Consider the following 111,384-nt stretch of genomic DNA (forward strand, 5'->3'; position numbering starts at 1 on the left):
TTCTTACCATTAATAATCTCTGGATGGTGGGATTGGGGGTGATTTTAATCTTATTTGTGTCTTCCTAAACCTTCAAAATCTTCTGCAGTTTTGGAGCTGCATAGACACATGGTTACACACGTTACTAATGCAGTAAATGCCACTGAATTGTAAAGCGTACAATTTTAGGTTATATGAATTTCACCTCATCAAAAAGATGGTCTGCGATACTACACGCATGATTTCCTAGTCACTTATTAAAATGTGGTTTGAGGGGAGAACAAAAAAGAACTTTTATGGTTCAAAAGCAGTTCAATCAGCTGTTAACTTGCCCCCACTCATGTCCAGGTCACCGTCCCAGGCTGCCAGCCTGCAGTGCGCTCCTCCGACCACCAGGGGTCTCTGCGAAGGCCTCGCGTCCCCGCTCGCGCGCGAACGCCTGCTCTTACTCTTGCGCCTTCGGAGCACGTGTGCGTGCAGGAGGCGTGGCCCGGGGTGGGCACTAGACCGGCCCGACCGATGCTTATCCGGTTGCTTGCCGGTTGCCTACCCGCCTCGTGTGTGACTGGTGTGCAGCCCCGAGTCCTTGCCAGCTCCTCCACTCCCCGCCCCCGGCTCCAGCTTTCTCTCGTCTGGGCCGTTCCCCGGCTTCCATCTCCCACCCTGACCGGGTACTCGTTCCCCGCCTGCTGCCTCCAAGGGTCCCTGTCTGAGCCCCGGCCCCATGGCTCTGCAGGCTTTGCAGAGCTCGGGGGTGGCCCTTCGCAAGATCCTGTCTCACTTCCCCGAGGAGCTGAGCCTGGCTTTCGCTTACGGCTCGGGGGTGTACCGCCAGGCGGGGCCCAACTCAGACCAAAAGGTGAGCCCGGGCCGGCCCCACGCCGGGAATGTTCTCACGAGTTGCCTTTGCCTTCGGTCCCTCCAGAGTCCTAGAGCTGCCTGTCTGCTCTGCGCACTCCACGTATCAACTGGCAAAGTACAAACCGTACAAAAGTGCTCCTAGTAGAACGATAGCGTGAGCTGAGTTTTGAAGGATACGTAGGAGTCAGCTTAGGTCTAGAGCGGGAGGTGCAATCATGCGGAGGGAAGAGCTGATGCAGCGACAAGATGGAAGAAAGGAAGAGAAATATTTGCCAGGAGCTAGTTCAGTGTTCCCAGCCTCGGCTGAACATTGGAGTTTTCTGGGAAGCTTAAAAAAATACAGATATCTGGGTTCCAACTGCGGAGATTGAGATTTAATTGGTCTGAGATGAGCCTGGGCTTCAGGAACTTTAAGAACTTCCCAGGTGATTCTACTACGCAGCCAAGCTTGAGAATCACGTCTCTGGTTGTAGGAGAAAATACAAAATGATTCTCCTGACTTGGGGAAGCTGACGGACTGATTGTAGGGTCAGGGCACGGGCAGTGACGTTTACTGACCGCGGAAGTTAGTGATAAGCAGTATATATGCCCCTGCTCAGGACATTTAGCAGGAGTCTGTTTAGGGCTAGGCATTGTTCTCTTCAGAGTTGGCTGAGCACAACAGTAGTGAGGGTACAGTTTTCCTTGTGATTGCAGTTTTTTTTTTTTTCTTCTGCAAATGGAAAAAAAACTTTGCTTCCAAGGTGGCGACAAGATTCAAGACATAGCAGACAAGTGGCAGGCAGATATTTTCCATTTAAATGAGGCTTTTAATTGACTTTGATACAGCTTTTGAGCTCTTGCTGAATTAATGTAAAAGGACCGCGAGTCTAGATAGAGATGTTTTCTGTCTGTGCAACTCGTGTTCTGGACTGGGTTTCTTTAATAAATGAAGGAAATGGTAGTGTGTAGTTTGCACTAGGGCCTCGTGGATTTGGACACCTGGCTGTAATCTGTCTTTCAGTTAACCTTCGTCTCTTCGCTTCCTGGTGAGGCCGTCTGTACCGTTGCTTGGATTTCCTGTTTCCCACCTATACTAGTATTTAAGTAATAGTTTTCTTTAAATTGAGAGCATATGAGAAATTACAGATTTGGAGCATATAGGTTGGGCAACCTAACTGTAGTTTGCAATAGGCTAGTTATTTTCTTGTAACATACATTAACATAAATTTTTAAAAAACATGTCCACCCCAAATCTTAAGTATCACCCACCACTGGTTTGTGGATCACACTGTGGGAAACTCAGAACAGGCCTTGGCCTCCTGATTGTATAGACGCCTCTTCATTTTCCTGTGTAGATTTTCCTTTGAGCAGACCTGGAATTCCCTCCAAGAAAAGGTCCTTCATTTTCCCTCACCCTCATTCCCTACAAGTTAACAAGTAAACTCCAGCACCTAAGTCTCTCCCAGATGAGCCCCTGCCCTCAGTGCCTTAGTGGCAGTTAGCCTCGTGTGGTGTTCCATCCTTTAGTCTCTCCTCCTCCCTTTCTACTGCAGGAACATTTCTTAGCATGCAACCAGCCTCCCTCTCTGGTCCCATCTCCCGCCACTCCCCTGCCTGCGTCCCATTCCAGTCCTACCGGCTCTCATCTCCACAAGAATGTTTTCCCCTAACAGCACTCCCTCCCTTCCTCAGGCCTCCTAGTACTTCACCAAGCCCGCTTAACTTGCACATTCTTTTAAGACTCAGACTTATCAGAGTCTGGAAGAATGTAAACCTGTAGGAAAATTCCTCCTTCTTCTCTGACCCCACTCTGAGTGAAATTAGTGCATTTTGTGTTCTCCTACCAAGTTTTTGCTAGCAACCTGTCTATTCTCCCCAGTAGACTTTGAGGTCTTTACCTCTATCCCAGGACCTATGGGTGAGAGTTAAATTAACTTATTTCCCTTTACATAACGCTTTATAGAGCTTGTCCATATGGTGTTATTTGATCTGGAAGAAAAGTAGAGCACGTTTAACTAGATTTAGATGAAAGACTGTGGCAAAGTGGTCCAGCACAGAATTTGGAGCCAGATTATGTCTGTCACTCAGTAGCCATGTGTCCTTGGGCAAGGAACTTACTCTGTGCCTTGGTTTTCCTTTCCTATAAAAATGGGATAATGACAGTACCTCCCTGGTAGGATTGTTTTGAGGCTAAAAAGAGTTACTATATGTATAATATATCAAGAGTTTAAAAGAGGTCCGGAACATCAATAAGTGTTACTGTTATTATGTGAGTTGACAAAAACGAAGCTCAGATTGGTTCCAGGGGCTTGCTTAAGTTTCTGATGACAGTCCTGGGTCTGCTGTTAATCACAGCAGCATAGAGTCTTAGAGCTTTCCACTCTGCCTAGGTGCCTTTCTAGGAATTAAAACTAAAATTATTCTCTTTTCTTCACCTCCCAGGATGCCATGCTGGACTTCGTGTTCACAGTCGATGACCCTGTTGCATGGCATTCAAAGAACCTGAAGAAAAACTGGAACCATTACTCTTTCCTAAAAGTTCTGGGGCCCAGGTTTATCACCACTGTCCAGAATAACTACGGCGCCGGGGTTTACTACAACCCATTGATCATGTGTGATGGGAGGGTAAGTGACTGCGGGCCTTTGTCTTAACTTGGGTGGTTATTAACCTTTGTTAATAGAATACCAGCTAAATAAATGTGTTCTTACAGTTAGGAAATGTTCACACTTTTGCTGGATGAAGGTGGTGAATGTGACTGTTTTTATTTTTTGCCTTTGGCCAAATTGTTTTGGTTCTCAAATTTTAGTGTGCATCAAACTCACCTGGAGTGCCTGTAGGACACACAGATTGCTGGTTCCCACCCCCAGAGTTCCTGATTCAGTAGGTCTGGGGTAGGGTTTGAGGATTTGCATTTTTAAAAAACTGAGCAGTAATTGTCATATAACATTGTAGTAGTTTTAGGTGTGCAACATAATGATTTGATATTTACATATATAGAGAGAGAGTGAGATGATCACAGTAAGTCTAGGTAACATCCATCACCACATGTATTTACAATTGTTTTTTTTTTCTGGTGATGAGAACTTTTAAGGTTTACTCTCTTAGCAACAAAGATTTGCATTTCTAACAAGCTTTCAAACGTTGCTGATGCTACTGGTCTGAAACAAACTTTGAGAACCACTGGTTTGGGCAGTGGGAGGAATAGGCAGGCCCACTGTGGATCAGGGAGGAAATCAATCTTATCTACATACAGAGGGGCAGACACTCCCAGAAAGAAGTTGCAAGTGGAGAGGGTATCATAGGAGAGGGTCTTATAGGAGAGGGTCTCATAGGTAGATGGGAGCACGTGGTGCCTCTTGTTGCGATCGGGTGGGTGGAATTTGATGAGGAGTATTGGGGAGCCGGGGAGAACCCGGATCCCAGCAGAGGGTTGTGTGACAGCAGGAACCCTGCCCAGCCGTCTTTCATACGGAGGCCCCGGGCTCTACAAGGGCTTCCAGGCAGGACCCCAGTCTGAGAGGACCAAGGGGGAACTGAGTCAGATGCCTCCTAGAGGCCAGCTGCGCTGAGGGTGACCCTGCTGTGCCAGCTTTGTTCCATGCTGCTGAGGGCTTAGAGCAGTCATCCTCTGATGTGCAGACGAGTCACCTGAGGCTCTTTTTGAAATGCAGATTCTGATTCAGTTGGTCTGGAATGGAGCCTGATAGTCTGCATCTGCTGATGCTCGTGCTACTGGTCAGTGGACCCCGCTTTGAAGGGCAGGAGCTTGGAGTACTGACTTGAGAAGGATTTTGAAGACCTATCTGAACGTGGCAGGAATGAGTGCTGTGACTGATTGGTGACGTCTTTGGGCCATACATTTACTTTTCTGGTTAAGGTCCCATCCGACACCACCTGTGGTTTGCAGATGAGGAAACCAAGGCCCTGAGAGAGGAAATGACCTCCCTAAGGTCTTGCAGCTAGTTAGTGACAGGCCCCTGTGATGTTCCCATGACCTCTCAGCTGTTACACGCCTGCAGCAAGAAGGGCTGTCTGCAATCCTGTGGCCAGAGCGGAGGGAAGAAGGTTGTTCAGCCCAGCCTTGCACGTCTGCTCTAGTCCTGCCAGACGCGTAGCTGTGTTCTTTCTCCATATCAGTATTATGCTGAGCCGATCTCTAATTAGTAGTTTCAAATCATATTCCAAGCTCCAGTAACCCAATGTTTGGGCATAATTATGTGCCAAAGGGACTGTACTTTTTAATTGAAATTCTTTAGCTACTTTTTAGATCTTTGCAGCCTGAGAAGGCTGTTTGGGTACTGAAGTTCAGTGAAGTGAGTCTGAAGATATTTGTTGAAGCAAATGGGATTTCGTAACCTGGAACAACTGCATTCAGGGTTTGTGTGAATTACTATTGGAATGAGCTTGACCATAATTCCATGTGTTCAGCACTGATAAAGAGGTTTTATTTTTGAATGTTGCTTTGTGATTACAAAAGCGTTTGAAAGAGCCTATAGTGAAAGAGAAATTCACCATGTAAAGGATGTCAGTGAAGACGTTAAAGAAAATTTCTTGTGCTTTGTAATGAAACAAACATTGGAAGCCCAGACTGAAATTCAGGGACCTCGTTTAACTCTGCTGTACGTGGTGCCGTCTTGGGCACATCATTTATTCTCTCTGAGCTTCAGGTTTCTTATTTCTCAAATGAGAAACGTGAACTATGTTATCACTTCTTGAAGTGTCTGTGGTGAAGGACCAGTTTTTTTATTTCCAGTCCACTGAGGACCAGTACCAGACAGCCTCTAAGAGCTACTCTGCCTCTAACGTCACAGGAGCCTGAGTTAAAACAGTGGTCACTTCACCTCGAATACCTGAGGAAACACACAGTCTTGGAAACTAATCCTTTGCAAAAGATTTTGTGGAGATGTGTATTTTTACAAGGTAGGCAGTTTAAGTGGCTTTGGAAATCAAGCTTCTGCTCTGGTCAGAAATTTAATTTATTTCTTTATGTTTTGTACTTGCGTAAGCATCAGTGTGGTATTTTGCTAGTTTTCATGCCCATTTCTTTTCTTTTCCAGCTTATCAAATATGGCATTATTAGCACTAGTGTTTTGATCGAAGATCTCCTCGACTGGAATAACTTATACATCGCCGGACGACTCCAAAAACCGGTGAGTGTTTCATTAGGGACGTCTCTCCTCTCTGAACCTCACCTTACTTTGATCTTTGTGATTGCAGTGACGTAGAAATGAGCTTCACGCTCCTTTCCCTCCCTGCAGAATTTGTTGCCAAACAGTATCCAAGGATTACCCACACTGCTCCCTCCCTCCCTCCCTCTCAGGATTCTCCAGTTGTCTGAATGGATCAGGTTCAGAGTCAGTCCGTTGGGCTGGGGAGGATGGCAGAAGAGGTGTCCAGTGCCTTGGTGGAGCCTCTGTCCGCCTCCCCAGACCGCCACCTCTTCTGGAATGCAAGTGCCATGGGGCACTGTTTGTCCAGGGATTTGTCCCAACAGTGCCTGGGACGATGCCTGGCATGTAGTACGCATTCAGCAAATATTTGTTGAATAAGTGAATGAGACAGGTCATCATTCTGGGGCAAGTGGACTCTGATCCCCTTTATTCTCCTCCTCAGGCCCTACCCTCATTTGGGACATTGCTGGAGGAGGCTGTAGGGGCAGGCTTCTCCGGCTTTACTAGAAATGGAAACAAACAGAAAACAGAAAAAAGTCGAGAGGACTTGAACTTTTGACTCGCATTCACAAATTATCAGGTTTCTTCTTTTTTGCAGTTGTATAGTCTGTTTTCTGAGAAGGGGTATTTTCGTAGTTTAAGAACTACTTGAGGACTTCCCTGGTGGTCCAGTGGTAAAGAATTTGCCTTCCAATGAAGGGGACTCAGGTTCGATCCCTGATCGGGGAACTAAGATCCCACATGCTGCAGGGCAACTAAGCCCGCGCGCCACAACTATTGAGCTCACGCGCCTCAACAAGAGAGCCTGCGTGCTGCAAACTACAGAGTCCACACGCTCTGGAGCCCGCGCTCCACAACTAGAGAGAAAACCCACATGCCACAACTAGAGAGAAGCCTGCACGCTGCAATGAAAGATCCTGCATGCCGCAATGAGGATCCCACGTGCCACAACTAAGACCCAGTGCAGCCAAAAAAATTTTTTTAATAAAATTAAAAAAAAAAAAAAAAGAACTATTTGTAGTTGTCACAGTTGCTAATCTCCCAGCAAGGAAGAATTTTCTCTGTGCTGTCAGAGGGTCTTAGGTCCCAAAGAGGGTTCAGGAATTATTCCCAAATGCCTCTCATGGGTGACTATGCTGCTCCTTTTTTGTCAGCTATGGCAAGAAATTAAAGAAATTTATACAGTCCTAGCTTACTTGGTTGTGTCATAAAATCTCTATTGATATATTTGGGAGGTTCAGATTCTCTTGCCTTGTATCTGGGCTTAAAATTTAATAGTGTAGGTCATTAAGACATACAGAAGCATTTGATCAAGGTGATAGTTACATGGGTACATCCATGTGTAAATATTTGTCAAGCCATGCTGATTAGATTTGTTTGCTTTACTGTACAGTATATAATTTTTACTTCAGTAAAAACACGTTTTAAGTCTGGAAACAATAGGTTACTGATTGAATTTCATATTTATGTAGATGAATTTCTCATTTCTAGGCTGGATAACTAGTAAGCCTCATAATTAAGCAAATAAATATAACTGGAAATTTGTAAATATTCCTTTTCTTTCCAAGTTTCTTTTTAAATATACAAAATATGTAGTTTGATGGGAAGATTAATAAACGTGGAATTAGAAGCCTTGGGCCTTATTCATTCCTGCTACTTATTAGCTGTTTATGTGTTCTTAGGCAAGTTGTTTTACCTTTCTGAACCTCAGGTAGTTTCCCTGTAGAATGGGAGTAGCAATCCTTGCCCTGCCTACTTCACAAAGGTGTTGAAAATTGGAAGCAGAATGGTAATGGTGGAAAGGACACAGGTGTTTTAGAATCAGACAGATCTGGGGTTTGGGTCCCAGCTCTGACACTCCCCAGCTGTGTGACCCTGCACCAGTGACTTAATCTCCCTGGGCCTTGTGACACCCTTACCTGGGGACAAGGCCAGTGACACCGACCTCAAAAGGTGTTTGAGAAATGCCTAGATCTGAAATGTCTGGCATCTAGTAGACACTCAGGAAACAATCGTTCTCTTCTCTCTGTCCTCGCCTGTCTCAGAGTTATTTTGAGATAAAATGAGATATTGAATGTGAAAATGTTATATTATTCTCTGTACTATGTTTTGTGCTTGGAATAGTTCAAGTTATTTTTAGAAATAGGCTGTAGAAAACTATAATGCCATGAAATCTCAGAATGTAAGCACTAGAAATGACCTCACATTTCATCTAAATGTCATGTATCCTAAAAAAATAAAAACATCAATTCAAGGCAAGTAGTGACAGCTACACTGAGATTAAACAAAACTGCATTTCTCAGCTAACTTGGAAAAGAAAATGTTCTTTATAACAGTGACTGCCCCTCCGACTTATTAAGAAGCTTCTAGCACAAGAAAATTAAACAATCTTAAAAACCATTTGAGGTGTTGAACATGACACGATTTTTAAAAATCAAAAATCATAAATGGGTGAATTAACTCTTCCACCCACACCTGCCTCCAGTTTCCCTTTCCCACAGAAATCACTGTTAACTGGAGAATTCTTAGGATAACTATCTTTAAACTAACTATTTTTACCTCTAGGTGGCAGCACATATTAATCAAACTCGAAACAAATCCGATGAAAAGAAAGGGTTGGTAGCATTTTGGACAAAAATAATGGGTGACTATCTTAAGAAAGAATTGTGAGAGTGAGTGTGAATTTTTTGTTTTTATGTGTTTTAAAACGAGTTACATAAACTTATATTGTCTAAAGCTCTAAAATTATCTTCCATATTGCAAATAGAGTCGAATTTCTCAGTCACTAGCAATTTAAGTCTTTAAAAGGAATATGCAGGGGATATATGGGAACTCTCTGTACTTCCCATTTGGTTTTGCTGTGGACCTTAACCTGCTCTAAAACATAAAGTTTACTATCAAAAAATATATAAAGGAGTAGTTTGCTTAAAAAATGGACATTTCTGGAAAAAGCTGAGTGCAAGTTAAATTTCTATCAGACTTTAACCATTTACCTTACCTCATAATTGAGGAGATAACCCATTTTTACTTCTAGTGCAGCTTTAAGTTTGAGTTATTTACCAATCAGTCTTCCAAGTCAAGAAACATGAAAAGTATTTAATAGAACCTTGTTGTGGCCAATCTTTTTTTTTTTTTTTTTTTTTTGCGGTACGTGGGCCTCTCACTGTTGTGGCCTCTCCCATTGCGGAGCACAGGCTCCGGACACGCAGGCTCAGCGGCCATGGCTCACAGGCCCAGCCGCTCCACAGCATGTGGGATGTTCCCGGACCAGGGCACGAACCCGTGTCCCCTGCATCGGCAGGCGGACTCTCAACCACTGCGCCACCAGAGAAGCCCCAGTGGCCAATCTTTTTTTAAGTCAGAAGTCGTCTAAAGTAGTATTTGCACTTCTCTAATTTATTTAATGTAAGTTGGATTTTTGTATTTCATGTTGTTCTGTATTTCATGTAAAGATAATATGGCTTGAATTTTTAAAGCATTCACATTGGCAAACAAGGGTATTTTGCCACCTTGTTAAGAGGATTTTAATTTATTTTATTTAATTTATTTTAATGTATTCATTCCATTTTACTTGCTAGTCATATAGCTTTTTATAACAGGTTTACTGAGATATAATCACATACCATATAATTCAGCCCTTTAAAGTGTACAATTCAGTGGTTGTTAGCATATTCACAGTTTGCAAGCATCACCATATTGTAACTCTGTTGATTTACTTTTTTGTAGATAGTAAAATCCCAGTGGTATAAAAGGTCCCTGAATGGGAGTTGGAAAGCCCGGCTTACTAGTCTTGGCTCTGCCCGGCTGAGAGCAAATCTTTGGACTTCTAGCCTTGGAAATGAAAAGATTAAGCCATTCATGTACTTATTCAAAAGACGACTACGTTTTTTTCTCTGTGCATGCCAAAAGAATTTTTTAAAAAACCACCACATTGCTAGCCTCAAGAGCCCATAGTCCAACAGGTAGATGAAAAGGTTTTTTTTAATCCAGCTCAAATGTTCACTGTTTCTTTTTGGTCCTCAAGCAAAAATTAGCCTTTCTGTTCATTTGGAATGGAAAACTACTGCGGGAAGTGTCATTTGGTTAATGGTCGAGTCTTTGAACACGAGGTAGGACTGTGTTCTTTGTGCCTATAACTTCACTCTTTGCAATTCAAGCTCTGTCTCCATGGGACTATTATAGAGGAGACCACATGTGACTTTCTCTTTTTTTCTATCTTGAAAGGTACTCACAAATCTCTCAAGTTGGGCTTTTGAAAGTCCCTTCAAGCGTTGCCCCTTCCTCTCTCCAGTAAAGATTTTCCCCTTGGCAGTAGCGCTAATGGTATATCTGTGGTTCAGTTCAGGGCATTCCCAGTAAGATACAAACAGCTATTCACAAATCTGAGGACTTTCTTTTTTTCCCAGGCCTCTCTGGCAGGGTCCCAAGAGTTCACTGGCTTTTCACTCTGAACAACAAATAACAGTGCTTCTGAGACAAGTTGCTAGTTCACCTTACACTGAGAACCAGATCAGCACAGGAGCAGAGTCTTCTGAACTGACATTTTTCCTTTGAGTAAGGGTGCTTTTATTTTCACTCTCTTAACCTTAAGTAGCAAACAGACTGCCTTTTTTTTTTTTTTAAACAACCTTACGTAGACACTTTCTTGGAGAACAAGGGTATTTCACAGAAAAGAAAATTTCCCCAAACTTACTCTTTCCTTTGCATCTTTGTTAGTATCTCAAAATAACTTCTATTTTCATCGAGTTTCTGTAAACAGTTCCCCCCCCCCCCGCCACACACACACACACACAAAAGAGGGTGAGGAATTATTGAGCAGGACCTGGTGAATGAGGATGAAGAATAGGAATTTGGAAGTAAACAGGCTTCACAGGCTCACTTCACGAATCCTGGGTCCTGGTACGGTGTGCCACTGTTCCTCGTGGGGAAATCTTTTAACCCTCTGGGCCTCAGTTTCCCCGTTAGTGAGATGAGGAGGTTGCCCTCCTAGATCCTTGATTCTGTATGGAGTGTAAGGCAGGAACGTTATTCAAGGAATAGACATAGGAATTATAATAGGACCTTAAATTTTGTTTTAATCATCTTTCAAGATTAAAAGTTAACAAGAACAGAATGCATGAGGATAACTCAAAATATTTAGAGCTGGATTTGCCAAGTACAAGGGTGTTACCCTGATTTTTGCCATCAACTCATTATGCAACCTTGGGCAGATCCTGCTCCTGGACGGCTCCTTGCTTTGACTATCTGCAGATGTTCGCAGTAATACTGAACTCACCCAAGTGCTGCAAGGCTTAATCCAGGGCCATTAAGTCCTTGTAATTATGAGGGAGGAGGTGGTAGTATGGAATTAAGTGGCTTACCTATCACATGAGAGGTTTGTACGTTATAAATATTCCCTTAAAAAAAAGTAGGGACAAAAGGTAAAAGACAGATTTTAGGTTCTTAAGCCAGATTTATAAAATAGTTATGTTTCTAATATTGCTTTTCACAATTAATAAAAAAAATTAGAGAAGAAACTATACTTGGGGATATACATCATTCCTGTCTTTCCTTGCTATCTAATAAAATTTTAGTTTGGAGTTTCTCATACTGTATGTGTCTTTTATGTGCCATCTGAATTTTGTCAGAAATTATCTATATTTGATAAATAAAAGGCAATTTAAGCCCTACTTTCTAGAACACGAGAAAAATGTGGCGACAACACTAAATGATTTAGAGATGGTGCTTACATTTCAGATACATGGGTGTCCTTATTAGGGATTTCTAGACACTTCGCTTGTTGAGAAAATCAGTCAGAAGCAACATGATAGTTTAAGATTATGTCAGGAGTGCAAATTGGCACAATCGCTACAAAGAGCAATTTGGCAATTCTAGTTCAAAGTAAATATACACCTTAGAGCAGTGGTTCTCAAAATGTGGACCCTGGACCAGCAGCATCAACATTACCTGGGAACCTGTTAGAAATGTACATTTTCAGGCCTCATCCAGGCCTACTGAGTCAGAAACACTGGAGGATGGGCCTAATAATATGTGGGGTTTTTTTTTTTTTTTTTGGCTGCGTTGGGTCTTTGTTGCTGCGCACGGGTTTTCTCTAGTTGTGGTGCACGGGCCTCTCATTGCGGTGGCTTCTCGTTGTGGAGCACAGGCTCTAGGCGCGCAGGCTTCAATAGTTGTGGCATGCGGGCTCTGGAGTGCAGGTTCAGTATTTGTGGCACACAGGCTTAGTTGCTCCATGGCATGTGGGATCTTCCTGGACCAGGGATCAAACCCATGTCCCTTGCATTGGCAGGCAGATTCTTAACTACTGCGCCACCAGGAAAGTCCCATAATATGTGTTTTAACAAGCCCTGCAGGAGATTCTGATGCTTACTAAAGGTGAGAACCCCTGGCTCAGAGAAACGCTTGCGTTGTGCACCAAGAAACACACAAGGAATCTCACTTCAGCTGCGGCTTCAGATGAAACATCTCATTTAATCTTCCCAGCAACCTTATAAGCTTGGTTCGGTTATTAACCCAGTTTTACTGATAAGGAATGATGCCCATAGTCACAGAGCTAGTAAGAGATGGAGCTAGGACTTGAACACATTCTCTTAACTGCAGTGCAGTCTTTAAAACCAGTCAGAACACACTGGAGCAATTTCTATCTTGATGGATTGGGAGAAGTCAAAGATAGCAGATTCTACTGTAGCTAATTTTCTTTCCCTTTTCCTTAGTCACATTCAAAATCAGTTCAAAATAGAGCATGACCTGCTTAGGTTATGTATGGTTAAGAACAGAGGTGAGTTCTAAATAAAGAAGTAAAATGCCTTTGTCCACCATAAAATTAAGTGAAGAACAATGAGATTAAAAAATAAAAAAATACTAAATTTCCCAAAGGTCATTTATTCCATTTAGTACTGACTTCTTTTTCAAAACTCATGTTGAGTTTCCTCATTTAAGAACAATATTTGTTTTTCTTTCCTATGTTACGAGTTCTCTGATTTGGGCTCAAAACAGGAGACTCCAGAATTGCTTATTAGAATAATAAATATTTCATGTCAACTGGCCTAATACTCAAAGATCTTCAGGGCTAAGTGTTTAGGACAGTTCCAGTGTATGTATAAACACATAGATTGGGCAATACTCCACTTCTGGAATTTTTCTTCTGAATGTTCTGCTTTTTCCAGGTGAAAATCGTAGCAATGAATGAGAATGTCGCTCTCAGGTCAGCCCTGGATAAAAATCTGAAGAGTGCTGTGACCGCTGCTTTCCTCATGCTCCCCGAAAGCTTTTCTGAGGAAGACCTGTTTATAGAGATTGCCAGACTCTCATATTCAGGTCAGTAGGTTTCATGCCTGTACTTTCTACAGGAAGGAGATTCGCTGTTGGACGACTGTGCAGGCCAGACACCCCGCCCCTTGCCCTGCACTGGAGCTGCAGCAGCCAAGGCTCGAATCCCACCACCTCTTTGAAGGTCGCTGCAGGAGTTCTTTGATTTCCCTCCTTGCCCCCAGGGTCTCTTCCTTGCCACATCTCTACATAGGGTAATCTTTTTGTTGTTGTTATTGTTCAATTTTATTTTGAAACAATTTCAAAGGTACAGAGAAGTTTTAGTAATGATCCAGAAAACTGCCATGTGCCCTGTCCCCAGAAATGTTTCGCCACACTTGTTTTATCATTCTGTATCCGTGATTTTCAAAAGCTAGTGAGCAGCTGAATCCTCTGGAGGGCTTGTTAGAACAGACAAGACGGCTGATTTGGGGGGTCTGGGATGAGGCCCAAGAATCTGTGTGTCTAGCAAGGTCCTGCTGATGCTGGTGCTCCTCCAGGTATCCCACGTTGAGAACCACTGCTCCCTCTGTATGTGTAAATACTCCATATTATATATATATTTCTGAACTATTAGAGAGTAGGTCACAGATATCACGTCCCCTTTAGGCCAGATACTTCAGTACTTGTTTCCTAAGAACAAGGACATTCTCTTACATAACCACAGTACAGTCACCAAATTCAGGAAATGTAACATCAATACAGCACTTCCGTCAAATTGATGTTCCTTATTCCAGAGGTTGTCGGTTGTCCCAATGATGTTCTTTATACTATTTTTTTCCTTCAAGTACATGATTCAGTCAAGGATCATATATTGTACTTAGATGCCATGTCTCTTTTATCTTTTAATTTGTAATGTTTCCTCAGCCTTTCTTTGTCTTGCATGACATTCACATATTTGAAGTCTACAGACCAGTGATGTTGGTGCCCTGACAAGCAGCGTTTTCTCCTTTCTAAGCAAACTCTGGGGAGACATTTGAAGGTGAGGCATATACGCTGCTTCTTACCAAACTTGCCCTCCTACTGTGAGCTTCCACTGACGGTCCTTGCTTGAGCCAGTCTTTACTCTGATGGGCACAAAGTGGAGACTTGCCCACTCCGTCTTTCCTCACATTAAGGAAAGCTTGCCCTCCTTCCCCATTCATCTCTTTATTTATCTAAATTTTAACTTCCTTTCCCCTTAAACCAGTTGTGCTCCTCAGAGATGTCAGGGCACAGGGGAGGCTGAGAGGGCGGATCCCGACCCCTCACCACACCCCACTGATCTTTTTAACGTGTTAAGGGTCCGTGTAAAACTCTGTTTACAAAAAAGTAGCCTGCTACTTAAAAAATTGTTTGAAAACCACTATCTTAAATAAATATCCTCTTTCCCAACTTTTAAGTGTGAGTCAAAGAACTCTATACTCAAAAAATTGCAAAGGCAGTTGACTCATTTTCTGAACCCCTGTACAGATAAGATTTCATGGAAACGCAATGCTGAAAGAAATCTGAAAGGTCTTGTTCTTCAGTCTTTTTCCCAAAATGTGAGTGCTGTGACCACAGCTGTCATTGCAACACGGCCAAGAAAGGAGGTGACATAACCTTGGTCTTGGTTGCTTCCAGCTTCTCATGGCAAAGGCAGGGGAGCAGGCGTGGCGTGGCTGCCTCCAGGATGAACACGTGGGGAGGGCCTCTGGGTACCTCCCTCCCCACGCTCCCCTGTGAGACAGGGGGGACCAGAAGCCTTTTGTCGACTTCGTGGGAGAAGATGCAGAGCCGTTCTCTGCTCTGCCCACATTGTCAAGATCAGCATAGTGTTAGGTGGATTCCAGTTCTCTGTAAAGTCAGAACAGTGACTAAAGACATTTATCGGATCTTACCACCGCTCCCACCTATTTGCAGACTTCAAGTCGGCACTCAGGCTGCTCTCAGTCTTGAGCTGAGTTTTGGTCTGCCTCCTGGAAGGACTGTCTTATGCTCCTGGCTTCTCCTGTTGTTCAGTAAACACTTGTTGATTCATAGCAGTACCATCCTCTGTTTCGCTTCTTCTATAATATTTATTAAGGGCTGCTGTATAGAGGCACTGTTCCAGACACAGATAAGGAGGTCAGTAAGTAGGCAGATAGATATGTAGGTAGGTGGGTGGATCATTTATTCCTTAATTCCATTACTGAATCCTCGTACTACAGCCCTGTTTGTTCAACAAATGTGTGTTGTGTGTCTTCCCTGTGGCACACACTGTGGTAGGCCTGGGTGCACACTAGCAAGCGTGATGCGAGTGAAACTCCTCGTGGAGTTTCTGGTCTTTTAGGGAGAGGCAGACAGTAAAGAAGCAATAAGGCAGTTTGAGATCGCGCTAAGTGCCGTGAAGAGAAGAAAATATATCAGGCTGAGGGTAAGGCTGTCTCACAGTGGGTAGTCCGGGAAGGCACTCTGAGTGGTGACACGGAGCGTAGGTGGAAATAGTGACAAGGAGCTGGCCCTGGGCTGTTGGGGGAAGAGCTGGCAGAGGAAGCGGGCTGCTCCCCACAGCCGGGTCTCGCACCTCGCTGTGTCTGACTCCAGCCTCTCAGCCTCCGGTCACTTGCAATTCTCATCTTGCCGCTTCCTGTTGTTTGTGATTGCTTAACCCAGATTTGGATCTGAGAATTTGGCCAAGTAGCCTACATTACTCATTTCAAAGAGGTTGGCTTCTTTTTCCCGCAAAACTTAGGACACAATACTTGCCAATCCTCTCCAGAGAGACTAATTCCAACACTGTGTAGTCCCTACCTTAGAATGAGACATTTTCCAAAAAGTCTTCTGTAAGCCAGTTGTTTAGACTGGGGATATATTTTCCCATTGGAACAACATTGTATATGATGGTTGTTCCTAAGCCAGGACACAGTATAATTAATGGTTACCTAGCCCTTAATATGATGGAACTATACTAGGAGAGTGCACATGGGAAAAGATCTAGGCCCTGCAGGCAGGTGTCCTTCATAGGTATGAGACTTGCCCCAGGCGATGTGTTGAAAGGCAAGCTTTTCTACCTGCCTTTCTTAGGCTTCTGAGAACCCAGTATCCTTGAATTGATCAGATTCTATCCCTTGGGCAAACTACCTAAACCTCCCAAGCCCTCAGAATATTCCAGACTTCAAATGACCCACCAAACTATTTTTATTTCCAACTTAGACATTTATTTTCCACCTGGTTCTAGTTGAGAGAGAATATGTTGTCCCTCACCTGTGAAATTCAACATTTCTCCCAGGCGGGGTCGGGAGAGACACAGAGAAAACAGTGTCTCTGTGTTATTGGACACGTTCCTGCCAGTAATTACTGGCAGAGGCAAGATCTGTCAGTATTGCTAGCAGTAATAATAACCCCTATATTTTATGCAGTATTTAAGGATCACTTTAACTGCCCTGGGGTCAGTATTTATGGCATTATTGTTATAAATGATGGTGAGAAAGGAATAGGTGGATGATGAGAGCCTGCAAAATTGGGGAGGAGAAAGCTTTCTAATCCTTCAGTTATTCTTAGAAGTCAGCATTTAAGTAAACAGAAAAAGAAAACCAAATGAACTTTAAAGGGCCACTTTGAACATTCTTATGGAAGTACAAACTATTAAAATGACTAATTTTAGGTAATGATCCTGGTTTAATATTTATCAAGTGAATCAGCATACCATAACATATGAAGAACTAAAGCTACAGTTTCTGCTGTAAAGAACTGCACATTAATAAACGTATACAGTCATGGTGAGTCAGTGGTAGATTTAAAAAACAGCCCATGTGGAAAAGGCAGGGGAGTGTGAAAAGCATGGCTTGTTTAGGGAAGAAGGAGCAGATTGACGAGACTCAGGTCCATGGCTATGGCAGGAGAAAGTCGCATTTTTTGTTGTGTACCAGGAATGACTCTGAATACTTTTGATCTAATAACTAGCTTAATCCTCACCACAACCCTTTGATTGGGTGCTCTATTATTGTCGCCATTTAACAGGTGAGAAAACCAAGGCCCACATCTGTCTCAGGTCAGTTGTTTGGTAGACTAGTAGGCGGTGGAGCTGAAATCTTAGCCCACACTCTTAACCATTTAAATTCACTGCCTCTCTGGTATTTTGGAGAAGAGGTTAGGCCGGGGTTGTGCAGGGCATTGAATACAAAGTGAAGAGGTGGGAATTTGACAAGCAATACACAACTAAGAGCCACAGAAGTTTTCAAGCATTGCAAGTTGGTCCAAGATTTGTTGTTTTGGAAAGATAATTTTGCCAGCAGTGTGCAGGAGGGAAAGAGACTAAAAACAGGAAAGTTTTTTCATTCAGCATATAATTAGGGGAGTCTTCTCTGCCTGGCGCCCTTGTAAGCTCTGGGGATGAAGGAAATAAACAAGGCAGGCACAGTCCCTGCCCTCGTGGGGCTTTCTTTGTAGGTAAAAAATCAGACAGCAAACACGTGGCAGCACAGAATAGGGGAGGAAGGAGAACGTTACTTTAGTGTGACCAGGGAAGGCCTCTCCCACGGTGACGTTGGAACTGAGCACCAGCATCCGAGGACCCGTGAGCAGAGCCCGGTGAGAGATGACCAGGCAGAGAGGAGTCTGAGGGGAGGATAGTTAGGACCGAGTCTGTGTCGGTTGCCCTATATCTTTGGCCTCCGGAACTCTGCTGTGGCTCATGGCAGGCATCTGTGCATGTGTGTTGGGTGGATGGACAGAGCCCAGCAAGTCCGGATGGTGATGAAGCCTCGAACTAGGGCAGTGCCTCAGAGATGTGAACAGTTTCACGTGAAAATAATCAAGGTCAAACCCTTAACTGCTTCAATTAAGTATTCTATTGATATTTAGTACTTTGCTTTTTTTTTTTTCTAAGTCATAATATTACTTCATGGAAGGGAGCATTAGTAAAGTGTTAAAAACCCAGTCAGACTCCTGGGTTCACGTCTTAGCTATAACCTTAATTAACTTTCTGCCTCTTTGTGACTCAGTTTTTCTCTCTCTAAAAAAGGTTTTTATAGAGATTAAATTAAATCATACATGTAAAGTGCTTAGCCCAGTGCCTGGCATGTAGTAAATGCTCAGTAAATGTTAGCCCTTATTATTTTGGATACATGTTTGCTTGTATTAACACAGACACTTAGAAAGGGCAAGACTACAGTCAGACGTGAGTTTGAACACCAGCCTTGTGGAGGTGCTGGAACCTTTCTGAGCCTGTTTTCTTCTTTGTAAAACAGAAATAACTATCTCATAAAAAGGTTTCAATGAGATAATATTTATAAAAGCCCCCAGCTTCATACCTCATTGATGGTTGGGGCTCAGAAAATGACTGCTATTATTATTTATTACTACTATTATGTACTATTGCTGGCTATAGAGGTTTTCCTCAGGCTGAGACACCTTTATTCTCTCGATCATTCAGTGATTGGTGGGCGCTCAGGCTACCTCCGTCCATCATTGTTTTATTAATGACACTGCTGCGAATCACTTTGGCCAAATTACTTTGGTATGGAAGGAGGCAGAGTTGGAAGTTGTCTAACTTCCTTGGACACATTCTCCAAATTGGACTTATGTTGTCAGTTATAATAATCATAAAACTTGTTACATGTTGACAAGTAATGCCTGTTGAAGTTAGCAGAGTACTTAAATCGGGTGGATTCACTTGGCCCTTTACAGTCCTTAAGAAACAAAAAACACCTTCAAGCACTGTCAGTAAGAGAGAGAATGGGTTTGTTTAGTTGCCATATTGTCTGAACGCAGTCTCAGCTACTTCTAGGAATAAGACAAAGCAGTGAGGAAGTACCAGTTGAGTGATTCTTGGAGAAAAAAATTAGAAATGGGTGCCCGAACTCTAAAAGTGTGAGTAAACATCCCCGTTTCTGGATCCTGGTCAAAGGCAGTAAAGAAACATTTTCTCTGGGGTGAGAGTGTTAAGATTTATTCCATGACAGTCACACCATCTGTGACCTTGCAAGCAGTGTCATTGATTGACTTGCGTTTTGGGGATCGACTCTTTCAGTAATTTGGAAGCATATTTCTCCAGGCTTGGCAAGCTTGAGCTTTTGCTGAAGCCTCACTTGGAACTCTTCTTACTCAGTCACTTGCTAATTTCTGAGCATGCAGCACCCCTGAAGGGATATTAATCACCAGTCATACCTAACGTTTCTGGATTACTTACTGTGAATCAGGTATTATTCTAAGTGCTTTACATGTATTAACTCATTTAATCCTGGACACTTGTAAACTGACAACTACTGCTGCTTCCATTTTATATTTGAGGATACCGAAACCCAGAGAAGTAAGTAGCTTGTCCTGGGTCATGTAGCTTCTAGTCCTGAGCTTGGATTAGAACACAGGCACTCTGGTTCTAGAACCCTTGCTCTTAGCCCGTCACTGTTCTACAAAGTGTCTGTGCGGCATGTGTCATTCCTGATTTACACCTGGGACACTCTTCCCCCAGGGCCCCTTGTGTCTCGCTCCCCATTTCTGGCCAGCTTTTTCAGCTTGTGTTTTCTTCGGTGCACTTTCCATCATCTGAAGTACTGTTTATTTGTTGGGATTCTTGTCTCTGGCCTTTGTTCTACCACTAGGATGCTGAGGGCAGACGTTTTTGCCTTGCTTTGCTCACTGTCCTCCAGTGCTTACAGTGGCACCTGACATGTACTGGGTGCTCAGTAAATACTTGATGAATGAATGGGTGGATGGTTGTGACATTGGTTCCTTCCTGAACCAGTATCGTAAATCTGATTCCTCCCCGTCCCCCCCTACACCTCTCCGTTGTGTGTTCTCTAAAGGAAGAGAAAATTTTATTTATTGATTGATTGATTTTAAATAAATTTGTTTATTTATTTATTTTTGGCTGCGTTGGGTCTTTGTCATTGGGTCTTTGTTGCTGCACGCAGGCTTTCTCTAGTTGCGGCGAGCGGGGGCTACTCTTCATTGCGGTGCATGGGCTTCTCATTGCGGTGGCTTCTCTTGTTGTGGAGCACAGGCTCTGGGTGCCCGGGCTTCGCTAGCTGTGGCACGCAGGCTTTAGCAGTTGGGGCTCGCAGGCTATAGAATGCAGGCTCAACAGTTGTGACGCATGGGCTTAGTTGCTCCGTGGCACATGGGATCTTCCCCAACCAGGGCTCGAACCCATGTCCCTTGCTTTGGCAGGTGCTTCTTAACCATTGTGCCACCAGGGAAGTGCCCCCAAATTTATATATGATTCAAATTTATATCACCGAGTACATCAGCTATTTATTCTTATCTCATTCTCTTCCACGTGCAGTGATGGTATGTTTTCTGCAGCCATGGAGGTATTTTGGGGATGTATTTCGAATGATGTGTCAGGCTGCCTCCTAGAAATACTGCCTTAGTCATCTTTTTTAAAATAAGAATTATTTTGTCCACATGCAAAAGAATGAAGTTGGACCCCCTAACATACACCCTACACAAAATTAACTCAAAATGAATCATGGATGTAAGAGCTAAAACTGTAAGACTTTTAGAAGAGTCACTTTGGGTTAGGCAGTGGTTTCGTAGTACACACCAAAAGCACAAGCGACAAAAGAAATAGATAAATGGGACTATATAAAAATTAAACTTCTGTGCTGCAAACAAAACTGTCAAGAAAGTGAAAAGGCAACCAACAAAATGGGAGAAAATACTTACAAATCATGTGTCTGATAAGGGACTAGTATCCAGAATGTATGAAGAATTCTTAGACTGCAGTAAAAAGACGAATAACCTAATATAGAAATGGGCAAAGGACATTTTTTCAAAGAAAGTATACAAATAGCAAATAAGCACATGAAAAGATGTTCAGCATCATTCGTAATTAGGGAAATGTCAAACAAAACCACAGAGACCCTGTTTCACGCCGACTACAATGGCTATAATCAAAACGACAGACGAGAACAGGTGTTGACGAGGTTGTGGAGAAACTGAAGCCCTCATACGTTGCTGATAGCATGTAAAATGGTACAGCCACTTTGGAAAAACAGTTTCACAGTCCCTCAAAATATTAAACTTAGAGTAACTATATGACCCAACAGTTATACTCCTGGGTATCTACCCAAGAGAAATGAAAACATATATCCAGACGAAAGGTCATACACAAATGTTCATAGCAGCGTTATTCATAAAAAATGGCCCCAAAGTAAAAACAACCCAAATGCCCATCAACTGAGAGATGGATAAATAAAATGTGGTACATCCATCCAGTGGAATATTATTTAGTCATAAACAGGAATAAGTACTGATAAGTGCTACAACATGATAAACTTTGAAAACATTATGCTAATCATAAGAGACCATATGTTGTGCAATTCCACTTATATAAGATGTCCAGGGTAGGCAAATCTATAGAGACAGAAAGCAGATTAGTCTTTGCCTGGGGCTGGGAGTGGACGGGTGGAGGGAGAATGACTGTTAAGGGTACAGGGTTTCTTTTAGGGAGGCTGAAATGGTCTAAAATTAGATAGTTGCATAGCCCTGTAAATAAGCATGGAATTATGTACTTGACATAGATGAATTGTATGGTATGTGAATTACATCTCAAAAAAACCCACAACTGTCTAAAATGAGCATTATGCTGCCGTGTCCACTTCCAGCTTGGGCTCCTGTTCCTGAACACTTTCACTTGGGAGTCCCACGTTGTAACCTGCACTGAAATGCTCTGTTTTCATGTCACGTGCCGCCTGGGCAGAGCCTGTATCTTTGTATCCCCAGAGTCCAGCATGGCTCCTGGCACTTAGAAACCACCCAGATATTTATTGAACTGAGATGACAGTGGTAGTGCAGTTAGTCTAAGAGGGGAAAGTTACCCAGCCAGTATCTTAAAAACTCAGGGCTAATGGATTAAAGACCGGAATGTAAGGCCGGACACTGTCAGACCCTTAGAGGAAAACATGGGCAGAACACTCCACGACATCAATCACTGCAAGATCCTTTTGGACCCACCTCCCAGAGAAATGGAAATAAAGACAAAGATAAACACATGGGACCTAATGAAACTTCAAAGTACAGCAAAGGAAACCATAAACAAGACCAAAAGACAACCCTCAGAAGGGGAGAAAATATTTGCAAACGAAGCAACGGACAAAGGATTAATCTCCAAAATTTATAAGCAGCTCATGCAGCTCAATAGCAAAAAAACAAACAACCCAATCCAAAAATGGGCAGAAGACCTAAATAGACATTTCTCCACAGAAGATATACAGACTGCCAACAAACACATGAAAGGATGCTCAACATCTTTACTCATTAGAGAAATGCAAATCAAAACTACAATGAGATATCATCTCACACCAGTCAGAATGGCCATCATCAAAAAATCTAGAAACAATAAATGCTGGAAAGGGTGTGGAAAAAAGGGAACACTCTTGCACTGCTGGTGGGAATGTGAATTGGTACAGCCACTATGGAGAACGGTATGGAGGTTCCTTAAAAAACTACAAATAGAACTACCATATGACCCAGCAATCCCACTACTGGGCATATACCCTGAGAAAACCATAATTCAAAAAGAGACATGCACCAAAATGTTCATAGCAGCCCTATTTACAATAGCCCGGAGATGGAAACAACCTAAGTGTCCATCATCGGATGAATGGATAAAGAAGATGTGGCGCATATATACAATGGAATATTACTCAGCCATAAAAAGAAATGAAATTGAGCTATTTGTAATGAGGTGGATAGACCTAGAGTCTGTCATACAGAGTGAAGTAAGTCAGAAAGAGAAAGACAAATACCATATGCTAACACATATATATGGAATTTAAGAAAAAAAAAATGTCATGAAGAACATAGGGGTAAGACAGGAATAAAGACACAGACCTACTAGAGAATGGACTTGAGGATATGGGGAGGGGGAAGGGTAAGCTGTGACAAAGTGAAAGAGCGGCATGGACATATATACACTACCAAACGTAAGGTAGATAGCTAGTGGGAAGCAGCCGCATAGCACAGGGAGATCAGCTCGGTGCTTTGTGACCGCCTGGAGGGGTGGGATAGGGAGGGTGGGAGGGAGACGCAAAAGGGAGGGGATATGAAAACATATGTATATGTATAACTGATTAAATTTGTTATAAGGCAAAAAATTTTAAAAAAAATAAATAAAATAAATAAATAAAAAATAAAAAATAAAAATTAAAATTAAAAAAAAAAAAAAAAACTCAGGGCTTCCTGCACCCTCTATCCTTGCCCTTCCCATATACACGTCATCACAACAATATCTGCTTCACTATTTACAAAGCATTTTCTAATACCTTAATCATTTGAACCTAAAAGCAATTTTGTGAGGTTAGTATGACTATTACAGACATTTTGCAGAGAAGGAAACTGATTCAGAAAGGTTAAGCAACTCAACCGCAGCCGCCCTGGGACATTGCCAGACTTGAGAGCTGGGGCCTTTGCACTCACATCCCTACCTTTGTAATAACGTCCCTGACCGCTGCAGACATGCTGGAATCATAGAGCAGGCCAGCTACAGATGGGTTACAAGCCTCTGAGTTTGTCTTATTTCAGGTCAAGGAGAGGTTACCCTTTTGGTTACCCATTGAATTAGACTGGCAGTTCTCTGGCTTGAGCAGTTAAGAGTTAAACCCACCAGTAGAGGCATAAAATAAAAGTCAGCAGTCAGTTTTTCTCAATCCCTGTATTTTGTCGTAAACATATATTTGCAGGTAAGAAAAATTGATTCTTAGGATCAGATGCTGGTTCATGCTGTGCTCACGATATTATTCATTTTGTTCTGAAGCAGCAGGTAATAAGCCCATTTGCTTGCTGTTCCCCATGGCTGAGCCGGTTCTGCTGCACAGCAGTTGGAGAAATTCATTTCAGCAGACATTTATTGATGTGCCTTCCTGTGCCAGGCAGTGCGTGAGGAGCTGGCGGTTCAGGGACGAATAAGCTTCAGTCCGCGTTCTCAGAAAGTCCAGAGTATTTTCCAGCTCCTGTCATCGTGGCATGCAGTTGTTCTTTGGGGAGGATTTGGATTTGTATACCCTTACATTTTGGTAACGTACAGTCCCTCTCTCAGAAAGTCACTATCTAAAATATAAGAACTTTTTGTTTGTGGAATGTACAGGGGAGAAGAAGTGGCACAAATATTTAGAACTCAACAGTGATGCAATTTGATCTTTCACTTCTGAGCCAGCCTGTTAGATTCAGAGTTTGATGACATTTCACCCCTTCAGAGATTAATAGAAAACATTTATAGCCTCTGAGTAAAAGCGTAAGGATTTACCCAATTGAAAGTTAACCCAGCTGCGTCTCCATTCACATTTGCTGAGATAGCATGTCTGTGCATCTGTGAATTGATTTTAAAATGCTAGAAGTACTGTGCCAACATTACAGAAGTGAGGGAAATGGAGGAAAATTACAAAGTGAAGTGAAGCTAGTCCCTAAGACATCACCGCCCTGATACTAAGAGGTGGCTGGGCTTTGGGCAAGCTGTCTTTGCAACTCCATCTCCTCATCATTGAAATGGAGAATAATCAGTACCTTCATTTTTAAAAAAATTTATTTATTTCTTTATTTTTGGCTGTGTTGGGTCTTAGTTGCTGCACACAGGCTTTCTCTGGTTGCGGCGAGCGGGGACTACTCTTCATTGCGGTGCACAGGCTTCTCACCTCTGTGGCTTCTCTCGTTGTGGAGCATGGGCTCTAGGCTCGTGGGCTTCAGTAGTTGTGGCACGTGGGCTCAGTAGTTGTGGCTCATGGCCTCTAGAGCGCAGGCTCAGTAGTTGTGGCCCACGGGCTTAGCTGCTTCGAGGCATGTGGGTTCTTCCCAGACCAGGGCTCGAATACGTATCCCCGGCTCTGATAGGCAGATTCTTAACCACTGCGCCACCCGGGAAGTCCCAATCAGTACCTTCTTTACGAGGCTTTGCCAGCCCTGAACGAGACAACCAGTGTGAAGCACAGGCCATTAAAAAGCCCGCAATAAATGTGTATCTTATTAGAGCAAACATAACCATTTTAAAATAGTCCTTTTGTCTTGTTTTTCCTGTTTTTTTACAGTTGTTTCCTTCTTGTACTTTTGTATCCTGGTTTCTTAGCTGCACATTATTACATGGTCATTTTCCATCTCACAGTGTGTTGTGCCTGTAATTTTTAGTGGTTGCACCCTGCTCCGTGGTAGGTGTGGGTGCACCGTTCCCCTGTCGTGGGGCATTTGGTTGCTGCCAGGATTTCAGTGTTATAAATAGTGCTTCAGTGAACAGTTGTGTGTGTGGAATGTATTCAGTTGCTTCTTGGGAAACCTCAGGCGGGTTCCATCATCCCTGTGTCTCTGTTGCCTTTGTGCTAGATCGGGATAGGGCAGCATCCACCTGAGAGGACAGGTGCGTGGACAAATGAGGTAATATGACAAAGCAAATGCTCAGCGAACTGTGCCTCCTAACCTCTGTTTGGGTTTGTTGCTTGGGGCTTCCTCTCCAGAGATGAGGTTTCATCATTCACGGCTTCCAGAAGTATGTTAGCAGTTTATAAAGTCAAAAGCATTACGTGAAAGAACCAATTTCTCTACACCCTCACTAGCAGTCGTCCCAGGGTTTAACTATGTAACTCTCTTCCCTTTAAAATAATAGTGAAAAAAACAGTCTCGTCTGTATTTGAGCAGCTTGTTAGGACAGGACTCACTTGAGCTCACTGCTCTAACCAGTCCCGACTTCATCTCACAAAGGTCGGGTTCCAGAGGCTGTTTGTAAGTCTTTTTCCAAAGCTTATAGTCCCCACAATGCTTTCTTCCAAATTGTAGTGTAAGTTGGTCCTTTGAAGCTTAAAAATCCAGTGTATTTTATTCCTTACTGAAGTACATACTTACTATCGGATATCTTTTTATTTTTCCAAACAGACCAACAGTTTGCTCTAGAAGATCTGCTGTGGCTGGTCATAATTTTGATGATTCCCTTCCCTGCTCCCAAGAAAAGAAATCGGTGAGGGTAACCACATGTCCTGCTTTGCCCAGTTAATACGTGTCCTGATGACTTTGCATTGCCCACTTCACCCTCAAAAGTGACCTAGTTCGGATGATAAGTTACATTGTCACCCTCCCCCCAGGGGATTCCTCAGCAGCTGAGGTATCTGCCTGCTCTTTCCACCTCACTCCTCCCCCAGACTTCTTTCTATCTGCCCAGCAAAGGCTTCAGCCACATGGCTCTCTCCAGGCTTCCCCAGAGGGTCCTCACGTGTGCCCAGCCTCTTCTGAGTTAACGTTAGCCCAATAGGCGTTCACACAAGTTTTCCCATTTCCTCACTCTTGCCCCCATATCTTGCTGATGGTCGCCAGTGGCATGGGCAGGGTAGGGCACTTTAAGTTTGTCTCAGAAGTTGCTCTTCGTCTTTTGGAATTAGTATTTTGCAGCTCAGTTCATCCCACAGGCAAATGTAAGGTTCCTCATTTCTCACCACTTGCAATTTTTTTTAACTTTAAACTGAGTGTAGTCTTTTTTTTTTAACTAAATTTCATACTTTTTTTCCAGATGCTTTGGCATCATATAGAGACAGGCTTTTGGTGCTTTTTTTTTTTAATTGAAGTATAATTGACTTACAATATTATATTAGTTTCAGTGTACAGCACAGTGATTTTATATTTTTATACATTACAAAATGATCACCATGATAAGTCTAGTTATCATCTGTCACCATACATAGATATTACAATGTTACTGACTGTATTCCCTATACTGTATATTACATCCCTGTGACATTTCTTTTATAAATGGAAGTTTATACTTCTTACTCTCTCTAACCTATTTCACTCATCTCTCTACCCCCATCCCCTTTGGCAACCATACGTTTGTTCTCTGTATCTGTGAGTCTGTTTCAGAAAGTTTTGTTGTTTGTTTTGTTTTTCAGTTTCCACATATAAGTGAAATCATACAGTGTTTGTCTTTCTCTGACTTATTTTGCTTAGCATAATACCCTATAGGTCAATCCATGTTGTCGCAAATGGCAAGATTTCATTCTTTTTTTATGGCTGATGTTCCATGGTGTGTGTGTGTATGTGTATATATTATATATCCCATCTTCTTTATCCATTCATCCATCAGTGGGCACTTAGGTTGCTTCCATATCTTGGCAGTTGTAAATAATTCTGCAGTGAACATAGGAGTGCATATATCTTTTCAAATTAGTGTTTTGTTTTCTTTGGAAAAATACCCAGAAGTGGGATTCCTGGATCATACAGTAGTTCTATTTTTAATTTTTTGAGGAAACTTCATACTGTTTTCTGTAGTGGCTGTACTAATTTACATTCCTGAATGAGGGCTCCCTTTTTTCCACATCCTTGCCAACACTTGTCACTTGTAGTCTTTTTGATGATAGCCATTCTGACAGGTGTAAGGTGGTATCTCAGAATGCTTTATTTTGCATTTGCCTAATGATTAGTGATTTGAGCATCTTTTCATGTGTCTATTGGCCATCTGTATAAAACTTCTTTGGAAAAATGTCTATTCAGATCTGCTGCCCATTTTTTAATCAGGTTGTTTGGGTTTTTTTGTTGTTGAGTTGTATGAGTTGCATGTATCATTTGCAAGTATCTTCTCCCATTAAGTAGACTGCTATTTTGTTGATAGTTTCCTTTGCTGTGCAAAAGCTTTTTAGTTTGATGTAGTCCCATTTGTTTATTTTTGCTTTTATGTCCCTTGCCTGAGGAGACAAAGCCCCCCAAAATATTGCTAAGACTGATATTAAAGCTCATATGGACAGAGTTTTATGGTTTCAGGTCTTATTTTTAAGTCTTTAATCCATTTTGAGTTTATTTTTGTATGTGGTGTGAGAAAGAAGTCCAGTTTCATTCTTTTGCATGTAGCTATCCAGTTTTCCAGTACCATTTATTGAAGAGACTGTCTTTTCCCCATGGTATCTTCTTGCCTTCTTTGTCATAGACTAATTGAACGTGTAAGTGTGGGTCTATTTCTGCACTCTCTGTTCTGTTCCTTTGATCTATGTGTCTGTTTTTGTGCCAGTGCCATACTGTTTTAATTTCTGTAGCTTTGTAGTGTAATGGGAAATCAGGGAGCATGAGACCTCCAGCTTTGTTCTTCTTTCTCAAGATTGCTTTGGCTTTTTGGGGTCTTTTGTGTTTCCATATAGATTTTAGAATTATTCATTCTAGTTCTGTGAAAAATGCCACTGGTACTTTGATAGGGATTGCAGTGAATCTGTAGGTTGCCTTGGGTAGTATGTTCATTTTAACAATATTAACTCTTCCAATCCATGAGCATGGTATATCTTTCCGTTTGTTTGTGTAGTCTTCAGTTTATTTCATCAATGTCTTATAGTTTTCTGAGTACAAGTCCTTTACCTCCTTGGTTAGATTTATTCCTAGGTATTTTATTCTTTTTGATGGAAGTGTAAATGGGATTGTTTTCTTAATTTATCGTTCTGATATTTCATTGTTAGTATATAGAAATGCAACAGATTTCTGTATATTAATTTTGTATCCTTCAACTTAATTCATTTGTTCTAATAGTTTTTTTTGGTGGCAACTTTAAGATTTTCTATGTGTAGTATCATGTCATCTGCAAACACTGACAGTTTTACTTCTTCCTTTCCAATTTGGATTCCCTTTACCTCTTTTTCTTGTCTGATTGCTGTGGCTAGGACTTCCAATGCCAGGTTGAATCAAAGTGGCGACTGTGGGCATCCTTATCTTATTCCTGATCTTAGAGGAAATGCTTTCAGCTTTTCACCATTGAGTATGATGTTGGCTGTATGTTTATCATTTATGTCCTTTATTATGTTCAGTGTGTTTCCTCTCTACCTACTTTGTTGAGAGTTTTGATCATAAATGGATGTTGAATTTTGTCAAAAACTTCTTCTGCATCAGTTGAGATGATCATATGATTTTTATTTTTCAATTTGTTAATCTGGTATATCACATTGATTAATTTGCAGATATTGAACCATTGTTGCATCCCTAGGATAAATCCCACTTGATCATGGTGTGTGATTGTTTTAGTATATTGTTAAATTTGATTTGGTGATATTTTGTTGAGGATTTTTACATCTAAGTTTATCATTGATATTGGCCTGTATTTTTTTTTCTTTTCTTTCTCTTTGTGGCATGTTTGTCTGGTTTTGGTATCAGGGTGATGCTGCCTGCTTGTTTGGTTTGGCATCACGGTGATGCTGGATGTTTCCCAATCTTGGAGGAGCAGCCTTATGTAGGAGACGTCCTGTGGGTCCCAGCAGCACTCTTCCTTCTGGTCACCAGGACTATATAGGGGTGCCCCCGTATGGACCACATGGGCCCTTCTCTTGTGGTGGGGCTGACTTCTTTGGGCATGCTCATAGGCAGGGCTGGTCCCTGGCCCAGTTAGCTGCCAGACCCTGCCTGTGTGGTGGCCACTAGCCTGCTGGTGGTTGGGGCTTGTCCACGAGTGATTGGCTGTAGGGCCTGGGGCTGGTTCTGACCCAGTAATAAGCAGGCCTGGTGCTAATAGGCTAGAGGGAGGACTCCAAGATGGCACTTACCAGCACCAGTGTCCTCATGGTAGAATGAGCTCCTCAGAATGGCCACCATCAGCGTCTGTGTCCCCGGGAGTCCCAGTTGCCTCTTGGCTTCTCTAGAAGATCAGCAAGTTCACCAATTGCAATTTTTTAAATTATATCTGCTTTAAAGTTTATCTTAAATGTAAACCTTGCCCTTATCAAATATAATAAGGTTATTTATATTCATAAAGCACCTCAAAAGCCCTCACGCAAACAGCAAGCAGGGCCAAGCTGAGTAAGCAGTACCAAGGACACAGTTATGGTGAGGCACACAACCCCCATCTCTGTGATTGGTCACAGGCAGAGTTTTGTTCACAAGATGCAAGTTTATAAATACAGAAGCTTCTGCATTGGAAAAACAAACACATATTAACCTCTCAATGGTGACTACCTTTTGTACTTAGGTAACTATATCTTAACTGCTAAAGGGCTTTGTGATGTGAGAGCCTTTCTTTCCCCCCAAACATGTGCCTGCATTTCTGGGGTACTGTGTTCGCAGTCTTAAGGTGAAAAAGCAAGTGTTTTGAATGAGAGATCCTGCCAGGTTGAACTAGTGCAGTGCCACCTGGGGGACTGTAGTTCACAGATCAGAATGTGAATTCGCAGTGGAAAATTCGTTTTTCTGTTTGTTTTAACCAGGTGACTTTCGGATGGTGGTCGGAGAGGATAAGGCAAAAGTGTTGAATATTGTGAAGCCCAACATAGCCCACTTTCGTGAGCTCTACGGCAGCATTCTACAGGAGAATCCCCAAGTGGTGTATAAAATCCAGCAAGGCAGCCTGGAGGTAAACTATCTGTGGGAAATCCTGGGGATTTATGTTCTTCCATATATTTGAAATAAGGCTAAAAGGTACACAAATGACTAGTAAGTGACTAGTAATCAGAGGCTGCCTTTGGAGAAGGGGACCAAGGGCTGACATGAGGCGGGGGGGTGGGGACTGGTCTTCACTGTGTGTGTCTTTTTTGCCATTTGAAGCTCTTACTATATATGTTCATTATTAATCAAAAATGAGTGAAAATAAACTCTGAAATTACCTTCTTTCCATCCCCAAGCCCATCTGCCTCCCCAGAGGTAGCCTTATTAACAGTTTGGCATGTTTTCTTCCAGAGCTTGTTGCATGTACTTCTGTATGTATTTGTACATATACACATGTATGAAGCAGTTTGTTCTTTTTTGTTTGGTTTTACTTTACATAAATGTATTCATACAGGTTATTCTGAAGCTTGTTTTTTCCCCACTTGTTATATGTATCATGTCTTGGAACTTTTCTTTTGATACATCAAACAAAACTTTATTTCAAGGCATTCTTCAAAATATTAAATTTTTTGAAAAGAAAGATCAAAGAGCCTTTCCTTTGAGAAAAGTAATTTGCATTTAAGATTTTTTAAACTATAGAATTCATAGTTTTTTATCTTTATGATAAGGAACACTATTTTACTTTTTTAATGCTCTTCCTCTTCCACATAATAGGGGCAACTAATACTATGTTGAATGACAAATTAATGGCATTTCTAGAACCAAAAGGAAACTTTTAAAAAGTAGGAATTATTTTAAATGTAATGTTGGAGAATAACATGAATGCCCAGAATACCCACCACTCAGGTTAACAGATTTTGCCATGTTTGCTTTAGATTGAGTTTTTCTGTTTTTAATTTTTACTTTTCTCAAAGTAATGCATGCATACTGTTTAAAAACCAAGTGGCACCCCAAGGTTTGTAACAAAAAGCAGCAGTTCCCTGCTGTACACCTTCCTACTTGTCTGTGCTACTTCCCAGAGCAACTGCTTTCATCTCCTTCATGGATTCTTCTTATGTTTACCTCCATATTTCTAAATAATATGGTTTGATTGTTATTCTTGATTTTTTTCAATTTGTACTTTATTTTTGTCATCTTTCTATGGAAAATGAGGATTTTTTACTCTCTTATGCACCGCAATCAACACACATACATTCTCTCTCTCTCTTTCTCTCTCTCCTCCTCCCCCCTCCAGCTCCTCCACCGCTTATGCTCCATGTATAGTTATTACATAATTTTGGGTTAGGGTAACAGTCGATATTTACTTCATTATGACAACTGACTTTCTTCATTGCTAAGATATACTACTATGAAATTTCCTTTCCTGTACAACTTTGTTTTTCTTGGAGTTAATCACTGTCTCATTTTTTTCGCTTGCTTCGTTTCTCCGTACCTGTAACTAATTCACCCTCAATTTCTGCTACAGATCTGTAGAACATCTTCCACTGTAGACAAACACATCAGGTGTGTTCTCTTTTTCTTACTTTTCTTGGGGACATTCTTCCTGGAGCCCTGTGTCCCCTGTTCCTTTCGGGGCTCGTTGCGTTCTAGGCTTGATGCACAGCTCTTCTGAAACTTTCTTTCATCAATACCCGAGAATTTCTTCCCCTCTCCTTTGCAAGTTTTTGGTTTACTGGATCTTTTCCTCTTTCACGGTTTACACTTTAATTTTGACGAAGTATACCTTTGAGTACTTCCTAACATAGGTTGTGAAGGAGGTAAATTTTTTGAGACCATGTACATCTGAAAATTCTACCCTCACACTGATTGATAGTTTGAGCTAGATATCAAATTCTAGGCTGGAAGTAATTTTCCCTCAGAAGTTTTAAGTCATAGCTTCATTTATTCTAGCTTCTAGTGTTGCATTCAAAAGTCCAACACTAGAGACTGTCATACAGAGTGAAGTAAGTCAGAAAGAGAAAAACAAATATCATATATTAACACATGTATGTGGAACCTAGAAAAATGGTACAGATGAACCGGTTTGCAGGGCAGAAGTTGAGACACAGATGTAGAGAACAAATGTGTGGACACCAAGGGGGGAAAACCGCGGTGGGGTGGGGATGGTGGTGTGCTGAATTGGGCGATTGGGATTGACATGTATACACTGATGTGTATAAAATTGATGACTAATAAGAACCTGCAGTATAAAAAAACAAACAAACAACTAATAATAAACTTTCTTTGGGTTATTTGTATGGAAATAAGTTAATATAAATGTTTCAGACCTTACATGAAATTTCTAAAAATCTTATATGTTCTGGTATAATGTTATAAGTCATAATTCTAGTTATTACTTTAAAATGTATATCTCAGAAATAACTAAATTTCCTTGTCAATTGCATTATTATGAACTTTCATCAAATCTTTAACCGTGGTCATTTTTAAGTCTTTTCTCATTTACAGACAGTTCTGGGTGTACTCTGATGCTTTTGCAAAAATGTTCCTATAAAAGGGTTAATCTTCAAGGAATTGATGGAAAAGGCTCTGACAAGTACAGGTTTCTGGTAACTGACTGTACTGCTGAACTGAATGAATAAGCGTTTTCAGAGCTCTAATGGAAAACTGATGAATTCATAAAAGTGCTAACAAAAGATCAAGAATGAAAAAAAAATTAATTACATGGGACTGAGTGAACTGATGAGGATGATTATAATTTTTGTGACTTTCTGTTTGAATTAAAAAAAAAAAAAGTCCGGGCTTCCCTGGTGGCGCAGTGGTTGAGAGTCCGCCTGCCGATGCAGGGGACACAGGTTCATGTCCCGGTCCGGGAAGATCCCACATGCCGCGGAGCAGCTGGGTCCGTGAGCCATGGCCGCTGAGCCTGCGCGTCTGGAGCCTGTGCTCCGCAACGGGAGAGGCCACAACAGTGAGAGGCCCGCGTACTGCAAAAAAAAAAAAAAAAAAGTCCAACACTATTCAGATTCCCTGTCCTTCGGATGTGACCTTTTTTTTAATCTCTCTGACAGTATTTAGGATCTTTTCCTTTTTTCCAATATTCTTAAATTTCATGATGATTTGCCTTTGTCTTTGTGTATATGTTTTTCATTTATTTTTTTAATTATTATTATTTTTTTGGCTGTACCACGCAGCTTATGGGATCTTTGTTCCCCAACCAGGGATCAAACCCTTGCCCCCTGCAGTGGAAGCGTGGAGTCCTAACTGCTGGAATGCCAGGGAATTCCCATGTTTTTCATTTATTACTCTGAGCCTCTTTTGGAAATTCACGAGCTTCAGTTCTAGGAAATTTTCTTTTATCATTTCTGCAATGAAATTTTCTTTTATCATTTCTTCATATCCATTTTCTTAGTTTGTTCTTTCTAGAATTCCTGTTAGTTGGTTGTTGGACCTCCTTGTTCGATTGTTTCTTTCCCTCATTCCTGTTTCTTTGGGTTTTTGTTCTGTTTTCCAGAAGAATATTTTGAATCGATCTTCTAACACTTCTGTTGAATTTTTAATTTCCTCTGAATGTTCTTTTTTATAGCATCCTGTTCTTGTATGAATGCATTATCTTTCCTCATCTCTTTAATGATCTTTATTATAATTTTTGAAGTTTTTTCTTGCTCTCTATATTGTCTCTGTTTCTCTTAGTTCCTTTTTTTCTATGCATTCACTCTCATCTGTTGTGTTAGAAGCTTTTCTCAAATGTTTGCACATCCTTTGTGGCCTGTTTTTTAAAGAGCAAGGCAGTTTAAAAAATGCAGACTGGGAGTTCTTTGTGATGGATAGAGCTTGTCAGCTGGTGAGCTTCAGTATAGGATTTGGGACAAGGACCTGGCTGTTTCATTGGAAGACCCCAAGTTTCAGTATCTGTAGAATTTCTCCAGAGAGACATCATCTACTCTCTGGTTAGAGGATACGGAAAGATAACGTGCCTAGCTGCCAACTTTTAGAAACTGAGCAAGGGAAAAGAGCCGGGAATTTCCTTTAACTGTGAAAATAAACTTCCAAATCCCTCAGTTTGGCCTCTGAAAGCCTGGATGATCTATGTTCTAACTGGCTTCTTATTGTGGGGAAATGCACAAGAATAAGATGAGTGGGCTGAGCTTCAGTTCCCAGAGGTGCATCTAGTCTTAAAGCTGCCGCTGATACCCATCTTCTCCCTCCTCTGCTGCCCATTCCAAATTCCCCTCACCCTTTCTAGCATTTCAGCTGGTCTAGGTGAGGTGACCTAGACCATCATCCCTGAGGAGTCTGAGACCCTGGTCACCATGCCCATCTTGGACTGTAGCTACTACACTTTCCATTTACCATCAAAGTTGGGCAAGAGGTAGTAAGAGATGGGTACCAGCAGCCCTACCTCCTGATGGTCAGGTTTAATTATTTCTCAGTATGGTGATTCATTTCTTTGTCTTCTGGACTTCTTGTCTGCCTGGGATTCTAAAGTGATTGGACGGCAGTTATAGCTTTAAGTTTGTTTTTTTTTTAATTAGTTATCCATTTTATACATATTAGTGTTGCATATATGTCAATCCCAATGTCCCAATTCATCATACCACCACCACCCCCCTGTGACTTGCCCCCCTTGGTATCCATACTTTGGTTCTCTACATCTGTGTCTCTATTTCTGCCCTGCAAACCGGTTCATCTGTGCTATTTTTCTAGGTTACATATATATGCATTAATATACGATATTTGTTTTTCTATTTCTGACTTACTTCACTCTGTATGACAGTCTCTAGGTCCATCCATGTCTCTACAAATGACCCAATTTCGTTCCTTTTTATGGCTGAGTAATATTCCATTGTATATATGTACCATATCTTCTTTATCCATTCGTCTGTTGATGGGCATTTAGGTTGCTTCCATGACCTGGCTATTGTAAATAGTGCTGTAGTGAACATTGAGGTGCATGTGTCTTTTTGAATTATGGTTTTCTCTGGGTATATGCCCAGTAGTGGGATTGCTGGGTCATATGGTAATTCTATTTTTAGTTTTTTAAGGAACCTCCATACTGTTTTCCATAGTGGCTGTATCAATTTACATTCCCACCAACAGTGCAAGAGGGTGCCCTTTTCTCCACACCCTCTCCAGCATTTGTTGTTTGTAGATTTTCTGATGATGCCCATTCTAACTGGTGTGAGGTGATACCTCATTGTAGTTTTGATTTGCATTTCTCTAATAATTAGTGATGTTGAGCAGCTTTTCATGTGCTTCTTGGCCATCTGTATGTCTTCTTTGGAGAAATGTCTATTTAGGTCTTCTACCCATTTTTTATAGGGTTGTTTGTTTTTTTAATATTGAGCTGCATGAGCTGTTTATATATTTTGGAGATTAATCTTTTGTCAGTTGATTCGTTTGCAAATATTTTCTCCCATTCTGAGGGTTGTCTTTTCGTCTTGTTTATGTTTGCTGTGCAAAAGCTTTGAAGTTTCATTAGGTCCCATTTGTTTATTTTTGTTTTTATTTCCATTACTCTAGGACGTGGGTCAAAAAAGATCTTGCGCTGATTTATGTCAAACAATGTTCTTCCTATGTTTTCCTCTAAGAGTTTTATAGTGTCTGGTCTTACATTTAGGTCTCGAATCCATTTTGAGTTTCTTTTTGTGTATGGTGTTAGGGAGTGTTCTGATTTCATTCTTTTACGTGTAGCTGTCCAGTTTTCACAGCACCACTTACTGAAGAGACTGTCTTTTCTCCATTGTATATCATTGCCTCCTTTGTCATAGATTAGTTGACCATAGGTGTGTGGCTTTCTATCTTGTTCCATTGACCTATATTTCTGTTTTTGTGCCAGTGCCAGTACCATATTGTCTTCATTACTGTAGCTTTGTAATATAATCTGAAGTCAAGGAGTCTGATTCCTCCAGCTCCATTTTTTCCCCTCAAGACTGCTTTTGCTATTCAGGATCTTCTGTGTCTCCATATGAATTTTAAGATTTTTTTGTTCTAGTTCTGTAAAAAATACCATTGGTAATTTGATAGGGATTACATTGAATCTGTAGATTGCTTTGGGTAGTATAGTGATTTTCCATGTTCCTGGATAGGAAGAATATTGATTCTTCCTATCCAAGAACGTGGTATATCTCTCCATCTGTTTGTATCATCTTTAATTTCTTTCATCAGTGTCTTATAGTTTTCTGCATACAGGTCTTTTGTCTCCCTAGGTAGGTTTATTCCTAGGTACTTTATTCTTTTTGTTGCAGTGGTAAATGGGAGTGTTTCCTTAATTTCTCTTTCAGATTTTTCATCATTAGTGTATAGGAATGCAAGAGATTTCTGTGCATTAATTTTGTATCCTGCAACTTTACCAAATTCACTGATTAGCTCTATTAGTTTTCTGGTGGCATCTTTAGGATTCTCTATGTGTAGTATCATGTCATCTGCAAACACTGACAGTTTTACTTCTTCTTTTCCAATTTGTATTCCTTTTATTTATTTTTTCTTCTCTGATTGCCGTGGCTAGGACTTCCAAACTATGTCGAATAAGAGTGGCAAGAGTGGATATCCTTGTCTTGTTCCTGATCTTAGAGGAAATGCTTTCAGTTTTTCACCATTGAGAATGATGTTTGCTGTGGGTTTGTCGTATATGGCCTTTATTATGTTGAGGTAGGTTCCCTCTATGCCCACTTTCTGGAGAGTTTTTATCATAAATGGGTGTTGAATTTTCTCAAAAGCTTTTTCTGCGTCTGTTGAGATGATCATATGGTTTTTATTCTTCAAATTGTTAATATGGTGTATCACATTGATTGATTTGCGTATATTGAAGAATCCTTGCATCCCTGGGATAAATCCCACTTGATCATGGTGTATGATCCTTTTAATGTGTTGTTGGATTCTGTTTGCTAGTATTTTGTTGAGGATTTTTGCATCTCTATTCATCAGTGATATTGGTCTGTAATTTTCTTTTTTTGTAGTATCTTTGTCTGATTTTGGTGTCAGGGTGATGGTGGCCTTGTAGAATGAGTTTGGGAATGTTCCTTCCTCTGCAATTTTTTGGAAGAGTTTGAGAAGGATGGGTGTTAGCTCTTCTCTAAATGTTTGATAGAGTTCACCTGTGAAGCCATCTGGTCCTGGACTTTTGTTTCTTGGAAGATTTTTAATCACAGTTTCAATTTCATTACTTGTGATTGGTCTGTTCAGATTTTCTATTTCTTCCTGGTTCAGTCTTGGAAGGTTATACCTTTCAAAGAATTTGTCCATTTCTTCCAGATTATCCATTTTATTGGCATAGAGTTGTTTGTAGTAGTCTCTTAGGATGCTTTGTATTTCTGCAGTGTCTGTTGTAACTTCTCCTTTTTCATTTCTAATTTTATTGATTTGAGTCCGCTCCCTCTTTCTCTTGATGGGTCTAGCCAGTGGTTTTTCAATTTTGTTTATCTTCTCAAAGAACCAGCTTTTAGTTTTATTGATCTTTGCTATTGTTTTCTTTGTTTCTATTTCATTTATTTCTGCTCTGATCTTTATGATTTCTTCCTTCTACTAACTTTGGGTTTTGTTTGTTCTTCTTTCTCTAGTTCCTTTAGGTGTAAGGTTAGATTGTTCAGTTGAGATTGTTCCTGTTTCTTGAGGTAGGCTTGTATTGCTTTAAACGTCCCTCTTACAACTGCTTTTGCTGCATCCTGTAGATTTTGGATCGTCGTGTTTTTGTTGTCATTTGTCTCTAGGGTTTTTTTAATTTCCTTTTTTATTTCTTCAGTGATCTCTTGGTTATTTAGTAATGTATTGTTCAGCCTCCATGCATTTGTGTTTTTTACAGTTTTTTCCCTGTAATTGATTTCTAATCTCATAGCATTGTGGTCAGAAAACATGCTTGATATGATTTCAAATTTCTTAAATTCACTGAGGCTTGATTTGTGACCCAAGATGTGATCTGTCCTGGAGAATGTTCCATGTGCACTTGAGAAGAAAGTGTAATCTGCTGGTTTTGGATGGAGTGTCCTATAAATATCAATTAAATCTATCTGGTCTATTGTGTCATTTAAAGCTTGTGTTTCCTTATTAATTTTTGTTTGGATGATCTGCCCATTGGTGTAAGTGAGGTGTTAAAGTCCCCCACTATTCCTGTGTTACTGTCGATTTCCTCTTTTATAGCTGTTAGCAGTTGCCTTATGTTGAGGTGCTCTTATGTTGGGTGCATATATGTTTATAGTTGTTATATTCTCTTCTTGGATTGATCCCTTGATCATTATGTAGTGTCCTTCCTTGTCTCTTGTAACAGTCTTTATTTTAACATCTATTTTATCTGATATGAGTATTGCTACTCCAGCTTTCTTTTGATTTCCATTTGCATGGATATCTTTTTCCATCCCCTCACTTTCAGTCTGTATGTGTCCCTAGCGGGTCTCTTGTAGACGGCATATATATGGGTCTTGTTTTTGTATCCCTTCAGCGAGCCTGTGTCTTTTGGTTGGACCATTTAATCCATTCATGTTTAAGGTAATTATTGATATGTATGTTGCTTCATCTGGTACATAGCCCTCTGCCTTTTCATCTTGTCTATCTTTCTGTGAATGTGGTTTTTGTTCTACAGGCTGCAGGATTGTAGTTCTTGTTGCTTCTGCTGTCTGCCCTCTCATAGCTTTAAGTTTAATAGGATGCTTACTGTGTCCTCTGGGAGAAGCATTTCTTCTTTGGAAACTAGGATCTCTAGACCCACAGTCCTAAAGTTGTGGAGATGGGAAGCACAGATTGCCCAGGTGGTTCCTGGGAATGACAGTAAGCAAGTCTGTTTCTCCTTTTACACTGTGGTTCCCAGACTCATGTAGTCTAGCAGTTGGGGACATAGTACTCTATAACAGCCATTAATTTAGGGCATATACTGTGCCTCACTGTCACAGGCTATCATCTCTAAGCTGTTGCTCAGCTCTTCTTCAAAGCTCTTTCGTTGGGTTTTTCAACAGTGACATGGTTGACATTTTAGGCTGAATAATTCTTTGTTGTGGGGGCCAAAAATGTCCCCTTTTTGAGAACTACTGCTCTCCCAGGCTGGCAGCTCTGGCGCACTGTGTGGTAGGAACAGTGGAGCCGTGATCCTGTGCCCGTCCTGCACCTGTGCCCTGTGAGCCCTGTACAGTGGTATTGGCTGAGTCCTGTGGGCAGGAAAGGCAAGCCCATGCTCAGAATATGAGTGACTTCCAGGCAAGAGGAGTTGCTGCCCATTCCCAGGTAGAAGGGATCCAGTGTAGTCAACTTATCACCAAGTGGCTGGTTAGTCTCAGGAGATGATCGTGTTATGAGGATCTCAGTGTTGGCCTCTGTTGCTGTCAGGATAGACTTTCAACCGCAGCAGTGGCTCAGTCAGCCTTGGTGAGTAGAAGCCCCCGATATTGGATCTGGGCAGAGCCTCTATCCCTACCGCCCACTACTCCTGCTACAAGCTGTTATGCCATAACTGGGATGAAAGAGCCTGTTGAATCAACTGGCTAAATTGTTCTTTTGGTTGTTGTTGCTTCTTCTGTGTTGGATGCTCTCTGAAGGAAGAATTAACGTACAATACAGAGATCTTCATATTTTGTGTCCCCTCCCATAGGTCCATCCACATGCCTCTTCCCCCAAATCCTGTCTTCCACCTTCTAATCTTTTTCCTTTTAGGTCCCTAACCAACCAAAGAACCATTGTCCACTCTTTGAGTCTTTATATATTTTTATCTTGGGCCACTTTTTCCATGTAAAGTGGGTAACCAGGTGTGCCACCTGCAGCATACTCATTGGGACAATAGCTCCTCATCAGTGTCTTCCAGGCTATCCCTGGGTGCGGCTGTAATGCATCATTTTCACCCTGTACATACTACAAGCCAAATCATCCATGAAGCAAGCTCATCCTTTATCCTCCTCCAGAAGCCTCCTTGTAGCCATGTGCATGAGCCAGTGGAGAAGTAGAACATTATATGCTGGTGCAACAGTGGAAGTATGGGGGTCTGGGTTTCCTGTTTGTGTAGCTGACTTGTGCCCTCTGGCCCTGCTCATGTCCAGTGCTGGTGTATCTCTTACATCCTACAGTGGATTGCTCTTGAGCTTCGTGACCTTATGACTTGGTGAATCTGGCAGATCCCAGTTCATAATGGGCAGTTCTTGATACATGGTCATTTGATGTCCCACGGTTAGAAGCTCCGTCTCTGCCAGGGTGTAGCATCTAGGAGCTGATTTCAAATGGCGCGTGGTTCTTCACTACAGATGCCGTGGCCTTGCTCCAGAACCCTAGCAGTCTACATTGTGATCTCCTACTGGGAGCCCACTGTAGCTTCCCAGGGCTTCTCTGTACACTGAGGATACCTTTAGTACCATAGTTTACAGGGATGTATGGCCCACGCGGTGGAGGGCTGCTTACCCTGCTGACTGTATCTAGTGCAGAGCTCGTTTCCGCTCTGGCCCCTCACAGACCTGGCATCCTTTTATATCACTGGGTAAATGGCTCTGAGCATTATTCCCAAGTGTGGAATATGCTGCCTCTAGAACCTGAAGAGGCCTCTCAGGCAGTGTGCTTCTTTCTTAGTGGTGAGAGGTACAAGATGCCGCAAGTTGATCTTTACTTTGGAGAGGATGTCCCAGAGTGCTCCAGATCACTTGACCCCTAAAAACCTCCCTGATGTGGTGTGCTCCTCAAAATTCATGAGGTTTATCTTTTACCCTCTGGGGTGCATATATCTACTGAGGCCTCCAGTGTACTTGCCCTTTAGTGCTCACCAGGTAACAGCAGCAACATGTCATTGATGTAGTGGACCAATGAGATTATACAGAATATCCAAATAGTCTGGTTTTCTTTGAATGTCTTATGACAGAGGATGGGGGAGTTAACATGGCCCTGAGGCAAATCGTTAAGGTGCACTCTTCTCTGTCCTGTATGAACGCGAGCTGCTTCTGATCCTCCTTTCTCTATGGATGGCAGAGAATGCATTCGCCAGGTCCGTGGCCCCGTCCAGGTACCTGAGGTTCTGTTGATACGCTTCAGCAGACTTACCACCTCTGGCACAGCCGATACAGCGGGGCTTCTACTTGGTTGAGTTTGTGGTGGTCTGCTACAATCTGCCAGAATCCATTTGGATTTTGTGAAGGCCAGACTCAGTGGAGGTATGATGGGACCATCAGCTCTAGTATTAGGGTTCTCCAGAGAAACAGGACCAATAGGATATATAGAGAAAGATTTATTTTAGGGAATTAACTCACAGAATTGTGAGGGTTGGCAAGTTTGAAATTTGCAGGGCAAGCCAGCAGGCCGGAGACCCAGTGAAGAGGATGTTGTACTCTTGAGCCCGAGGGCAGTCTGGAGGCAGACTTCCTTCTTCCTCAGGAAACTTTCGTCTTTTTTCATAAGGCCTTCAACTGACTGGATGAGGCCCATCCATATTAACGGGGGTCATCTGCTACTCAAAGTCTACTGACTTAAAAAGATACCTTTACAGTAACATCTGGACTAAAGTTTAACCAAGCAGCTGGGCCCTATAGCCTAGCCAAGTTGACATACAAAATTAAACATCACACCCCTGCATCCTTCAGGTCTATAGGTGGCATTAATCTCTGCCATTCCTCCTGTGATGTGGTTTTGTTTTTTCATTACTCTTTTGGCCAGGGGGTGAGAACGGCAGCTTCAGAGGCTTCCACTTGGCCTTCTACACTACGATAGCTCCAAAATGCTGTCTGAGAATGTGCTTTCTAGGACCACTCTTGGTACCAGTTGTGTAGGATCAGGATTGGGGAGATTAGAAACAAAGACTCCATCTGATCTCGTGATGGCACTGTGGAGCTCGATGGCCCTTCCTGGCTGTCCCCACTTGGGGCAAAGAGACCAGGCCTTTGTACTCCTGCATTTTCCAGTCTTTGGATACAGGCAGCTCCCTTTGCCTGAGGACAGTTCTGGGAGGGACTCTGAGACAGGAAGTCAGCCAGCTTTCCCAGCAGCTGGCAGAATGAGGACCTTGCGCCAAAGCCAGGATCTGGTCGGTGCAACACAGCATCCACTATCGTATGCCCCTATCTGCTTTTTTAAAACATCAGCCTTGTTGAGATATAATTTACATACCATAAAATTCGGTGGTTTTTAGTCTATTTACAGAGTTGTGCAACCATCACCACAATCTTTTACAACATTTTCATCACTCCAAAAAGACACCCCATTCCCAGTAGCAGTACCTAGCTTCCCCTCCTGGCAGGCAGCCACTAATCTACTTTCTGACTCCGTGGATTTGCCTATTCTAGACACTTCCTGCAAATGGAATCATAGAACATGTGGTCTTTTCCATGTCTGCTTTGAAAATGCAATTTGACTCATAATTTAACTGAATGCTTTCACGTTTGTGTTTTAATGAGAATTGAAGAGTAAGGATAATTAGAATTTTGCAATTTATTTGAACATGTCACCTAATATTTTGTCTTTAAACACATGCTTTCAAACAAAAACTCCAGTGCATTCTTTTCCTCAAGAGAAAGCAGTGGCAAATACTGTTTTCTAATTCCTCATATTACTCAGCCATTTTGGCATCTCTAAAATTCCTGGAAGTTTCATAGGTAAAGCCTTGAAATACAAGATCCTAGTGACTAATCTCAATACTTGGCCCCAAAATATGAGTCTATAAATGTCATTTCTAGCATATTTTACAGAAATATTCACATTTTTTGTCATTTATCTAACCAAAGCTAAGTAGAGGTTGAATCCTGTGAATTTATGACCATCTCAATGATAAATATGAAATATTTAGGTTAAAAAATCCTTCACTTTATTGGAGCCACTAAATAATAGCATTTGCTTCTTTTTTGCATAGATTTTATAGATAAAACTAGAAAATCTAGACATTGGCATATACTCAGTAAATATTTGTTGAATGAAAAAATGGTAGAATGAATGAATTCTAATTATTAAGAAAGTTGGTCATATCTGGAAAATCCAAATCTAAAATTTAATACATTCATTTATCTAATTTTTTTTCTTACTGTTCTCTTAAAGTTAAAACCTAAATGCTTGTTGAAAGAATACAAGACAGATTCTTACTGGGAGAATAATGTGATGAGCTGCTGAGGGCAGTGGTGCTGGTTTTCACCTTGGTAGGCAGTCGATGTTTACATGATTTTGGAAAAATTTAGTTCCATGACGTAAAATATATTAGACTAGGAGTTAGGGAAGCTGGGTGTGGGCTTAGCTCTATGGATAACTTTTGATTCACAGGTTTCCAAGTAAAGTCTAATGCATAGTTTTATATATGTTTTATTTCTGTATTTTTCTTTAAATTTGATGTATTTTAGAATACACTGGGAACAGAAACCATTGGTATAACTTACTGCTGTTTAAGAAATAATGACAACTAAGCTTTATTGGTGCAGTTATTCATCCTCTATTCAACTGATGTTTTTTGAGTACTTACTCTGTGCCGGGGGATTAAAAGTGAATAAAGATTAGTCTGTGTCATCAGTTTATTCCTACAGTTTATGAAATACAGCATGGTACATAAAAGGCCCTACAGACAGGAGACACAAATTTAGATCCCACTCTCTGATTGGCTGCATGTTACTGACTATGTTACTTTGTGCCCCTGTGTTTAAAATGAGTACTTGGGGAACTTCCCTGGTGGTGCAGAGGTTAAGAATCCGCCTGCCAATGCAGGGGACACGGGTTCAAGCCCTGGTCTGGGAAGATCCCACATGCCGTGGAGCAACTAAGCCCGGGGGCCACGACTACTGAGCCTGCTCTCTGGAGCCCGTGAGCTACAACTGCAGAGCCCACATGTCACAACTACTGAAGTCCGTGCGCCTAGAGCCCGTGCTCCACAATAAGAGAAGCCACCGCAATGAGAAGCCCACGACCGCAACGAAGAGTAGCCCATGCTCGCCGCAACTAGAGAAAGCCCGTGTGCAGCAACGAAGACCCAACACAGCCAAAAATAAATAAATAAATAAAAGAAAATGAGTACTTGGATGTGCCAGTGTGTTGATGAATTTTAGCTGAAATTTTACTTTCTTTAACTACCGGATTTAGAACAAATAGAAATTTTAAAACTGAGAGTCAAAAATTGATTCTTGAAAGAAATTTCTTAAGTACAAACAGAATATCATAGGAGAAGAATTAACTTGTTCGAAGGAACTTAGAATCCTTAACACCTAGGCATTTAGTTTCAGAAAGGAGAAAGTCTCCTTAGCATCTGCCTAGTCTACTAGGTGTGAGTTCATATATGTTTGTGTGGTTTTAAGGAGAAGCCATGTGCTTTGAATATTTATGGAATTCAAAGCACTTTCCATAGACATCATCTTTTTTTTTTCCTTAGATCGATAAAAGCCCAGAAGGACAGTTCACTCAGCTAATGACATTGCCCAAAACCTTACAGCAACAAATAAATCATATTATGGACCCTCCTGGAAAAAACAGAGATGTGGAAGAAACTTTATTACAAGTGGCTCATGACCCCGACTGTGGAGACGTGGTGCGTCTAGGTACGTGCATGAATCTGACCGGGAGGAAGTGTTGGCCGGAGGGGGTCGGGGGGAGCAAACTTTGTGGCTGAAACGGGTTCTCTATTCTTTCTTGCCTAGTGAGATGGAGAGAGAGATTTCCTCTCAGAATAAGAAAGCACTAACAGTCTGGGAGTTTTCCCAACCTAAATTCTTGTTTGTTTGAACTAGGGTGCTGAAAGTACTTCTATTTTCAGATCCCTGGGTCCTAAATCACTGACAGAGAGGGAAACAATGATTCTTTTGGTCCCAAGGGCATAACGTTTAGAAATTATTTCAAAGACATGTGTTTGTTCCTCATGGTGGTCTGAGGAGGATGGAGACTGGTGACTTTTTTTTTTTTTTTTTTTTTGCGGTACGCGGGCCTCTCACTGCTGTGGCCTCTCCCGTTGTGGAGCACAGGCTCCGGACGCGCAGGCTCAGCGGCCATGGCTCACGGGCCCAGACGCTCCGCGGCATGTGGGATCTTCCCAGACCGGGGCACGAACCCGTGTCCCCTGCATCGGCAGGCGGACCCTCAACCACTGCACCACCAGGGAAGCCCGAGACTGGTGACATTTTTAATGCTTTTATAACATCAAGAACACCACTCTCCTCGGCCGACGCCCCCTTGGTGTAGCTCCTGTGCACAGTAGGTCTGCTCCAACATGGCCCCTGTTCGTCATGTCATCCCCAATGTGGACCAAAAATCTGAGCCTGACCTTCAGAGACTTGCTGCCTTTTGAGGTGTTACAGGTAATTTACAAGGTCAGTCAGTAAGTAAGGAAATCATGAAGTTGAAAATGATGCCCTCCCTCAGATGAGCTCACCGTTTACCATTGAGTATGTATTTGCTGAGCTTCCCCAGGGAACAGCTCGGCCACCTGGCAGGATGCAAGTCACAGCGATGGTGTCGCATGGAGAGACCTGCCCGTCGGGCAGAGCGGAGCATGTGCCTAGGGTGCCGGGTACCTCTTCTGAAGATACACGTGGAGGCGTGTCTTTTCTGGTCATGGTGTGAGTTCTTCTGCCTTTCTGAGGGCCTGAAGGACTGTCCCGCTGTCCTCACTGAGGAGTCCTCTGAGTGATTTCAGAATAAGTTTTCCTCCTAGGCAGAAACGTTTGGTGTTTTTTTCCCCCAATCTTTTCACATCTTGGAATTGAGAACCAGCAGACTTAAGCAGATTTAAAGTGAAAAAAATGACCTTCAAGGGTCACCTAACCCACTGGTTGTAAGATGAGGCATCCCAGAGCCAGAGTGGGGCGGTCATTTGCTTGTGTTCACACAGCTGGTCAGCGACACAGCTGGTCGTTGACACAGCTGGCAGCTCCAGTCTCCTGGACCTCGATCCTGATACTCTTTTCCCTGTCACTCTGACACCAGAGATAGATTTGCTGGTTTTATTGTATAGCTGGAAAGAATATTTAGTTCAGGTTTTCAAAGTGTTAGGATGACTCACATCTGGCTTTTTGGGCATTGTTATTGTTTTTTCCCTCACAGGGCTCTCAGCAATCGTGAGACCTTCCAGTATCAGACAGAGCACCAAAGGCATCTTCACTGCTGGTAAGAATTGTTCACAATCCACACTTAACGTACCTGCTGGATTGAGCAGCCTCAGGGCTCCTGGTTAAAACGTAAAGCTTTATCTGTATCCTGCAAGTGCTTGTGAAATGCTGAATTTTGATGGTCCTAACCTAGGACACCGCAGTAACATATAGACAGGCAGATGGCGCTGTAGTCCGGAGTCTGAGGTGCTGCTGGGAGGATTTGCTGCCCCTCTGCGTTTTCCCAGTTACTCCTCATGTGCAGGTTTCCCCTTGCGTTTTTATATCTGTGGGAGTTACACATGATATTGTTGCGAAAACAGCAGTGCCTTGCCCTCCCCCCGGCCAGTGTTCCTCTCCAGAGACAACCACTGCTGACTCTCCTGGTGGGTTATTTTTGTTTCCACTGCTGTTTCTCTGGATAATGAGCTTATATATGGCTGCTTCTCTCCTTTTAACTTTAGGCATCATCTGTGGACTTCTCACTCTAGCAGATTAGAATTCAACTGCCCCCACCAATGCGCACACACACACACACCCACCCATCCCTCTGTGTTCCAAATATGGTTGTGCCGTAGCTTTAGCGAAGCCAATCTTGAGTTTCCATTGTCTGACTGTGTTACTGTGATTCATAGCTGCGCCATGTGATACCCTTTTCCTTGCCTGCACAGCTTTCTTTTCCCACAGAGGCTGTCATCACCTGTCTCACGTGAGGAACCCTGTTTCCTGTATCTGGTGTCTTTGATTTTTGTGGCACACAGCCTCATTTTGGTGAAGCACACCATCCGGGAACTTCGTGGGAAAGGGGGCAGGGGAGGCAGATTTGGAGCCCATGTGTGGCCAAGTGTATCTTTAGTCCACCCTCAGGCCTGACTGAGACTTAGGCTGGAGATGATTAGAAATAGTTGTCCTTTAGAATTTTGATACCGTTGCTCCTATTATCTTCTCACTTCTAGCAAGTTCTGATTCTTTATCCTTTGTGTATGTTCTTTGTGGAAGCCTTTTAGGTCTTCTTTTAACCCCAGGGCTCTGAAGTTTCTCAGTGGTGTGTTTTGATGTGAGTCTGTTTTTATCTGTTACACTGAATACTCATTGCCCTTCAGTTTGGAAACTCAGAGTATAAGAATATAGGAAAAATTTATTGTATTCGTTCTTCCCATCTGTTTTCTCTCTTCTCTTTCTGGAGCTCCTTTTATTCAAACAGTTGGACCTCCTAGACTGGTCCTTTGGTTTTCTTTCTTTCGTGTCCTTTTTTTGATCTCTTTGTCCTTTTGCTTTGCTTTCTCCACTTTAGTTTCCATTGAGTTGTTTTATTTTTGTTATTTTAATTTCTAGGAGCTCTTTTCTTTTTTTGTTCTCTGAATATTCCTTTTTTTTAAAATTTAAAACATCCTGTTCTTGTGTTATGGGCTTAAACATTTGAGCATATCTTTGGATATTGCCAAGTTGCCAAAGTGGTTTATCATTTTATCATCCCACTAGGAGCAAACAAAAGTTCTTGTTTCTCCCCATTCTTTCCAACACTTGGTATTGTCTGATGACGGACTTTTCCAGTTCAGTCTCTCTTTATGCAGCTGTCTACTGAGCATCCCTTATGTGCTCGCCACGCAGGATATAGGGTGAACCCTGTACCATCCTGCCTTCAGGGGCTTCATCATCTAGAAGGGGAGACAGACACGTAAATAGAAGTTTGCAGCACTAGGGATAAATGGCATAGAGGGAACCTGAAGAAGGGAGTGGCCTTTCAGCCTGATTCTGATCCCTGGCTTGAGATTGCCAGGGAGCTGCATGATCACATCTCTTAACGCCTCGCTCTGGTTGCCTGGGGACACAGCCAAGTGTTGCCCTCCTGAATCTTTGGAAAGATTCAGCCCGTCAACAAAGGTTTAGTAGCACATGTGCCAAACCTACTCAGCTGAAGATTGTCCTACCACTCAGGGGTGCATAGCTTTGCATTTCCAATTAAGATATTTATTTAATCTGTTTTCTTGCTGATTTATCCTGGCAAGGCTGAAGATGAGGTGCTTTTGTTTGCTTGGGCGGCTCAGGCTATTAATCTGTGTTTTGCAAGATTGCAGCTCCCTTACCATAATCCTTGGGTGAGGCTGGATACTTTGGCTTTTTTTATTTTTGGCTTCCTGTGCTATAAGCAACTACTAGATTTGTTGATTTTTTTTTAGTTGTGATAATGCTGGTGATATGGGGTTAAAAAATCATTTTCTTGTAGAGATACATACTAAAATATTTACAGATGAAATGACAGGATGTCTGAGAATTGCTTCAAAGGAAAACATGTTGGAGGGAAGTGGGTAAGGGTGGGGATGACTCAAGATTGGCTGTGAGTTGATACATTGTTGAAGCTGGTGAAGATACATGGGAACATATTATGCTGTTCTTTTATAAGCTTAATTCATCTCTAATAAAAGGTTTTTAAAAATCCACCCTCATCTCTTTTTTTTTTTTTTTTTTTTTTTTTTTTGGCTGCATTGGGTCTTTGTTGCTGCGCACGGGCTTTCTCTAGTTGTGGCGAGCGGGGGCTTCTCTTCGTTGCAGTGCACGGGCTTCTCAATGTGGTGGCGTCTCCTGTTGCGGAGCATGGGCTCTAGGCATGCGGGCTTCAGTAGTTGTGGCACACGGGCTCAGTATTTGAGGTGCATGGGCTTCGTTGCTCCGTGGCATGTGGAATCTTCCTGGACCAGGGCTCAAACCCATGTCCCCTGCATTGGCAGGCGGATTCTTAACCACTGCGCCACCAGGGAAGTTCTATCCACCCTCATCATCTCTTGACAGGTCAACCTGAAATGGATCTTTGGTCCTCTTTCCTCTTGTTCTTCCTGGTTGCCAGCAGAGGGCAGTGGGTATCATCTCATGGAACCCGCAGCCCAGATTTCCCTGTGGCGGTGGAGTGCTCAGTGCTGCCTCCTCTGAGTGCTCACTGCTTTTCTCCCTTCCCCTCTAAAGATGCCTCGTTGGATTGTGGAACCAGAGTGACCAAATATCTGCAGCCTGCTCTGACATTGCAGGAATTGTGGATGGTGATGCGCATTCCTTCAGATTTCGCTGGGTTTGCTTACCCTGTGCTCTGGCTTCTCTGGTTTATGGTGGTTGAGGGCTATGATGAAGGTGGTCCAGGCCAAGGGCAGGGGTTTGTGAGCCTCAGAGATTAGGCTTTGAACTCCAGCTTAACTACTGTGACTTGGGTAAGTTACCTAATTTTTCTTAGTTTTAATTTCATAGGGATAATTATGCCTGCCTCACTGGGTTGTGAAAATTATATCTTAAGACATATAAGAGCACCAGCACAGTGCCTGGTCTTTCCTCTTTGGTATCATTACCTAAAAGCTTCCTGACGTCTCTTTAGAACATGCCTCCTTGCATTTTCCTATTCAACTAGCAGTAGCCCCGTCACTAGGTCTCCAGCTGGAGTAAACTAGCGACCGTAGGCCCTGAGTGGCTGGTTTACTCTTTCTCTGTCCTCTAACTTCACAGCAAGCTTCAGAACCTCTCTCCTCCTGTGCGCTGCTCTTCAGAAGTCCTCTGGGTGTGGTCATAATTGCTGCTGTTCTGCCTGGCTTGTGCTGGGGGCATCTTCCTGAAACCTCCCAAGGTCTGCCTGTGGTCAGGTTTTCAGCCAGCTGATGTATCACCTGCAGCGTGAGAAAAATCCCAGGTTATTTGGTTGCACTTTTCCTCCTTTGTAGCCCTTATCACTCCTCCCCTCTGCAACCAGCCGCTCACTGTGGGAGTAAAAAGGAAGGGTCTCCTTAGCTAGTGAATAACTTTTATATTCAAATATTGTTCAATTCAGAGAGAGCGAAGCTAAGATTGTGATAAGAAGGCCTTGGCTCCAAGTTGTAGTTCACGTCTTCGCTCTGTGACCTTGGTATGTTAACAGCCCTTCTGCCTTGAAATGGAGGGGATACTAATACCTAACTTGTGGCATGTTGTGAGAGTGTCCGGTATGTACCCAGTACCTAGTAGGTGCTTTATAAACTTGAGTGAGTCTAGATCTAAGTATCAGTCTCTTCCTGGAAGAGACGGAAGCCAGGCTCTATGTCAGCCCGAAGGGTTGCCCTTTCTAATGAACTGTGTTGGGTGACACGGCAGGTGTCCTCATGTGGTCTGACACTCTGTCTGTATTAGTTCCCTGAAATTCCCCTACCATCAGATATACCCACGTTCCAAGGTGAGTACAGAGCTCCTTCCAAAACCAAACACTGTTTTTCCCTTTAGCCTGGGAGTTGGTTATTGGGAAGATAATACTGACTTCTTAGACTGTGCTGTTAATGGAGCAGCCCGGTTTTTATCAGGGTCTCGGGGCAGCAGCTGCAGCCAGGCAGCTCGGGAAAGCAGGAGACTGCTGAGCCTCCTGGTCCTTGCCTGCGCCGCCCTGCAGGGCAGCAGCACACAGCATCCCGGCTCAGCCCGGCCAAGCAAACATCATGTTCTGATCAGCCACAGTCATTTATGTGTCTAACCTGAATGAGTAGAGAGGAGTGGAACTGTTTGCATCTTTGGGGGACGGCGGGGGTTGGGGGGAGCTTGGGGAGAAATGGGTCAGGGGCTTAGCAGTTAGACTGAGAAGCAAGCAGGAGCCAGACAGGGGAAGGCCTGTAAAAGCCTGAAGGGGAATCCAGAGTTTCACTGAGGGGAGAGGGGAGCCGCTGAAGGATTGTCGAAAGACTGCTATAGCGAGAGGATAGAGAGCAGCTTGGGGGGAGATGATGCTGTTGCTTGGGAAACTGATCGGCTACGGCCGCAGCCCGCCAGGTGAGGAGGCCTGGCTGCCCTGACTCAGGGTTTTGCAGGAGAGGCAGAGGAGAGATGCAGGCAGTACTTGAAAGGCGTATCCCTAGGTCTTGGTGATGGGAGGGATTTGGGCAGTGAAGCAGAGAGGAGCCAGAGAAGCTCCCAGGTTTCTGGCTTGGGGAGCGGAGACGGAGGTGCCTTTCCTGGGGTGAGGGAACGTGGGGGAGGATGACAAGTTTAATCTTTGAAATGTTGCTTTATTTTTCCCCACCTGACTTTCTGGTCAATCAGAATTAACTGTGGGGTCAAATACCTATGTACCTCTGTAACTTCAAAAGATTCAACTTTAACAAGACAGGTTTAGTCTTGTTCCTAAAAAGATTCCGGCATGCCTCGGTCGGTCCTTACCAGCCCTTTCTTGAAAGTGATAGAATGTATCATTGATTATCCTCTCCTTCTCATCTCTTATAACTGAAACATTTTATCCCCATTTTTTGGTACCTACATGTTTCAATAAGAAGAACACACGATAATAAAGATTTTTCTGGTGATGTATTTATCATTTAAACCTGAAAGTTTTAAAAATAAAACTGCCTCAGAAGAGATTTTCTTTGTAGATATAGCTAACTGTGGTTGGAAATTAATTGGAAGAATGTTTGGGGCTTGCTGATTTTCTCTCCTAAAAATCTGAAATATAGGATTATGGGAAGATAGAGACCTCTCACAACCTGATCTCATCTCTGCCTCACATTGTTTCCTGGAGAATTTTGTCTGTCACTGGACCTATCAGTTTAAGGTCACACAGGGAATTCATAGTCTTACATATGCAGTGATTTTGCTGTAGGTAACATGAAACATGATGGAAATCAACAGAAGAAAAACCTTAGGAGCCATATATTAGAGTAGATTTCCGTTCGCTTCCAAAAAAAAATCCTGACTTTGGATACTAATCAGTGTTCATAACGACCAGCTTTAGGTAAATAAGGATCTTCCTAAACAGGATGTCACTAAGGAGATGTTTGCACCTTTATCCACTGGGGAAGGAGCAAAGTCAACAGTGATGGTTCTTAGAGTACAGTTTCTCTCTTAGCAGGCTGTCTTCCTTCAAGACGCATTCTAAATGCAGACTTCCTAAATCACCATCGTCTTCTTTAGAAAGGAAGCAGAAACCAAACAAAAGCTCAGTGTCGGCCAAGTAGAAGTCTGTGGATTATAAACTCTGTGAGGGCAGAGACAGGACTGTTGTTCATATCGGTGTCCCCAACAACTAGCTCCATGTCCCGTATGTGTTGGTGCCCAAGAAATGCCTGTTCAGTGTATTTCAGTGACTGAATAAATGGAAGGTTCTGAATTTTCTGGTAGTAGGGAAAGTCTCCATATATACAGAAAAGTACACAAACCATAAATTTGGTGAATTTTCAGAAAGTGAACAGACTCGTGAACCCAGTGCCCAGATGAAGAACTAGAATAGGGCCAGTTCCCCCAGAACCCCACTGTGCCCTGTCCAGTCGCTGCTCCATCCAGAGTACCTACTCTCCTGACCTCTCATGCCACGCTTCTGTTTTGCCCATTTTTGAACTTTATATAAGTACGTACTCTCTCACGTCTTTCCCTCTTTGTAACAGCAGTGAGGTTCCTCGTGGTGTTGGGAGTAGTCCATTTATTCTCATTGCAATTCATCCATCGTCTGACTAGAGCACAGTTCATCCATTCTACTGTTGATGATTTACCAGGTTGTTTCCAGTTTGGGGCTATTTCAAAGAGTCCTGCTATGCATGTTTTGGTACCTGTCTTCGAGTGAGCGTAGGTATGCATTTCTGTTAAGTTTTTAGTTACGGGTGGAATTACTGTATCATAAAGTGTGTGGGGCTTCCCTGGTGGTGCAGTGGTTGAGAGTCCGCCTGCCAATGCAGGGAATGTGGGTTCGTGCCCCGGTCTGGGAGGATCCCACATGCCGCAGAGGGGCTGGGCCCGTGAGCCATGGCCGCTGAGCCTGCGCGTCCGGAGCCTGTGCTCCGCAACGGGAGAGGCCACAGCAGTGAGAGGCCCGCGTACCGCAAAAAAAAAAAAAAAAAAAAAAACACACAAAAATAAAGTGTGTGAATGTCCAGTTGTGGTAGGTACTACTTAACAAGTGTCTCGGTTACACTCCAAGCAGCAGAGTTCCTGCTGCAGTACCTCCATGACCAGTGCTTGATAGTAGGTCTTTTTCTTTTTAGGCCCTCTGGTAGGTGAGTAGACATATCATATTGGAGTTTTAACTTACACTTTCCTGATGACCAATAAAGTTGAGCATTTGTTCACATGCTTACGTAGATATCCTCTTTTGTGAAGTGCCTATTCTACCTTTGCTCATTTTTCTTTTGAATTGTTTGCCGTTTTGTTTTTTTTTTTTTTTTTTTTACACTGAAATCTCTGTATAGTGTGGATACGGATCCTTCGTTGGACAAGTGGAATGCAAAAGTCCCCCACTCTAGGGCTTGTCGTCTCACTCTCTTAATGGTGTCTTTTGATGAAAAGTTCTTAATCTTACTTAGTCCAGTTTATCAGTTTTTTCCTGTAAGGTTAACAGCTTTTTGTGTCCTGTTTAGGAAATATTGCCGACTCCAAGTTCATGAAGTTTAGTCCTCCACCTTCATTGCAACTAGAATATTGAGGCAGGATCCTTCCTTCTAATCTCTTGGTTCTTAACCTTTTGAAAATTCTGGCTCCCAGTGAGACTCTGACTAAAACTCTGGGCCCTCTGCACAGACGTGCGCACGTGTGCACACTCAGCAAACCTCCCTGCAGCTTCAGGGAGTTCTCAGACTGAGGTCTGTCTGTGGGCCGCTCGTTGGAGAACCCGTAACCTAATCCCACCTGTCAGTTTGCAGATGAGGAAGTCGATGTCCAGAGACAGGATGTCTCCCTGTCCCCAGCGGGGACTAACATCCCGCTCTCCTGACTCCCATTCCAGTGCCGTTGCCAGATCAGTCCCCTGCTGCAGCCATCCTGAGAACATGTCTCTGGCAGAGCTGTCGAAGGGAGAGACTTTTTAATTAAGGGAGGTTTCTATCCACTAGCAGCAAAAAATGGCTCCACGATGCCGCTCCTGGACTGTGGTATATTTACCTTAAATGTTAAGCTCCCCGGAGTCTGTGAGGAAGGTTTGTGAAGCTGAGCTGGGACTCACTGTGGTCGATGCCACTTCCTCTCGCTGTGACTCAGTGCCCTGGGGTTGCCTCGTTGAGCCTTACTGTGTGCAGCTACCTTGGTGTCTTGATCGGTTCTGCCTGGAATTTTAAAAAGCACCTTACGTAATAAGATTCCAGTCCCAGTGCTCGAGTGGGTGAGGTTTACCAGAGTGGTTGCTCCAGGGAGAAAATTAAAAGGGGTGGAGGCAGGAAAAGGAGCTCTGAGTTTCTTGACGAGTCTCAGTTTGCAGGAGTCAGTCAGTGGACAAGCGAGGCCACAGCTTCTAGAAGCATTCACTAATGACTTTATCAGTGCCCTGCCTTTTTACCTGCCGCTGCCTGCAGTGGCCTCGTAAAAGGTCCTAAGTGCATGAGGCGGCCTGCAGGTAACATGATCAGGTATTTTTAAGAGCGCTTACCCGCCAGTGCTCAGAGCCTCCGGAACCGGTCCTGTTATACCTCGTGAGCGGTGCCCACACTACATGTCACACCTGCAGCGCAGACCACGTCTGGATCCCAGGGTGAAAAAGACTGTTCAGATCTTTGGGCCACATCCTGAAACACAGACTGAATGATCTCATCCTCAACACAAAGAAGGTCAAGCCTGTAACACCGTCTGCAAATAGGATCCTGTGAGATCTGACAGACAGCAGCACCCCGCTTAGTCCATGCCATCAGACTTCTTTCCCGTAAACCCCCCGAGAGCCTCTCCTCTGGTTTCATCAGGCAGTTGTGACTCAATAGATGGGGTGCTGGAAGGGCAGGTGTCTGAACAAGGTGCATCTGTTCCGTCACTGCAGGTGTTTACTGAGCACCTGCTGTGTGCCAAGTGCTGCACTAGGTGATGGGGAACCCAGGATGAATAGGACAAGGTCCCTGTCCTCAAGGAGCTCCCGGGGTAGGCAGAGGGACAGGAGAGCACTGTGCAGTGTGGTGAGTGCTGAGCTGGGCGTCAGCACAGGCGCCGTGGGACCAGGAAGAACAGTGTCTGAATCGGCCGGGGAGCCCGGTGCTTCCAGAGGAAAAATCTGAACAGGATCTTGGCGTCTACCAGGCAGGGCGTGGTGGGAACGCCCTTCACCGCAGGCAAACCGGCGTCACATGCAGGGACATGGCAGCAGTGCGCTGGGGGTGGTTGGGAGGCATCGGGGGCTAGAAAGGGGGCCAAGGATGCTCACTTACATACGGCGTCTTGTCTTTGCCTTTCTTTCTCCTCCTTTTTCAAAAAGCTGCTCAATTCAAAGGTTGCAGCATGCTCCTATCTGAAAGGGCTCCCTTACCCCAGAAGCTTGGGTGCCTTTGGCATCTGTATCACTGCTTCAGCAGATGCGGAAATCAGTCTTTTCCCTCCCGTTGATCATGATGGCCCCCAGGGTCTCCTGGACCCTGTCAGGCCCCCAGGCTCTCCTGGACCCCCAGTTAGCCCATCGCTGTTCTACTCCAAGGATGAGTCTGATCCGAATACCACAGGCCCTCCACTGAGCATCCACTCAGTAAGCCTCAGCGTTCTTACTCTCTCTTCTTTTCTCTTTTAGGCCTGAAGAAATCAGTGATTTATAGTTCTCTAAAACTGCATAAAATGTGGAAAGGATGGCTGAGAAAAACATCCTGATTTTGCTTGCTTTTATCTATGTTATGTGTAGCTGAATAAAATGATCCTTTTTGACAGAACAACGTCTGTTACTCTGACCTATTTGGTTGAATTTGAAGAGGTCTTGGTTTGCATGATACTGTACTGGATTTTGGAAATGTATGCGTCAGACATTTATCCAGGGGGAACCAATACCTTTGAGGACTCAGCATGAGAAGAGTCCTCTTTACACACAGCACCATCTGGGCCCTGCTTTCCTGAGAGCTTCGGCTGTGGTCTGTTTGGCAGCAAGGGTCGGAGGTCTAAGCAGTGGTGCATGTGCTGTGGACCGGCGGCCCCGTGCTAGGGCAGGAGCTTTGGCTCTGTCTGCCTCAGCTCCATCCGCTCACTCGGTTTTCTCCAGTGAGAGCTCCAGTCCGCATCTTCCTGGATCTGGGTGTTTAAAATTTCTCCTTGTTCTCCATGAGGGTGTGTGGCAGTGACTCAAGTGAGGAACCTGCAACAGACCGATGCAGAGCTTTCCCATGTAACAGGAGTGTGTGGGGAGCAGGAAACGACAAAGGACTCATCAGCTCAAAGAACTGGAAAGTCAGAGGTTGGTGGGCTTCAGAGTTGGATTGATTCAGGGGGTTAGCAGACCAATTTCCCTCCTTTCTCCATCCTTTGCCATGTTGACATCACACTAAGGCCAGCTCTCCTCTTAACTCTGAGACCCCTGACAACAGCCTCAAGGGCTGTGTGCTCCCCCATCTGCATCTGGGGAGACAGAGTTCCTTTCAGAAGCTCTCTTAGAAAAGCAACGGAACTGCAGCAGTTCCCAGCAAGCCTCTGTCTGGATTCCTGGGCCCTAATGGGTAACTTGCCCATCCCTGCACCAGGAATGGCCAGGGGGAACCAGGCCAAGGAGCTTGGACCTGAGCCTGCCTCCCCTCCAGCTCATGGACTGCAGGAGGAGCTGACAGATGGATGGAAATGGGGGTATGGGGGGAGGCAGCATCTGTTCCCTCGCCCGGCACATCGTCTCTTCAGTCCAAGCTCAGGTTTTGTCTTTCTTTTCTCAGATTGTCTCCACCTCACCCTGTTTCCATTGCCCAGTGCTCTAGTGCAGACCCTTAGGTTCTTTTGAAAATTTGAACAATAGTTTTCTACTAATTTTTTCTACCTTTGGGTTCAGCTCATTCCAACACAAAAGAGCTCAGCCTTAAGATATGATCAAACTGGGTTGAATCTTCGCTCCACTGCTGACTAGCTGTGTGACTTTGGGCAAGTTACTTAGTGTCTCTGAACAGTTTTACCATCTCTGAAAAGGGAATAACAGTAAAGACCTCCTTGGGCTGTAGTGAAGGTCCTGCAAGCCAAGTGTCCTATGTACTAGGACACTGCCTGGTAGTATTCAGTAAATGTCACTTCTGTCATTACTTTCTATTATTGTTTTTGTTACTCTTTTCTTCTGCAAGTGTTTTTGTTTTGTTGGGTCAGGTTCTTCCTCAAGAAGCTAAAATGATTCCCCACTGCTTATGGGATAAAATAAGTATTTCCCATCAGCCTTGGTCAGTTTGGGCTGCCATGACAGATACCACACATTGGTTGGCTCATAAACAGCAGAAATTGATTTTTCACAGTTCTGGGGCCTGGAAGTCTGAGACCAGGGTTGCTGATATGGTCGGTTTCTGGCGAGAGCATCTTCCTAGTTGCAGAGGCCTGTTTTCCCAGTGTCTCCTCTCACAGTGGAGCCAGCAGACCCAAAGCAAGGTCTCATGTTTCTTCTTATAAGGATACTAATCCCATTCACTAATCTCATGACCATGTTACCTGCCAAAGGCCCCACCTCTGAACATCATCACATTGCGGGTGGGGGTGGTGAGAGAATTCTGAGGGGGCACAAACATTCAATCTATAACAAGATTATTCAAGACCTATAAGCTGCAAAATTGGTTCAAGATGGTGGAGTAGAAGAACGTGTGCTCACTCCCTCTTGCGAGAGCACCGGAATCACAACTAACTGCTGAACAGTCATCTATAGGAAGACACTGGAACTCACCAAAAAAGACACCCCACATGCAAAGACAAAGGAGAAGGCGCAGTGAGACAGTAGGAGGGGCGCAATCACAGTAAAATCAAATCCCATAACCGCTGGGTGGGTGACTCACAAACTGGAGAACACTTATACCACAGAAGTCCACCCACTGGAGTGAAGGTTCTGAGCCCCACGTCAGGCTTCCCAACCTGGGGGTCTGGCAACAGGAGGAGGAATTCCCAGAGAATCAGACTTTGAAGGCTAGCAGGATTTGATTGCAGGATTTCAACAGGACTGGGGGAAAGAGAGACTCCCCTCTTGGAGGGCACACACAAAGTAGTGTGTGCATCAGGACCCAGGGGAAGGAGCAGTGACACCATAGGAGTCTGAACCAACCTACCAGCTAGTGTTGGAGGGTCTCCTGCAGAGGCCAGGGGTGGCTGTGGCTCACCGTGGGGACAAGGACACTGGAAGCAGAAGCTCTGGGAAGTACTCCTTGAGGTGAGCCCTCCCGGGCTTGAGTCTACCATTAGCCCCACCAAAGAGCCTGTAGCCTCCAGTGCTGAGTCACCTGAGGCCAAACAACCAACAGGGAGGGAATGCAGCCCCACCCATCAGCAGACAAGTGGATTAAAGTTTTACTGAGCTCTGGCCACCACCAGTCCCTCCCATCAGGAAGCTTGCACAAGCCTCTTAGATAGCCTCATCCACCAGAGGGCAGATCACAAAAGCAAGAAGACCTAGAATCCTGCAGCCTGTGGAACAAAAACCACATTCACAGAAAGACAGACAAAATGAAAAGGCGGAGGACTATGTCCCAGATGAAGGAACAAGATAAAACCCCAGAAAAACAACTAAATGAAGTGGAGATAGGAAACCTTCCAGAAAAAGAATTCAGAATACTGATAGTGAAGACAATCCAGGACCTCGGAAAAAGAATGTAGGCAAAGATTGAGAAGATGCAAGAAATGTTTAACAAAGACCTGGAGGATTACAGAACAAACACCTAGAAGAATTAAAGGAAAAACAAACAGAGATAAACAATACAATAACTGAAATGAAAAATACACTAGATGGGATCAATAGCAGAATAACTGAGGCAGAAGAACAGATAAGTGACTTCGAAGACAGAGTGGTGGAATTCACTGCCGCGGAACAGAATAAAGAAAAAAAATGAAAAGACAACCTAAGAGACCTTGGGGACAGCATTGAATGCACCAACATTTGCATTATCGGGGTCCCAGAAGGAGACGAGAGAGAGAAAGGACCTGAGAAAATATTTGAAGAGATTATAATCAAAAACTTCCCTAACATGGGAAAGGAAATAGCCACCCAAGTCCAGGAAACACAGAGAGTCCCAGACAGGATAAACCCAAGGAGAAATACGCCAAGACACATAGTAATCAAATTGACAAAAATTATTGAAAGCAACAAGGGAAAAATGACAGGTAATACACATGGGAACTCCCATAAGGTTAACAGCTGATTTCTCAGCAGAAACTCTACAAGCCAGAAGGGAGTGGCATGATATATTTAAAGTGATGAAAGGGAAGAACTTAAAACCAAGATTACTGTACCCGGCAAGGATATCATTCAGATTTGATGGAGAAATCAAAAGCTTTACAGATAAGCAAAAGCTAAGAGAATTCAGCACCACCAAACCAGCTCTACAACAAATGCTAAAGGAACCTCTCTAAGTGGGAAACACAAGAGAAGAAAAGGACCTACAAAAACAAACCCAAAACAATTAAGAAAATGGTAATAAGAACATACATATCAATAATTACCTTAAACGTGAATGGATTAAATGCTCCAACTAAAAGACACAGGCTCACTGAATGGATACAAAAACAATACCCATATGTATGCTGTCTACGAGAGACCCACTTCAGACCTAGGGACACATACAGACTGAAAGTGAGGGGATGGAAAAAGATACTCCATGCAAATGGAAATCAGAAGAAAGCTGGAGTAGCAATACTCCTGTCAGATAAAGTAGATGTTAAAATAAAGAATGTTACAAGAGACAAGGAAGAACACTACATAATGATCAAGGGATCAATCCAAGAAGAAGATATAACAATTATAAATATATATGCACCCAACATAGGAACACCTCAATACATAAGGCACATGCTAACAGCTATAAAAGAGGAAATCAACAGTAACACAATAATAGTGGGGGACTTTAACACCTCACTTACACCAATGGACAGATCATCCAGACAGAAAATAAATAAGGAAACACAAGCTTTAAATGACACAATAGACCAGATAGATTTAATTGATATTTATAGGACATTCCATCCAAAACCAGCAGATTACACTTTCTTCTCAAGTGCACACGGAACACTCTCCAGGATAGGTCACATCTTGGGTCACAAATCAAGCCTTGGTAAATTTAAGAAAATTGAATTCATATTAAGAATCTTTTCTGGCCCCAATGCTATGAGATTAGAAATAAATTACAGGGGAAAAAAATGTAATAAACACAAATACATGGAGGCTAAACAATACACTACTGAATAACCAAGAAATCACCGAAGAAATCAAAGAGGAAATCAAAAAATACCTCAAGACCAATGACAAAGAAAACATGATGATCCAAAACCTGTGGGATGCAGCAAAAGCAGTTGTAAGAGGGACGTTTAAAGCAATACAATCCTACCCCAAGAAACAAGAAAAATCTCAAATAAATAATCTAACCTTACACCTAAAGGAACCAGAGAAAGAAGAGCAAACAAAACCCAAAGTTAGTAGAAGGAAAGAAATCATAAAGATCAGAGCAGAAATAAATGAAATAGAAACAAAGAAGAAAATAGCAAAGATCAATAAAACTAAAAGCTGGTTCTTTGAGAAAATAAACAAAAGTGATAAACTGCTGGCTAGACTCATCAAGAAAAAGAGGGAGAGGACTCAAATCAATAAAATTAGAAATGAAAAAGGAGAAGTTACAACAGACACTGCAGAAATACAAAGCATCCTAAGAGACTACTACAAACAACTCTATGCCAATAAAATGGACAATCTGGAAGAAATGGACAAATTCTTTAAAAGGTATAACCTTCCAAGACTGAACCAGGAAGAAATAGAAAATCTGAACAGACCAATCACAAGTAATGAAATTGAAACTGTGATTAAAAATCTTCCAAGAAACAAAAGTCCAGGACCAGATGGCTTCACAGGTGAATTCTATCAAACATTTAGAGAAGAGCTAACACCCATCCTTCTCAAACTCTTCCAAAAAATTGCAGAGGAAGGAACACTCCCAAACTCATTTTACAAGGCCACCATCACCCTGACACCAAAATCAGACAAAGATACTACAAAAAAAGAAAATTACAGACCGATATCACTGATGAATATAGATGCAAAAATCCTCAACAAAATACTAGCAAACAGCATCCAACAACACATTAAAAGGATCATACACCATGATGAAGTGGGATTTATCCCAGGGATGCAAGGATTCTTCAATATACGCAAATCAATCAATGTGATACACCATATTAACAATTTGAAGAATAAAAACCATGTATGATCATCTCAATAGATGCAGAAAAAGCTTTTGACAAAATTTAACACCGATTTATGATAAAAACTCTCCAGAAAGTGGGCATAGAGGGAACCTACCTCAACATAATAAAGGCCATATAGGACAAACCCACAGCAAACATCATTCTCAATGGTGAAAAACTGAAAGCATTTCCTCTAAGATCAGGAACAAGACAAGGATGTCCACTCTCACCACTCTTATTCAACATAGTTTTGGAAGTCCTAGCCAGCGGCAATCAGAGAAGAAAAAGAAATCAAAGGAATACAAATTGGAAAAGAAGAAAAACTGTCAGTGTTTGCAGATGACATGATACTACACATAGAGAATCCTAAAGATGCCACCAGAAAACCAATAGAGCTAATCAGTGAATTTGGTAAAGTTGCAGGGTACAAAATTAATGCACAGAAATCTCTTACGTTCCTAGGGACTTCCCTGGTGGCGCAGTGGTTAAGAATCCGCCTGCCAATGCAAGGGACATGGGTTTGATCCCTGGTCCGGGAAGATCCCACATGCCATGGAGCAACTAAGCCCATGTGCCACAACTACTGAAGCCTGCACGCCTAGAGCCTGTGCTCCACAACAAGAGAAGCCACCACAATGAGAAGCACGCACACCACAACAAAGAGTAGCCCCCACTCGCCGCAACTAGAGAAAGCCTGCACACAGCAACAAAGACCCAACACAGCCAAAACTAAATAAATAAATTTATTTAAAAAGAAATAAATAAAATAAATCTCTTGCATTCCTATACACTAACAATGAAAGATCAGAAAGAGAAATTAAGGAAACAGTCCCATTCACCATTGCAACAAAAAGAAAATATCCAGGAATAAACCTACCTAAGGAGGTAAAAGACCTGTACTCAGAAAACTGTAAGACACTTATGAAAGAAATCAAAGATGGCACAAACAGATGGAGAGATATACCATGTTCTTGGATTGGAAGAATCACTATTGTGAAAATGACTATACTCACCAAAGCAATCTATACATTCAATGCAATCCCTATCAAATTACCAATGGCATTTTTTATAGAAGTAGAACAAAAAAATCTTAAAATTTGTATGGAGACATAAAAGACCCTGAATAGCCAAAGCAGTCTTGAGGGAAATAAATGAAGCTGGAGGAATCAGACTCCCTGACTTCAGACTGTACTACAAAGCTACAGTAATCAAGACAATATGGTACTGGCACAAAAACAGAAATATAGATCAATGGAACAGGATAGAAAGGCCAGAGATGAACCCACACACCTATCGTTAACTAATCTATGACAAAGGAGGCAAGGGTATACAATGGAGAAAAGACAGTGTGTTCAATAAGTGGTACTGGGAAAACTGGACAACTACATGTAAAAGAATGAAATTAGAACACTCCCTAACACCATACACAAAAATAAACTCAAAGTGGATTGAAGACCTAAATGTAAGACCGGACACTATAAAACTCTTAGAGGAAAACATAGGAAGAACAGTTTGACATAAATCACAGCAAGATCTTTTTTGATCCACCTCCTAGAGTATTGGAAATAAAAACAAAAATAAACAAATGGAACCTAATGAAACTTAAAAGCTTCTGCACAGCAAAGGAAACTATAAACAAGACAAAAAGACAACCCTCAGAATGGGAGAAGATATTTGCAAACAAATGAACAGACAAAGGATTAATCTCCAAAATACATAAACAGCTCATGCAGCTCAATATTAAAAAACAACCCAATTAAAAAATGGTCAGAAGACCTAAATAGACATTTCTCCAAAGAAGACATACAGATGGCCAAGAGGCACATGAAAACTGCTCAGCATCACTAATTATTAGAGAAATGCAAATCAAAACAACGAGGTATCACCTCACACCAGTTAGGATGGCCATCATCAGAAAATGTACAAACAGCAAATGCTGGAGAGTGTGTGGAGAAAAGGGAACCCTCTTGCACTGTTGGTGGGAATGTAAATTGATATAACCACTATGGAGAGCAGTATGGAGCTTCCTTAAAAAACTAAAAATAAAATTACTATATGACCCAGCAATCCCACTACTGGGCATATACCCAGAGAAAACCATAATTCAAAAAGACACATGCACCCCAATGTTCATTGCAGCACTATTTGCAATAGCCAGGTCATGGAAACAACCTATATGCCCATCGACAGATGAATGGATAAAGAAGATGTGGTACATATGTACAGTGGAATATTACCAGCCATAAAAAGGAATGAAATTGGGTCATAAGAGACGTGGCTGGCCCTAGAGACTGTCATACAGAGTGAAGTAAGTCAGAAAGAGAAAAACAAATGTCGTATATTAATGCATATATGTGGAATCTAGAAAAATGGTACAGATGAACTGGTTTGCAAGGCAGTAATAGAGGTACAGATGTAGAGAACAAACGTATGGACACTAAGCGGGGAAAGCAGGAGTGGGGGCCTGGGGGGAGGGGGATGAACTTGGAGTTTGGGATTGACATATATACAGTAATATGTATAAAATAACTAATAAGAACCTGCTGTATTAAAAAATAATAAAAATTTTTAGAAGCCCTATAAGCTGGCTTTATTTTAACTTTAACTTGTCCCCCCTGTATCTAATATAGCCTTTTATGTCCCCAACTAGTTTAGACAGTAAATACTCAGAAGAGCACAGAATATCAGGGTCATTTTCCAGTGTGGGAATACCTGAGGCCGCAAGAGAGAAAATGACAGCCGAGGGTCAGAATGCACATGAGCATCGTGGCTGAGGCTTGACGCAGGCCTGCAAACTCCCTGGTCTGGTGCCTTTTCCTACACACCCCGTAGCTTTCGTAATTGATGAATGCTTGAGTCTCTGTGTTCCACTTCTCCTAGATGTATTCTTATCTTCCTTTTCCTCAATGCATTTTGAAGTATAGATATCTAAGTTGGGAGTCATCAAACAGGTATATAAGGATGAGGGCTGAGACTTCCTCTGAGGAAAAAGGAATTCTATGGCAGGAAGTAGCTCTTCTCGAACTCCAGGAGACCCAAAAATAAATGTACTTGAGAGTCAGACTTCCTTCCAGCCGTGTTCTTGGGCAAGTCATTTAACCTTTCTGAGCTTCAGTTTCTGTGCTGTGAGGTAGGTACACTCATACCTCTCTGGCAGGGCTGGTATTAGAATTAAATGAGGAAACATATGTTCAGCACCTAGCATGGTTCTTGGCACATGATAATAGTTTATGTTTCTACAAGTCACTCTACTATTCAGTTCAGATGGTGAGTTTGGATAGCTAGGGATAGCCTGCATATATCCATCAGGAAAAGAGAAACAGTCCTGGGTATATCAAACAGAGGGGATTTTATCAAGGGAATTAGTTACAAAAGGGAGAAGGAGGAAGGGATGACTCCCAAGGATCAGGAAGCGGCTAACATCCCGAGGCTGCAATCTCCAAGCTGACCTGCTTGCTGTGATCCAGAGATGCTGCCTGTGGTGGTTTCAAAATATGTTTGCAAATTCTTTGGCCATCTTCCCATCAGTAGGTGGACTCTTAATTCTCATTCTCTGAATATGGGCTGGCCTCAGTGACTTGTTTCTAACAGATAGAATGCAGCGGATGAGATACCCTGACTTACAAGATGAGATCCTAAAATGTGGCACACCTTCCCCTTGGCTCTCAGGACACTCGCTCTTAGAGCCCAGCTGCCATGTTGTGAGGAAGCCCAGACCACACAGAGAGGACGTATAACTGCTCTGGCTGACAGCACCAGCCGCCAGGCAAGTGAGTGAGTGACCACGGCCAAGTGTGAGACCCCAAGCCAGGACCACCAGTCAAACTCCCAGAACTCTGAGGGGGAATCACAAAATGATTATTGTTAGAAGTTGCTAAGTTGGGGGAGGCTTGTTATGCAGCATAAGATAATTGGCCCAATGCCCTTGCCACTGTGGTAGCTGCTAAAGCAGTCCCACCCCTGCCCAGAGGCCACAGGGGACCACGAATGTTGGAGGCAAACCCGGGAACTTTGCTATTCCCTCACCCTCCGACCTGCCATTGTCTCCAACTGGCAAAACCTGATAGAAAGTCACCAGGTAAGAAAGCCTGAGAAAGGTAGTTTACATTCCAGAGTGGAGTGTAAAGAATAGGCGTGTGTCTGGGTCCTACCAGATAAAAACTGCCATGTCCACTCCAGTGACAGGGCATCCATGCACAGCATTTAATCCATATGTGACCTTCCCACGGTAACAGCAGCACCCCCATCTCCACCGACACCAGGCACTATCCTTGGTACAAAAGAAGATGCTCTTGCTTTCTGGCAGAAAAGAACATTGTATCCATCTCTGGGTGGTGCTAATTCCTCTTGCAATCACAGTCTCACCTGACTGTCGTGTAACCTAGAAACTAACCTGTGAAGTTCCCCACCGCTTCTTACAGAAAATAATAGAGGAGAATAAAGGGGGTTAAAAATACATATGAGGGCTTCCCTGGTGGCGCAGTGGTTGAGAGTCCGCCTGCCGATTCAGGGGACACGGGTTCGTGCCCTGGTCCGGGAGGATCCCACGTGCCGCGGAGCAGCTGGGCCCGTGAGCCATGGCCGCCGGGCCTGCGCGTCTGGAGCCTGTGCTCCGCAGCAGTGAGAGGCCCGCGTACCGCAAAAAAAAAACCCAAAAAAACAAAAAATACATACAAGCCGGTCAGTGAGTGAGTGTGTGTACTACACATTTTCAAGTAAGGAAGAAAATACACCCACCTCATTTTTCTGAACTGGTCAGGGTGTCACAGCAGACACATCCAGCATCTTTCTTTCATCACCCGTTCCATGTTTCTACTGTCCTACTGGGGTGACCGAATCTTCCTTCCTGCAGGACCTGCATCCTTAGTGGTCCTGTCTTTATTGGGTCGTTCTAGTCTTTTATTAACTTTCACTGTTGAACATGGTTCCAAGTTTTGCATGTTGAGTAGTGAGAATTTGATAATGCATACTGTGCTAAGGACTGTTTCTTAACTCACTTACCCTCACTGCAACCCTATAAGGTCGGTACTATTACTATCCTACAAATGAGGAAACTGAGGCTCAGAGAGGTCAAATAATTTACCCAGAGTCACACAGCTAGTTAAGCGGTAGAGCCAAGATCCACACACACGTTTGAATCGTCTGAATCCAGTCTCAGTGCCCGTAACCACTGTGCTTATCCACAGCTGGGCACACAGAAGGCACGCGGTCAGCGGTAGCTGTTATCATTCACGTTGCTTCCATTTGACTAATACTTGACTTTTGGGGAAGCTTTTACTCTCTGCCCTATAAAAATGACTAGCTGCCTAAATAAAGCCTAAATAAAGAAATCTCCCTGATATCTGGCTAGAATTCCATAAAACACTCTGAGAATTCACAACTGTCTAATGCAAAGCCTGATTCCCAAAGCAGCGTCCCCTAGAATTGAGTCATGGCTTCCGGTCATAACGTGTCTCTTTCTCAGCCGGGCAACCTCGGAAAAAGTTTAGGACTTGGTGACCCAAGACTCATGAGCAAATCCCAGGTGAGCTCTGCCCCAGAGCAGCCGGGAGACATTGGGCCTACCTGAGGGAGGCGGTGGCTGAGCTTGCTCATGTGGTTGCCACAGGAGCGGTCTTTGGGGGATGGGAGAAAAAGTGGCAAGGGTACAAGTACAAGGCAGTGCGGCCCTGGAGGGCTGCCTCTGCACACTGCGTGTGCCCACACGATCCCCAGGCGAGCATCAGGAGAGCCGCGCGCTGAGAGGCCTTCTCTACTCTGTCACGTGAGCAGAACTTCTTACAAGTAAGAGGTAGTCCTGTCGTTCCTAAGGTGTCTCCATGGCCACAGTCCTGGGTTGCAGCTCCAGCTGAATCATGGATTCCTGCTCCATTGAGGTACTGTGTGGCCCTGTGTCTCCCCCCTGAGCCCTGCCCTCCAGGACCCCTGGAGCTGGTGGTCCCCTAACTACCAAAACACCCTCAGTGAACGGAAAGAGGCAGGAGTGTGAATTTGATCAGACTCACTGTATCTGACTAAGAGAAGATGCTCGTCGACCCAGGCACTCTGTCTGGTCCTGACCAAAAAGTTCCCGAGCTCATCTAACCCACAGAAATGTCCACTATCAACCTGCGCTGAGGAGCAAGTGGGTCCAGTGGCACAGGTACCAGTGAGTGTGCAAGTCCTTTAAATTAATGGAGGATGGAACAGAACAGGAAAATGACCCAACATTTACCAAAGGCCTGTGAACCCCAGTGGTCATACATAAACCGCTTCCTTTAATCCTTACCCTGCTTCAACAGCATCCATGTGATTCCTGTTTTTTTTTTTTTACAACCAAGGAAACGCAGGGTTAAAGAGGTTCGATAGCAGGCCCACCACCCCACAGCTAGTACATGGCAAGGCTGGGGTTTGCATTCGGGTCTGTCCGACTCAGAAGTCCACTTGCTGTTCAGCATCACACCCCACTTTGGGCCTTGCCTGCAAGAAGTGGGTAATTCTCTCCAAGTTCATCCAGATGATCTCTCCTGTGATTATTTTCAGCCATCACTAGCCATGGGACTAAAGTCATCTGGTTTAGTTTCTCCTACACTATTTCTATTTCTTCTGAGATCAAGTGGAATGATAAAAACATTCCTTCCTAGAATGAGCTCCTTCTGGAGAGATGATACATGAAATGTCAGACTCGCTGTGGAGCCTAGAGATCGTTTACCCTCCCTCACTGTCCCAGTGGGATAAGGAGGTCCCAGACAGATTGCAGCTTCCAAGGCCACATGTATTTGTTGACAGCCTGGACTAAAACCTGCAGCTTTTACATCCCACTTAATCCCCCTTTCACTTCAGCCTGATCTTCTACCCACCCAGCAGGTAGGTCAATTATAACAGCACCTAGGGTTTCAGTAGCTTCTATGAGATCAAGAAGAACAAAATCTCTAGGCTCATCTTCTTTTCAAAAATTACAGGACACCCCACCTAAATATAACTCCTAACTCTTAACTTGAGTCTCATTATCCTCAACTCCTTCCTATATGACTGACCAACTGTAATGTTTGGGCGACAGAAAAAGGAAAGTCTTTCCCTGGAATTCCAGGTTACCATGGGTTCCATGGAAGTATTATACATCAGGGATTGTAGCAGGTGGAAAAGCAGGAGAAGGCTAAAGGCTCTCAAGAGAATTGAATTCAACTGGTAGTAATTCAGTGTTGCTTAGCAATGTGGGGCTGGGGGGAGATGGGATCCCGCCCTCCGTAAGATTAGCAAGTAGGGAGGGCAGAGTTCATCCTCATATCATAATACAAGATGAGAAGGGATCAATGCCATGAAGAGAAGTTCATGGATTAATTGACTTAGTACTTAACAGATGTTTAATAAATGCTAACTACATGTCAACTGGAACACTAATAATGGATAAGACATTGTCTCAACCCTAAGGATCTTACAGTGCAGAAAAGTAGGTCAGTAAATTGTGAATTATGTTTGTCTGATAAATGCTGAATTATAGGGGTCACTATAGGCTGCTATGAAGATACCTAAAAGTAAAGGCAAGAATTGTTTGAGTCCTCCCAGTGTGTCAGGCGCTATTCTCAGCATTCTCTCTGTATTTATTCATTTAATCCTCCCCACAGCCTTATGTAATAGGGACTCTTATTATCCCCTATTTTATGCCTGAGGAAATGGAGGCCCAGGGAAGCTATACCCTGCACACTGTTTCACAGATCGTAGATGACAGCCAGGATTCAAAACTGGGGCGTCGGGTTCCAGAGCCCTCCCTTTTAGCCTCTTAGCTAAACCATCTTCCCATCACTTAGTGATCGCCTAGTCTGAAGGAAGGAGCAAGTGATGCCCAGCCTACTACTTTAAGAAGAAGTACGATTTACCCAGAAGAGGAAGAACAGTATTGCACACATGGGGATAAAAGCCCTGAGTGAAGTCATCACCGTGCATTTAGGGAACTAAAGTTAGCTCAAGAGCAATAAAATGCCAGGCTGATACCGTACAGAAGTGAGGCTGGAGAGATGACTGAAGCCAGATCATGAAAGGTCTTACAAGGCCTGTTAGTGTATTAATCATTATCCCCAGAGCAATGAAGAGCCAGCAGGGATTTTGAGCTGGAGAGTGGAAAACGATTTTCATTTTATGGAAATGATTATGGCCTCAGCATGGAGAATGGATTTGAAGGGACAGGACTCTGATCATCCAGTGAAGAGACAATGGTGGTCTAGGGCACAATCACCAAGAATGGACCCAGAGAGACAACTTCAACTGATGTTTAGGAAGCAGACTCAGTACAGCTTGATGGTTGAATATGGAGAAGGTGGTGTCAAGGTTCTGGCTGGGGCAACCAGGAGAATGGGGTGCTGTTTCCCAAGTCGGGGGTTCAGGACAAGGAGCAGATTTTGGGGTGATGAGGACAGTGATAAGTTCAGGTCCTGGCATGCTGAGTTCGGAAGGAAAACCAGGAGAACAAGGCATCAAGTCATACAGGGGATAGTGAGGAAGTGTTAAATTGTATTCCTGTTCCCCTGAATGATCAGTGTTTCCTCCTTGGAGTGCCTGCCCTACGGGAGGATTAATTTTCTTCCCCCATAGACATCAGATTTAGCCTTATGACTTGTTTTGGCCAATGAAGTGAGAAAGGAAGAGACACATGTCACTTCTGGACAGAAACTTAAGGAGTCAGCCCAGAGTCTATCCTGTCTTGTTCCCCCCTGCCATAGGACTGGCAGTGTTCCAGGGAGAGGCAACGCCAACAGTCTGGGTCGCAGAGTGAAGAAAACGTGAAGCAGAGCCACAGCTGGCCCACGATGCGCTCTTAGCATGAGTGGAAAACAAACATTTGTGGTTGTAGCCTCTGAGATTTGGGAAATACTTGTTACAGCAATATAACCTAGCCTATCCTGACTGACAAAGTGGGAAAGGTCACATTCAATTGGGAGGGTCAAAAAAGCTGAACCCTTACCTCACACCATACCAAAATTAACTCAAATGGATCAAAGCCCAAGCGTAACAGCTAAAAATATATAACTCTTAGAAGAAAACATGAGTAAATCATAACCTTGAATTCGTCAACGGTTTCTTAGACATAACACCAAAAGCGCAAGCAACGAAAGAAAAAAATATACTATAGACATCATCAAAATTTTAAACTTTTGTGCTTCAACGGACACCATCAAGAAGGTGAAAAGAAGACCCACAGAATGGGAGAAAATACTTGCAAATCATATATTGGAGAAGGTCCTTGTACCTAGGATATATAAAGAACTATTTAATTCAATAATAAGAAGACAACCATATTTTAAAATGGGCAAAGGCTCTGAATAGACATTTTTCCAAAGAAGATAAACAGCCAATAAGCACATGAAAAGATGCTCGACATCATTAGTCATCAGGAAAATGCAAATCAAACCACAATGAGCTACCACTTTACGCCCACTAGGGTGGCCCTAATCAAAAAAAACAGAAAATGGCAAGCATTGGTGAAGATGTGGAGAATCAGAACCCTCAGCCACTGCTTGTGAGAATTGAGGGTGCAGCTGCTGTGGAAAACCATCTGGCACTTCCTCAAATGGTTAAACATTTACCACATCATCCAACAACCCCACTTTAAGCTACGCACCCAAGAGAAATGAAAACAGATGCCCAAACAAAAACGTGTATGTAAATACTCACAGCACCGCGATCCACAATAGCCAAGAAGTGGAAACATCCCAGTGTCCATCATGATGAGTGGATAAAGAAAATGTGGTATACCCCTTACAATGGAATATTATTCAGCAATAAGAAGGAATGGAGTGCTGACACATGCTGCAACGTGGATGCACCTTGAGCACATTATACTCAGGGAAAGAAGCCACACACAAAAGACCCCATAATATATGACTCAGTGTCTATTGAATACCCAGAATAGACAAATGTATAGAGAAAGTAGGTGAGTGGTTACCTGAGGCCGGAGGTGGGTAATTGAGGGGGCTTGGGAATGACAGCTAAGAGATGAGGCGTTTCTTTTTGGGTTATTGAAAATGTTCTAAAACTGATCGTGGTTATGGTTGCACAATTCTGTGAATACACTAAAAACCATTGAATTGTACTTAAATTCAGTGGTTTAAGTACATTAAACAGTGAATTGTATGGTATGTGAATTATATCTCAATAAAGCTTTTAAAAATAAACAGAAGAAAGGTCTTATGGAGAAGTCCCTTGAGATGGCCTCATAGGAATGGTGGGAGTTAAGGAGTTGACAGGAAACAGCAAGTAGGGCTTTAATTTTTTTGCCTGAGAATTTAGAGTTTAGTTTCAGGGTCTCCAACCAGGGCTGCCTCTCATCTCTAAGCCAAGCTAGACTTTAGGACACAGGGACAACTCGGAGGAGGTCCTACTCTGTTTGGTTGCCCTCCAGTGCAATGCCAGGAAATGCCTGGGTACACTGCTTCCAGCCCTCTGCTGGAGAGTAGGACTCCTCAGCCAGCCCCAGAGCCGGTGGTGCTCTCAGAAGAGCTGCTGGGACTTTGGACTTGAGTATCTACACGCCTCACATGTGAGGCAGCAGAGCCGAAACGGGGGCCCATCGTGACGTCCGATGACATCCAGTCTTACCACCGTCGCATGCTGAGTGCAAGTTTCTCAGTGTCTTATAGAAACTGGAGAAGCAAGTACGATTCCTGAGACTGGAGGGACTTCTAAGAGGGAATTTGCCGTGGTGACGTATTTTCCTCGTTTGCTGCAGAGATGTAGCTAATCATCCTGCAAGAGGCCCACAGACCTCCATGTCCTTGGGCAACTGTGGGAGACGAAAGTCTCAGTCTGTTGATAGAGTCGCTTCCCTCGAGAAGGACGGTGTAGCACTGAGGATGTAAGGCCTAGGCGGGTTCCCTGGGAAACAGACTCTGAGAAGGGGATCGGCCTGCAGGAGGTTTATCAGGGAGTGGTAGAGGAACAGCCCCTGGAAGAAAGCGAGGGCAGCGAGGGCAGGCTGAGGGAGAAGCTGGGCTGGGATGCAGCTTCAATAGCGGCCTCCGCTGGTCCTCCAGGGAAGCTCTGGGGCCGGTGGCCTTGCGGAGTACTCCCAGATTGGAGCACGGCAGCCGGGTCTGTGTTCCAAGGCAACAACTCTTTTCAGAACAGTTTCTTTCCTTTTCAGTTGTCTGGAACAACTCTCTTCCAGATCTTTTCAGCTATAACACCTCAGAGCCCCTGTAATATAGAACAGACATTCAAATATTGGCTGTTTATATGTTAACACTTTTTTTAGCCCTTTTCTCTAAAGATCTCAGACCTGTGCAGCCCAGCATGGTGGTCACTAGACACGTGGCCATAGAGCCCTTGACATATGACCGCTCCAAAGTGAGATGTGATGTGAGTGTAGAACTTATGCCAGATTTCGAAGACTTAGCATGAAAAAAAGAATGTAGGATGGCTCATGAATAATTTTTAATATTGATTGTGTACTGAGATGACAATATTTTGGATACCTTGGCTAAATATATCATTAATGCTAGTATTAATACTAATTTCACCTGTTCCTTTTTACTTTTTAAGATTTTTTTTTTCTTGATATGGACCATTTTAAAAGTCTTTATTGAATTTGGTACAATATTACTTCTGTTTTCTGTTTTGGTTTTTTGGCCATGAGGCATGTGGGATCTTAGCTCCCGGACTAGGGATTGAACCCACACCCCCTACATTGGAAGGTGAAGTCTTAACCACTGGACCGCCAGGGAAGTCCCTACTTTTTTTGTTTTAATGTGCCTCTGTACAGTTTAAAATTGTGGCTCCCACGATGTCTCCCCTGGGCAGTGCTCCCCTGGACCTTTTCAGACAGTCTGTATCCTGGTTTCTTTCTGAAGTGCGGTGAAGACTATTCTCTCTTCATGGGATGACCGGTAAGAACTCTATTCATTTCTTCTGGTCACCCATGCCTTGCCCATGGAAGCTCTCACAAAAGTTTGTTGAGGAAAATGATGAAGCAGGAACATCCCACTTTGTTTGACTTCCCTCTTTTAGATGTTCCTGTGCCATTGTATCAGCTTCATCAGGGATGGGAAAGAAGAAAGATTGTGGGTGTGTCGAGGGTGTGTAAAAGAAAGAGTAGCTTATTAGGACTTTGTGATGTCATTCAAAGAAAGCAGTTGGGGAAAGATTATACAAACACAATGGCCACTATTTGTGCAGAGTCTTAACAGCTATATACATGTCTCTGAATCCTTTTTCATGGGCATTATCTAACGTAAGCCTCATAACAGTGCTGTGAGACATATATTTTTATTATTCTCATTTTGCAGGTGAGGGAACTCATCTCTCCAAACTCTGGTTTATATTACCTGCCTGGCCCTGTGGGATCTGAGGTTTTGACACCCTGTTCCTTGGCCAATTACATATTTTTATATTGAAAACTTAATTGAAACCAAATGAGTAAGGTTTCAATATATGCTTTAGTCCAAAAACCTTGATTGAAAATTTTAATCAAATGCATTTACATTGTGATTTAAATATTTATTTAGACTTGATTCCATCCCTGGTACAGGAGATTCCATTTCAGTTTTTCTTTTGTAACTATACTCTAGTTGTTTAACATAACCTTATTATGCATCCTTCATAACTCAAAGATAATTTTAAGGTTTCCTTTTTGGGAGGACCAGATGCTGAAAGCAGTTTGGTTTTCAAATTTTGGAGCTCTTCCAGAATCCGATGCTAATCAAAGCACGTAACTGTGAATTCACTGGGAGGTGACCTATTTCCAAGTCAGCAGGTCAGGGAGGGGCTTGGGTAATATTTTCATTATTTTTATTAAGAGTACAGCCACAGCCACCACAAATGTAGACCTGTCAGTGGTTTTATTTAACTAGAACAACAAACATGTGTTTCCCAGATATCTTTATTCAAGACAAAAGAAGCAGATATTCTTCCAACAAAAGAATGAAAGTTTTAGAAATGTTTAACTCATTTATAAATGTAAAATACATTTATTTTTAAAATATGCAATAAGCATATTTTATGATGTTTCTTTCAGAATATTTTTATGCTTTATATATATATAATATATATATATTTTATTTTATGTTATTTTATTTTTATTTTTTTTGCGGTACGCAGGCCCCTCACCGCTGCGGCCTCTCCCATTGTGGAGCACAGGCTCAAGATGCGCAGGCTCAGTGGCCACGGCTCACAGGCCCAGCTGCTCCGCGGCACGTGGGATCTTCCTGGACCGGGGCACAAACCCGCGTCCCCCGCATCGGCAGGCGGACTCTCAACCACCGCGCCACCAGGGAAGCCCTATATATATTTTTATGTTTCCATCAGGTTTGCGTGTGAACCTTAAACTACATGATTATTTTACACGATTACGTACGTACATACAATTTTGTAGCGAACACTCTTCTCAGTTTCTCTTTCCTTTTTACTCACAGAAGAGAAAGTGTTTCTACTTTCCAATTCCCAGATGATATTTCCACATAGTATTAACTTATCTAAAGGAAATACATATTCCTTCTATGCTTATTGCTGTTAGAAGCTTAATTATCGACTCAGAAAGTGCGTGGTTTAACGGAAAGGTGTAACCTCTGGGGGTCGTTAGACTGGGGTTCAAATCCCAACCCTGCTGCTTGTTAGCTGAGAGGCTCCAGGAGGTCATTCATCCACTAAGAAGTTGGGTTTCCTTGTCTGGAAAATGGGGATAGTGCCTACTTTGCAAGGGTTGGCATGAAGCTCAATTAAATGACTGTGGTAGTATTTTATCCATTGTAAAGCTGATGTATAATATCCTCTCTGATGAACTGCGGTGATGAGGAGGCAGAGTGGTATAATGGAAAGAGCTCAGAATCTGAAGATGGAGGGGAAGGAAGGCAACATTGCTGTGCTCTCCTCCCCTTCACGTAAATTGTATCATTTTCCTACAATAACCCTGCCAGGTGGATGTTAATATTCCCATTTTGCACTCTGTTCTTCTCACTATACCTCTTAGATTTAAGTTCAAGTTTCCATTATACCAATTACTATGCAGCCTTGGGGACAACGTTTATTCTAAGTCTCAGGGTTTGTTTTTTTTAATTAATTGATTGATTAATTAATTTGGCTGTGTCGGGGCTTAATTGCTGCATGCGGGATATTTAGTTGTGGCATTCGGATTTTTAGTTGCGGCATGTGGACTCTTAGTTGTGGCATGTGGGATCTAGTTCCCCTACCAAGGATCGAACCCGGGCCCCCTGCCTTGGGAGTGCAGAATCCTACCCACTGGACCACCAGGGAAGTCCCGTCAGGGTTTTTTTTTTTAATCTGTAAAACTGTAGTGATATTAATCCTGACATCACATAGTAGCCCCACAACTGCTTTTTTACAGATGCCCAAACCCTTTTTACAACTAGATTAACTATAAATACAAAAGTAAAAGTTCAAATGCTTACCTTTAGGATCCAGTGGGATAACACGCATCATAACACCTCGCTTTCAGTAGGAGTGCAGTAAAAGTCTGGATCTGTACTAAGATTCCTGCACCAGCACACTGGCTTGACTTTACTTTAAGACTTCTCAGCACACACGTCTCTTAAAATTTGTAGCAGTTTACATAGTGGAGATGGGACTGCAGAACGATTAGACCCTGGCCACCTTCCTGAAACAGCAATGTTGTCCTGAGAAACATAGTTGAAGTGTGAGTTGTTCACGTAGATGTCAGAAATCACCAGGACAGCAGCAGGGAATGTGACCCTGGTGGGGCTGGTGAGCAGGGCTCCAAGGCCTGCAGCGAATGTCAGAGGTCAGCAAGAGGAAAAGTGTTCTGGCTCGTGGCCTGAGCCTCAAAGGGAGAGAGGTGAGGTCCGAGGGCAGCTGTGGGAGTCAGGAGATCGTGGGGCTCCACCCCCTGGGCCTGTGGAGTGTGGTCCCTTCATGGCAAGTGCCCCCCGTCTGTCCATGGTCCAGCTAGTCCATCTGTGCTAACCCCACCAGCTAGTCAACAGCCACCCTGGATCTCAGTGACTGCTCTTGTTGGCAGGGTGGAGGGCCTGCCTGTGACAGTCTGGTTTGATAGAGAACTTGCCAGGTGCACATTTAAAGGGAAAGGACATCTTCTGACTCCCAGGGAAGAGAAGCAGACGCCTCGCAGGGCTGGGTTTTCTAAGGTGCTGAGAGAGCTCTCCCTCACTCTGTTCGTCCAGGAAGTTTTCCTGCCCGTAAATTGCACCTTCATGGAGTCAGAACCAGGGTGCGCAAACCTGTTTTTGGTCGCAGAGCACCTGGAAGTCAGCTTCCTTTGCAGAAGATGATGAAACACCTGCATTTCTATGTCTCATACGAACCATGATTTAGCTGAGAATACGTTGATGTACTTAGCATCTAGTTGGGTCAGAAATGTTCTGCTTGATTAAACTTGCACACTGACGTGCCTCAAGCAGACTGGTTCATGAAGGAGACGAGCTGCTGAGGCTCCAGACGGGTTTCCTCAGGATCCAGTTTCCAAGAGTCTCCAGTACATTCATTTCATTTCCAGTATTCATTTTCCAAGAGGTTTGGGTGTTCCGCTACTATTTGATAGTAGTCATCAAAGAAAAATATTGGGAGAAAAACTTAAAATTGACCAAGTACTAGTCATTAGCTTTTTTTTTTTTTAGCAAATCAAAAAGGAAAAAAATAATTATATTTGGGGGACTTTGCAGTCAGAAAGACCTGGGTTCAAATTAAGAGTATTAGCCGTGGGACGGTAGACAGGTTAGTCAATCTCTTGGAACCTGCTTCCTCTTCTAAAATGGAGACGATACCTACTTGGCAGGATTATTCTCAAGATTAGCATTAGTGTCTGTAAAGCCCCCAGCACAGCACCTGCCCCATAGTAGGAAGGTTAATAAACACCAGGCATTGTTAATACTATTGGTGTGGGAACACCTCGTTTTACCCCTGGAACACAAGTGTTCCATAAGCCTGAGGTGGAAAAGGCCTGGAGATGATTGGATTGTATCCCGCATCCCACAGGGGAGGCAACAGAGACTCAGAGAAGAGCCCAAAAATCACACAGCAAGTTTGCAACACAGCAGGGGTAGAATCCCAACCTCAAGGGCTTCCCTGCCATGTTGTGCTATTCCCTTCTGCAAACCCAGAGCCTTTCTAAAATGCCCCACACACTGTCCCTTGAGGCCACCGGCTGTTATGCCTGCGTTCTCTTCTCCTCTGGTTGCCTGCCAAGGGCAGAGGATGTGCAGTGACTCCCCAGGTGAGCCCGGCCCCAGCCCCTGTTGTGTTAAAGAAAACAGTCCTCTCCTGGCTAGGCCGACACGTTCGTGCTTCTCGTCATGTTCATTGCTCCCGCTATGGCTTTGCTCTGTTGGAGAATTTGCCAAGGAGGCTGCCTGCGCCAGCACCAGGGCACGGCTCGAGATGCTGCCGGCATGGCTGCTGGAGCAGGGAAAGCCCCGGGGGCTCAGCCGGCCTGGGCTGCCCGCCTCGGGGCTGCAGAGAGCAGGTTTTGGCAGAGAGAGGGGGACTGGCAGTGGAGGGGGACCTGTCGGCACTTGCCTGCAAGTCTCCAGGGAGAGACAGAGTAAGACACCTGGGATGGGGGAGGCAGAAGCAACACAAAGGAACCCAGGTACACCTTAGGGACCATGCAGAGATATCACTATCTTGAACACCATCTTTATTATTTAAAATAGGAACCCATGCTTTAAAATGTGTTGGTTGGTGGCTTCCCCCCCACATTCTGTTCCCTTTTTAAGTTCACTGCTCAGCAGCCGCGCCTGGCCCACCAGTCACCTTCCTGAACTTCTGTTATGTCACCAGCAGCCAATCAGAGAAGCTGGTGAGTGTGCGATTCCAGTGTTACTGCCTAGGTTGACTTAATCCCAGCCAAGAACAAAGAAGCTTGACAGTTTTCATCAGCAGGCCGAGCCTTTTAAACGGATTTTTGAAAAGCCTGCGTAGTTTTTTAGGGCCACTTACAAACTTTCTCCGTGTCTCCACCCCAGGCTTATGGATGAGCCCTCCACACACTGAGGTAGAAAGCCGGCTTGCAAAGCCTGCAGCAGACACTGAAATAAACAGGCACCTGTTTCCAACTGTGCAGCTCCCGGCTCTGGTCCAGGACCACCTGTGCATCCCACCTCTGGGTTCCAGGGGGTGCCCTGAACAAATTCTTTAAATTACCTGGAATCAAGCCTTACTGTCCCAGACCAAGTTATGCTTTGCCAGGACTTTCTACCTTGTTATCCAGGCTCCTTCTTCCCTGACTGTGGTTCCTTGGCAGGATGGTCCCTGATTTAGGCTCCATATCTCCCATGTGGTTAACACAGGGACTGGCAGAGAACTCCAGTGGCCTGAAGGAATGGTGTGCTTTGGCACAGCCTCGGAGTTCTGCCTTGCCTTGTACCAAATGCTGGCTGAAGGTTGGATGGGGCTGGGAGGCAGAGTTCCACTCTCCAGCCCAGCCCATGTTGAGGACCTGACTCTTCTGGCACTCTGAAGGTAGCATCTGCCTGAACTAAAATTTCCCTTGTGGAAAACCAAAAAATAACATGCAGAGGAATCCCTATAACATTATCAGCTGATTTTTCAGTGGAAACTCTGCAGGCCAGAAGGGAGTGGCAGGATACGCTTAAAGTGATGAGAGAGAAAACCCTACAACCAAGATTACTCTACCCAGCAAGGATCTCAATCAGATTCGATGGAGAAGTCAAAAGCTTTTCAGACAAACAAAAGCTGAGAGAATTCAGCACCACCAAACCAGCTTTACAACAAATGCTGAAGAAACTTCTCTAAGCCGGGAAACACAAGAGAAGAAAAAGACCCACAAAAACAAACCCAAAACAATTAAGAAAATGGTAATAGGAACATACATATTGATAATAACCTTGAATGTAAATGGATTAAATGCCCAAACCAAAAGACACAGACTGGCTGAATGGATACAAAAGCAAAACCCATATATATGCTGTCTACAAGAGTCCCACTTCTGATCTAGGGACAATACAGACTGAAAGTAAAGGGATGGAAAAAGATATTCCATGCAAATGGAAATCAAAAGAAAGCTGGAGTAGCAATACTCATATCAGATAAAATAGACTTTAAAATAAAGACTGTTACAAGAGATAAGGAGGGACACTACATAATGATCAAAGGATCAATCCAAGAAGAAGATATAACAATTATAAATAAGCACTCAACATAGGAGCACCTCAATACATAAGGCAAATTCTAACAGCCATGAAAGGAGAAATTGACAGTAACACAATAATAGTAGGGGACTTTAACATCCCACTTACACCAGTGGACAGATCATCCAAACAGAAAGTAAATAAGGAAACACAAGCTTTACATGACACAATAGACCAGATAGATCTAATTAATATTTATAGAACATTCCACCCAAAAGTGGCAGAATACACTTTCTTCTCAAGTGCACATGGAACATTCTCCAGGATAGATCACATCTTGGGTCACAATCAAGCCTCGGAAAATTTAAGAAAATTGAAATTGTATCAAGCATCTTTTCTGACCACAACGCTATGAGATTGGAAATCAATTATAGGAAAAAACTGTAAAAAACACAAATACCTGGAGGCTAAACAGTGCGCTACTAAATAACCAAGAGATCACTGAAGAAATCAAAGAAGAAATTTTAAAATACATAGAAACAAATGACAACGAAAACACGAAGACCCAAAACCTATGGGATGCAGCAAAAGCAGTTCTAAGAGGGAAGTTTATAGCAATCAATCTCACCTCAAGAAACAAGAAAAATCTCAATCTAACCCTACACTTAAAGCAGGTAGAGAAAGAAGAACAAAGAAAACCCAAAGTCAGTTGAAGGAAAGAAATCAAAGATCAGAGCACAAATAAATGAAATAGAAATGAAGAAAACAGTAGCAAAGATCAATAAAACTAAAAGCTTGTTCTTTGAGAAGATAAACAAAATTGATAAACCTTTAGCCAGACTCATCAAGGAAAAAAAGGGAGAGGATGCAAATCAATAAAATAAGAAATGAAGAAGGAGAAATCACATCTGACACTGCAGAAATCCAAAGGATTAGAAGAGACTACTACAAACAACTATATGCCAATAAAATGGACAACCACGAAGAAATGGACAAATTCTTGGAAAGGCACAATTTTCCAAGACCGAACCAGGAAGAATTAGAAAATATAAACAGACCTATCACAAGTAATGAAATTGAAACCGTAATTTAAAATCTTCCAACAAACAAAAGTCCAGGACCAGATGGCTTCACAGGCGAATTCTATCAAACATTTAGAGAAGACCTAACACCAATCCTTCTCAATCTCTTCCAAAAAATTGCAGAGGGAGAAACACTCCCAAATTCATTCTACAAGGCCACCATCACCCTGATACCAAAACCAGAAAAAGATACCACAAAAAAAGAAAATAATAGATCAATATCACTGATGAACATAGATGAAAAAATGCTGAACAAAATACTAGCAAACAGAATCTAACAGCACATTAAAAGGATCATACAAGATGATCAAGTGGGATTTATCCCAGGGATGCAAGGATTCTTCAATATATGCAAATCAATCAATATGATACACGACATTAACAAATTAAGGAATAAAAACCATATGATCATCTCAATAGATGCAGAAAAAGCTTTTGACAAAATTCAACACCTATTTATAATAAAAACTCTCCAGAAAATGGGCATAGAGGGAACCTACCTCAACATAATAAAGGCCATATATGACAAACCCACAGCAAGCATCATACTCAATGGTGAAAAACTGAAAGCATTTCCACTAGGATCAGGACAAAAAAAGGATGTCCACTCTCACCACTCTTATTCAACATAGTTTTGGAAGTCCTAGCCACAGCAATCAGAGAAGAAAAAGAAATAAAAGGAATACAAATTGGAAAAGAAGAAGTAAAATTGTCACTGTTTGCCGATGACATGATACTATACATAGAAAATCCTAAAGATGCCACCAGAAAACTACTAGAACTAATCAATGAATTTGGTAAGATTGCAGGATACAAAATTAATGCACGGAAATCTCTGGCATTCCTATACACCAACAACAAAAAAATCAGAGAAATTACGGAAACAATCCCATTTACTATTGCAACAAAAAGAATGAAATACCTAGGAATAAACCTGCCTAAGGAGGTGAAAGACTTGTACTCAGAAAACTATAAAATGCTGATGAAAGAAATCAAAGATGACATAAACAGTTGGAGATATATACCATGTTCTTGGATTGGAAGAATCAATATTGTGAAAATGACTATACTACCCAAAACAATCTACAGATTCAGTGCAATTCCTATCAAGCTACCAATGGCATTCTTCACAGAATTAGAAGAAAAAATCTTACATTTCATATGGAAACACAAAAGACCTGAATAGCCAAAGCAATCTTGAGAAAGGAAAATGGAGTTGGAGGAATCAGGCTCCCCAACTTCAAACTATACCACAAAGCTACAGTAATCAAGACAGTATGGTACTGACACAAAAACAGAAATTTAGATCAATGGTACAGGATAGAATGCCCAGAGATAAACCCATGCATCTATGGTCAACTAAGTTACGACAAAGGAGGTAAGCATATACAATGGAGAAAAGACAGTCTATTCAATAAGTGGTGCTGGGAAAACTGGACAGCTACATGGAAAAGAATAAAAGTAGAACACCTAACACCATCACCAAAAATAAACTCCAAATGGATTAAAGACTTAAATGTAAGACTAGATACTATAAAACTTTTAGAGGAAAACGTAGGAAGAACAGTTTGACATAAACCACAGCAAGATCTTTTTTGACTCACCCCCTTGAGTAACAGAAATAAAAACAAAAATAAACAAATGGGACTTAATTAAACTTAAAAGCTTTTGCACAGCAAAGGAAACCATAAACAAGACAAAAAGACAACACTCAGAATTGGAGAAAATATTTGCAAATGAAACAACAGACAAAGGATTAATCTCCAAAATATACAAACAGCTCATGGAGCTCAATATCAAAAAAACAAACAATCCAGTTAAAAAATGGGCAGAAGACCTAAGTAGACATTTCACCAAGGAAGACATACACATGGCCAAGAGGAACATGAAAAGATGCTCAACACCAGTAATTATTAGAGAAATGCACATCAAAACTATGAGGTATCACCTCACGCCAGTCAGAATGACCATTATCAAAAAAGCTAGAAACAATAAATGCTGGGAAGGGTGTGTTGAAAAGGGAACACTCCTACACTGTTGGTGGGAATGTAAATTGATAAAACCACTGTGGAAAACAGTATGGAGCTTCCTTAAAAAACTAAAACTAGAACTACCGTATGACCCAGCAATCCCACTACTGGGCATATACCCTGAGAAAACCATAATTCAAAAAGAGACATGCACCCCAATATTCATTGCAACACTATTTACAATAGCCAGGACAAGGAACCAACCTAAATGTCCATCGACAAATGAATGAATAAAGAAGATGTGGCACATATATACAATGGAATATTACTCAGCCATAAAAAGAAATTGAGTTATTTGTAGTGAGGTGGATGGACCTAGAGTCTGTCATACCTAGTGAAGTAAGTCAGAAAGAGAAAAACAAATACCGTATGCTAACACATATATATGGAATCTAAAAAAAAAAAAAAAAGTACTGATGAACCTAGCTAGAGGGCAGGAATAAAGAGGTAAATGTAGAGAATGGACTTGAGGACATGGCGTGGGATAGCAAAGCTGGGGCGAAGTGAGAGTAGCGTCGACATATATGCACTACTGAATGTAAAATAGTTGGCTGGTAGGAAGCAGAAGCATAGCAAAGGGAGATCAGCTCGGTGCTTTGCGATGACCTAGAAGCATGGGATAGGGAGGATGGGAGGGAGGCTCAAGAGGGAGGGGATATGGGGACATGTGTATGTGTATGCTGATTCTCCTTGTTATGCAACAGAAACTAACACAGTATTGTGAAGCAATTATACTCCAATAGAGATCTATTAAAAACAAAAACTTCCCTCGTTCGGTTTTGATTTTCACCACCAATAAGAGAACTTCTGGATAGTCAGGGGCCTACTTGCTTTCATTCTTCCCTTGGCCTAATCTAGCAATCAGTAAACCAGACAAATAGACTCTGCCTTGTTCTGTAAATGAGCTGTATTCAGACACAGCCAGGCTTATACATGTAAGTATTGTCTGTGGCTGCTTTCACGCTACAGTAGTGGAGCTGAGAAGCTGGGATGAAGATCATATTTTGGCAAGGCAAAAAATGTTTACTATTTGACCCTTTAGAGAGTTTGCCAACCTCTTAAATCATCTACTTGGCTGCCCCACACTGATCACTTAAGCCTCAGCTTCAATCACACCATTCTTCTGCTTTAAAAAAATCTCCAAATTTACACTGTGTAGACAGAAGCTCCTTCGTGCGGCTCTACACAGCCCTTCACTCACTCCCTTCCATCTCGACTTTGCACCCTCCGCCTCTGCTCGTGATCAGCCCTGATGTCATGCCTTTGTCCAGCCTAGAACACCCTTCCACTTTCTCCATCTGCCAAGCCTCTAGACATCCTTTAACACCAAATTCAAATGTCATCTCCCCTATGCACCCTTCCTAGATGCTTAGCCGAATTAATTGCTCCCTGCTCGGTGCTTCCATGCCTCTTTGGACAGACAACCGCCATTGTCTTGACCATATGGGATGGCAGTGGTGTCTTTCTGTGCTTGTCTCCCCCACTAGACAGTGAGCTACTAGAGATCAGGGACCTTGTCTCATTGGCTTTCTGCCCCTGCCAGGGATGAAGATGAATCATCTGGATGATATGTTAAGTCAGAAGCAGACCTTTATAAAAGTGCCAGGAACCTGACTACAACATCTTATCCGTGCCACCTCTCATGATTGACGGTAGGGTTTTTTCTTATCTCTGTACCTCCTGGTAGCTGGAATATCATAGGTGCTCAGAAAATGTCTTAATAGTGAGTGTGTAAATACATATATATTTTTTCTTCTATTCCAGTATCAAAATGCAGTAAACACATTGTTACATTCCCTTTATCATCAAGTACCTTCAGGACTTTTAAAAGTAGTTTATCTCCATCCAAAGATATACAAATGGCCAATAAGCACATTAAAAAATGCTCGGTATTATTAATCATTAAGAAAATGCAAATCAAAACTACGATGAGATACTTCACACCCACTAGGATGGCCATAATCAAAAAGACAGATAAGCACTGGTGAGAATGTGGAGTAATTAGAAGCCTCGTACACTGCTGGTGGGAGTGAAACGTGGTACAGATGCTGTAGAAAACAGTTTGGCAGTTCCATCGAGTTACCAAATGACCCAGTAAATGTGCCTCCACACAAAAACACACACAGCAGTATTCCCAGCAGCATTATTCATAATAGCAAAGAAGTAGAAGTGACATAAATGTCCATCGACTGATAAATGGATAAATAAAATTTGTATCCCATGCAATGAAATATTATTCAGCCTTAAAAAGGAATGAAATTCTAATGTGTTCTATGAGATGGATGACCCTTGAAACATTAAGCTAAGTGAAAGAAGCCAATCACAAAAGGCCACATAGCATATGATTGCATTTATATGAAATGTCCAGAATAGGCAAATCCACAGAGACAGAAAGTTGATTAGTGGTGGCCTAGGTTTAGTGGGGAAGGAGGTGGGGGAAGAGATGAGCAGTTACTGCTAATGGGCCAGGAATTTCTTTTTGGGTTGATAAAAATGTTCTGGAATCAGATAGTGGTGATAGTTGTACCAGTTTGTGAATATACTAAAATAATTGAACTATACCCTTTAAATGGGCTTGTTTCATGGTAATGGATTATAACTGCATTGTGACTGTGTGTGTGTGTTTTAAGTACTCTACATTGAATAGAGCTAAAATTGGTGAATTCTATCAATTCAATATCCAATTCAATATCCAAATTGTACTATCATTTTTTTCATTGTACTATAGTTGATGTACAATATTATATAATTTCAAGTGTACAATATAGTGATTCACAATTTTAAAGGTTATGCTCCATTTATAGTTATTATAAAATATTGGCTGTATTCCCTCTATTGTACAATATATCCTTGTAGCTAATTTTATTTTATTTTGTCTTTTGGCCATGCCACATAACATGTAGGATCGTAGTTCCCCGACCAGGGATCGAACCTGCGCCCCCCGGAGTGGGAGTGTGGAGTCCTAACCAGTGGACCACCAGGGAAGTCCTTAATTTTATACATAGTAGTTTGTACCTCTGAATCCCCTACACCCACGTTGCCCCTCCCCACTTCCCTCTCCTCACTAGTAACCACTAGTTTGTTCTCTATATCTGTGAGTCTGTTTCTTTTTTATTATATTCATTTGTATTTTTTAGATTAAGGGATATCATACAGTATTTGTCTTTCTCTGTCTGACTTATTTCACTTAGCATAATACCCTCCAAGTGCATCCATGCTCTTGCAAGTGGCAAGATTTCCTTCTTTCTTATGGCTGAGTAATATTCCATTGTGTGTGTGTGTGTGTGTGTGTGTATCACATCTTCTTTATGCATTCATCTGTTGATGGACACTTAGGTTGCTTCCATATCTTGGCAATTGTAAATAATGCTGCAGTGAACATTGGGGTGCATGTATCCTTTTTTTTTTTTTTTTGCGGTATGCGGGCCTCTCACTGTTGTGGCCTCTCCCATTGTGGAGCACAGGCTCCGGATGCGCAGGCTCAGTGGCCATGGCTCACGGGCCCAGCCGCTCCACAGCATGTGGGATCTTCCCGGACCAAGGCACGAACCCGTGTCTGCTGCATCGGCAGGTGGACTCTCAACCACTGCACCACCAGGGAAGCCCTGCACGTATCCTTTTGAACCAAGTTTTTCTTCGGATATATGCCCAGGAGTGGGATTGCTGGGTCATACGGTAGCTCTATTTTCCGTTTTCAGGTACATGTATCTTTTCGATTTAGTGTTTTTGTTTCCCTCAGATATATAGCCAGGAGTGGAATTACTGGGTAGTTCTATTTTTAGTTTTCTGAGTAACATTCATACTGTTTCCACAGTGACTGCACTGATTTACTGTCCCTCCAATAGTGTATGAGGGTTCCCTTTTCTCCACATCCTCGTCAACATTTGTTGTTCGTGTTCTTTTTGATGATAACTATTCTGGCTGATGTGTGGTGATCTCTCACTGTGGTTTTGATTTGCATTTTCCTGGTGATTAGTGATGTTGAGCATCTTTTTATGTGTTTCTTGGCCATCTGCATCTCCTCTTTGGAAAAATGTCTATTCAGATCTTCTGCCCATTTTTTAATCAGGTTGTTTGTTTTTTTGATGTTGAGTTATATGAGCTGTGTATATATTTTGGATGTTAACCCCTTATCAGTCATATCATCTGCAAACATTTTCTCCTATTCTGTAGAGTGTCTTTTCATTTTGTGGATGCTCTCCTTTGCTGTACAAAGGCTTTTAAGTTTAATTAGGTACCATTTGCTTATTTTTGCTTTTATTTCCTTTGCTTTAGGGGACGGATCCAAAAAAAATATTGCTATGATTTATGTCAAAGAGTGTTTTGCCTGTGTTTTCCTTTAGGAGTTTTATGGTTTCTGGTCTTACTTTTCGGTCTTTAATCCATTTTGAGTTTATTTTTGTATATGGTGTTAGAGAATGTTCTAATTTCATTCTTTTATATGTAGCTGTCCAGTTTTTCCAGCATCACTTACTGAAGAGATTGTCTTTTCTCCATTGAATATTCTTGCCTCCTTTGTCATAGATTAATTGACCATAAGTGTGTGGGTTTATTTATGGGTTTCTTATCCTGTTCCATTGATCTATATGTCTGTTTCTATGCCAGTGCCATACTGCTTTGATCACTGTAGCTTTGTAATATAGTCCGAAGTCAGGGAGTGTGATTCCTCCAGCTATGTTGTTCTTTCTAAAGGTTGTTTTGGCTATTCAAGGTCTTTTGAAATCGAGACTCAAAGAAGTTAAGAAACGTATCCAGGGCTTCCCTGTGGTGCAGTGGTTGAGAGTCCGACTGCCGATGCAGGGGACGCGAGTTCGTGCCCCGGTCCTGGAAGATCCCACATGCCGCGGAGCAGCTGGGCCCGTGAGTGATGACCGCTGAGCCTGCACATCTGGAGCCTGTGCTCCGCAACGGGAGAGGCCACAAAAGTGAGAGGCCCGCATACCGCAAAAAAAAAAAAAAGAGAAACGTATCCAAAGCCACAGAGCTACAAGAGGTAAAGACAGGATTCCAAGCCAGGTCACCTCTGGGTTTCAAATTCTCATGAAACCCCACATTAAATATTAAGTATGTATGATACACACACACACACACACACACATGCACGCACGCACACACACAGAAGTATATGAGCTGAGTTGAGTTACAGCTGACTGTTTGATGTAGGATCATAGTTTGTAGACATGTAAACATTTGTCAATGATTTTGTGGTTTTCTTTTCACCTTTTGGAGTCAGACATTTTTGGTGCATCCGACATTTTTGGTGCATCCAACACTTTGGTCAGCTCTTGAAAAATTCATAGTGTCAATGAACTGGGCCTGTGGTTTCCAAAAGCAAAAGATGCCACCAAATAGCAACATCATTTAAAAAACAGGGACATGCTGCTCCTGGAAAAATTGTTATTTTGGGAGGAGAGGAACAGGAAAGAGATTGAGTATGTTTTTAAATTATGTTTTGTGTATTTAGATCACTGTAAATTCCATGCAGCTGTAATAAATAAAAGAGAGAGATCCATGTGCCTTTTATCCAGTTTCTCCCAGTGGTAACACCTTGCAAAACTATAGTACAAACTAGAACAAATAATTTTAAAATGCAATCATATGCTATGTGGCCTTTTGTGATTGGCTTCTTTCACTTAGCTTAATGATTTCATTATCTGTGTAAAGAAAATTGCAATATCTACTCCATAGAGGTGTTGTGAAAGTTAAAATTACATGAATAACTAATTCATGTAAAAGGCTCAGTAGAGTACATGCTCCATAGTAAGGAAGTTATGATGATGATGATGTTACACAGGACAGTGATTTACTCACTGTTGACCCTGATGGATATTTGTAGGTCACTGGGGCTGATGATAAAAGCCTTGAGCCCAGGAGGTCCTTGGGTCCACTTGACAATGGCTTTGTACTTAAGCAGAGCCAGAGTGACGGCTGCTATTGTCAACTCTGCTGGAGGAACAGTTGAAGCAGGAGAACAATGACCTGGCTATAGTGGAGGCTCCAGCTAACATTATTTTAAATGAAAGCTACAAAAATAGTGTGGAAAAACCACAGGAGGGGTAGAGCCAGCTAAGGTTTGCATCCTGAGGTCAGCTGGTAGTTGATTGAGTCACAAAGCATTTCATACAAATCATGATCTGACAATGACTGTATTTTCCTTGCTAAAACACAGGATACCGTTTTTTTTTTTTTTGCGGTACGCGGGCCTCTCACTGTTGTGGCCTCTCCCGTTGCGGAGCACAGGCTCCGGACGCGCAGGCTCAGCGGCCATGGCTCATGGGCCCAGCCGCTCCACGGCATGTGGGATCTTCCCGGACCGGGGCACAAACCCGTGTCCCCTGCATCGGCAGGCAGACTCTTAACCACTGCGCCACCAGGGAAGCCCAGGATACCTATTTTTTAGAAGTTATTTTTAAAAATCTGTGCGATTTGTGGTGTCTGACCTATGAAAAGGCTTGCGTAGAACCTAAATCAAACGTGGTTCTACATTTACTCAGTCATCTTTATTGAAAAAAGTAAGATTATGTGCCTTGGGACCTCCCTGCCAAGCCTGAGCTTTAAGGTTGTGTCACCTTTGGGATCACGGTTTGTGACAGCTCTGAAAACATGTGTCACTGAGCACTGAGGACGCAGAGCAGCAGCTCTGGCACTCACAGTATCATACTTATAAAATGTAAAAGTGAAACAACGATAAAGCAAAACAAAACAATACGAAACACAAAAAGAGATCTTTAACAAATAAAAATCAGTGATTCTGTAAATGTTTTATCCTGTTAGTCAAAGATAATGTTGAAACAAAAATGATTATGAAGGTCCTATTCATGTTTCTGGCAGTTGAAAAGTATTGTTTTAGAAAAACAATAGAACAGTAGAAATGCACTGATATACTAGGCAATACAAAGGTTAGATATGAAAAGATCTGGGTTGTGTTACAGGTTCTGCCACCCACCTACTGTGCAACTTTAGCCAAGTCACTTAACCTCTCTGAGCTTCATTTTCCTCATCGGTAAAAAATGAACAATACCCACCTCACTGGTTTGGTGTGAAACTAAGTAAGAGAAATTGAACCTTTTTCAAGTATAAGCAACATTATGGGAAGTTATAGCAAATGTTCTCAGTTGTGGGCTGTTTACAGATAACCAGGACCACAGAATTGTATTATTTCTAAATGTGTTTGTTTTTCAGGTTGTAGGCCAAAATTAGAGTGTGAAGTAAAAATTCCAGGACAATAGAAGGAGACCACTGCATGTAACTAATTTTAAAATTTTTCCTGTTTTGTTTTTCAAGAGATTTAGGACCTTCAGCTGATAAAAGAAAAATTTGTGTCTCCTCTGGGAGGCCAAATGCTCATCAACTAATAGTGAGTGTCTGAAGTGCTGGGTAAGGAGGGGTCATGCGTCAAGGTCTGGGCAATAAGAGAGAGTCTGACCGATTGTAATGTTTGCTCTGCACATGGGAAGGGCAGGATAGGTAAGAATTAGGTGTTCACTGACCTTGCATTTCTAAGGAGAGGGATACAATGTTAGCTTAGGGAAGAAAAAACAAAGGAGGATTATGATAAATCTACAAGATAGCAATGGGAGTCTAACACTAAGTCACTCAACAAACATCAACTGAGCACCTGTTTTGTGCCAGTTTTTTATTCCTCAGTGTTCTAGACAAGAGGCCTTGGAGTCAGTAGACTGAAGTTCAAATCCTGGCTCTGCTACTTGACCTATGGCTTTGGGCGAGCTGTGGAGTCAGCCGTGTAAACGCTTTTAATACCAGGTAGCTAGCGGGCTAACAGAAGTGTGTGGAGAGGACCTGGGAGGCTTCTGCTTGAGGTGGTGTCGTCAGGTCATGCTTTGAGGCTTTCTGCTGCTCCAAATATATGAAATGACAGAAAAAGCATGAAAAGAGAGAGAAAAAACATAGCCACATTAAAAGACATAATAAATATGTCTGTGCAGCATAAATGGATCACAGTGAGTGATAAATGGGCCAGCAGGGCTCTGGGTGGGAAAGCCGGCAGAGGTGACCAGGAATCGGCCTTTTGTGTAGTGACAGGAGAGGCAGGGGCACCAAGCAAGGGGAAGGGCGAGGCTCAAGCTCCCTGGGGAAGGATGTCCTCTTTGTTCACGCACATGCACACACACACGTGCACAGACACGTACACCCAGGAAAGGAGGCTAAGAAATCCACAGCTCTCTGGACATGTGGCTTGTGAAGGTATGCTCCCTGAGAGATGGAGAGGCCAAGACCTGGGCAGCCTGTCCAGTGACTTGTGCTTGGATTGGCATTTCCCCTGTGTGGGTAGAGAGCTCAATATGGACACCCAGGGCACCAACATGACACTTGATTCTGGACGAGGAGCCCGAGGGGCTGGATGGGGGCCACCAGAAACCTGGACAGGGAAGAAGGAAGGAGAAAAGCAGAGAGACCGGGCGGGGTTGGGGGGTGGTGGTCAGGAGGGGAAATGTGGCCTCAGGATGAGCATGCAAACCAGAATCCCAAAGTCTATAAGGAAAATCAATGCTAAGGCACAGAGCCAAAGAAAATATATTTCTTTACTTCAGAAAGCTTCCTGGGAGGGCAGCAACTCGCCCATCCAGAATGACTGCAGTTGTGTGTTACGGAAATATTATTAGGTCCATCAACTTGTGGGTTTTCTACTGAGGAATGTTTTCTTAAACCTGATTTACAGAATTTGGTTTTAGTCTAGCTACTTAACCCTGGAGAGAGGAAGAGCTGGGCTGGGGTGGTGGGAGTGAACATTTACTGAGTCACACACTGCCCTTGTTTTCCATACACTCTCATTAATCTCCACACCAACTCTGGAAGTTGGGTGTTTTGATCCCCCTGTTACAAACTGAGGCTCCAAAAGGTTAAAGGACTTCAAATTTTCCCTGGAGCCCAGGAGGTGGTGAGGCAGGAATTTGAACCCATGTCTGCCTGTTCCAGTGCTCTTTCCACTTCAAAATAGAGACGATGTCACATTTTTGTTTGTATTTCTGGTGCCTGGCACAGTGTTTGGCACATGAAAGATGCCTAATAACTGTTGGCCCAAAGAATGGAAGCCCCGTTGATCAACCCATAGGTTCCTAAACGGGCAATCAGTCCTTTCCCTGAATAGTACAGACAGGAGCTGATTAATACCAAGCACAGGGACTTCCCTGGTGGCGCAGTGGTTAAGAACCCGCCTGCCAATGCAGGGGACACGGGTTTGAGTCCTGGTCCAGGAAGATCCGACATGCCATGGAGCAGCTAAGCCGGTGCACCACAACTACTGAGCCTGTGCTCTAGAGCCTGCGAGCCACAACTTCTGAGCCCGTGAGCCACAACTACTGAAGCCCATGTGCCTAGAGCCCATGCTCCACAACAAGAGAAGCCACCACAATGAGAAGCCCGCGCACCGCAGCGAAGAGTAGCCCCCGCTCACCACAACTAGAGAAAGATCGCGCGCAGCGACGAAGGCCCAACACAGCCAAAAATAAAATTAATTAATTAATTAATAATAAAATTTAAAAAATAGATAATAGCAAGCACAGGCTGGTGAATCCCTGATGGATATCTTTTATGAGAAAGATGAAAAGTAGTTGCTGTTCCATCATTACACTCTGTAATCTCACCAAATCTTGCTAATCCTCACTCTTAAATCTCTCTCAAACCATTCACTCCTCTCCACGCCCACCACCTCCATCCCAGCCCGAGACACCTCGGTTTCCCACCTCCACGGCCGCAGTGGCCTCTCACCTGCCTGCGCTCTTCTTCCTTCCGTCCATCCTACGCTGCCGAGACGGTGGGATGCTTAAAACCCTTGAATGTCTTCATCACCCTTTAAAAACGGAAAGCCCTGAAACCATTCACGCCTTAACCTGGCCTACGGAGTCCTGTACAATCTGCTGTGACCCGGTGTCCTCTTCGCCTTGCAGCGCCCTCCCTCTGGCTCTCTACCCTTCAGGCAACTGGAATCGTCTCCGTTCCTTGGACGTGCTGTCTCCCGCCTTCGTACATGCTGTTCTTCCCTTCCTTTACCTGCCTCGCTCCTACTCTACCCCCAGCCTCAGTTAGACATCGACTCTGCAGGGAAGCATCCTCTGTCCTCCCAAGACTGAGTTGGGACCTGCGTCGTGGACGCCCAGGGCTCTCTGTTCACCTCCTTTAAGAACTCCTAATACAACTCTGTTTCTTAAATGTCCCCCTTCCCACCTTGACTCAGTTCCTAGCCCACGGGGACTGTCCCATCCTTAGTCACCATCATCTCCTGAGCACCTTCTCGGTGAACAGACATGAAACTCTCCATGAATACATGTTTGTCTGCATGGATGATTTTCACACCGCACTGAAGAAGTGGTGACATGCCAAGTGATTGAAGGGAAGTGACACAGAATTGCTGCTAAATCGCAGAATCAGAGCAAAGATTAAACAACCCTGTGATTTATCTCTGAGTGACTTCTAGCTGGGGAGCTACTGACGGTCTGAAGAATAAGTTTAAAAGCATTGTCATTTTGCTCTCTGTGGCTAGCGGTTAATCAAGCCCCAGTGGGGCCCGATTCCCACGAGGGAAATAAAGAAGGTGACATCATGGTGACACACTCCTGAGGGACTGCAAGTTGTCCGCTCTGTTTGCTGGTTGGAAGAGTCTGTCCTTGCTCTCTTGGGCTGCTCATCATCTTTGTACGGCTTCTGACTGTAGGTCTCCAGGGATGGGTGACAAACTTCATCTCCCGGTTCCTTTGCCCTCCTCGTGACCCTCAGGATCTAGCCCGCCCTTCTGTGGTGGTGGCCTCCACTGCACATGCAGAGCTCCAGGAAAACAGTGCCTCTGTACACAAGCTTTCAAACCCTGAGCACACTCAGTATTGCCCCTCCCCTGAATTTCAGCATAACAGCTAACAACAAGGTGTGTAATGTAAAACTTACCCACTTATTCCCTCTCTCATTTGATTGTGGGTCTTATGCTCCTTGAAGAAAAAAGATAAACTGAAGAGTGCAGTGTTCCACATGTTATATATACAAATAGATTCTGCTCACGGTCTGGACAAGTCATTTCATCTCCTATGCTTCAGGTCTTCTCTGAAAAACTGGATAATAATAGTTCATAGGGTGTTTGCAGAAGTTCATTAAATTAATATATGTTCAGAGTTATAATAATAATTCCCAGGAAATAGGTAATCACTAAGTGCTAACTATTTCTATTACTATTATGGTTATATTGTAATTTTCATGAGAGGAAATGTGGTCTATTTATAAGGATACGGGCTTTGGAATCCAGAAGACTGGCTTTCTATCTTGACTCTCTCAATTACTGGCTGTGTGACTTCAGGGAAGTTATTTAACTTAGAGCCTCAACTTGGTCAGAGTAGGATAGAGATTAATACTACTGACCCCCAGCAGTCATTGTGTATATTAACTGAGGGACTGTCTAGAAAACCCCTGGTGAAGGTCAGACACAGAGTAGACACCTAGTAAGTGATAGCTCCTGTCTGTTACTCTGCATGGAAAAGACATCATTTCCAATACATAATAAATGAAAATTGCACACATGTTAACCTGTAAAGGGAGGTCAAGGAAGAAGGGAAAGGCAGTGCTATCAGACTAGCTGTTCGGTGACTCTAGAATTAGGACCAACATTTATTGAGTGCCTCGAGGGCAAGAAAGAAAGCTAACATTTACTGAGCACCTACTATGTGCCAGGCACTTTAAATAAGAGCATTTGAGCCTCAGAAAGACCCACAAGGAAGGGTTTGTCTAGTTTCCTGGTAATAAGACAGACAAAATGCTTGCTAAGGTCTCACACTGAGTAAACAGTGTAGCTGGAGCTCTAATCCGGGACATGTTTGTGTGATGCGCAAACATGGCTTTCCTCCCCCTCACGTAATACTCAGACATGGAACGGCAGTCGTAAGGATGAGCGGAGCATAGCCAGGAGGTGGGCAGGAGTGAAGTCATTGCAGGTATGAGAACAGCGCACGGGAGAAGCAAGAGCCGCAGAGGCTCACAGGAGGGTCCGAGTCCTTTCCAGGAAGGTAACAGAGGAGGTGGGAGAGGTGTGTGGGAGGAGGGGCGCCGCGGAGCATCCTGCGCGGCGGTGACCCCTTCACAGTGAGAGGAGGGCACAGGATCCAGCAGCTGTAGTGCTGGCCAGCGAGGGCACATCGGTCACATCGGTCACAGGGCCACGCGAAGCGGTCCTTCTCTTCAGGTTCAAGCTGAATGTTCCCACCTGAGGATACCCAGAGCGCTCAGGGTCCTCCCATGCTCGTCCTGTCCAGATGCCTTTTCCCATCTCCTTGACCCGCCTGTGTCCTCAAAACCTAGATAGCGACCCTCTAGATAGCGACCCTCTTTGCATATCTCAAGTCTTTGTGTTATGCTGGGTCTCTCCCTCTACCCTGAATTCCATCCTCAAGGCTTCCTTTTGTTATCCTGGCTTAGGCATCTGCCAAGGTCAAGAAGAACAGGGCTGGGGGCGGGGAGGGAGAAAAAGTAGATCCCACCACCACACTGGGAGGAATTTGGACTTTTCCAGGTTCATCCCCTGCAGACTTAACGCTTTAGCAAGTTGAGTGAAGAGCGTAGCTGAGGGGACAGGACTGGGGGAGGGGGACGACGCGGGGCGACTGCAGCTGCCCAGGGAGAGCTGTGGCCCTCTGGTTTAGGACTGTCATTAGGCAGGATAGTGAGGAAAAGAGAGATCTGAGACATATTTATGAGGTTAGAATAAATCGGTAATTGACTGTGGAGGTGAGAGAGAGGGAGGGACCCAGGAGGACACTCTGGTTTCTAGGTGGTTGTCTGGGTAGCAGGGAGCCTTGTTACCTGCTGGAGATACGGGGGTGGAGCCGATTGAAGGGGAGGCTACCGAAGACCTTGCACAAGTTTGAGGGGGCTCTGGGCTAGATGGGGGGTCCAGCTGCATCTGATACATGAGCACGAGACCCAGGAGAGGTCTTGATGGCCAACTGAGAACAATCAAGATCCCCCCACCTCCCTGGGTAGAATGAGAAAAACAAGGGGCAGGGAGAGAGGCTGGGAGGACAGCAAAGCTTAAAGGGCAGGTGGAGAGAAAGCAGCTCTCAGAAAACCCAGAGACGCACAAGAATACGGGGAGTATATGAGGCTTCCCGCTGCTTTGAGAGTTAAGTCTGAACTCCTTACTGCCGCCCACAGGGCCCTGCCTCCTCGATCTCCTGCCTCCTGCCCCTTCTGCCTGGATGCACACCCGACCTTCCTCTTTCCTCCGGCGCACCAAGCTCATTCCTGTCTTGGGTCTGTCCTTCTGACCTTCCCCACCTTCCAGGGCAGCCATTTATTAAACCACTTTATTGAGGTATGATTGACATGCAAAAAAGCTGTGCGGATTTAATGTACACAACTCAGTGGGTTTGGGGATAAGTATACACCTGTGAAACCATCCCCCATCAAGGCTATAAACGTATCCATCACCTCCCCATTATTATTATTGGGTTCCTCCGTCCCCCTTAGTTAGTAGTATTTTGTGTGTGTGTGTGTGTGTGTGTGTGTGTGGTAAGCACACTGAACATAAGATCTATCCTCTCAGCAAATTTTAGGTGTGCAATATGATACTGTTAGCTCCAGGCACTATGCTGTAGAACAGATCACCGGAAGTTATTTATCTTGCCTGACTGCAGTCTGTACCCTTTGATCATCACCTCACTGTCTCCCTCACCAGCCCCTGGTCCACCACTCTACTCTTTCCTTCTATGAGTTTGACTATTTCAGATCCCTCATGTCACTGGAATCCTACATAATTTGTCTTTGTCTGGCTTATTTCACTTAGCACAGTGTCCTCTAGGTTCATGCATCTTGGCACAAAAGGCAGGATTTCCTTCTTTTTTTAAGGCTGAACAATATTCCATTGTATATATGTGCATTTATCTGTTCATCCATCGATGGACACTCAGTTTGCTTCTGTGCCTTGGCTGCTGTGAATCATGCAGGGCAGACACTCTCGACCATCCTGTCTCAGGTAGCTCTTTTTTTTTTTTTTTTTTTTTTTTTTTGCGGTATGTGGGCCTCTCACTGTTGTGGCCTCTCCCGTTGCGGAGCACAGGCTCCGGACACACAGGCTCAACGACCATGGCTCACGGGCCCAGCCGCTCCGCGGCATGTGGGATCTTCCCGGACCGGGGCACAAACCCGTGTCCCCTGCATCGGCAGGCGGACTCTCAACCACTGCGCCACCAGGGAAGCCCTCAGGTAGTTCTTTTTATTCCTACTCACTTCATCCTGAGTTACTTCCTTTCTAGCTCGTAGCACCATCTGAAATCTCTGGAACCTAAGTAATTATTTGTCTCTTTTCCCATCCCCCATTAAGACATAAGCTCCATAAAGACGTGAGCTTGTCTGCCTTGTTCATCCCCATATGCTCGGCACCTACCTGAGTGCCTGGCACCTAGTGCACACTCAGTACATACCTGCAGAGAGAATGAATGGACCGGGAGGGGTGATGTCACAGCAGCCTAGGGCAGTGGTTCTCCATCAGGGCTGCTTGCATCAAAGTCACCCATGAGGTTTTGTAAACGTGCAGATGTCTGTCCCCTGCCCCAACCTCATATCTGTGAAATCTGAATCCCCTGGGCATGGGTAGTGTAAAATTCTCCACTTTGATGTACTTTGCTGACAGCCAGGTCAGGGAACCTGTAGAGTAGAGAATTTCAAGGATCAACACCGCCAAATGCAGCAGGGAGTTTCATGGATCTAAGAACTGAACAATGTTCAGACTTGACATGCTTTAGGGTTAAGCCAATCGGTTCAAAGTATGGAGGAGGCTACTCAGGAGGGAATGTACCCCCATCTTCTCCTACCACCCATGTGGTTTAGAGGGTCTGACCCCCTCCTCCTCCAGAGCAGGCACTTACTGGTCACAGCGATGGGCTTGCCTTCTGCAGCATACAGCTCAGGGCTGGACACAGCCAAGGACTTCCAAGAGGATGCTTGCTTGGGCTCCTGAGTAAGTCTCTTCTGGAAACTCCTGGAAAAGACTCTTCCTCTTCCTCTGGCTGCTGTGGTGTGAGAGTGTGTGACCTGGACCTGCATTAGCCATTTCACTGCCACAGAAGCAGAGAAGCTTGGAGCCTGCAGATAAACTAGGTCCCCCGGGAAGGGAGAGCTGAGGGAGGGAGAAACCGGGCCCTGTCTGGAGCCTGTCCCCTCTGAAGCTTCAGTTCCACGACTCAGTACACGAGAAGGAGGCTGACCAATCCAACCAGGATGTCAGTGTCAGCCTGCACGTGTGCTGAGTTGACAGTGAACCAGGCCTTTGTTGTTGTTGTTTTATAAAAGTATTTATTTTATTTATTTTTGGCTGCGATGCGTCTTCGCTGCTGTGCATGGGCTTTCTCTAGTTGTGGCGAGTGGGGGCTACTCTTCGTTGCGGTGCGTGGGCTTCTCATTGCGGTGGCTTCTCTTGTTGCAGGGTATGGGCTCTAGGCACCTGGGCTTCAGGAGTTGTGGCTCGAGGGCTCAGTAGTTGCGGCTCATGGACTCTAGAGCACAGGCTCAGTAGTTGTGGCGCACAGGCTTAGTTGCTCCGCAGCATGGGAGATCTTCCCAGACCAGGGCTCGAACCTGTGTCCCCTGCGTTGGCAGGCAGATTCTTAACCACTGTGCCACCAGGGAAGCCCAACCAGGCCTTTATTGATGCGCAGACCCTTCAACAGACTTTCCTGAAGCAGGATAGGAATCTAAGCCATGGGCTGCAGTCAGCAGAGTGACATGAGCAATCGCAACACCCATCACAATCTGTCCGTATTTTTAGAGGGTTAGAACCTGGGTCTAAAGGGTTAGAACCTGGGTCTAAAGGGTTGGAAGCCTAACATAGCCTGATTCTGGGAAATAGATATTTTACAACTGATACAGAGAAAGCTATTTAGAAATAGACACTCTGTGAAGTCTTTTATCTTGTGGTCACACACCAACGCCAAGATGTTCCAAGATCCAGGATGGCCTCAGTAGTCTTCACAACCAAAGTCAAGTCTTGACATCTTGAGAAACCAACATGGGAACAAGCAGAACCAATAGATCTCAAGCTACTGTGGGTGTGAATGAACATTCCCTTTTGCTTCATGGCCCAAAAGCTGTACATCTGTTTTGGATTGTACATTGTGTCTGTGCTTTGATCCACAGTAACTTCTCATGTTATGGAATTGATTTGCATTGAACACCACTGTAAATAAAAAGAAATAACGTGTCTGAAAAAGAAAGCAACCTGACCAACAGTAGTAACAGTGGACTGTTTGTCCTATGTAGGTTGGAGTTGCACAGAATTCAGGGGCTCTCCTGGGGACCCTCATCATTGTAAAGCAAAGGAAATGGGCTTTGGTGGCAGGACCCACAGCATATGACCATAGGATTCCAGTTTTGGGGTTTGTGGTCCAAAGAGTATGGACTTTGGAGACAGATTTAAGTTCAAGCCCTAGTTCCACCACAAGGAAGTTATTTAACAACTGGAAACATGAGTGCAGTCAAATCTACTTCTTGGGTATTGAGGATCAAATTGTAATAGATATCATTTGAAGGTGCCTTGCAGGCCCCCTCTGGGCTCTCAGACTTTTCATGGTAACAGAATAGTGGCCACAGTTTCAAATGTCAGGCTCTCCACCATACCGTCCAGCTTTTTCTCTTCAAAGAGAAAACTCTGGAAAGTGTCAGTTTTTGCTTCTTTTCTTTCTCTATCATTTTACTGCTGCATTGTAAGAGTACCCAAAACATTTATAACATTAATGTGAGACATTCTAATCACTTTGAGGCTGAAATCTAATGTTTGAAACATAGATACTGAGTACACTTTCTCATCTGCGTCCTCCCAACCGTCTTTCAACTTTATCGACATATAATGTAGATCTGTTCTAGGTGCATGCCTCAAGGACTTTTGACAAATGTATGCACATATGTAACTACCAATAAAGTATAAATGATTTCTACCACTCCAGAAAGTTCCGTCATGCCTCTTTGTAGTCAATCCCTCCTAAGCCCTATCACAGGCAACCACTGACTGCATCTCCATCACCATAGATTAGACGTATCTTTTCTAGAATTTCATAGAGCTGAAATCACACAAGTAGTCCTTTGTATCTGGTTTCTTTTTTTCACCATAATGTTTTTGAGATTAATCCCTGCTGTTGCATGTATCAGTAGGTTATTCCTTTTATTGCTAAGAAGTAATCCATTGTGTCAACCTATCTCAATTTGTTTATTTTTTACCTATTGAAGGGCATTTAATTTTTACTATTAAAAAGTTCTAATAGCTTTTTGCAGTTTTTTACTATTATAAGTAAAGCTGCTCTGACGTTTGTGTGCAAGTCTTTTTGTAACATTTCATTTCTCTTGGGTATCTATCTAGCAGTAGAATCGCAGTCATGTGATAAGTAAATGTTTAAATATTTAAATGTTTATAAAATGTGCCCAACAGTGTATGAGAGTTTCAGTTGCTTCACAGTCTTTGCCAGCACTTGATACTCTTTTAGCCATTCTAGTGGAAATGAAGTGGTAACATTGTGGTTTGTTACTAACCTTTTAAAAAATTTGTGGAAAAATACATATAGCATAAAGTTTACCATCTTAACCATTTTTTTTGTCTTGTTTTGTTTTGTTTTGTTTTTTGGTACACGGGCCTCTCACTGTTGTGGCCTCTCTCGTTGTGGGGCACAGGCTCCGGACGCGCAGGCCCAGCAGCCATGGCTCACGGGCCTAGCCACTCCACGGCATGTGGGATCCTCCCGGACCGGGGCACGAACCCGTGTCCCCTGCATCGGCAGGCAGACTCTCAACCACTGCACCACCAGGGAAGCCCCATTTTAACCACTTTTAAGTGTACAGTTCAGAGGCATTAAGTACATTCACATTATTGTACAACCGTCACCACCATCCATCCTTAGAACTCTTTTCATCTTGCAAAACTGAAACTCTGCCCCCATTAAATACTATCTCCTCATTCCCCCTCCCCCCAGCCCTTGGCAATCACCAGTTTACTTTCTGTCTATATGAATTTGACTAGTACTCTAGGTACCTTGTATAGTGGGATTGTACAGTGTTTGTCCTTTTGTGACTTATTTCACTTCGCATAATGTCCTCAAGGTTTCTCCATGTTGTAGCATGTGTCAGAATTGCCTTCCTTTCAATTCTTTAGGGTAAATATCCAAAAGTGGGATTGCAGGATCATATGATAGCTCTATTTTAAAATTTTGAGTAATCACCATACTGTTTTCCATAGAAGCTGCACCATTTTACATTCCCAGTGTCAGTGTACGAGGGTTCCCATTTCTCCACATCCTCACCAACACTTGTTTTCTGTCTTCTGGGTTTTTTTTTTTCTTCTTTTTTTAAAAAAAACAGCGATCCTAATGGGTGTGAGGTGTAGCTCACTGTGATTTTGATTTACATTTCCTTAATGATTAGTAATGTTGAGCATCTTTTCATGTGCTTATTCACCACTTGTATATCTTCTTTGGAGAAATATCTATTCAAGTCCTTGGCCAATTTTTTTAAAATAAATTTATTATTATTTTTTATTTTTGGCTGCGTTGGGTCTTCGTTGCTGCATGCGGGCTTTCTCTAGTTGCAGTGAGCAGAGGCTACTCTTTGTCACAGTGCACGGGCTTCTCATTGTGGTGGCTTCTCTTGTTGCGGAGCACAGGCTCTAGGCACGCAGGCTTCAGTAGTTGTGGCATGCGGGCTCAGTAGTTGTGGCTCGTGGGCTCTAGAGCGCGGGCTCAGTAGTTGCGGCGCACGGGCTTAGTTGCTCCACAGCATGTGTGATCTTCGCGGACCAGGGCTCGAACCCATGTCCCCTGAATTGGCAGGCGGATTCTTAACCACTGTGCCACGAGGGAAGTTTCCCTTGACTAGTTTTTAAAATTGGGATGTTGGTTTTCTGTTGTGGTCGCCACTGACTTTTCAACTGTCCTCTTAGTGGTGTTATTCCATTTTATAGATGAGGAAACTTTAGTTCAGACTGGCAAAGTGACCATAATAGTACTAGTCACAGGCATTGTTCTTATCTCATCAAAGATAAAGATGAGCAATCATTTGAATTATCATTTGAAGATTGACTGAACATATACTAAGGGCAATAGAAGTGTGACACAGGCTGGAGATACTGGTTTACAGTTCCTGGAGGGAGACAGATAAGTAAACAGGCAATGTTAGTACAGTGTGACAAGCACCTAATAGGGGAAGTACGTGCTGCTCTGAATATTTGGGAAACTAGAGGGAGCTTAGTAGAGCTGAAGCACTAAGTTTAGGAGTGGCTAGCAATGAGGTTAGGGATGGAGATTGGTTACAGTTCTTAATTGCAAATAACAGAATCCACTCAAGTTTATTTGAGCCGAAAATAAATTTGTAAAAGAATATTAGATATTTCCAAGAGGGCCAGAGAGGGGGGCTTGGAGGCTACAGGACCAGAAACAATGCCCAAACCACCCCACGGGACTTTCAGCAAAGACCCCACTGCCACAGCCCAGCTGGTATAGTCACTGAAGCTCACCAGCTGCAGTGACATGGACACCCAGCCCCCACCAGTGCTGCCCTCAAAGCCGGTTGCCTCTGCTCTCACCCTTTTCTTAACATGAGTCCCTGGAGTGCCTGCTTCGTCACACTGCTCACTTGTGAACAAAACCTTGCATGGCTGTGTCTGATGGACAGAACTTGCTCCCCACATGCAAGTTGGGAAAATGAGTTTTTCTGGCTCTGTCTTCAGTGAGCAGGACTCTAAAGGGGGAATTCCCCAGTCACAGAAAGGGTTCAAAAACAGTGGGCAGGTTCACACAAACACTTGTACAGGAACGTTCACAGCAACTTTGTTTGTAGCAGCCAATAGCTGGAGAGAGTCCAGATGTCCTTCAACATGTGAATGGTTAAACAAACTGGTCCGTCCACACCGTGGAGTATTCCTCAGCAGTAAAAGGAATGGGCTATTAATACACACAGCAGCTTGGATGGCTCTCCAGGGAATCACGCTGAGTGAAAGAAGCCAGTCCCCAAGGGTTGCATGCTGTGTGTGATGGAAGTATGACAAATAGGCTGCAAAGCTGCAAATCCAGCCTTGAGGCAATCAGGGAAGGCTCCACCCGAGAAAGAGATCTTTTGAAGAAATGCTCGTAGAGGGAACTGCACTGCAGGTACCAAGGCCTAAAAGGGCCTGTGAAGTTTAAGACAGAGAGGAAAGTCTAATGGTGTTGGAGCATAAGAGTGTTTTAGGAGTGTTAGAAGAAAAGGCTAGAAAAATGGGCTGGGACCAGAACAGGAAGAGCCTTGAATGCCGTGCTAAGAAGTCTGGACTTGTTTCTGTAAAGCAGCAATTCTCAGACCATAGCCTGCTTCAGGATCATCCGGTGGCGGGTTGGGGGTGTGTGTGTTAAAATGCAGATTGCTGGGCCCCACTGCCAGAGTTTCTGACTGAGTCTGTCTGGGATGGGGCCTGAGAATTTACGTTTGTCCCTGCTGATGAGGGGACCCCATGTGGAGAGCCACAGGTGTAACGAATAGGAGGAGGTAGACAGAAGTTTTCAAGCAGGGGAATAATCAGATCAGTTTTTTTAGAAGGATCTTCAGTGGAATTAACCTGGGGACTGAGTGACTTCCTGCAGTGTAAATCCCTCAGATGATCCACACAGATGGTATTAAAAGCAAAGGGCTAGGTGTTGAGAAAATGTGGGTTCCAGTTCTGTCTCTGTGACTAGCTGGCTGTCTGAACTGGGGCAAATATGTTAACCAATTTGAATGTCAATTAGGATGCCAATAACAATAATGACTACCATTTATTGAATAGTTACGTAATCATCTTGTGAAATACAGCTGTTCTAAGAGATAGGTATTATGGTTCCGTTTTACAGGTGAGAAAATTAAGACTCAAAGGAGTTAACTTGCCCAAGATTCCAAGACTATTAAAGGGTGGGGTTAGGATTCAAAACTAGGATTTTTTTTTTAAACTCTAAAGCTTGTGCTCCTAATTGCTTTGTTGTGATTTCTGAAACTGAGGTTTACAAATGTAGTCTTAGGAAGTTATGAGTTTTCTATGAGAATTTTTAAACTCTACTATTTTTTATGTTAATCTTTAAACATTTGATATAAGCAAATACCGGGTCATCTGGATGACCTTTCTACCTGATTTCAGGCCCTGCATTTGCATATGTGTTTACAGTGGCATTTAAGCGGAGTAGAATCATTGTAATTGTCCCAGCCAAAGCCAAAAGAACATCAGTGGTCCTCAGTAGTGAATGATGTGCCCATGCAAAATAAAGAGCCAAGGACCCCAAGACAAGCTGGATGAATGAAGCGTTCATGGTGGTTTGAATGGAGAAAAGGCAGGAGAGTTAAGTCGCCACGGGGCCCACGGTAGTAAAAAAATACAAACACATGAGCCCAGAGGTGAGTTCCATATTCACACTGCTAACATATTTAGTGTCACGGAACAACATCATCTGTCATATTAAGTTAATGCTGTTAATTTCAACATTGCTGATCTAGTGGAATTGCATATATTTAGCTTGCAAATACGTTTGTGTTTTATAATTGCTTAAAAGCTACAAGCCAGGGAATTCCCTGGCGGTCCAGTGGTTAGGACTTAGCACTTTCACTGCCGAGGGTCCGGGTTCAATCCCTGATCAGGGAACTAAGATCCCACAAGCTGCACAGTGTGGCCAAAAAAAAAAAAAAAAACAAAAAACCTACAAGCCTTTTAAAAAGGTACAAATCCTAAGAGTTCTCATCACAAGGAAAACGGTTTTTTTTTTTCCTATTTCTTTAACGTTGTATCTGTATAAGATGACGGATGTTCAGAATGTATTGTGGTCATCATTTCATGATGTATGTAACTCAAATCTATGCTGTACACCTTAAACTTATACATATAGGTCAATGATATCTCAGTAAGACTGGAAGAAAAAAAAAGGTGCAAGCCTCTAAGGAACTTACGTTGAGTTTTATGGTGTCCATATTCGAGCAACATGAGAACAAAAACAATATAAGTGAACTCTGGGAGTCCAGGGGAATTTTTGTTCATGAATGGGGGTCTGCAGATGACTTAAGAGTAGGCCAGGGTTCTGGGTTATAGTCAACAGAAAAGGTCTCTGGTTAATATAAGCAGAAAGAGAGGTTATAGGATGGGTATTGGGTGGCCAAAGAATAGATGGGAGGCTAGAGATTCAGGCTCAGAATGTGGTTAGGAGCTCGGGAAGGGAAGAAGCCTTGGCTGTCCCGGTACTGCATCCACCACTTCAGCCCGGGCACTGGTGTCCCAGGACTCTCGACATGGCTGCCACCACCAAGCCTTCAAATCACTGTCTCAAGAATGAAGAACCTTGGCAGGAATGTCTATTTGGCTGAGCCTCACCCATTCCCCTACTTCCTGGCTGTCAGGGAGGGACCACATGGCCCCCTTTGGTTTCTGTAGACCCAGCCAATGGAGAGTCTCCCCCCAATAGGATAAACCTCTAGATGCTGGGGAGCCAAAACCCAGTCCAGTATACACACTCCACTGTGGATCAGAGAAAACAGGCCCAGTTCTAGGGATGTCAGCATTAAATAACACAACCTCAGGAGCATCAGCTCGAAAGCCCTGCCCACATGTTTGCAGTTACTGCCGGCAGCGGCAGTGTCCTGCCAGGTCCCACCAAGATCAAGAGCAGAGATAAAATGCCCAGCCTCCACAGTGGCTATTTTGGTTCCACGGCCTCACTGCTGTGGGCAGATCAGGAGGGAATCATGGACAGTAATTGAACAGAGAAAACAAAAATTTTTTTCTTCCTGGAAAAAAATTTTTTTTCATTGAAATCAGCTTCTTTTGATGTTTATAAAAAGAAGCCAATAAAAGGCCTCTAGCTCAGATTTTGGAGCTGAAATTCAGAAAACATAGTATTTATCATCGCAGCATTTATCATCTGTTCCCGTCCTCCTGGGCTGATCACACAACTGGTTTTGCTGGGAGCAGGAGTGCTGGGGGGTGTTTGTCCCGGTCTCTGATGGCGCTGGCTTCAAACGCTCCCCTGCAGCGCTTCACATGTGGCTGCAATTAACTGTGCAGCAAACCTACTGCAGGAGGAGAGATTGTGTGTCTTATACTTCGCAGTAGGAAACCGTGACCCTTTCTCATTCTGGTCGCAAATCCTCCACTTCGAAGATGTTTCATCTGGGGAACTGCACAGGAAGTCCTTGATTGTGTGTTACTTTTTTTGCAAAGATTTCTGCACCCGGAAATAGTGTTTTTCTCCCTTCTTCTCCAGTTACATGAAGGTGTTGGGGGGAAAAAAACCTGTTTGGCTACTGCATGACCTGCCCCCTGCCCATCTCTCTGACCTCATCGCTACCAGTCTTCCCCTCCCACCCCTCTCCAGCTACACTGACCTCCTGACTGGTTTCAAAACAGTCCCTCTTCTGCCTCTGGGTCTTTGCACCTGCTTGGTCCTTGCTTTGGCACATCCTCCCCCCTTAGAGACACATGATTTGCTCCCTCAACTTCCTTCCAGTTTCTGCTCATATATTTCTTACTATAGAAGTCCTCCTGCTTCTAGTATTTTCTTACCCTGCCCTGTTTCTCTTCAGTGTACCTGATGCCCTATACTTACTTCTTTATTTGTTTATTATCTATCTTCTCCTACTAGAATAAATCTTCATGAGGCAGAGACTACGTCTTCTTCCTTGCTAATCACTAGTGGTCAGCACATAATAGACACTCAATAAAGTGTTGGATGAGTGAATGCATGTAATAGTAAAAGCTATCATTTCATGCGTAGTGGAATTATAAACATTATCTCTAAGGAGAAGTGAATTTATGCTGATGTAGTTAGTGCATGGAGGATCAAGGGCAATGGGGGACCCGCACCAGGATCAGAAGCCACCGGGAAAAGGGGAAATGCGATATTTAAATCTTCACTCTTGACACGTCCTTTGCAGTCCTGGCTCATATACCCAACTGCCTTTCCAACAGCCCCTTTTGGATATCTCAGAGGCAGCTCACATTACATACGTCCAAAGTGGAAGTCTTAATTCCTCCTGCTCCCAGTATAAATCTCCTCCTTCCCGAAGTTCCCATTTCACTTAAAGCCCACCTTTCACCTTGCTCATGCAAAAAGCCAAGGAGTCATCTTGGGGACCTTGCTTTCCTCCAACCCCTATGTGCAATCCACCAAAAAGTCTGCCAACTCTGCCATGACAGAAATGGCCAGCTGGACGCAAATCTGTGTCCTCTTTCCACAGTGTAGGACCATTGATGGGAAGTAGTTGCCCAAACAGGGACTACATTTCGTAGCTCCTGTCATTTGGGCAAGGTCACATGACTAGCTCTCATCAAGAGATATAAGTGGAATGATCTGTGCCACAGCAGGCCCATGTGTCCTTCTCCATCTGTCTGCTGGATGAAGAGGATCCTCAAAGGATTCTGGGGCCCCAGGGGTTGGCAGAGTCACAAGATGAGGATCCTGGGTCCCCGAGTCACCACTTGGAGGAGAGCCACTTGCTCTTCTAGAACTGCTCACTGTTTGGACTTTATGTCAAAAACCACTAAGTTTTTGGGGTCATTTGGTTCAGTAGCTGACATTACCTTACGCAGTACATCTATCTCCAAACTATACCTCAGATCTGTCCACTTGTCTTCATTAGTCTCTTATTTTATTTGGAACCTCCATCCTCTCTCATCAGAAAGATTGCTGAAGTCTCCTAACTTATCTCCTTCCTCTCTCCCTGCCGGCTATAGACGGAATGCTTATGCCCTCTCCCCCAGTTCATATGTGGAGACCTACTCCCCAGTGTGATGGCATTTGGAGGTAGGGCCTTTGGGAGGTGATCAGGTCATGAGAGTGGAGCCTTCATTAATGGGATTAGTGCTCTTATATGAGACTCCAGATAGCTCCCCTGCCCCTTCTGCCATGTGAGGGTACAGCACAAAGATGCCCATCTAAGAACAAAGAAGCCAGGCCTCACCAGACACCAGATATGCCAGTGCCTTGACCTTGGACTTGCCAGGCTCCAGAACTGGAGAAATAAACGTTTGTCATTTAAGTCACCCAGTCTATGGTATTTGTGTTATAGCAGCCCGGAAGGACTAAGACAACCCCCCCCCACCCCCGATAGTCTATTCTCTACACAGCCATCAGAGAGACCTTTTAAGAATCCAAATCATGTCACCCCCTCAAATAGCTTCCCTTTGCATGGAGAATAAAGTCTGAACTCCTTCCCATAGCCAGTCCACTGCCCCAGCTTTATCTCAAACCTCTCTTCTCCCCCGTTTATTGTGGTCCAGCCACCCTGGCCTTCACTCAGTTCTTCAAACACAGCAGACTTGCTCCTGCCCCAGAGCCTTTGCACTTGCTGTTCCTTCTGCTTGGAAGTCTTTCCCCCAGATCGTGGCATGACTGGTTCCTTGTCATCGTTCAGGTCTCAACTCAAACGTCACCTCCTCTCAGGAGTCCTCCCTGATCACACTGTCAGGTTGATGCCACTGTGCTGCCACAACGGGTCATTCTCTATTTCATTCCCTGTTTTATTTTCTTCATTGATCTTATCACTATTTTAAATGATCTCTTTTAAGTTAACTTACATGACGTAAACCATGTTTCCTGGCTAATCATGTCTCTCCCACCTCCTCCCCAGCACCCCTCCACTAGAGCATTAGCTCCACGGGAGCAGGACCTTGTCTGAGTTATTGGCAGTTGAATCTTCAATGTCTAGAACAGTAAGACAGAAGGTGCTCTAGATCGAAGGAAGAAAGGGAGGGAAGGAGGGAAAAAGCGTGGCGGGGGGGTGGGGGTGGGGGGTGGAAGGGAGAGAGGAAGAATTGCCCTAATCAGATCAAGGACCCTCACAGCACAACCCCAGGATCCACACAAAGTTGCTGGAGAGGAGGAGTGAGCTGGGGAGAGGCAGATGGAAGGCAGGCTGGGCAGCCCTTCTGAAGCAGCCTCCAAGGTACAGAAACGACATCACCTACCACCCCAGGCCATCAGCTTACTATTCTTTGGGAGACTCTCTCCCACTTTGGAAAGAAAACAAAACAAAACAAAACATACCCTTGCCCTTCTTTTTTCTCTCTGTACAGAAACCTTATCTGTTTTGGACCCAAACCCACTTTCCCTGCTGCCAGTAAGCACTGGAAAGGTTATCCTGCCTCCTTGTCTGTGTGATTCAGAAGGATATGAAGCTGTAACTGTAATATAAAGAAGACGTGGTTTGTCCAAGGTAACTAGTTATTTATCAATATATCTCAAATTCTTCAAAAAGTTTTGTACATTGTGGTGTCTTAAATACTAACACAGTCTGCTTACTGGGTATTCCAGGGCTGCATGCAGTGGGGTCACATTGGACTTTGAAATGGGACCCACTTTTATTGATTATGTGACTGTTCCAATGTATACAAACACTTTTTTAAAAAAATACAAGCTAATACAAATTCATCAGTCTAAGCAAGGTTGACCTGGATTTTAAAGCTGTCCTAAGTAATCAACTGTAGGGTCAATCAGACGAATGATGAGGTGGAAGAAAAAAAAAGCCATTAAAGAATTTTAATACTTTATAAAGTACTTAATAATTTTAAAAACCATGCCTTTTTTTCACTCAGGGCTTTTGCTTTTTTTTTTCCAGTTTTACTGAGGTGTAATTGACATACAGCACTGAATAAGTTTCAGGTGTACAGCAGAATGACTTGACTTACATATATCGTGAAACGATTACCACAAGTTTAGTTAACATCCATCATCTCAAATAGATTTTTTTTTTTTTTTTTTTTGCTGTACGCGGGCCTCTCACTGCTGTGGCCTCTCCCGTTGCGGAGCACAGGCTCCGGACACACAGGCTCCACGGCCATGGCTCGCGGGCCCAGCCGCTCCGCGGCATGTGGGATCTTCCGGGATTGGGGCACGAACCCGTGTCCCCTGCATCGGCAGGCGGACTCTCAACCACTGCGCCACCAGGGAAGCCCCTAGATTTTTAAAAAGGAAAAAAAAAATGTGTTTTTTTGACTTAGGATGAGAAGTCTTATGATTTACTCTCCTGACAGCTTTCAAATACACTATACAGCAGTGTTAACTATATGGATCATGCTGTGTGCGTTACATCTCTAGTACTCACGTACCTTATAATTGGAAGTCTGTATCTTTTGACCACCTTCACCCCATTTCCCCTCCCCCCCACCACCTCTGGTAACCACACATCTGATCTCTTTTTTATGAGTCTGGTTTCTTTCTTTTCTTTTCTTTTTTTTAAGATTCCACATATAAGGGAGATCATACAATATTTGTCTTTCTCTCTCTGTATCTGTCAGTATTCGTCTTATAAGCACCTTTCTAAGTGGGAATCATCCCTGTTATATAGGTGAGAAAATGAAAGTTTGAGCAGGGTCCACGTTTGTGCCCGGTGTCATGCAGCTAGAAAATGGTGGAACCAAGGTTTGAACTCTGGTCTGTCTGATGCTGAAGTCTCAGCCATTTTCACGTGCCAAGGGCTTCTCCATCTTTTGACAAGCAATGTCAGAAATGATGTTAAGACCCTACTAAATTCCAATTCCACATGGTAGCCCACAGGGAATGGGAAACCAGGAGGAGATATTTCCCTTCAGAATTGAAGTGTCGGTCTAGGAGTGTAGATTCAATGATTTATTCAGGGATTATCAAAGGGGTCTCTTCTGGGTGAGCTGAGTGATATTGTTGAAAGATTATTGAATGAGGAGTCAGGCCAGGTGGTTTGAATCCTGGTTTGGCCCTGCTCAAGTAGTTGCACTAAGGCAAATATTCTACCTGCTCTGAGCCCCCATTTCCTCATCCGCTGAATGGGGTCATCAATACTCCCTCACAGGATCACACTGCATTAAATGAGAGTGCTCAGCACAGCACAGTGCCTGGCACGTGGCTGGTACCCAGTATGCTGATCTTCCTTCGCTGTTTACTTTCTTCTTGCCTGTGTACAGCACGTGCTTGTAAGAGTTGATGCCAAAGAAGCAATTGGAGCCAGGAGAGACATGGCAGTCTTGGTTTGAAGAATTTCTCTCTGAGGTGATGTCCTCTGAGTGTGTCCACCCTCAGAAGAAAAACCCATGCTTATTTTTGGTGGAGTTCCCCAGCTCAAACCATTCTCCATCTGAGAGGTAGGTAGTTAACTGTGGCCAAACTCTAGCCGGCCTTGAATCCAGCATCTGCAACATTCTTTTCTACGGAAAATGGCTCTTCTTATCTCCCGCCCCGGCCCACCGAAGTCTGTGTCTAAGAAAGACAACAAGAATAGATTGCCAGGTGCAATCATCCTTACAGTATTCGAAGGAAAATTCCTTGTGCGAGGACAAAGCCAATCTTTGCACCAGTGTTAAACATCACTTAGAGATCCGAGGTCTGAGCAATTGTTCTGGCCATAAATCTGGTCTTACTTAAGGGGACTCCTTCAGATCCATGCTGTGAAAAGAGCTGACATTCAGAAAAAAGCTCATCACTGACTCCTTGACAGGTTTCAGATGGTACGTTTCCTTGGAACACAGCCCTGGAGCAAGGCTCTCCATGGAATTCGGCATGGGGCTCGAGGCTCAGGTTACTACCACTCCAGCGGCCCCACCATGGGATTCCATCCAGGTGTGTGTGGGGTAAAATCCCTGTTGGGTCAAGGTGGAGGTGAGGCTCACTTCTGTACTCTGAGACGGAAAAGAAGAAAGGGGATTGAGTGCTTATTGCCTGTCTGGCACTGTTAGAGGCCTTCATGTACATCTGCCTAGAAATTTTGCAAATGTTTTAACTATTCACAGCTCTGTTATTTACCACAT

The 111,384-nt window shown here is 43.4% G+C and overlaps 1 protein-coding gene across 6 annotated transcripts; it reads left to right on the forward strand.

Moving 5' to 3' along the window:
- Positions 1-485: 485 nt before the first annotated feature.
- TAMM41 (TAM41 mitochondrial translocator assembly and maintenance homolog) lies at positions 486-111,110 on the forward strand. 6 transcript variants are annotated; one of them, XR_014295596.1, is made up of 10 exons: positions 486-838; positions 3,265-3,447; positions 5,881-5,973; positions 13,161-13,311; positions 30,384-30,529; positions 44,732-44,897; positions 46,396-46,458; positions 108,682-108,821; positions 110,545-110,721; positions 111,075-111,110. XR_014295596.1 is itself a non-coding variant. In XM_082639408.1 (9 exons), the coding sequence occupies exons 1-8, from the start codon at positions 704-706 to the stop codon at positions 108,798-108,800; spliced, it is 1,056 nt and encodes a 351-aa protein (XP_082495534.1). In that variant the 5' UTR covers positions 486-703; the 3' UTR covers positions 108,801-108,821; positions 110,545-110,907. The 6 variants fall into 6 exon arrangements, 4 of the variants coding, with proteins under 4 accessions (XP_082495534.1, XP_082495535.1, XP_082495533.1 ...); XR_014295597.1 differs by lacking the exon at positions 108,682-108,821; XM_082639408.1 differs by lacking the exon at positions 111,075-111,110 and having other exon boundaries at positions 110,545-110,907.
- The last annotated feature ends 274 nt before the right edge of the window (positions 111,111-111,384 follow it).

This window comes from Mesoplodon mirus (assembly GCF_964341445.2).
Source record: "Mesoplodon mirus genome assembly, chromosome: 12".
Classification (NCBI taxonomy): Eukaryota; Metazoa; Chordata; class Mammalia; order Artiodactyla; family Ziphiidae; genus Mesoplodon; species Mesoplodon mirus.

Excerpts from the sequence above, each read along its gene's own strand:
- TAMM41 (XM_082639407.1), top strand. The coding sequence starts at position 704 with ATGGCTCTGCAGGCTTTGCAGAGCTCGGGGGTGGCCCTTCGCAAGATC. Across the intron at positions 13,312-30,383 it reads TGCCAGACTCTCATATTCAG|GTGACTTTCGGATGGTGGTC; the intron begins GTCAGTAGGTTT and ends TGTTTTAACCAG. Across the intron at positions 30,530-44,731 it reads TCCAGCAAGGCAGCCTGGAG|ATCGATAAAAGCCCAGAAGG; the intron begins GTAAACTATCTG and ends TTTTTTCCTTAG.